The 143,797-nt window shown below is 41.7% G+C and overlaps 7 protein-coding genes across 9 annotated transcripts in view; 3 read left to right on the plus strand and 4 right to left on the minus strand.

Annotated features, from left to right (window-relative positions):
- Positions 1 to 3,579, minus strand: part of vps13d (vacuolar protein sorting 13 homolog D) — a 73,605-nt gene extending 70,026 nt beyond the window's left edge. For both annotated transcript variants that reach the window (XM_047359247.1, XM_047359182.1), the window contains exon 1: positions 3,089 to 3,579. The gene's annotated coding sequence lies outside the window, so the exon portion shown is untranslated. The remainder of the gene's footprint in view (positions 1 to 3,088) is intronic.
- Positions 3,580 to 8,413: 4,834 nt separating this feature from the next.
- LOC124876437 (ephrin type-B receptor 2-like) lies at positions 8,414 to 61,349 on the minus strand. The gene is made up of 16 exons (XM_047379200.1): positions 61,171 to 61,349; positions 43,900 to 43,964; positions 41,530 to 42,214; positions 30,566 to 30,721; positions 29,028 to 29,363; positions 28,022 to 28,146; positions 27,745 to 27,907; positions 21,188 to 21,296; positions 18,955 to 19,019; positions 18,676 to 18,798; positions 17,108 to 17,355; positions 15,678 to 15,893; positions 15,355 to 15,504; positions 13,894 to 14,087; positions 13,649 to 13,804; positions 8,414 to 12,547 (listed from the first exon to the last, which is right to left on the minus strand). The coding sequence occupies exons 1-16, from the start codon at positions 61,331 to 61,333 to the stop codon at positions 12,439 to 12,441; spliced, it is 3,063 nt and encodes a 1,020-aa protein (XP_047235156.1). The 5' UTR covers positions 61,334 to 61,349; the 3' UTR covers positions 8,414 to 12,438.
- Positions 61,350 to 70,904: 9,555 nt separating this feature from the next.
- On the plus strand, positions 70,905 to 74,663 carry LOC124870921 (troponin C, slow skeletal and cardiac muscles-like). The gene is made up of 6 exons (XM_047369787.1): positions 70,905 to 71,050; positions 71,658 to 71,688; positions 73,130 to 73,276; positions 73,405 to 73,519; positions 73,652 to 73,788; positions 74,462 to 74,663. Exons 1-6 carry the CDS (start codon positions 71,027 to 71,029, stop codon positions 74,491 to 74,493), a joined length of 486 nt encoding a protein of 161 aa, XP_047225743.1. The 5' UTR covers positions 70,905 to 71,026; the 3' UTR covers positions 74,494 to 74,663.
- A 4,848-nt stretch (positions 74,664 to 79,511) lies between these two features.
- dedd (death effector domain containing) lies at positions 79,512 to 92,246 on the plus strand. Of its 2 annotated transcripts, none has more exons than XM_047369765.1 (5): positions 79,512 to 79,836; positions 82,919 to 83,558; positions 89,263 to 89,367; positions 89,534 to 89,671; positions 90,985 to 92,246. In XM_047369765.1, the coding sequence occupies exons 2-5, from the start codon at positions 82,994 to 82,996 to the stop codon at positions 91,389 to 91,391; spliced, it is 1,215 nt and encodes a 404-aa protein (XP_047225721.1). In that variant the 5' UTR covers positions 79,512 to 79,836; positions 82,919 to 82,993; the 3' UTR covers positions 91,392 to 92,246. The 2 variants fall into 2 exon arrangements, with proteins under 2 accessions (XP_047225721.1, XP_047225730.1); XM_047369774.1 differs by lacking the exon at positions 79,512 to 79,836 and adding an exon at positions 80,814 to 80,935.
- A 19,527-nt stretch (positions 92,247 to 111,773) lies between these two features.
- On the minus strand, positions 111,774 to 114,828 carry LOC124877141 (galactose-specific lectin nattectin-like). The gene is made up of 7 exons (XM_047380168.1): positions 114,759 to 114,828; positions 114,431 to 114,481; positions 114,232 to 114,253; positions 113,510 to 113,604; positions 113,121 to 113,255; positions 112,464 to 112,575; positions 111,774 to 111,996 (listed from the first exon to the last, which is right to left on the minus strand). The coding sequence occupies exons 2-7, from the start codon at positions 114,479 to 114,481 to the stop codon at positions 111,929 to 111,931; spliced, it is 483 nt and encodes a 160-aa protein (XP_047236124.1). The 5' UTR covers positions 114,759 to 114,828; the 3' UTR covers positions 111,774 to 111,928.
- A 7,104-nt stretch (positions 114,829 to 121,932) lies between these two features.
- On the minus strand, positions 121,933 to 133,060 carry LOC124869101 (lymphocyte antigen 75-like). The gene is made up of 8 exons (XM_047366839.1): positions 132,988 to 133,060; positions 132,303 to 132,559; positions 127,939 to 128,019; positions 127,588 to 127,691; positions 124,073 to 124,254; positions 122,738 to 123,067; positions 122,508 to 122,608; positions 121,933 to 122,363 (listed from the first exon to the last, which is right to left on the minus strand). The coding sequence occupies exons 1-8, from the start codon at positions 133,058 to 133,060 to the stop codon at positions 122,253 to 122,255; spliced, it is 1,239 nt and encodes a 412-aa protein (XP_047222795.1). The 3' UTR covers positions 121,933 to 122,252.
- Positions 133,061 to 137,867: 4,807 nt separating this feature from the next.
- LOC124876442 (galactose-specific lectin nattectin-like) lies at positions 137,868 to 140,911 on the plus strand. The gene is made up of 7 exons (XM_047379618.1): positions 137,868 to 137,937; positions 138,215 to 138,265; positions 138,443 to 138,464; positions 139,092 to 139,186; positions 139,441 to 139,575; positions 140,121 to 140,232; positions 140,700 to 140,911. Exons 2-7 carry the CDS (start codon positions 138,215 to 138,217, stop codon positions 140,765 to 140,767), a joined length of 483 nt encoding a protein of 160 aa, XP_047235574.1. The 5' UTR covers positions 137,868 to 137,937; the 3' UTR covers positions 140,768 to 140,911.
- Positions 140,912 to 143,797: the final 2,886 nt, after the last annotated feature.

Genomic DNA, 143,797 nt, shown 5'->3' on the forward strand with positions numbered 1-143,797 from the left:
TTCTTTCTAGATGAAACGACTAAAGGAGCTACATCCATTAACATTTACTTTTCCTTCCCATAGAAAGTACTCCTGGATCAGTGCTTCTTTTGTTCTCTTCTGCTCTGTTCTCTCAAACCCCCAGTGGGTCGTGGCAGATGGCCGCTCACACTGAGCCTGGTTCTGGTTCTGCTGGAGGTTTCTTCCTGTTAAAAGGGAGTTTTTCCTCTCCACTGTCGCTACATGCATGCTCAGTATGAGGGATTGCTACAAAGTCAACACCAGTGACTGTCCACTGTCTCTACATGCTCATCCAGGAGGAGTGAATGCTGCGAGTCACTGACTGGATGCAATCTGCTGGGTTTCCTTAGATAGAAAAACGTTTTATCCAATTTGAATAAATAACTGAATCTGACTGAACTGTTCAATGGTTAGGATTAATTGGAATGTATGAACCTGACTGTTGTGAAGAACCTTGAGACAACATGTGTTGTGAATTGGCGCTATATAAATAAACTGATTTGAATTGAATTGAAAGGGATGATTTATTCAAACTGGTAAACATGGAATTGCAATAATTTAAACACGATGACACAAATGCATGGATAGTTTTTTTACAGTTCCGCTGAGGGACCATAATGTTGTAAAACAACATTAGTGAACACAGCAGATATGTGAGATAAAGATGTGGAGACGTTTAAAGCAGGGTTAGGTTTCTGAACCACCCCTAACCCTGAACACCTCACACAGCTTTGTTCAATCCATCATCAATAAATGGAAAGAGTATGAAACAACGGAAAACCCCCGCAGCATGGCGGGCCACCCAAACTGACAGGCCGGGTAAGGAGAGCATTAATCAGAGAAGCAGCCAATAGGTCCATGTTAACTCTGGAGGAGCTGCAGAGATCTCAGGTGAGAGTCTGTTGACGAGAAACTAAATAATCATGCACTAAACTAACTGGGCTTCATGACAGAGTGGATTAAAGAACGCTAAAGGAAATCAGTTTTGCAGCCACACTATCTGCAAGTCCACACAAGACTAACATGTACAACAGGTCCAATACCAATGAAGTTGGGACGTTGTGTAAAACGTAAATAAAAACAGAATACAATTATTTGCAAATCCTGTTAAACCTATATGCAAAAAAATCCACTACAAAGACAACATATTTAATGTTCAAACTGATACACCTTATTTTTAACCTTGGAAATATTCACTCATTTAGGATTTGATGCTTGCAACACGTTTTAAAAAAGCTGGGACAGGGCGACAAAAGACTGGGAAAGTTGAGGAATGCTGTTGGATCATTCCACAGGTGAACAGGTTAACTGGAAACAGGTGAGTGTCCTGATTGGTTATAAAAGAGTCCGTGAAAGGCTCAGCCGTTCACAAGCAATGTTGGGGCAAGGTTCACCACTTTGTAAACAACTGTGTGAGCAAATAGTGCAACAGTTTTAGAACAAGACTTCTCAATGTACAATTGAAAGAAATTTAGGGATTTTATCATCTACAGACCATAATATCATCAACAGATTCAGAGAATCTGGAGAAATCTCTGCAACAAGGCTGAAAACCAACAATGAATGTCCATGACCTTCAACCCCTGAGGAGAACCACATGGGCTCTGTGCCACATTTCAGAAAAACATTGTCAGTTAAAACAGCTTGTCGCTACAAGAACAAGTTAAAACTCTACCATGCAAAACCAAAGCTGCATATCAACAACACCCAGAACCGCCTCCAGCATCTCTGGGCCCAAGCTTATCTGAGATGGACTGAAGCAAAGTGGAAAACTGTGCTGTGGTGTGACGAGTCCACATTTCCGATTGTTTCTGGAGATCATGGACGTCGTGTCCTCCAGGCCAAAGAGGAAAAGGAGGATCTGGATTGTTGTCAGAGCAAAGTTCAAACACCAGCATCTTTAATGGTATGGAGGTGTGTTAGTGGCCATGGCATGGATAACTAGCAGATCTGTGAAGGCACAATTAATGCTGAAAGGTACATGCAGGTTCTGGAGCAACATCTGCTGCCATCCAAGCAACGTCTTCTTCAAGGTTGTCTAGACTGGCCTATTTGCCTGTAGCCCAGATCTGTCTCCCATTGAACATGATGGGCAAAATATCCTGGACTGCTGAGCAACTGAAGCTGTTCATGAAGCAAAAATGGAAAACAACTCCACCTACAAAGCTTCACCAATTAGTCCTCAGTTCCCAAACACTCACTGAGTGTTAAAAGGAAAGGTGATCAAACACAGAAGTGAACAGGACCCTGTCTCAGTTTTGTTGGAACATGTTGCAGAACATACCACCTTATGGTGACACACGGTGGAGGCATCATGCAGGGAACCTGGTCAGAATTGATGGGTCATGGCAGATTTGAAAAATTCAGCCAGAGCTACAATGGAATGACTTATATCAAAATATATGTATGTGTTAGAATGGCCCAGTCAAAGTCCAGACCTGAATTCAGACTGTAACTGTAACTATGGTTCTTTGAATTCCTGGGTGACTGCCAGTCACTCGGAAGTTCTCAGCGAGAAGATCCTAGGAGACCATAGGCTCCCAGGTGCTATTTATATAGACGCAGCAGCCAGGTAGGCTACACGTCACGTACGTGACTTTCTTTACGTAAAACCTCGACCTGCGCGAGGAGACATATCCATTTTGTTTACTGCCACCGGCAGTCAGAAAAATGAAAAAACTGATGTGAACAGGTGCTCTCCAGCCTGACTGAGCTTATTAGTCAAAGAGGAATGGGAAAACAAATCCACTCTACATGCAAACCTCAACAGACCTGCAGCAGTACATGCAGAAAAAAGGTGACTCTACAGAGCATCGGCGTGGGGATCTGAACAAAAGTCATTAAATGATTAAATGTGAGAAAGCTCAAGACGTGTGAAACTTTTCCAAGGAAATGGATGTCCAGTTTAACAGTAAAACATGTCAGCAAATTTTATCATCTGCGGCCAACATGGAAATAATTCCCTGAAGTAATGAAACAGATGAAAAAGCTCACAGCCTCTCATTCTCAACAGCGACACTTTCGATTGGAAAATTAGCGTCGCCACAACAACTACCTCCATGTGTTCTGCTTTAAAATGTGGACTTACCGCGAACGGCGACACTTGTCCTATCGAGCCACCTCCATAGAGTCCATGTTTGGGAGACACAACTAAGTTGTTTGTGAAGTCTTATCAGAAACCACTCAGGACGGGACTAACGACCAGGTTAGCGGTTATTTAGCTGCATATCGCCAACTTACATCAACAACACATCATATATTAGCGCTACAAGGACCACCAGGCTGTGACATCAGTTTAAATATTAAATAAAACAGCCAGAAAAAACTCAGCCAGTCTGTATTCCTGGAAAGGACAGAAGGTTGTGGATCCAGTTAGCTAGTGACTTGGCTAAAGTTAGCATCCATGTTGGCGTCTTTAAAGCAAAAACAGGCCGCCTTTAATGAGTCAAAGTCGGAGGAATGTGGGCAGCAAGGCTCCTTCTTAGATACTCAGAAAAAAACTACCGACAGCTCTGTTTAAAACTTCACCCAGCTCTGTCACACCGTCGAAAGTATCATTTCAGGACACCGTTCAACTAGCGACGCTTGCTTCCGGTCACGTGATGAAAACAACACGGTACACTTGTGCTGCTTTCAATGACATCGGGAAACAAGCACTAGATAAGTGGTTCTCAGACTTCTCGTAACAAGTAAACATATAAGACATTCAACCAAAAGTCCGGATAATAATAATAATTAACTTAAAGTAGTAACTAGTCCCTGATAGTATCATTTGAGGGGAGAATTACAATGTATCTTGCACACTGGTTTTCTGCAAGCTAATTGGCATAATTAGACATTTTAATATACTTGTCTAAGAAAGGCAAGAAACAAATTCGTTTATTTAAACATTTGTAGGCATGTGTTCATTTATTTTACCCCAAAATATAACAACAAACTTAACAACCTCCAAGACAGGCAATTGCATAATTTTGTTTTACCTGGGAATGTGATGTCTGGTCCTAAAGTTTTAATTTTTCTGTAAAAACTTGTGAAATTAAGTTTTCACTTGTGCTCTTACCTTATGAAATTATGTGTCTCCTAGAAGCTTAGCCTCAACAACATTATATTTGTATGCAACAATTTTGTCTTCTCTTTCCGTCAAGCTGCATAGTATTTTTTTTATTTTATTGAAAGTTATTTCTTTGGATCCATCTATTCTAAAACATGTTTAAAAGCATATTTTGTAGTATCACTTTATAAAACGTGACCCTTTTATCATCTCAGGGATCTTACCTTCTAAAGATTGCTTCCAGCAGAATAATGGTTCAAGTCACAAAGTTAAAATCTTCTCAAACTGGCTTCCAGAAGGTGACGATAAGTTCACTGAATTCAAAGGCCCTCCACAGACACCAGTTCTCCATCAAATGTGGGATGTGGTGGGAGTGGCGATTCACATAACAAGTATCTACACCACCTGCACGTTCAGTCAAAATGGAGAAAAATCTCAGAGGACAGGTTCTGACACCTTGTTGAATCAATACCACAAAGAATTAAGGCAGTTCTGAAGGTGAAAGGGGTCCAACCTTGAACAAACAAGGTGAACCTAAAAAGGCATATAAGTAGCATTTTGCCTTTTGGTTCATCAACCTTCTCCCCAGAACTGACTGGTACTGCATCAGCATCACATCCCAGTGACCCTGAAAGCTTTGCTGTTCTGTGCTCAGGTCTCTCATTTCTAGCTGTTTTTCTGTGAGAAGCTGAATTATATTTTGCTTTCACTGACAAGACCAAGAGGCTGAAACATGGACAAGAAGGACCAATGTTTTCTAATTTATTGCAAATTTCTTTCCCATTTTTGAAATGTGATTGCCTTTGTTATGAAGAGAAATATGGTACAACTTTGAATGTGTTTACCTTTTTTTATTTTGTCTTTTTTTTTTTTTTTTACAAAATAAAACCAGTATTACAAACACTTCAAATCAATTCCTCATTCACAGGAGTGCCATCAAATATACATTTATACAACATAAGAAAAAGATGAGGAAAGGTACAAGTGAGATCACAGTGATCGGATTGTCTGGCTTGTGGTGACACCATGTGGTCTATGTGTTTTGGACCAAAACGGTCGTGGAAAAAATATTATTCTGAAAAAAGTAAAACTATGTCGTAAAGGGAGCAGCTAAGGCCTTAAGCTTTAATATATTGTTTTTTTTTTATAATTATTTAACAAAGAAATAGAACAGAAATGTAAAACAGCTGCTCTATCGTATCTGGAATTGTAAAAGCCATCCAATTATTTCTGTTATAGCATTTTGTTAAAGTGGACAATAACTCAATGTTTACTTGAAATTGTGCCTCTTTTATATAAGTGGAGACGCTTCTTCAGAGAGTGAGACAAAGTTGGATATTTAAAAGAGCTGGAGCAACAAATAGCTACAATGCTGAGCACATGGGTGGCAATAAAAACCATTTTGTTCATTATTACACATACGCTTTACTATTTTTAACCCATTTCTGTCCCTGTAATCTGCAGAAGTGCAGACGTGTTTATCAAGCAGCTTCTTTAAAAAAATGTCCATTCCAATTTAAACAGTAATTTTCTTGGTATGTTGTTTTCCAACATCATTTCAAAAATACCAACAGATCAAATACCTGCAGTAGATGGTTAGGGTTGAGTAAATAGTCAGCTGATGTAAGAATTTCAGTACAAACATACAAAACTGCATCATTCATATTTATCTTCAAAATAGTTGTGTAAAGCATTTTTTTTCTACACATCATGGGTTCAGGGGTAGATTAGGTACTCCCCACTAATAAATACAATGCTGACAAATTTTTATATGTGAGAAATGAATGTCAGTTAGCATAAAGCTTTAGCATTGGGTTAGCCTAATTAATAACTAATTACTGCAGAAAATGAGAGCAAACTAACATTTTTGTTTTATTTTGTTTCACAAAGCTTCTCACTGAAAGTCAAAAGCAATCTAGAGGTCTGGTAATTTTGTCTTTTGAAAGTCCACCGGAAAACAGTCGCCGCCATGTTGGAGGACAAACAATTAATGGTGGGCACACACAGGAACACAGAAGAATAGTAGGATAAAAACAGGTCAATTTACAAACAAAGGTATACATTTACAGATGGGGTAGATCTGTACGAAAAGGAAAAAAGCTAATTAGTCCAAACTATGCTTACCAAACATTTTCCATTCTGTTCTGAAAAAACACTTCTGGTTGGGTTAGGGTTATAACAGTCGGCTGCCCAAACAGAAATATGTTATTACTAGCAGGGTAGGAATTTTATTCGATTTTATTTACTTGCTGATGGTTGTTAATTCCAGAAACTCACAATGAAATATATACAGCTTAACAGACTCCTGGCAGTTTTCCTCTGGTATTAAAAGCCTGAACAGGTTTATAGAATGTAATTTGTAATCTCTGTTTTTTGTGTCTTTTTGCTCTTTATATCCACTTGAATGTCTCAATGTCTCTGAAAAAGCACATAAATGGTAATAAAGAGATTATTACAATGATTGCAATATCTATTGTGTTTTTACAGTGCTATCACAAATATCTACTGAACATGTTGAGCTTGTTTACTGCAAATCTGAAATCAAACTGACAAAAATATCCACAGGAAGAACAAGCTTCTTTCTACTCTATGCAAGCAAGGACAAACATGGGACAGCAAACACACACACACACACACACACACACACACACACACACACACACACACACACAGAAGCCAAATTTAAGTGAGGTTGTTTCTGTTTTTGTGTCTGTGAAGGATCCAAGTATACAAAGATGTCTAGCTTAAAGCTAGAATAGCATTAGTTAAACAATAATTAAAAAAAATATATAAAAACAGATTAAATTAAATGCAAATATGAAATCAGACATATCAGTCTGTGTGTCCGATCCATCCAGGCTAATGATCATCTTTCTTCAACCAAACACCCATGTATTAAATTAAAGGAGCACAGTCTGCAACTAGCAGACAAACAAAAAGAGGAAAAAGATGAACCATACAGATTAAAACAACTAGATTTCACAGCTAAAACACAGCCTATTAAAACACATCGGTCTGTGTGATCAGGAGCATCCATTACACCAGGAATGTGTACAACAGAGTAAAAGTGTGTCCAGTACAGTACAGTGAGTTTGTGCGCATCTGTATAGCATACATACAGGATCTTTGTTACAATACTGACACACATAATGTTGCATGAGAAAATACATATTCAGAAAAAGTCTGCCCATTTTTAAAGTAAAACGAGATCTGGAAGAATCTTCCTGAAACAGTCTCAAAACGTTGCTCAGGTAAAACGAACACGCTGCGTCCTGTGTAGAACACATAGGTCCTAACATACAGATCATCTTCAAACAGACACATGCACCCAGAAGTTATTGTACAAGTCAAACTATTTGATTTAAAACCGACAGTTTTTTAGGTCAGACCTCAAAAGTTAGTTAAATTTCAAATCTACTGGGAAATAAGTTGATTGGGGTGTTCTAGGAGGCAATATCACACAACTCAGGACATTATACCACAAAAGAAATGATCACATTCTTATAATTTACAAAGGCATTTACAACAAGAACGTAGGTCACACACAACCTCATAAACGAGTAAATAAATGTGACTGTATGGAGGAATGTTTCAGTCAAAATACAAAACTTTACATTTATTAATCAAAGAGCATTTTGTCTTATTTTCACACTCAGGTGAGACAGGTTTGAGCTGCTCTGAGATTTAATGCCTCTCACTAAATTCCTGTCCAAGTTGTGTTCCTTGCAATCAGACTTTCTGTGTGTTTGAGCTGGAGGGATGTTGGTGCAGCTTTTCTCTGGCAAAAAAACCTCAGGTTTCCTGAGATTGTTTTTCTATGCTTACCCTACCGACATGTCAGCCAATATAACAAATGTAAGTAGCTGTAATTTCCCTGCCTTATACTGGAAAACTAGTTTTTCTTCAGTTGATAGATAGATAGATAGATAGATAGATAGATAGATAGATAGATAGATAGATAGATAGATAGATAGATAGATAGATAGATAGATAGATAGATAGATAGATAGATAGATAGATAGATAGATAGATAGATAGATAGATAGATAGATAGATAGATAGATAGATAGATAGATAGATAGATAGATAGATAGATAGATAGATAGATAGATAGATAGATAGATAGATAGATAGATAGATAGATAGATAGATAGATAGATAGATAGATAGATAGATAGATGAGCTTAGCTATACAAAGTGTTTTGGATATGAGAGACATTAAATCTGAGAGTGGAAATCCAAAGTGTCTTCGCAAGAAATCAGGATTTTTTGTTTTGAGCGACAGCAGTAAAGTTTCTGAATGTGAATAAGAGTTTCTGCTCTTAAACAGAAAATGCATTCGTTTGTTTTTTTGACAGGATAATTCTTTCATACATTTGTGCAAATTCATCAGAAGGAAGAGGTTTAGCATCCCAAATATCTGAGACCAAAAAAGATATTTGATGATAGAGGTTACAAGAACCAGGAAAATAGTTTCAGTCTGTGAGGTATAAATCTACAGCTCTGCCATTTGTAATGAAGGTTTGTTTGAAGCAGGATGGACAGATCATAGATGAAAGTCTGTTTGTGAGTCAAAGCTTATTACCACGTGTACGGTGGCAGACAGGTGCAAACATGCCGCAAACGGCTAAATGCGCCACAAACGGCGGAAACGCACATGAATGATGCAAACTCCAAAACACACAAACACATGAAATCAAAGCAACAGAAAAACGCCGCAAATACAAAAACAACAATAAGTTAAAAAAGCTGCAAGCTCGCTCCATTAAAGCGGCCGACCACTACGGGGAGTCGACCACCAAGTCACGTTGGACCAGAGCCTCAGTAAAGATATTAAGATATTAAAGGGATTGCGCTGAAGAACCTTGGACGGAAGAAAGAAAAGGTTTGCTTTCCTTCATGTAATTTTGAAACAAGTGGTCGTGATATTTTAAAATGTTATAGAACAGCAGCATATTTACATCGGTAATATTAGTGGTCGACTCCTCTCTAGTGGTCTGGTACACGTTGTTTTGTGGAGCTTTTTTAACTTGCTGTTGTTTTCATGTATGCAGCATTTTTTTTTTGCAGTTTTTTTCTGCTGAATTGTTTTTTTGTGTTTTGGAGTTTGCATCATTCATGTGTTGGCAGCACGTTTGCACCTTTCAGCCATCGTACTTACGCCGTTCTGCTGTTCTGGACTCAATACACTAGTCTGGAGCAACACCAACACTATTGCTTTGCATAACATTTCAGTGGTGAGTACTAATTATGAAATATGTCTACACAGATAGCTTGAAAGTTCACAATGTCAAATTTTACAACATAGGCTAGCGTCTACCAGCTAATTTAATTTCTCATCCATGTAGGCCGACTCCTACAGAACCACATTCTACATTCGCAGACTGCATTATGGCGTTAACTGGCAAGCACAAAAGGCCTGTTTTCCTTTTGCAACATGAGAAGCACGCAGAGGTCCTTTAGGGAGGTGGTCATAATGTGATCACAAGAGCAAGGTTCTCATTAACAAAAGTTTTTATAATTAACAGACATAAATCACACAAGAATATGGGAGAGGGCTGCATTGTATATCGTACATATGCAAATAAAACGTTTAGTGAACATTATTTGTAAAGTGGTAGGTTTTAAAGGAAGCTAAATGGCTCCTAATTTTTCCCACTAAATGTCTGTTATTGGAGCTGAATGACTTAGAAATGACATATTTAGTGAATGTTTTTCCCTGGACAGCATTACATTGGCTTCAGTATCAGACTGAACAGCCTTCACATTGTTTTTGACCAGGACATGTCCTTACCCCCTACATAAAAACAGATTTCCAGATTTTGTTCTTATTTACACAATTTCTTTCCAAATAACAAAAATCCAGTCGCAAAGTGATGCAGAAAAACGAGTCCATGCGTTTGACGAGAGGTAAACAGCAGATCGTATGTCTGCAATCTTACCTTTTCTTCACTGAATCAATGTTACATTTAGGATTCTTCCTCTTACACACAAAACCCTGAATGACCAAGCTCCATCTTCTATTTAAAATCGCTTATCTGCATGTTCAAGCAATAGGGAGTGGGTGCCCCCCATGTTGCATAGACACCTCTGATTGCTGCTGACTGATTTTTTTTCAACTAGCCTACAATTTAAGATTATATACCAAATTATTATTAGTCCTTAATCTTTTGAACATACCCAATGAGCATGACGAGAACAGTATAGGCTCAAACTATACCCATATATGGTGAAGCACAAATTAATCTGCCACCATCTTCACTGCTCTTTGCTGCAGAAAACATCCATTCATAGGGTTGTTTCTGTGTGAGTTTACAAAACTGGAAACTATCACAAGAAAGAGAACATGTAGCCACAACAGGCAAACATAGCAGGCCATAATACTTGTTACTACATGGAGCTAGTCAAAGTGAACTGCAAGTAAAGCACAACTCTTTGTCCAACTGTAAGGGAGGAGGGTAGAGTTTGAATCCGTGCAAGAACCGCCACTGAAGCACAAAGCTAAGCATAAATGCTCACAGTTAGGGCTGGTTCGGGCGATCCGTCCCTTTAGTCATTTTACCAAAGGCCAAAACTGCTGACAGATTGACAATTTTCTATGTATTCCCTTTTTTTTTCTCATGTTAATGTTCACCTTATGGTCACTAACTTTGTGTTAGTGATCTCTTGGGAGATACTCTAAGAGTATCCGTGTTTGTCTGTAACCCATTCCTGTCATCCATCCTCTCCTAGAGTCTGGTCTGTTGGAGTGCTCTTCCTCTCCACTGTTACCCTGTGCTTTTTCAGGATGAGGGATTGCACTGCAGCACAGAGATGATGCAATCAATGGTTTCCTTAGATCAGTGGTCAGCAACCATTTCAATTCAAAGACCCACTTTTGCTCCCGCTGCTACAAATTAAAATTTATCCAGAGCTGCAAAAAACATAGATTTTAAAAATATGTACTAAATGAAGTGTTTTATTTTAAAAGCCAAGGAAATGTAGCTAAATGTATTGTAAATTGCATAAAAAATGTGAAAAGAAACACACTCTTTCTTATTGCCCTAATAATTAAAAACATTACTTATTTGCTTTTATAAGAGCCACAGTGGTTCTGTAGCTGCAGGTTGCAGACCCCTGCCTTATAGAAACATTTGACTTATTAACCTAAATCTATTTGTTCGGAACACCATTTGAATGGGTACGGTTGTGAATATGACTGTTTTGACTCAAATTAATTAACCAAGTGTTCAGGGAAGCTGAATTTAACTGAAGTGCCCTTCCCTGTTGGGAGCTGCGTGTTGTTAAATAGCTGCCTGCTAAATAAAACCTTAAAACCACGCAGTTGTTGCAGTGTAATTGTCCATTGTTTTAAAAACTTGGTTTGATTCATGCTTAAACTTAGCGAGTATTGAATCAGAAAGCAATTTCCAAGGCTGGTTTGGGGAAGACAAAAAAAGAAATTATGTCTGAACTTGGTTTGCATAAGATCTACAAACTTCTATCTTCACTTTTGGTTTTGCTGTGGCTCATTTAGGCAGGTGTGTCTAAGAGTTAAGAATCGCATCAAAATTTAAGATATTTCTGTTCCTTCAGCATTTAAGCATCACGCATGAAATAAAAAAATGTTCATGTCCCAAAAACCTAAAACTGTACTCATTCACTATGCTAAACCAACAGTCAGGGACTTTGTCTCTGAACAATCAGACCCAATCAATTCAACAAGTTAAAAAGTCTGGAAAAAAGTAAAAAGAGGGCCCGGAGGAGCCAAGATATAAGCGTTTATCAATCCAGATGTTCCCTCCAGCTGATTGTCAGCATGGTGTTTAAGGCCTCTAAGTCTGTTTGCCATCAAAAGCACCGAATGTGAGGTCAGACGTGATTATTTCAGGGATTACACCCTTAAAAATGAGCCAACATTGACAACATCATTGTTGGACTGAGCTATCATGGAGGAGAAGGTCCCATGTGTCAATGAAGCTCAACTGAAAACAGTACTGCACACCAAGGAGCTTTGCTCTCATTCAGTCAAATTTAAATGTGCTGTATAGATTGCCGGATAAATTTAGACTGACTTTCTTCTTGGTCAGTAAATGAACCAGGTGGTGGAGGTAATGCCATGGTAAATAGAAACAGAGTGTATCATCTCACGGCGTCCTTTCAGTGGTTGCAGTCTCTAAGCCTCTGAATAAACTGTTACCTGAACATACAGCAGCTGCCCCAACAAATATCCAACGTTTCCGTGCTGCAGACTGATGGGCCCGTCTGGGTAGAGTCTGGAGGGAGGTACGGTGAGGTCACAGTTTGGATGAATGTTACCAGCTCTCCTCAGAAGTTCAGGAGGATACAGTGCTGGAGGCTGCTGGCCTTCTACAGTAAACAAAGCCCGTGTAGACGGGTCCATAAAATCACACCTCCACTGAGGTAATCTGGTTCATGTGTGCCCTCATGGACTGGATGCTATTCAGGATCTTCTTCTGGTGGCCAGCCAGCGTAACTCCTATCCTGACGATGTCTCTGAAGAAAAAAAGCATTGGTCAGTTCCTAATCTGCTTTTATACTCGACCAGACTGCAAAAATATTATGATACTTTGGTAAAAGCATCAATACATCAGAGACACTAACTATAGACCTTCACAATAAGAGCCTAAACATATTCCATCGGTTCGACACCTCAAATAAAACATTTTCCATCAAATTAAAGCAGCTAAAAGTCTCTCCTTCACTCGTAAAAAACAGCGAGGGCATGTGTGTGTGTTTGGGCTGTAGATTGTAATAAGTCTGTGACATCATTAAATTAATGTATATTTTTTAACAAATTTTAGGAAAACTTTAATAACACTGATAAACAGGACAAATTTGCACACAATAATCTTAATACAACCTTTTTCATACCAGTAGGTTCTAAACGTAAAAATAAATGATCGATAGCATTGTCACAGAAACAAACGATACTAAAATACCATCTAGTTTTACTTTTCAACTTCTATGCAACCCACACCTTTTTTAGTCTTAGCTATTAAAAATACTCAAAACTATGATAAAAACATAAAATGCAGCCATGTAACAATTTATAAGCCTCTGATATTTTTTATGCCATGTAAAAATGTAGCCATGACATGTTTTGAAGTGTAACGTTGCAGCTGAGTGACATACTATGTCACTTGTGTTACAGGAAAATATATGTTTTAGCCCTTAGCGTGTCTTCCCCCTTCTGTCTCATTGCTGCTCATTGCTGTAAAATAAATGCCAGTAGGGACACGAAATCTTCTTTTCCAAGAAATTTAGTTCTATTTATATATTATTACAATATCAGCTGCAGTTATTTCCTGCCCCACCTTGTCCATTTTAATGATCTTGACACTGGGATTAACCAGAACCCTCTTTTTTTTTACAATTACACCTGATTTAAAGTGTTGCAACTCCAAACGACCTATTTAATTCTGTATGAGATTTGTTTTTGTCTTGCTGTGTTGTTTTATTTGTCTTAATTTTCTTTTCAACCTAATGGTTTGAATTAATTTAACTTATTTTAGTTGTTAAGGTTCTTTTAAATTATCTAAATAAATGAATCTATCTGAAATGTGACAACGTAGATTTGAGAGGTAACCAGCGTACTCCATAGTCATTTGAGACACCACATCAAAGCTGTTGAAGCCTTCGTTGGCAAAGTTCTCCTTGTATTGACCCATCTTTATAGCCTCCAACCACTCATCCACTGTGCTGAAAGAGGTGAAGTCTGGGGTGCTACGGTCGAGCAGAGGTAAGTGAACACTGGTGGAAAGAAAAAAACACAAAAGAAGAGAAAAATCCTTAGAGACCGATTAGGGGTCAGTCGCTGTATGAAAGAAATGTCTGCCTACCATGATGACAGAGGTGTTGTGGTCTTGAGGCTGTTGGGGTTGCGAATCATCTTATCAAGGGTGCTGACAGTTTGACTGAATTTGGGCCGGTTGTTGCGGTCTTTCTGCCAGCAGTCTAGCATCAGCTGATGCAAAGCACTTGGACAATCCATTGGAGCTGGCAACCTGTAGTCCTGCTCTATGGCATTGATTACCTACAAAAATCCAAACATTGCTATAAATAACAATTCAATGCAGAACTACTCTTGTTAATTACAAACAGCATGAAAGCAACAGGTGAAATTAGACTAATGTTTCATTATTGATCTCTGACATAATACAGCTGATGTTAAAGGTCCAATAAACTTTTCAGGTTGTTTTTAATCGCCAGCGGTTTCTGTAGACTGCCATGAATAAGTCATGCAGATAAGATAATTGTGTTGCCAGCAGATTTCTTTAGAAACTTTTACCAATGGTATACTGGTTAGACAGTGCTGAGTTCCATCTTAAACCTGGATGACCAAGCACTTGATTACAACATACAAGAAGACGATAAGAAGAGCCTACAGGAACATCTTTGATCAGCATGAACTGGAAGTCCCACAGTCAAAGTAGGAAGCAGCACCAAAGGTGGTGAGAATGACCTGACTGTGACCCTTTAATACTTCCAGATGTAGACTAACAAAGCAGGCGATGGATAACCAACACATCATGGGATAGAAAATACAAGAAGGCAGAAATTGTAGGAGACATTGAGAAAGAAAGAATGAAGGACTTAACACTTTGGAAAACCAAGTACTCAAAGAAGAAATGGAGAAGTTGAGGAAGGTCAGTGCCACAGCAGTGTAACTGATCATGAAACCACTTGGAGTTGGAACCCCCAAACTAGGAGAATGGCTCAAGAAGATTCAATAACGTTTGAGATCTTTGCCACCAAATGGTTGCTACAAACCCTCAAGCATCTGGGCTTCTTAGAGCGAACCTGAGTTTTGATTTGGTTTGATGTCGATCAAAACAAAACAGAGCAAAAAATAAATAAAAAAATGCATATGAGGTTCCAGTAGATTTCAGTGAGTTACAACCACTTCATATACTTGGGAGGAAGTGACCACTTGGATCAGACGTGATGTTGGCTAAATGAAAGAAGATCCATCCTTTTAGCTTAAAGTCAATTCAGTCAATAAATGAATTAGAATTCCTCCAATACTGAACAGCCGATGTCATCTCTGTTCTTCATATTCATTACCCAAACACTCCAGTTATTGTGGCTCATATATTGCATAATATTTTGTTTAGAGATACCGTCGGCACTAAAAACGGCCCCAGGGGCCTGCACAGCATGTTGAAGGCTCATAAAACTGTTAGACAACTCTGGAGGCAACGTTTGATTAAACTGTAAAACAGAACAGCAGTAAATAATCAAACACTTCAAGTTTATTATCAGTTTATGAAAGTGCTGCATTGATCTTCAGCAGGGCTTACATCTTGATTGCTCATGTCCCAGTAGGGCCTTTCACCATATGACATCACTTCCCACATGACTATGCCATAGCTCCAGCAGTCACTGGCGGAGGTGAACTTCCTGTACTGAATGGCCTCAGGGGCAGTCCACCGAATGGGAATCTTTCCTCCCTAACAGGGAAGAAAAGATGTAGGGAAGGCCTTGAACGATTATTAACTCATTTTTTGTCTTGTTTTATTCTATTTAAAAAATAAAATGCCATTTATTACACAATTACAAAGCAATTTGCTCCAGATCGACATGTATTTACCATAGGTGCTCACATTGTTTACTGAGGACTCACCAGAGAGCTTGTGTAGGTTGGGTCAGACGTATCGTCCTCCAGGAAACGTGACAGGCCGAAGTCAGACACTTTACACACCAGGTTGCTGTTCACTAGGATGTTCCTAGCAGCCAGGTCTCGATGAACGTAGTTCATGTCACAAAGGTATTTCATTCCTGCTGCAATGCCACGCAGCAATCCCACCAGCTGGATCACAGTGAACTGCCCATCATTTTGCTTTTAAGAAGAAAAAAATCTAATTCATATACAGTTCATTTATTCTGTGTTTCAGTGCTATTGTCCAGTCAGATTGCTTTACGGGTTCCCAGCAGAACCCGTCATCGGCTGTTATACGCTGCATTTTAATTTCAATAGATGAAGATAACTTAAAGGTGCTTTCTAAAACGTTGAGAGTAATTTATTTGACCTCTTTAGGAAGTTTTATTTTCTTTTTGGATCTTACTTATAGGTCAGTCTGAAAATTATCATTAACTAAAGGAACGCCCATTCAGAAGACACTTTCAGGTCAGGACCTAGATGTTCTTCAGGCTTATGTGTTTTGTAAGGACTGATATGAAATATGGGGTGGATGAAGTTGACTCACCACTGATGGTGTCACAGAGTCTTAATGGTCATAATGCGAGAATGGAGCACAGGTTAACACTGCTGATTATAGGTATATCCAGGGGTGAAAGTGAGCTGGTACGGTCCGGTATTGCGTACCAGTAAAAGATTCTGCGCCAGAACGGCTGTCTGCTATGAAACCGTCATCTAGAATAGATACAGCTGCAAAAATTCACGAGCACACAAAGATCAGATCCGCTACCAATAGACAGTCTAAAAAAACGATTTACTCTGTTTATAAATATAGCTTTTTTCCCCTCATTCCAGATAGTTTCTGAACTGTTCTGCTATGCTGGAGCCTCAACGCTCTTGCTTTGCTTCTCTCCACTCGCAGATCGAGGTTTTTATGAACAGCCAGCGTTTAAAACGAGCACCGCTACGTTTAATGTCTGTCTACTCGCTGCTAAATAGCCCAGTTAAAAGCAAAGGGAGAGAAACTAGTTGTTTTTCATGTTATTTTGATGAATTACAACAATACAGTACAGCTCGAAAACTCCGCTTGAGAACAGAGATTTCACATACACTACAGGAGAGCGCATGCGCGCTTACCTCCAAAACAGAGCGGTTGCCAAGGAGATCGGTGCGTTCGATTTAATGGACTGGGAAATTTTACACAGGTGGTGCACAGACATAAAAAAACCGCCGCTTGCATTAGGACAGGACGAACAATAAATCACTTACCATCTACAGAAAACAACCGAACTGTCAAATTTTTAATTTAAAAGAAAAGACAGAAACTGAAGATGACGGCAAGAATTTAAAACTACTTTCACCCCTGGGTATATCTTTATTTCTACTTATTGCAGAAGGTGATGTGGTTGCATTACCCTCAGAAAGGAGTCAAGGGATCCATTCTCCATAAACTCTGTGATAATCATCACAGGACTGCTCTTGGTCACAACCCCCTCCAGATGGATGATGTTGGGATGGTCAAACTGGCCCATAATGGATGCCTCACTCAGGAAGTCCCGTCTCTGACGCTCAGTGTAGCCTGCCTTCAGTGTCTTAATGGCCACCAGCATCTCTCTCTTCCCAGGCTGCTGGAGGTTTCCACTGCATACCTCCCCAAACTCACCTACCAGAAATACAAATGGCAGTGGGGAAAAAAACATAATGACATTAAATTGTGCTGCAGTTAGAAATACAGCCTCTATATATCAATACTTTTAAACCAAACCTGACCTAATTGAGCCAAATCAAGATGAATTAGGTTAAGCTAAACTAAGCTAAGCCATCTTGGACATGGGACAGTGGAGCAGATCTTTACCCCGTAGAACTATGGAGGGGGTCATAGGAGATGTCCAGTCCATGTGTATTGCGTGGATCTGGGGAAGTCTTAGCTTGGAGAGGCAATATGTGAGGAGGGTGTAGCGGTACAGGGCGCCAGGGATGCTTTTAAGAGGTATTCAGTTTTTTATTAACCAATGGAAGAATTATGCCTATACAAGGTCAAACTGGTTCCTAGTGCAGGTTGAACTCTGCCAGGATCCTGTTGTTCTGTTGTTCATTGTCTCAAGTGGAGGAGTTTAAGTATCTAGATCTCTTGCTTTTGAGTGTTGGTAGAATGAAGCAGAAGATGGATATATGATTTTGGGCCTCATCTGCTATAATGGTGTCTGTCAATGAGGTCTTTGTTGTTGTGAAGAAAACGCTGAGCCAAAAAGCAAAGCTCCTAATTTACAGATTTCTGTCATCACTGAAAGAACAACAAGGAGCTCTCTCTCTCTCGAGTGTGGCCGGGGTAGGATGCTGGGGTGGTTTGGACATCTGATCAAAATGTCTCTGCTTCTCGAAGGTTTACCAGACACGTCCCACCAGGCAGAAGGCAATAAGCAAAACCAAGTGAAGGTAAGCTAAACTGAACTAAAAAAAAGTCAATCGAGCTAAGCTAGTCTACGACGGGCTAAAAGACCTTGTTGCACCAGATTCAGTAATCTTGAGGAACCGAGAAAGAAATATTTCCTTTGAACAGGAAGATCTTATTTACCAGTGCAGAACAGCAGGCTCCACACTGATTAACTGCATTATTGAGAGATAATGTAATAATTGTTATGTAATAATCAACCCAAAAAATGTAAGCATGAAATAATAAAAAAGAGTTTTTAACAATATACAAATTTAAGAATATATTTACTGAGGGATGCTAATTTTATTGTCCACTAACAGTACAAACTGTTACCAGCAGCAGCTAAAACTCATTTGCAGTTTACTAACAAATTAAAACAGGAAATCCTGGCGTTGCTGTTTGTGGTATGTATGATTAATGCTGTTATTGAACAGGTCTGTGGGTCTGATTAGCAGGACATAGAAATCCTACAGTATTTATAAAAGGTAAGCAGTTTCATCTAAATAAAAACCCCATTTACATTTTCTTTCTAATCTCCTGTTTCCTTACCTGCACCAATCACCTGCTCTATCTTGACACAGGAAATGTCAATCTCTTTGGCAAACTCTCTTACAGCTTCATTGGGATCTTCATATGTGAAGGGATCGATGTAGATTTTCACTCCTGGGGAAACTTCAACACAAAGAAACGGAACAGCAGCAGAGAAACATTCAAGAACTAGTAAGGCCCAACATAAACTAAAAAACTAAAACTCATCCCCATCTCACTGAAGATGAAGATTATTCTGTATAACTGACAGCAATACATAGGACTGGGAAAGTTACTTACTGTGGCCACTGGTGTAATGTTGGAGTTTGTCGGAATACTCAGATTCTGGTCGGTCTGAACTCCTCCTGATGGAGAAAGAGAGGTTTACATTTAAAAAGTCAGTCAGTCATTTTCCACCGCTTCTTCAATAGTGTGTCTCCAACAGCATTTAAAAAGTCTACAAGTATAAACAATATGTGAGTGTGTACTTTATATGTTATACAGCATGTCACAGAATAACTAAAAATAATCTAAATCGTTAGAATAATCAGCAAGTAATAGAAAATAATTACACATAAAATTATAATATAAAAAATTTTTCATTCCATCCATCCATCCATGCATCCATCCATCCATCCATCCATCCATCCATCCATCCATCCATCCATGCATCCATCCATCCATCCTTCCATCCATCCATCCATCCATCCATCCATCCATCCATCCATGCATCCATCCATGCATCCATCCATCCATCCTTCCATCCATCCATCCATCCATCCATCCATCCATCCATCCATCCATCCATGCATCCATCCATCCATCCATCCATGCATCCATCCATCCATGCATCCATCCATGCATCCATCCATGCATCCATCCATCCATGCATCCATCCATCCATCCATCCATCCATGCATCCATGCATCCATCCATCCATCCATGCATCCATCCATCCATCCATCCATGCATCCATCCATCCATCCATGCATCCATCCATCCATGCATCCATCCATGCATCCATCCATCCATCCTTCCATCCATGCATCCATCCATCCATGCATCCATCCATCCATGCATCCATCCATCAATCCATCCTTCCATCCATGCATCCATCCATCCATGCATCCATCCATCCATCCATCCATGCATCCATCCATCCATCCTTCCATCCATGCATCCATCCATCCATGCATCCATCCATCCATGCATCCATCCATCCATCCATCCATCCATGCATCCATCCATCCTTCCATCCATGCATCCATCCATCCATGCATCCATCCATCCATCCATCCATCCATCCATGCATCCATCCATCCATGCATCCATCCATGCATCCATCCATCCATCCATCCATCCATTCATCCATGCATCCATCCATCCATCCATCCTTCCATCCATGCATCCATCCATCCATGCATCCATCCATCCATGCATCCATCCATCCATCCATGCATCCATCCATCCTTCCATCCATGCATCCATCCATCCATGCATCCATCCATCCATCCATCCATCCATGCATCCATCCATCCATCCATCCATGCATCCATCCATCCATGCATCCATCCATCCATGCATCCATCCATCCATGCATCCATCCATCCATGCATCCATCCATCCATCCATCCATCCATCCATCCATGCATCCATCCATCCATCCATCCTTCCATCCATGCATCCATCCATCCATGCATCCATCCATCCATGCATCCATCCATCCATCCATCCATCCATCCCCTTTTAGACAGTGGCTCGGCTGGGGCTAGAGCCTATCCCCAGCAGTAAGGTCACCAGCCAATCACAGGCCAACACAAAGTTTATTCAGAGAGACTAGTTAACCTAACATGCATTTTTGGCTGTGGGAGGAAGCAAGAGTAACTGGAGATAACCTAAACATAGATGTGAATTTATTAGGCTAACTGATTGCTATAAAAGAGCAACACATGTGAATAAAATCATTATCCTTTTGTTTTAAAATGGTTTAAAAAAAAAACATGCAGCCATCACCACTTTACCTCAAAATGGCCTCATGTGCAGTAAAACAGCTGCTAATAATGTTGCAGCTAAAAGAACAGTTCATGATCACAGTCTAGATCATAGTAAGATGTTTGGTTGCAATTACAAAAAAGGTTCTGCATGTCCACAAACATCCAAAAAGTGATAGTAAAACCTCTTCCTGAGGAGTGGGCACTGGAACTGTTTGCTGAGCTTGCTTTACATTGGCAGGAATACATCGGTAGGTAGGAAGGAGTCTACTTGCACACAGTTTGGACAATAGCTTAACAACAAGTAGATCAGCAGAAAAATCTGTGTGTACAAACTCTCCAAAAGGAAATTGGATGCATTCCACGTCAATCCAGCGACAAGAACAAACATGTCTTAGTAAAACAATTAGAGATGCATAGGAGTTTACCTCATTAGTTCTACTTCTTACTCTATTAACTTATTATTGGCTGAATAAACCTTTTAACATCAACAGACTCTGCTGCCCTGATTTATTTACCTGTACCATGAATTAATGCCTCACCTGCGACAAACAATTATGACAACAGTCATGGCAATGATGAAGACGACTCCTGCTGCAGAAGACCCAATGATGAGTGGTAGCTTCTCCTGGATACTGGAATTATACTCTTCTAACAAACACAAAACACACAACAGATACACTATTTAAGCAACTTAAGCAACTTACTTAAATACAGGGTTTTACAACACGTTAATCAGCCAGCCTCCGACAGTCCCTACTCTCACTTTTCAGATGCAGCTTATCGAACCGGGTCACAAGGAAACTTTCCAACTCATTTTAAACCCCTCCTAACTATTTTTCAGTCACAATACTTTCCCAAAAGGAGCTTAGAAGTTTCTGACTTAGTAAATATCCTGTCTTTTGTTGTCTGCCTTGGTGGATTCAGGGATCAATTAGACTTTATGTCAAAACTTCTTTAAACAACTTAAACTGACTTTGGAACCACCTTCTACAATTTAAACCCCTCAGGGTGTTATGGTCTGATGTCTGGCTGTTCTCCACTCTGCTACGCCCACCTGCTGCAATCAGTGCAGGTTCACTCACCTGTGATCTGCTCTATTTAAGCGCTCTACAGTCTTTATGTCTCTGCCATATTATCAAAAGCTCCTGTCTGTAGATGTCCAGGGTTTTTTCCTTGCCGTCATTTCATCTAATCGTTACAACCACGTTTCTGTGCCCTGGATTCTCCTACCTTGCCTTTCCCTTGATTTCTGCCAAGTTTCTGATCTCTGAATGTCAAACTTGTTTCTGTGACTCAACCTCCGAGTTACAAGATTAATACTTGGATGAGTAATCTGATCTCTGCCTCTTGATGTATGACCCCTGCTTGTCTCCTGTCTTCACCTCTGGATTCTGGGTTCATTACTGACAGGTTTTCTGATTTCTGTGTATCGAATCAAGCCTGCCCAAGACTCCATTTCCACGTTACATATTGTGATGTTGGCACCCTCGCCTGCCGTTCCCTGGTTTCTCTCTGTAGAAGTGAGAGTAACTCCACAGCGTGCAGGCTGAAGAGGAACTATCTGGAGATGGTCACGTCCTTTTGGATTCCCAGAACAGACAGATTCCGTTCCGGACGAGCATCCTGTCTGGATTGAACCCCTGATATCCATCCTGAAAAGGTTTGTAGCTTTTGCTTTTCAGTCCTTTCAGATTCATTGACTCTTTAACAGCCAGTAACCTGTCCTCTCGCCTTACAGAGTTTCTGGTGTGCTCCTGCAGAAGATTCCTGACTCCCACCAGTTTCAGATTTAAAATTAATCTTGTAAACCGGACCAGAGTCTTTAAAAAAGAAACTGCTTAGTCAATCACTTAACCTGGATGGCATTAAATTGACCTCCGGAAGTAAAGTAAAAAACCTTGGCGTTATTTTTGACCAGAACATGTCATTTAAATCCCATATTAAACAGGTTTCTAGGATTTCCTTCTTTCACCTCCAGAACATTGCCAAGATTAGAAATATTCTGTCCAGGAGTGACACTGAAAAACTAGTCCATGCATTTGTTACTTCAAGGCTGGACTATTGTAATTCTTTACTATCAGGATGTCCACAAAATGCAGTTAAAAGCCTTCAGCTGATTCAAAATGCTGCAGCAAGAGTTCTGATGAAAATTAAAAAGAGAGATCATATTTCTCCTACTTTAGCTTCCCTTCATTGGCTCCCTGTTAAATCCAGAATAGAATTTAAAATTCTCCTCCTCACATATAAAGCCCTTAAGGATCTAGCTCCATCATACATCAGAGATCTGATTGGTCCATATGTTCCTAACAGAGCACTTCGTTCTCAGACTGCAGGTTTACTGGTGGTTCCTAGAGTCTCTAGAAGTAGAATGGGAGGCAGATCCTTTAGTTATCAGACTCCTCTCCTGTGGAACCAGCTCCCAGTTTTAGTCCGTGAGGCAGACACCCCGTCTACTTTTAAGACAAGGCTTAAAACTTTCCTTTTTGATAAAGCTTATAGTTCAAGTGGTTTAGTTTATCAGGGAGGGAGCCTGTATGATATAGAGGTAAATTTGTCTCAATATTATTCAATCAAACAAAAAACTAATCTCAATCAAAAAAATAAATTGTGGTCAAAGGTTTTGGAATATTCAATCAAAAAATATTAAGTTGTGATCAAAACTTTCAGAGTTGTAACATTTTATTTTGGGGAGAAAAAAAAATTGTTTGAAAAAACTTTTTTAGATTAAAATGACTCATTTTTTCTCACAAAGAGAAAAAAGTGATTTGCAAAACATAAACTTTTATTTGCGCATGTCAAAAATCTTTGGTTATGACTCTCGCTTCTGGTTTTGACGCTCTCTGTTTTTGGTTGAACTCAACGAATTTTGAGTTCTGGAAACATGAACATCCTGGGCGGGGCCTAAAGACGAAGGCTGTAAGACGATTCCCTATTGGTTAGCGCTGACTAAAGCAGCAGACTCTGATCCCCCGCATCTCTGAACTTCTGCTCGAACTGCAGGGCTTGCAGCGTCGCTTCAGTGAGGAGACATCAACACTACAGAAGAAAACTGTGGTCAAGTGAGCCGACAGTCAGAAATACGCGGTGACGTCAGCTGACACCAGCTCTCTCTTAAAGATTAGCGTCGCGCATACAAGATGCATTACGGTAGCAGAAAGGACCCGATCCTGGCAACGGTTGAGAGAATAAGAGGAAAACAGAAAACTAACCTACAGAACATTTATATTGATTCCATTTTTACAACTTTCACATTCATGTTTTATGTAAAATAATAAGTATTTAATATTTTACTGTACAGTTTTGAAGAAATACCTTGGCAAAGTACCTCAAAATGCTTAACCATTATATGCTTTTGTCCCACTTTCAGGAATTTATTTCTCCAAAACTATGAAAGGTGACAACACAATCTCTTCAGATTATATTAGAGGGTTATCTATATTATAACCAGAATTAATATTTCATAATTTTACTGTAAAGGTTTGGAGAAATACACAACTACCCCAAGTGTAGTATAAAACAGAGTCCATGTCGGGCAGATGGCATCCCATAATCCTGTGTGTTGTCCTCACAACCGTGATACTTCCTCTCTTGTGCAGTTCTCTCACCACACTGTCATGCTGAGACACACAGTGCTTTCCACCGTGGCCCTGTAGATATCTGTCAGCAGCTGAGGAGATGAAGAAGAGCTGTTGTTGTACCTTCTTCAACAGGCGAGGGGCGTTTCCAGTCCAGGATCAGAGGAGATCTGGGTGCTCTTGCACTTTAACTTGTCCAGACCACTTCCCACAAGACCTCATCGACCTCACCAAAAAGAAGCGTTTGTGGTACTTTGTTGGAGTAGTTGTGTATTTCTCCAGAAACCTACAGTGAAATTATGAAATACTAATTCTGGTTATAATATAGATGACCCTCTAATATAATCTGAAGAGATTGTGTTGTCACCTCTCATGGTTTTGGAGAAATAAATTCCTGAAAGTGGGACAAATGCATATAATGGTTTTGAGGTATTTTGACAAGGTATTTCTCCAAAACTACAGTAAAATATTAAATATTTATTATTTTACCTAAAACATAAATGTGAAAGTTGTAAAAATGTTATTAATATAAATGTTCTGTAGGTTCTTTTTCTGTTTTCCTATTTTTCTCAACCGTTGCCAGGATTCTTTGAGTTCAACCAAAAACAGAGAGCGTCAAAACCAAAAGAGCGAGTGTTGTAACCAAAGATTTTTGACATGCGCAAATAAAAGTTTATGTTTTGCAAATAACTTTTTTCTCTTCGTGAGAAAAAATGAGTCATTTTAAAAAGTTTTCAAACATTTTTTTTTCTCCTCAAAACAAAATATTCCATTAAAAAACCCCCCTTCTCTTTTCCAATGGTTATAATCAGTCTGACAGAGGGAGGTATCCCAATCCTTGTGGTTTTTAGTAGAACAATGACCATCAGAGGGACCCTTTGTGGGGTTCCTTGAGACGACATTGTTGTAAATAAGCGCCGTTTAACTAAATAATCTGAACTGAAACTATCTGTGTAGTTATGCTGCTATAGGCTTAGGCTGCTGGAGGACATAATGACCACTTTCACCCTCTTCGCTACATTCTCACACTACTCTCCAATTTTGCATTATTTGCTGTTATTTCAGCTTTTAACTTTGTTCTCTCTTTTCTCTTCCTAGAAGCTACACCTGGCCTGACTCTGTGTCTACCTGTGACACCTTTCTGGAGAGGGGAATCGTCCGAGCTTCTGCTGGTAACAACTTAATGCTCACCCTCTACCGATGATCCACATAGCCCTGTCTTTTAGTGTTTAACCCTTTCTCTCTCCTAGACATGGAAATTGACTGAGCTTCTACTGTGACTAACTCTATGTGCTCTCTTTCAGACTCTAACCTTGAAAACTGGCTCAGAGTTTATCTGTTCTTTCTTTCTAGGTGAGACGACTAAAGGAGCTACATCCATTAACATTTACTTTTCCTTCCCATAGAAAGTACTCCTGGATCAGTGCTTCTTTGTTCTTTTTGTGTCTCTGCTCTGTTCTCTCAAACCTCCAGTCGGTCGTGGCAGATGGCCGCTCACACTGAGCCTGGTTCTGGTTCTGCTGGAGGTTTCTTCCTGTTGAAAGGGAGTTTTTCCTCTCCACTGTCGCTACATGCATGCTCAGTATGAGGGATTGCTGCAAAGTCAACGCCAGTGACTGTCCACTGTCTCTACATGCTCATCCAGGAGGAGTGAATGCTGCAAGTCACTGACTGGATGCAATCTGCTGGGTTTCCTTAGATAGAAAAACTTTTTATCCAATTTGAATAAATAACTGAATCTGACTGCACTGTTCAATGGTTACGATTAATTGGAACGGATGGACCTGACTGTTGTGAAGTGCCTTGAGACAACATGTGTCGTGAATTGAATTGAATTGAATTAAACCGTGCTCTGCGTCTGGCTGAATTTTCTGGTCCATTACACATTTTACCATCCTTATACAGCTCTAAATGTTAAATATTTGCTGGGAGAACAGCAGTTTCTTAATGCACATCGTGTCATTTTAATTGTTTAGATGCAGCCTCTGCCCCAGGCAAGCCTTTTTCTTAGCCCAGAAATCAGAAATTCCTAATCTTCCTTCTGTCCCAGGACTCTACCAGAACATACAGGGGTTGGACAATGAAACTGAAACACCTGGTTTTAGACCACAATAATTTATTAGTATGGTGTAGGGCCTCCTTTTGCGGCCAATACAGCGTCAATTCGTCTTGGGAATGACATATACAAGTCCTGCACAGTGGTCAGACGGATTTTAAGCCATTCTTCTTGCAGGATAGTGGCCAGGTCACTACATGATACTGGTGGAGTAACTCGCTCCTCCAAAACACCCCAAAGTGGCTCAATAATATTTAGATCTGGTGACTGTGCAGGTCATGGGAGATGTTCAACTTCACTTTCATGTTCATCAAACCAATCTTTCACCAGTCTTGCTGTGTGTATTGGTGCATTGTCATCCTGATACACGGCACCGCCTTCAGGATACAATGTTTGGTTTGGTAGTCCTTGACAGTCCTTGACGCGCCCATCTAGCACAAGTATTGGGCCAAGAGAATGCCATGATATGGCAGCCCAAACCATCACTGATCCACCCCCATGCTTCACTCTGGGCATGCAACAGTCTGGGTGGTACGCTTCTTTGGGGCTTCTCCACACCGTAACTCTCCTGGATGTGGTGAAAACAGTAAAGGTGGACTCATCAGAGAACAATACATGTTTCACATTGTCCACAGCCCAAGATTTGCGCTCCTTGCACCATTGAAACTGACGTTTGGCATTGGCATGAGTGACCAAAAGTTTGTCTATAGCAGCCCGGCCGTGTATATTGACCCTGTGGAGCTCCCGACGGACAGTTCTGGTGGAAACAGGAGAGTTGAGGTGCACATTTAATTCTGCCGTGATTTGGGCAGCCGTGGTTTTATGTTTTTTTGGACACAATCCGGGTTAGCACCCAAACATCCCTTTCAGACAGCTTCCTCTTGCGTCCACAGTTAATCCTGTTGGATGTGGTTCGTCCTTCTTGGTGGTATGCTGACATTACCCTGGATACCGTGGCTCTTGATACATCACAAAGACTTGCTGTCTTGGTCACAGATGCGCCAGCAAGACGTGCACCAACAATTTGTCCTCTTTTGAACTCTGGTATGTCACCCATAATGTTGTGTGCATTTCAATATTTTGACCAAAACTGTGCTCTTACCCTGCTAATTGAACCTTCACACTCTGCTCTTACTGGTGCAATGTGCAATCAATGAAGACTGGTTACCAGGCTGGTCCAATTTAGCAATGAAACCTCCCACACTAAAATGACAGGTGTTTCAGTTTCATTGTCCAACCCCTGTAGGTTCAGTTTACAGTAACAACACCCTATCTTTATCAGCCTGAAGTCCATATGACTGTGATAATAATCTCTTATGTGGAGCTCAATGTTCCCATGCAGAATATAGAGAAATTTATAAAAGATTCAGCCTCACCAGTGGTCTATGCAACAACTACACACATGTATTGACTGGCTGAAATTTAAAGGTTATTTACATCCTAAAGAGGATTTAAGAAGTCTTACCAGTAGTAATAGTTTGGAAGTACATTTTGCCGCTGAAGCTTCCGAATCCGGCGACAGTCCGAGCTCGGACCTGAAAGACGTAGATAGTCCCAGGCTTTAAGCCTCGTATGTCTGCTGTGTTGGTTTGACTCCTTATTAGAGTGGAGTTCCACTCAGCCAAGTTCTGAAACACAGAAACCAGAAAACAATTCAGGTCTGGATGCTGCATGCAGACTGTTGTTCTCTGTTCAGGACCCAAAATCCCTTTACAAGTGTGACCCAATCAGCGCTGACATACCTTTTCATAATACTGCAGTTCATAGTCCAGGATAACACCATTAGGCTGATCAGGCTGAGACCAGGACAAAGTTATGCTGCTAGGAGTTCTGCTAACTTGGTGGATGATAGACACTGCTGATGGTGCTGAGAAGAAATCAAAAAGATGTCAAGTTAGGAAAGTAATGCCACAAAGACACATCACTGATGTGTTCGAGAATGAAGATTCTGAAACTTTAAGTTGATAATTTGGTCTTAAAAACATTTAAGGTGTTTTCTACCAAAGCCGTCATAGACCAACTTCTTTCTGTTTCAACCACTGAAGCCATCATTATGCCTCAATCACATTACTGTGTATCTGCCTTGTGCACAAAGCTGTATAAAGATATGCAGTTTTAGTCAAATAACACTTTAGTGTTGTCTTTCTATGCATATGATGGTGGATTATATGTCAGTGGTCCACAAACAGCAGGCTGTAGACCGGGACCAGTTTATGTGTCGTTTAGCACTGAGCTGCAGAGTAAAAAATAAATTAAAATATTTTGGAAGATTTGTGGTATTGACAGTAAGACTGACTGGATGACCATGTCATCATAGGCATCATGTTTTTCACTTATTTTAAACAACTAGCTACTTTTCTACATATATTTATACACTTCCATAATACAAACTGACACAGTTTTAAATATAATTCAGAAACATCAACTTCATGAATGAAGAACACATTGCCTTCATTCTTTTCGTTTTGCCCTGCAACTGGCAAAAATTAGTTAAAAGAGGGAGAACAGGGCTAACTGAACCAATTAATCAATGTTTGTGTTGACAAAATGTCTAAACTCATACCTCCCACTTACAGTCTCCAGATGCACCCCTCTGCCCCCAGCACCCACTTTTACGGCATACGCAATCCCCCCAATCTCAGCCCCTATTTGTGATTGAGGAACACTGAAGTTCCTGAATGGAAATTAGTTTTTTTTTGTCCTGTTGGGTCTTGATGGGTTAAATAGATCTGAAAGACGTTCACTAACCAGCCTGGTTAGTGGTGATGTTGGCAGACGTGTACTGTGGTGAATATGGACTCTGGTCAGACACTCCATTAACAACTTGAATTTCAAAGGTGTACTGGGTGTGAGCCAGCAGGTCACTGATGTGGACGCTGGTGTCCGTCAGCCCAAGCTGCCGAGGAACAAACTGGACGTTGTCTCCACAGCGGGTGCAGCTGCCCCGCCTGTTGTCACAGCTTTTACAGATGATGTTGTAGACAACATCTTCACGACCTCCACTCTCCACTGGTGGGCTCCACTCCAGCTTCACAGAAGTTTCATTCACCATTGAGATGACCCTTTGTGGTGCTGAAGGAACAGCTGGATGAGAGAGATGGAAGAAGCAATTTACCCAGGTATTGCGTATAAAGAACTGTAACTGTTAAATCAGATGAAAATTCCTACTTTATAAACAAAGTTTATAAGTTCTAAAGTTGCTATCGGTACTAGATAATTTTGTAAAGATGAGAGAAGAAGAAACTATGCAATCATTTATTTATAAAGAAACTATGTATAATTTCCTATTGTTAAACAGTAAAAATGACAATCATTCAGGTTAAACACTTAATCCCATGTTGGCAAAACAAGAACAAATCATAAGACCATCGTTGTGCTTGACAACTGGTATGAGGTGTTTGTACTAATATGCTGTTTGGCTCATGCAAACTGCTGTGGATTAGGTCCAAACATCCCTGCTGGGGTCTCACCTTCAACACAGAACATTGGTCCAGGAGTCTGGATGTTCATTCAGATGCAGTTCTGGAAATCTAACTCATGCTGTCATGTTCTTTTTAAAAGAAAGAAGAGGCTTTCTCCTTCAACAACTCCTGTCATGAACTTTAACATTTGACAAGTACTCCTAATTATACTATTCTATTTTGTAATTTTTTTACTTTAGTTGTAATACCTGAGTTTCAATGCCTGGATCAAGAAAGGAACATCTTATTTAATCTTATCTCCTCTGAGATGTCATTCCTCTGAGCATTCCTAAAATTGTGGTAAATTTGCTGGGATGTCCCAGATCATTTTCCGCTTCTGAATAATCTTTCTTTCTGCAGTCAACACAGCCATCTACCACGACATCTTCAGCACTTCATGCTTCCCCCTGCTGACAAGCTTCATGGAGATGCTGATTTCATTTTCCAGCAGGACTTGGTACCAGCCCACACTGCCAAAGGTACCAAAAGCTGGTCCAGTGACCATGGTGGTACTGTGCTGAGAATCTATGGAGTATTGTAAAGAGGAAGATGAGAGACACCAGAACCAACAATGCAAATGACCTGAACTCCACATATCTACCCTGGATACATAGATTTTTACTCAGGTCCATAATTAAATGTCATTATATTTATTTATGACGTGAGATTTGTAATATATTCAAAAGTCTATTTACACATCGTGAATAGTCACTGACCAAACAGTGTGATGCTTGTTTATTTTAAATGATTATCTTAAAACCTGCATCATTGTTGCAAAACTGGTACCTAGGAATGCGTTGCCATAGCAGTGGTGTGTTTACATACTGGTGCATGGCATCTGGGGAGGGTCCGAGTCAGCGCGGTAGTAGCCATTTCGACAGATGCAGGTAGTTGCTCCATCGCTGATGGTTCGGCTGTTTATGGGACACTGCAGGCATTTGTCATCTCCCTGTGCAGCTTTGAAGAAGCCTGACACACATGCTAGAGAAAAACAATTAAAACCAGAAATGAGAACTCCAAAGACAAAGGAGCAATTAACAAGTTGAAAATGGTCTCATGGCACCACAATACAGGATGCGCTTTGCATTATTTCTGCTTAGGTAGACACCACAACCACACACAACAGTGTCGGGCACAATCTGAAAATGATATTTCTGTGTTACTTTTCTCCGAAAAGCATATGGCATGCTCATGATTGCCTGAAAGTCTGGATCTCAGAAAGGTCAGCTCATTAAAATGACAGTTACAGAGACCCCGACAGATGCTGTCACTTTTCATATCCACGTGTTGGAACGAGATGCACACAACAAGGCAAAAGGAACAAACAAAACCAAGCACACAGTAGCACCTTAATACCTCTTAAAATTATAATCAAATTTAAAATGTGGTTACCTGCTGGGACCCCTGAAAACAAGGATAAGCCTTAAAATAAATTCAGAATTTATTGCAGAAGTCTAATTCAAATGTAACCTTTGTGTCACGTTCTGTCACGTTTACTTGGAACTGGACCCCACATTGCAGATGAGCAGGCAGCGTTATGGTAAGTGAAAAAGATTTAATAACGAAAACTCACTCACTACCAAAAACAGAGTTCAGGAGGTCGCCCGCCTGAGTCCTGACATGGGCTGCTCTGTAGCAGCTACCTGGAGTCCTGACATGGGCTGCTCTGTAGCAGCTACCTGGAGACTTGACGTGGGCTGCTCTGTAGCAGCTACCTGGAGACTTGACGTGGGCTGCTCTGTAGCAGCTAACTGGAGTCTTGACGTGGGCTGCTCTGTAGCAGCTACCTGGAGTCCTGACGTGGGCTGCTCTGTAGCAGCTCCCAGGAGTCCTGACGTGGGCTGCTCTGCAGCAGCTACCTGGAGTCCTGACGTGGGCTGCTCTGTAGCAGCTACCTGGAGTCCTGACGTGGGCTGCTCTGTAGCAGCTACCTGGAGTCCTGACGTGGGCTGCTCTGTAGCAGCTACCTGGAGTCCTGACATGGGCTGCTCTGTAGCAGCTACCTGGAGACTTGACATGGGCTGCTCTGTAGCAGCTACCTGGAGTCCTGACATGGGCTGCTCTGTAGCAGCTACCTGGAGACTTGACATGGGCTGCTCTGTAGCAGCTACCTGGAGTCCTGACGTGGGCTGCTCTGTAGCAGCTACCTGGAGTCCTGACGTGGGCTGCTCTGTAGCAGCTACCTGGAGTCCTGACATGGGCTGCTCTGTAGCAGCTACCTGGAGTCTTGACGTGGGCTGCTCTGTAGCAGCTACCTGGAGTCTTGACGTGGGCTGCTCTGTAGCAGCTACCTGGAGTCCTGACGTGGGCTGCTCTGTAGCAGCTACCTGGAGTCTTGACGTGGGCTGCTCTGTAGCAGCTACCTGGAGACTTGACGTGGGCTGCTCTGTAGCAGCTACCTGGAGTCCTGACATGGGCTGCTCTGTAGCAGCTACCTGGAGACTTGACGTGGGCTGCTCTGTAGCAGCTTCCTGGAGTCTTGACATGGGCTGCTCTGTAGCAGCTACCTGGAGTCCTGACATGGGCTGCTCTGTAGCAGCTACCTGGAGTCCTGACGTGGGCTGCTCTGTAGCAGCTACCTGGAGACTTGACGTGGGCTGCTCTGTAGCAGCTACCTGGAGTCTTGACATGGGCTGCTCTGTAGCAGCTACCTGGAGACTTGACGTGGGCTGCTCTGTAGCAGCTACCTGGAGTCCTGACGTGGGCTGCTCTGTAGCAGCTACCTGGAGTCTTGACATGGGCTGCTCTGTAGCAGCTACCTGGAGTCCTGACATGGGCTGCTCTGTAGCAGCTACCTGGAGTCTTGACGTGGGCTGCTCTATAGCAGCTACCTGGAGTCCTGACATGGGCTGCTCTGTAGCAGCTACCTGGAGTCCTGACATGGGCTGCTCTGTAGCAGCTACCTGGAGTCCTGACATGGGCTGCTCTGTAGCAGCTACCTGGAGTCCTGACATGGGCTGCTCTGTAGCAGCTACCTGGAGACTTGACGTGGGCTGCTCTATAGCAGCTACCTGGAGTCCTGACGTGGGCTGCTCTGTAGCAGCTACCTGGAGTCTTGACGTGGGCTGCTCTATAGCAGCTACCTGGAGTCCTGACATGGGCTGCTCTGTAGCAGCTACCTGGAGTCTTGACGTGGGCTGCTCTGTAGCAGCTACCTGGAGTCTTGACGTGGGCTGCTCTATAGCAGCTACCTGGAGTCCTGACATGGGCTGCTCTGTAGCAGCTACCTGGAGTCCTGACATGGGCTGCTCTGTAGCAGCTACCTGGAGTCCTGACATGGGCTGCTCTGTAGCAGCTACCTGGAGTCCTGACATGGGCTGCTCTGTAGCAGCTACCTGGAGACTTGACGTGGGCTGCTCTATAGCAGCTACCTGGAGTCCTGACGTGGGCTGCTCTGTAGCAGCTACCTGGAGTCCTGACATGGGCTGCTCTGTAGCAGCTACCTGGAGACTTGACGTGGGCTGCTCTGTAGCAGCTACCTGGAGTCTTGACGTGGGCTGCTCTATAGCAGCTACCTGGAGTCTTGACGTGGGCTGCTCTGTAGCAGCTACCTGGAGTCTTGACGTGGGCTGCTCTATAGCAGCTACCTGGAGTCCTGACATGGGCTGCTCTGTAGCAGCTACCTGGAGTCTTGACGTGGGCTGCTCTATAGCAGCTACCTGGAGACTTGACGTGGGCTGCTCTGCAGCAGCTACCTGGAGACTTGACGTGGGCTGCTCTGTAGCAGCTACCTGGAGTCCTGACATGGGCTGCTCTGTAGCAGCTACCTGGAGTCTTGACGTGGGCTGCTCTATAGCAGCTACCTGGAGTCCTGACGTGGGCTGCTCTGTAGCAGCTACCTGGAGTCTTGACGTGGGCTGCTCTGCAGCAGCTCCCTGGAGTCTTGACGTGGGCTGCTCTGTAGCAGCTCCCTGGAGTCCTGACGTGGGCTGCTCTGTAGCAGCTCCCAGGAGTCCTGACGTGGGCTGCTCTATAGCAGCTCCCTGGAGTCCTGACGTGGGCTGCTCTGTAGCAGCTACCTGGAGTCTTGACGTGGGCTGCTCTGTAGCAGCTACCTGGAGACTTGACGTGGGCTGCTATGTAGCAGCTACCTGGAGTCTTGACGTGGGCTGCTATGTAGCAGCTACCTGGAGTCTTGACGTGGGCTGCTATGTAGCAGCTACCTGGAGTCTTGACGTGGGCTGCTCTGCAGCAGCTACCTGGAGTCTTGACGTGGGCTGCTCTGCAGCAGCTCCCTGGAGTCTTGACGTGGGCTGCTCTGGAGCAGCTCCCTGGAGTCCTGACGTGGGCTGCTCTGTAGCAGCTCCCAGGAGTCCTGACGTGGGCTGCTCTATAGCAGCTCCCTGGAGTCCTGACGTGGGCTGCTCTGTAGCAGCTACCTGGAGACTTGACGTGGGCTGCTCTGTAGCAGCTCCCTGGAGTCCTGACGTGGGCTGCTCTGTAGCAGCTACCTGGAGTCCTGACGTGGGCTGCTCTGTAGCAGCTACCTGGAGTCCTGACGTGGGCTGCTCTGTAGCAGCTCCCTGGAGTCCTGACGTGGGCTGCTCTGTAGCAGCTCCCTGGAGTCCTGACGTGGGCTGCTCTGTAGCAGCTCCCTGGAGTCTTGACGTGGGCTGCTCTGTAGCAGCTTCCTGGAGTCTTGACGTGGGCTGCTCTGTAGCAGCTACCTGGAGTCTTGACGTGGGCTGTTCTGTAGCAGCTCCCTGGAGTCTTGACGTGGGCTGCTCTGTAGCAGCTTCCTGGAGTCTTGACGTGGGCTGCTCTGTAGCAGCTACCTGGATTCTTGACGTGGGCTGCTCTGTAGCAGCTCCCTGGAGTCTTGACGTGGGCTGCTCTGTAGCAGCTTCCTGGAGTCTTGACGTGGGCTGCTCTGTAGCAGCTACCTGGAGTCTTGACGTGGGCTGCTCTGTAGCAGCTTCCTGGAGTCTTGACGTGGGCTGCTCTGTAGCAGCTCCCTGGAGTCTTGACGTGGGCTGCTCTGTAGCAGCTTCCTGGAGACTTGACGTGGGCTGCTCTGTAGCAGCTACCTGGAGTCCTGACATGGGCTGCTCTGTAGCAGCTACCTGGAGTCCTGACATGGGCTGCTCTGTAGCAGCTACCTGGAGTCCTGACATGGGCTGCTCTGTAACAGCTACCTGGAGACTTGACGTGGGCTGCTCTATAGCAGCTACCTGGAGACTTGACGTGGGCTGCTCTATAGCAGCTACCTGGAGTCCTGACGTGGGCTGCTCTGTAGCAGCTACCTGGAGTCCTGACATGGGCTGCTCTGTAGCAGCTACCTGGAGACTTGACGTGGGCTGCTCTGTAGCAGCTACCTGGAGACTTGACGTGGGCTGCTCTGTAGCAGCTACCTGGAGACTTGACGTGGGCTGCTCTGTAGCAGCTACCTGGAGTCCTGACATGGGCTGCTCTGTAGCAGCTACCTGGAGTCTTGACGTGGGCTGCTCTATAGCAGCTACCTGGAGTCCTGACATGGGCTGCTCTGTAGCAGCTACCTGGAGTCTTGACGTGGGCTGCTCTATAGCAGCTACCTGGAGTCTTGACGTGGGCTGCTCTGTAGCAGCTACCTGGAGTCTTGACGTGGGCTGCTCTATAGCAGCTACCTGGAGTCCTGACATGGGCTGCTCTGTAGCAGCTACCTGGAGTCTTGACGTGGGCTGCTCTATAGCAGCTACCTGGAGACTTGACGTGGGCTGCTCTGCAGCAGCTACCTGGAGACTTGACGTGGGCTGCTCTGTAGCAGCTACCTGGAGTCCTGACATGGGCTGCTCTGTAGCAGCTACCTGGAGTCTTGACGTGGGCTGCTCTATAGCAGCTACCTGGAGTCCTGACGTGGGCTGCTCTGTAGCAGCTACCTGGAGTCTTGACGTGGGCTGCTCTGCAGCAGCTCCCTGGAGTCTTGACGTGGGCTGCTCTGTAGCAGCTCCCTGGAGTCCTGACGTGGGCTGCTCTGTAGCAGCTCCCAGGAGTCCTGACGTGGGCTGCTCTATAGCAGCTCCCTGGAGTCCTGACGTGGGCTGCTCTGTAGCAGCTACCTGGAGTCTTGACGTGGGCTGCTCTGTAGCAGCTACCTGGAGACTTGACGTGGGCTGCTATGTAGCAGCTACCTGGAGTCTTGACGTGGGCTGCTCTGCAGCAGCTACCTGGAGTCTTGACGTGGGCTGCTCTGCAGCAGCTCCCTGGAGTCTTGACGTGGGCTGCTCTGGAGCAGCTCCCTGGAGTCCTGACGTGGGCTGCTCTGTAGCAGCTCCCAGGAGTCCTGACGTGGGCTGCTCTATAGCAGCTCCCTGGAGTCCTGACGTGGGCTGCTCTGTAGCAGCTACCTGGAGACTTGACGTGGGCTGCTCTGTAGCAGCTCCCTGGAGTCCTGACGTGGGCTGCTCTGTAGCAGCTACCTGGAGTCCTGACGTGGGCTGCTCTGTAGCAGCTACCTGGAGTCCTGACGTGGGCTGCTCTGTAGCAGCTCCCTGGAGTCCTGACGTGGGCTGCTCTGTAGCAGCTCCCTGGAGTCCTGACGTGGGCTGCTCTGTAGCAGCTACCTGGAGTCTTGACGTGGGCTGCTCTGTAGCAGCTCCCTGGAGTCTTGACGTGGGCTGCTCTGTAGCAGCTTCCTGGAGTCTTGACGTGGGCTGCTCTGTAGCAGCTACCTGGAGTCTTGACGTGGGCTGTTCTGTAGCAGCTCCCTGGAGTCTTGACGTGGGCTGCTCTGTAGCAGCTTCCTGGAGTCTTGACGTGGGCTGCTCTGTAGCAGCTACCTGGATTCTTGACGTGGGCTGCTCTGTAGCAGCTCCCTGGAGTCTTGACGTGGGCTGCTCTGTAGCAGCTTCCTGGAGTCTTGACGTGGGCTGCTCTGTAGCAGCTACCTGGAGTCTTGACGTGGGCTGCTCTGTAGCAGCTTCCTGGAGTCTTGACGTGGGCTGCTCTGTAGCAGCTCCCTGGAGTCTTGACGTGGGCTGCTCTGTAGCAGCTTCCTGGAGACTTGACGTGGGCTGCTCTGTAGCAGCTTCCTGGAGTCTTGACGTGGGCTGCTCTGTAGCAGCTCCCTGGAGTCTTGACGTGGGCTGCTCTGTAGCAGCTACCTGGAGTCCTGACATGGGCTGCTCTGTAGCAGCTTCCTGGAGTCTTGACGTGGGCTGCTCTGTAGCAGCTTCCTGGAGTCTTGACGTGGGCTGCTCTGTAGCAGCTCCCTGGAGTCTTGACGTGGGCTGCTCTGTAGCAGCTACCTGGAGACTTGACGTGGGCTGCTCTGTAGCAGCTACCTGGAGTCCTGACGTGGGCTGCTCTGTAGCAGCTACCTGGAGACTTGACGTGGGCTGCTCTGTAGCAGCTACCTGGAGTCCTGACGTGGGCTGCTCTGTAGCAGCTCCCTGGAGTCCTGACGTGGGCTGCTCTGTAGCAGCTCCCTGGAGTCCTGACGTGGGCTGCTCTGTAGCAGCTCCCAGGAGTCCTGACGTGGGCTGCTCTGTAGCAGCTCCCTGGAGTCCTGACGTGGGCTGCTCTGTAGCAGCTCCCTGGAGTCCTGACGTGGGCTGCTCTGTAGCAGCTCCCTGGAGTCCTGACGTGGGCTGCTCTGTAGCAGCTCCCTGGAGTCCTGACGTGGGCTGCTCTGTAGCAGCTACCTGGAGTCCTGACGTGGGCTGCTCTGTAGCAGCTCCCTGGAGTCTTGACGTGGGCTGCTCTGTAGCAGCTACCTGGAGACTTGACGTGGGCTGCTCTGTAGCAGCTCCCTGGAGTCCTGACGTGGGCAGCTCTGTAGCAGCTCCCTGGAGTCTTGACGTGGGCTGCTCTGTAGCAGCTACCTGGAGTCTTGACGTGGGCTGCTCTGTAGCAGCTTCCTGGAGTCTTGACGTGGGCTGCTCTGTAGCAGCTCCCTGGAGTCTTGACGTGGGCTGCTCTGTAGCAGCTCCCTGGAGTCTTGACGTGGGCTGCTCTGTAGCAGCTACCTGGAGACTTGACATGGGCTGCTCTGTAGCAGCTACCTGGAGACTTGACGTGGGCTGCTCTGTAGCAGCTACCTGGAGACTTGACGTGGGCTGCTCTGCAGCAGTAGCAGCTCCCTGGAGTCCTGATGTGGGCTGCTCTGTAGCAGCTCCCTGGAGTCCTGATGTGGGCTGCTCTGTAGCAGCTACCTGGAGTCTTGACGTGGGCTGCTCTGTAGCAGCTACCTGGAGTCTTGACGTGGGCTGCTCTGTAGCAGCTACCTGGAGTCTTGACATGGGCTGCTCTGTAGCAGCTACCTGGAGTCTTGACGTGGGCTGCTCTGTAGCAGCTACCTGGAGTCTTGACGTGGGCTGCTCTGCAGCAGCTCCCTGGAGACTTGACATGGGCTGCTCTGCAGCAGTAGCAGCTCCCTGGAGTCTTGATGTGGGCTGCTCTGTAGCAGCTCCCTGAAGGTTTGACTTGGGCGATGGAGGATGGCAGTAAAACAGCCTTACTGCCGCTTCATACTCCATCTCGATCTGCCTTATCCTCTCCATCAGCTCAGGAGAGGAACACAGGAGACCAGTCGTCTTGAGGATCTTTATTTGGCTTGCAGTGAACCTCAAGCGCTGCTCCAGCTCGGCAGGTGTTGCCCCAGAACACCGGGCTGGAGCGAGCGCAGACGGCATGGGCGGAGGTGCAGCTAGCCTGGGAGACAGTGCTGTGACAGACGAAGATGCGGGCTTACTTGCTGTAGCCCTCACGTCAGCTGGCTGGGAAACCACCTCCTCGCCAGCCGACCGGCTAGGAACCCCTGCACGTCGGCGTTTCTTGCGATGGGAGGAGTGCACAACCAGGGGAGCAGGCGGAGAACGGCGACGAAGGGGACCTGTCCCCGGAACTGGAATCGCCAACCTGGTTCTATCATAAGCGGCACTGACAGCCCCGCAGAACGGCGCAACAACTTCTCCGCCTCCCGAGACAGGAAAGTAAGGAGGTCAATGGAGCTAGCCTGATGCTCCTCCGCGAGGTCCATGTTTGGCGGAAACATACTGTCACGGTTCTGTGACGTTTACTTGGAATTGGACCCCACAATGCAGACGAGCAGGCAGCGTGATGGTTAGTGAAAAAGATTTAATAACGAAAACTCACTCACTACAGGAGGCAGGAACAAAACAAACGGGCAGGCAAGACAGGCATGGCATGATCAAAAAATAAGACTTGAGCATGAGAGTGAAAGATGTTTCCGCGAAGACTAACAGAACAGGTGTGAATATATGGCGTGAAAACCAGGTGGAGTAAGGAGACAGATTAACTTGAACAGGTGAGCCGAATAAACTTAAATTAACAGAACAAAACGTGACTGGAGCAAAACAGAGACTCTTGAACACAAACTAGAAAAACATGAAGCAAAAGCATAACCAGGAAAATAAACAGAAACATGATTCAAAACGTGAACAGTGAAAAACATAAGGAAAAAACCCCGAAACCAAAAACCAAACAACCCTACATCATGACACTTTGAGTACATTTATTTAGTGGGGGAAAAATTCCCTGTTTACACATAAAAAGTTTCTAACAAAATGCCTGCTTTCACATTTGCTGACATTATAAACAGTTTCTAAAAATTATAAAGGAAGCATTTTTTAAATGTAGATTCTTAACTTGATCAGACGGTAGAGAAAGTTCAAACTTCAAAGAGAAACAATAACTACTTGTTTCTTTTGGGTATTAAAATGACGTTACCGAAAGGCCAATTTCTCCACACTTAATGAGAAAGACAAGAGAACATGCCAATTAAGTAAGGCAGATGGGTGTGAATCTTTCTAAGTCAGAAAATGACCTAAACATGTCCAAACCTACAGCCAGAGCAAAAAATGTAACCACTGGAAATGGGACGAACAAGGCTCTATGAAGACCTCGGTTTGGCCTTCACCACAGACAGAGAGCAGGATGTTAGAGGACATGAAGAAATCTCCAAACCTCACTGTTTAAGAAATGCAGCAGAGGTTGACATGCTTTGCAGTAGGAGGACCCTCTCAGTGTTTTGGACCCCGCAGTGGGAATGCACTCAACTGACAATGTAATATAAAAGTTTCTGGGGAATGAAATTGCTGGGAAAAAACTTTCCAGGTCACGTTGTCAAAATGTGCCTTAAGAGAAAAAAGACATTTGAAACATAGAAAAAAACGATTACCGTAGATAACATCTTCTCGACCTCCACTATCCAGTGGTGGGCTCCACTCCAGCTTCACAGAAGTTTCATTCACCATTAAGATGACCCTTTGTGGTGCTTAGAATAAATCTACCGTGGCTCTAAAAAGTGCACACAACCCCTGTCAAATGACCAGTTTATGTTGCATTATAAAACTATAAGGGGGTCGTGGGGGCAGCAGACTCAGCAGAGATGCCCAGATGTCCCTCTCCCCAGACACCTCCTCCAGCTCCTCCAGGGAGGAGCCCAAGGCGTTCCCAAGCCAGCCGAGAGACATAGTCCCTCCAGCGTGTCCTGGGCCGTCCCCTGGGTCTCCTCCCGGTGGGACGTGCCTGGAACACCTCCCGAGGAAGGCGTCCAGGAGGCACCCGGTATAGACCTCAACTGGCTCCTCTCGATGTGGAGGAGCAGCGGCTCTACTCTGAGCTCCTCCCGGATGAAGCCTTAAACTGAAACTTTGTTAAAAAATCCTTTGTTTTAGTTTCAGCATTTAGTCTTCTTGGGTTTACACTTGTCACAAATTAAAGTGAATCTAAATATCTTGAAATAAAATTCAGCTGTCTTGGTATTGTTTTAATATTTCATCATTTGCATTTCTTAGTTGAAGCCATAGTTTCCAGAGAGGTGACAAATGATGAAGGTAATCTCATTGTTCAAAGGCATCAATCAGGAGAAGAATACAAAACAAAAAAGCCTCATAGCATTCCATACTGTATATACCATGACTAAATCAAGACAGTCATCATCAGTTGGACAAATCAGGGGACGATAGCGAGGTTCCAAAAACTGGGAATTTCTCCAGAACTGACTAAATGTGAGAGGCGACCAAGGGACTTCTAATGGAAACATCCAAGGCTGGCTAAAATCTCCTGAATATTCATGAAAAAACATGTAATGTTCTGATACAAAAGTAACACTGAAAGTCATCGAAAGAACAGTGTTTTCGGTGAAACACGGAGGTGGTAGCATCATGCTGTGGGTTAACTTTTCTTCAGATGCAACTAAGGTTTTTATCAATGTGAAAGAAGTTATGAACAGGACCTAATTGCAGTCAGCTTTGACCCACATCTTCGTGCGGCTGCTGGAAGATGAAAAGATTTTCTTAATTTTCAGCGTCACAGTGAGCCCATGCAAACATTAAAATCAATAAAACACTGACTTCATCAGAGGAAAATTAAAGTTTCGGAATGGCATAGCCTGGGTCTGGAACATACAGACTCCAATCAAAGCAGACTTAGCAAAAGGTTTTCACTTAATGAGTATGCACACTAATGAAACCAGATTATTGTAGCTTTATAATTTTTTACATTATTATAAACATTTTTCATTGATAGTGGAACCAAGTTTTGAATTGATCTGTCATAATCTCTTTACTTTGTTAAGTTAAGGTCCTTCAGCCTGCACCATCTGGCAGGAGACAAACAATGGAAATCTCCCTTCAGTGAAATTGGTTGCTTTTATTTTTGTGTTGTTCAAAATGTTCATTAATGCACAGCAAATAAAATAAGTGAAATCAAATGAAAGTCACAAAAGCCTGACATTTTAGCCAAATGTCTTTACTACATTTTTTAGCTTATGGCATAAACTTCAGAAAATTCTCACATCGGTGTCACACAGTGGCGGCCGGCCACAGAAGAAGTAATGGTGCCCTTACCTTGGCATACTGTCCCATTCTCCAGCGCCTCGTACCCGGCCTTACACATGCAGCGCCCAATGGGAACCATCCACTCTCCATCTCCGTTACAGTACAGCTTGATGGGCACGTCCACCTCCTCCCCATTGGGAACACAAACTCCTCTGGCTGCCACAAGAGAGGTGCTCTCTGCTCCTGACAAAGTCTCATGAAACACAGCCCCATTCTGGATTACTCGAGGACATTTCCTGTAGAAGACCTTGACAGCAATAACAGACATGCAGGCTCCGTAATCCTGGAAAGCCAAGTAGAATCCTTTGCGTGAAACAGGTCCAAAACTTCGAACTTCACTGTTGATCTTCATTTTGCGTCCACCAAGTTCAACCTGAGAGAAGCTTTCGTCCGCAGCTATTGTGTCCACTTTCACCCAGGGGTTCTCCATCCAGGGAGGGAAAACTTTAGTGGCCACATCAGAGTCAGACTCAAAGTAATAAAGGTTGAAGGTCTCTTTGCAGGAACCGGGAACGTTGGGTATAGAACTGCAGTCTCGCACTGAAAACTTCATCTGGACATGGATGCGCTGAGCACCTCGGCGGTGGATGTACCTTGTGCGTATCCAGTTGTTCTGGCTGTTGTCAAAAACATTGCATACCTGGTATGTCCGGATGGTATTCACATGTTCGTCATAACCACTCACTTCTTCCCACTGAAACATATGCAAAAACAGAACATCTATTACAAACATATAAAATAAATTTCAAGCTCTACAACTCAGCACCAGCCGTTTTAAATCATCAAGGTGTTATTATTATGGCTTTAAAAAGAAACGGCACTAAAAGACACTAAAATTATCATTTTAATATTTTAAAACCCTTCTACTTAGACGTCTCTGAGGTATAGGTCTGTCACGATGACAAATTTTGCTGGACGATGAATTGTCCCAGAATTTATTGTGATAAACGATAATATTGTTGTAGACCACTGACGAATATAACGATAATGGCATAATAATGCAAGTAGCTGCACCCTCGTTGTTTTTCCAAATCTCATCTAGTGTTTGTTTGGCTCCATAACGGCTCCATACGCCTGGAAAGTACCTGACGCAAGACTTGACTCCTGCCTACGCTAAGGTAACGAGAAGGGAGGGGTGAGTCGCGACCGATGCACTGGAGTGAACATTTTGTCATCCAGTCTCTTTGGTAGAAACAGAGGGAGACATATGGAAAACAAATAACCATGCAAACAGAAATTATCAAACTCATTTTAATTTATCATCCGATTAATTGATTTATTGCTTATTGTGACAAGCCAACTGAGTTACTGGAGTTTTCTCTGAGTGCATGTAGTACATTAGTGATCCCCCGTCCCACACCTGTTGCTGTGTGCTGCACAAGAGGCGGGAGGTTGTGAATACTTGTAGTGAGGTGCGAATACATATTTAGAGGCCATAAAACAGCAGCCCGCTCTTTTGTGCGAAACAGTACTCTGACAAAGACTGATTCTATGGTCCCCACCAAGGCCGTGGGCTGTGAGAGCTCAGCAGCTCTTCTGATAACACACGTTAGCCTCTTTTGTCTCACACACACACACACACACACACACACACACACACACACACACACACACACATACATACTAGTGTCATGTGCACCAAGATCATAATTAAAACGTTATCATGTAGATGTGTTAATAAAAACAGAAAAACAACTCCATTTTTAATGGATCGTTTTGTGCACAGGGTCTAAATTTACAGACAAAATATTTCCTTTTGGAACAGCCATCACAAAGCCCCTATCTCTATCCTAAAGAAAACCTGAGGGCAGAGAAGCTTGTGGAAGGACTACCAGAATGATTGACCCAAGTCAGACAGGTTTACAAGCAATTCTAACTTCTGAATCAAAAGATAGAAACGGATTATGGCTTTACTTTCCCTTTGTCTCTCTGTTACAGAAAACCAAGCTACCTCAGATAAGTGATCACTCCTAAAAACAGATCACGATCAAGGCAGTTGTTCGATTAGCAGATCAGCAGACTGGCTTACAAAGATTATGATATGAAAAGCTGCAGGAGGTCGTGATGAAGGAGCCCAAATGCAAAAGCTTTTCCATTCTGGGTTTGTTTCAGGCTAATAAATAACGGCAGCATGCAATCTGTTGCACGTTTCTGTACACCTGAGGTTAGGCTTCAATAACTGTAAAACCTAGTAAAGCCTTGATGATTTGCATTATGTCCAGATACATAAAACAATAGAAATGAAACAGGATATAGTCTCTTCTTTTAATGTAAATATCAAATATCTTTATTTTCAATGTAAGTATGTAAACATCACAGTCATGTTATCTAACCACAGAGGCCATCAAGTTTCTACGTGTTTCCGTTTGTTGCCCTCACCCCTTGCGATGGGTAAATGGTCCACCCAAGTTCTGCTGTTGCGGTTGTTGAATCCATCAGAACCTCTGCAGAAAAGGGAGAAAGGAGAAAACATTGTCAAAGAAATCAACCTCCGAACACGTCTTTATGAAGTTTCAATTGTGTTACTCTGCAGAAAAGGAAAAATAAAGATATGAATTATGACTCTGCATTATTTGATTGTGTGATCAAGTAATATCTATAAAAGAGCCTTTTCCTATATCAGTTATGTATTAATATAATGTATTTCTTTCAAGCAGCAATTAAAGATGTTATAATAACTTCATGTGAAAGTTGCATACAGTCATGTGATAAAAATTAGGACACTATGAACGTCTGTGTTTTTTTTATAGATTTGGACACATATTTAATCTTAATTTTAACAATAATAAAAATGTAAAGTAATAAAAGCAAACAATTAAAACTGAAGAAAATATTTTTTAAAGGTTTTTGTACATTCTGATTAAAAATAGAATTACATTAGGAAACCTCCACATTCATTCCCACTTAAAATGGCTAAAATTACAACAGGTGTCTCATGGTCTGATGGTCCCTGGACAGGTGAGCCTAAAGTTGAATTATGTGGACACCATAAAAGAGGATATGATTGGCAAAGAACAAATACAGGATTCCAAGAAAATAAAACTCCTAACAACTGTAGAGCATCGAGGTGGAAGTGTCATGGTTTGGGGATGCTTTGCTACAGCAGAACCTGACCCACTTTCCATTACAGAATCCACCATCAATCCTATCAGAGAGCGGAATGGGGAAAATGGAAGACCATCTGTAAAATAATTAAAGCTGAAGCAGAACTGGACCCTGCATTATGACAATGACCCAAAACCAAAACAGGTCTGTTTGTCCCAGGATGGGCGAGAAGGCCCAACGGAACAGACGAAAACGATGAGGGAACGGTTGCCTGCCGTGGAGTGGAGTGACACCGTCAGGCTTACAGCTTGATTTTACTGCGTAGGCAACTCTGTCTTCACCTTAATACCTTTTGTTTAATGAGTAAATCAGGGTTAATTTTTGTTACGTGTAATTCAATCACTTTCTTTTCGAAAGGTAAATATACACTGCTCAAAAAAATAAAGGGAACACTCAAATAACACATCCTATATCTGAATAAATGAAATATTCTCATTGAATACAAGGGTGGCTTGTCCTCTTCAGGTTGGAGGGGAGTTCCTGCCTCAAGTAGAGTAGTTTAAGTATCTCGGGGTCTTGTTCATGAGTGAGGGAAGAATGGAGCAGGAGATCGACAGACGGATCGGTGCGGCTGCCACAGTAATGGGGGCACTGTGCCGGTCCGTTGTGGTGAAGAGAGAGCTGAGCCAAAAAGCAAAGATCTCAATTTACCGGTCAGTCTACGTTCCTACCCTCACCTATGGCTATGAACTTTGGGTCATGACCGAAAGAACGAGATCCCGGATACAAGCGGCTGAAATGAGTTTCCTCCGTAGGGTGGCCGGGCACTCCCTTAGAGATAGGGTGAGGAGCTCGGTCATCCGGGAGGGGCTCGGAGTAGAGCCGCTGCTCCTCCACATCGAGAGGAGCCAGTTGAGGGCATCTATACCGGATGCCTCCTGGACACCTTCCTCTGGAGGTGTTCCAGGCACGTCCCACCGGGAGGAGGCCAAGGGGACGGCCCAGGACACGCTGGAGGGACTATGTCTCTCGGCTGGCCTGGGAACGCCTTGGGCTCCCCCCGGAGGAACTGGAGGAGGTGTCTGGAGAGAGGGAATTCTGGGCGTCTCTGCTGAGTCTGCTGCCCCTGCGACCCGGTCCCGGATAAAGCGGAAGACGACGAGTACGAGTACGAGTACTTTGTTCTGTACAAAGTTGAATGTGCTGACAACAAAATCACACAAAAATCATCAATGGAAATAAAATTTATTAACCAATGAAGGCCTGGATTTGGAGTCACACATGAAATTAAAGTGGAAAAACACACTACAGGCTGATCCAACTTTGATGTAATGTCCTTAAAACAAGTCAAAATGAGGCTCAGTATTGTGTGTGACCTCCACGTGTCTGTATGACCTCCCTACAACGCCTGGACATGCTCCTGATGAGACGGCAGATGGTCTCCTGAGGGATCTCCTCCCAGACCTGGACTAAAGCATCCACCAAACCCTGGACAGTCTGTGGTGCAACGTGACGTTGGTGGATGGAGCGAGACATGATGTTCCAGATGTGCTCAATCGGATTCAGGTCTGGGGAACGGACGGGCCAGTCCATAGCTTCAATGTCTTCATCTTGCAGGAAACTGCTGACACACTCCAGCCACATGAGGTCTAGTATTGTTCTGCATTAGGAGGAACACAGGGCCAACCGCACCAGCTTATGGTCTCACAAGGGGTCTGAGGATCTCATCTTGGTACCTAATGGCAGTCAGGCTACCTCTGGCGAGCACATGGAGGGCCATGCGGCCCTCCAAAGAAATGCCACCCCACACCATTACTGACCCACTGCCAAACCGGTCATGCTGAAGGATGTTGCAGGCAGCAGATCTCTCTCCACGGTGTCTCCAGACTCTGTCACGTCTGTCACATCTGCTCACTGTGAACCTGCTTTCATCTGTGAAGACCACAGGGCGCCAGTGGTGAATTTGCCAATCCTGGTGTTCTCTGGCAAATGCCAAGCGTCCTGCACGGTGTTGGGCTGTGAGCCCAACCCCCATTTGTGGACGTCGGGCCCTCATACCATCCTCATGGAGTTGGTGTCTAACCGTTTGTGCAGACACATGCACATTTGTGGTCTGCTGGAGGTCATTTTGCAGGGCTCTGGCAGTGCTCCTCCTGTTCCTCCTTGCACAAAGGTGGAGGTAGCGGTTCTGCTGCTGGGTTGTTGCCCTCCTACGGCCTCCTCCACGTCTCCTGGTGTACTGGTCTGTCTCCTGGTAGCGCCTCCAGGTTCTGGACACTACGCTGACAGACACAGCAAACCTTCTTGTCACAGCTCGCATTGATGTGCCATCCTGGATGAGCTGCACTACCTGAGCCACTTGTGTGGGTTGTAGAGTCCGTCTCATGCTACCACGAGTGTGAAAGCACCACCAACATTCAAAAGTGACCAAAACATCAGCCAGAAAGCATCGGTACTGAGAAGTGGTCTGTGGTCCCCACCTGCAGAACCACTCCTTTATTGAGTGTCTTGCTAATCACCAAAGATTTCCTCCTGTTGTCTTTTCCATTTGAACAACATGATGTAAAATTGATTGTCAATCAGTGTTGCTTCCTAAGTGGACAGTTTGATTTCACATAAGTTTGATTTACTGGGAGTTATATTGAGTTGTTTAAGTCTTCCCTTTATTTTTTAAAGCAGTGTATATCTAACAGTATTCCATGGTGGTCTTAATTTTTACAAGCTTTATCACAGCCACAGATGTATGAAAGCACATGGGCATGTAGATTATTTCTCAAAACTGCTTTAAAATCACAGGTTGCTCTCAAGAGCTCTGGGAACTCAAGCTTCGTACTTTAATAGGATATCATGTGTGAAATAATTGTATTTCCAGAAAACATTTCCAGTTCTTCTACGTGTTTATCATAAATAAGTAGAAACTATGAGAAACAACAAAAACTCAGCCATGGAGTCATGGAGTGGCAGGCCACAGAAAAAAGCCCTTTTTTGTTAAGCTCCATCAACCACTGAACACCACAGGCTGTTTATGAATACTGTCTTCAGGGAGATCTTTTAAAATGGATATTTTATTTAAATGAATAATTTTTTTTGTTTCCATAGTGGCCTACCTCTAAAAATTTTATTTTAAAAAGCTTAGCAAACTGAAACAATCTGAGATTAAAATAATTAGTTAGGAATTTAGAAAATGAATGTCAGGGTTCAGCTGAGTGATACTAAAATGTGAGCGCCACTGTTGCAACCAAGTGGCCCGTTTTTCTGGGTGATCGCTTCCTGTTAGTGTCAGCAGCAATTAATGAGGAGTTAGGAGCGAGCAGCAGGCCAGGTGTTAGAGCCACAGTTAGGCAGGAACAAAGAGGTCACTAGCACTGACCCGCAACAGATTTTAAATGGATCTATTCACGCTTACAGTTCAAAATTTTAAAAAAAAGGGAAATTCAAATTCCCATAGATTAGCTCATGTTCTTAATAAAGGTTGTTTAATGTTAGCTGCCTCTTGTTTGAGCATATTGTATTTTAATTTGACCCAAACCCATACCTTGTTTCTTCGGATTTATTGTCACCTAGGACCAAATTCCAAATAATTTTGCTCTCATTAAAATATTGTCTATTTTCGAAAAAAACCAAAACTATAATTAAACAGAAGTTTTAAAGCCACGCTTTAAACTTTTAACTATGGCATTATGGATTTAGTGTTCTGCTCCAGTATGATCTGTTTATACTTCTGTTTATGAAGAATAAAGTGAAAGTTGAAGTTCAGATTTACACTAGATTAAGATACACAGATTTCTCCTTCTTGCCCTGCGATGGACTGGCGACCTGTTCAGGGTGTACCCCGCCTTCCGCCCATAGATTGCTGGAGATAGACACCAAGTCCTCCGCAACACACTATGGAAGAAGCGATAAACAATGACTGACTGATTTCTCCTGCTCCTCCGCTGTGCCAGCAGTAAAAATGTTTGGATGCTTTCTGTGTCTGGAGTGAACTACTGTTGGCTGGATGCACAGCCTGGCGTACAGAAGAAACTCATTACATGCTTTTATGCCTTCATTTTTCTAAAGAGGGTTCTGTCTCCCAGGAATCTGCACAGGAATTGAGCAGGTTATGAACAGACAGATTGGTATCAGAAGAAGCCCAAGAGCTTCTTCTAGAGGTGCAGTACAACCAGCCAATAAAAATCAAAAATGCCATTTTGAGCTTTTTCTTCTTTCATAATCCCAGCCATGGTGCATAAGGGTAGGAACTAAAATACAATAACCAGCACATTGAGAAATAGCCCAGCTTTAAAAAAGACTAAAAGATAAAAGGAAAAGTGTCAGTTTGTCCATACCAGAGGATGTAGAGACTGCCAAAACTGCCTCATAGCTTCGGCTACATGACTCAATAGATGCACTAGATCAGGGTTTTTAACCCTGGGCTTCAGGGCCTACTGTCTCTGCTCCAACACACCTGAAATGACTGCATTACCTCCTCAGCATCCCATCAAATGGTACAGAAGCCTGTTAATCACCCATGCAGTTAAATCAGGAGTGTGAAAGCAGGAAACGTTCTAAAACATGCAGGACAATGGGCTCTGAGAACCAGGATTGGGAAACCTTACACTAGTGAATTTGAAGGAAGGGTACTAGATAGCAAATGCATTTAAAGTGTAATCTCTTTGGCAGGGTGATAAGATGAGAGTGGAAGCTTCCAAAGCAGAGAATTAACTCTACTGGAGAAGCATGTGGGAGTTAGAGGTATCACATACTGGCAATGCTTCATGGCTGGACGATCTGAGAGGTGACTACAAATTCTCCAACAGGTACTAGCATATATAACAGTGACATGCTGTGCATATGCAATACAATACAGTCTTTAGTTTAAAGCATTAGACTGCACTGTTAGGGGTTCATCGTACGTCCTGACATGACTTACGATGAACCCCTAACAGCACAGGTTAACCAGCTAATCAAAGTATTTAATAACATGTAATATAATTTACAGCAGTGAAAACAAGCATAGAGCATGGGCAGAATGACAGGCATGGAGCAAACAGCAGGATCCAGTGCCGAACAATGAAAACCATAGAGTTTAAATACAGAGGCACGGTGGAGAAATGACCAATGAACAAGAAGAGCTAACCAAATGAAATGGAAAGCAGCTGGTGGCAGGGAGAATGCAGAGGAACTGAAGGAGAAACAGAAACATGGAAGGAAGAGGAGGAACATAGGAACAGAACTCTAAATGTACAGGAATACTGGAAATAAGTAAACAATGGGATAAACTAAAAATAACAGCAACTAAAGACCATAAAGAGGGAAGTGCAGGGAAACAGACTAGAAGGAAACTCAACACCTAACAGGTGAATCATGACAATAAGATAGAAACGAATGTCAGCCAATATAGTGAGTAAGAACATAATTTGGCCCAGAAGGGTATTGGCAATAGGAGCCAAGCATAAACTACTGGTTGATGGGGAAGATCACAAAAGATTACCAGAACACACATGCAAACCTATACAACACCTAAATAACTACAACTCCAAATCATCTATTAGTTGTATTCATTAAGGTGTACTCAATCACACAGTCTCATGCAAACCCTGAATCTGACCCTAACTCCATTAAGTGCTGGTAATGCATCAACAAGGCATCATCTCTGTCTGGGTACCGTCCCTCATTGCTCTGACAGACTGTTGGACAATTCAGCAACTGCCTACATCACATCAATGTTACCTTTTATGCACAGCACCAAAGTTAGAGAAAACATCAGTACATCTTACCAAAGCGACACCTCATACTGACTGTCAGGCCTTCTGTGGGAGGGCCGATGGTTTCAGTTTGTACTGTAGCCAGAGGCACCTTGCAGTTATCAGTCGACCATGAACTTCTCGATATACTACAATATTCCAGAGTCAAATATGAAGCCATCTATCTGACAGCTGAATCTCAGCCCAGTCTTGCTCATTAACAGGACAGTAATCTCAAACACAGCAGCAGATCTGTGACAGAATGGCTCATAAAGAAAAGAATCAAGGTGTTGCAATGGCTCAGTCAAAGCCCAGACCTCAACCTTACCATAATGCTGTGGTGGGACAAGGCAAGGACCATTTTCCGGTCCGGTTGTTCCGTTCCTATGGTTTAAAGTCCTTTTAATGTAATCTTCTCTTTTTCTTAATATCTATACTGAAAACATATTTTTAACATAGTGCCTTCCGACACTTCAACCATGTTCTTATGTCTGTTTATCACAATCAAAGTAACAATAACAACATTATTATTATAAACACAACAATCAAAGTACTTTTGCATTTACCAGAATTATAATACCTACTTATATATTATTTTAAATAAAAGCAGTTAGATCATTAGACACATTTTCAGTATGTTCTGAAATCTAAAACTACAGAACTCATACATCTGGTACCTATGCAAATAAAATCGATCCTGTCTCATAAACTAGTACAAAATAAATAAATCTAAAAGCAGCTGACTCTACACTAATTTACATGAAATGGGATAAGTTGTACTCCTTATGAAAAATGTATAAACACCCGGGATCTAAATCTTTTGAGAAATGTAGTCACAGAAATACACTAGTGAATGCGTGTTAATAATGAAAGGCGCCAGTTCCACATTTAAAATGTATGCTGGCTCGGCACGGCTGGGGTGCATTAGTATCTGATGTCCTCCTTTCGTGACTACACACTTATTATAGCTTTTGTTCATTCAAGCAGCATATTCTGGATCATGCAGGATTTACCGTTGAAAATCACCTGAAAAAACTACCAGATTTCTTTGCTATATTCAGTATTATTGTAAATATTTGGTTGTGAGAACTTGGTTTATGTAAACTTGACAATTGATTGTCTGTTCAAACTGATGCTTTGTAAAATATTATTCTTATGTAAATATAAACAATAGAAATGCATGCATGTCATATTCGTTTTCTGTAGCATTAACTGTCATTCATCCTACTGGCTCCATCTGTCCCTGCAGTTCTGCTGCATGGATACAGGGAGAGCTCTTCTGCTTCCAGCCCTGTGCATGATTCAGTAAAAGTAGGCCAAAGAGGAGGAGAGCGTGGGCCAACTAAGCCCAGCACACATAATCCTACTAGGCTGAATCACATAATATATGTCATGATAGATCAAACCAATAGAGACGCATCACCAAAATTTACTTTGTTTCACGTCACAGAGATGGTTGTCAACAGGCGTCCAGCTCATGCTTCTATACTCCAGCACAGTCATATGGTTCATGATGGTTAGTTTTAAAAAAAAGTATGTCATGATGGAGGGTTATTTATTGGGGTGCTTAGGACAGACATGCGAAAGAGTTTACTTTTATCTTCTCAGCGATCTATTTCAATATTGATTACTATACCTCTAAATGGCCTAGATAGGGAGCCATGAATTAAATCCAGAAGTGATCATGCACATGTTTTTATTGCATTGAGGAATTACCCACAATAGTAAAAAGCAATGACATGGTCAGTGTCAACAAGCGACCTCCGTCCTTCACAGTAACCAACAGGATTCTCGGCCATTATTTGGAACTTTTAGAAGAATATTTTGGGTCATTATCCTGTTGGAGGACCCATGACCTGAACTCAGGCTGAGCTTTCTGACACTGGGCCATTGTTTTCTTTTTATTGAATGCCTTGAAAGTCCTGAAACTTCAATGTATCCTGTCCAGATTTAAGGTTCCTCACGACACATGCAGTAGAGGAACCACAAAGCAAAACTGACTGTCTGTACTATACATCTGATCACCCTGGGATTGCACTTACTCCTGAATCCATGTCCTGGGGGTTGTCCACAGTTCCTTGAACCTTACAGTATTTAATTATAGTGGCCACTGTGGTCAGGAGATGATAATGAGTGTCAGGGATCTGGGTGGTGTTGTGTTTGTGTGGTGTTTCTTAAGAGGACCTGGCTGCCAGTCATTTGATGCCTGAGTGTCAACCTATGTGGTGAGCTCCAACGTTCTCCCCTGGATCAGCTCCTCAGTGAAGCTTCCTGGATTTGCTGCTTAAACCTCCTCGAGCCATAACCTCACGGACATGGTTTTTCCACAAAAACAGGAAACATGGAGCATTGCATGGACATTCTGTAAAGGTGCCAATAAAGGTGCTCGTATTTGTAGATGAAGAAACTAAATAATGATCAAAATGAAGTCTTTTTAGTTTTAACAGTATAGGTGGGTGCATTTTTAATTCAAACAGCAGTCTATCATTGCAATGATACCAACAAATAGATGCTCTCAGATCAAACATCATGTGCAGAATTTGAAAAACGTCCTCCATGGAGAAACAAGGCAGATGGAAACATCCTGTGTCTCCAAGCATCTCTATGCACCATTATAAGACCCTGTTTCTCAGACATGCAGCCTAGTTATCATCGATATCAGACAGGTTGCAATTTCACACTTCATCATAGAAGACGAGCAATAACTCTGCTGTGATTCACTCCTACTCTAAAGTTTATTGAGACTGAGAGGAACATATCCAGAGGATGATGACAACAAAGATTTTAGGCTGTGAAACATAAACTGGCATGACCAGAATGACCAAACGGCTTTGAGGTTGTTAGATGTTAGACATAAAAAAGACCACAGTGTCATCATGGAGTCAGATCTGAATTTTAATATTCGCATAAAGTCTATTAGTAAATGACAATTACAATTACTTCTTATCATCTTAAAAACATAACCAGAATAAAGAGTTTCTTATAAAATCAGGACACAGAAAAACTGGTGCATGTTTTAGTTTCAGGAGCTTAGATCACTGTAACGGTGTCCATCTAAAATGCTGCTGCCAGAGTCCTGACCACCACCAGGAGAATGGATGATATTATATCAGTCCTTAAAGTGCTGTACTGCTTCACTGTTTGTAAAATGAATCTAAAATGTTGCTGATGGTCTCTATGGCACTAAATGGTGTAGGACCTATTTAAGAGTTGCTGGTCACCTGTGAACCATGTAGAAGAATCTGGTAATCTGGGACCTTCTAACTCAGTGTTCCCAGAACCAGAAGTAAACAGGGAACCAGCATTTAGCTTTAATGCTGCTCGTCTCTGGAACCGAACTGCCTGAAGCCTCAAGATTTGTAGAAACTGTTGGTCCTCAAATCAGGACCTTTGAACATTGAACATTGCTGTTTTCAGCAGCTTTCCCATAAAGGTTAAAGATGTTTAACCAGCAAATTTCTGTCATTTCGTAGCTTTTTATTAGTATTTAATTTGGACGTCTTGGATGTTTTTTATGTAGCGCTCAAATTTTCATTATTGTTCTTTTGATGTACAGTACAAACCAAATGTTTTGTTAAATCCTTTAGCTGTGTCAGACTGGTGACCTGTCCAGCACGTAGCAAGCCTCATTTCCATTACCTGCTCGAGAGTAGGGAAGGGCATTTATCGCTACATTTATCATTATTGTGAAAACTTTGTTGTCATGGTAAGTATTCAATTTAACAATGATAAATCCTATAAATGATGGATGAAAACCCAAAAACTGAATATTTTGTTGTAATTTGTATTTTTACCATTTCTCCGCTGTTTATTCCATTTGGTCTTCAACAAATATCGATCAAATTCAAATATATTGTTAAATGAAGGTAATATGTGCACTTTAGTGAATCACTTTTTATGTCAGTGGTGTCCTACAGAAGTCTGTTTACAAATAGGTAGTATTAGAGCAGTATTAGTTTGTGTGGGTTTTGACAGCAGTGACGTGCAGTCATAGCTACCCAGTTATCTAAAAAAGACTGAAAAGCATTTGTAAATAGTTGTTTTATCATCAGTTTTATTGTTATCACAAAATGTAATGATACCATTTTATTTTATATCACCCACCTCTACTGGAGATAGGCACCTGCCTCCCCCCAGAGCTCTAAGCAGGACGGTGTAAAAAATAAATGGATGGAAGAAAGGATGGAACTCCTTCAGTTTTATAATGCAACATATTTATGGTATTAAAATTAAAACTTGGGTACAGGGATGTGAAAAAATAAGGACATCCCATAAAATATTCTGTTCTTTTAAAAGAAATGCTCACATATCAATGTCTATTGTTTTTTTGTATCTTTGGAAAGTTTCGTGATTTAAATACAGGTAAACAGCAAAATTTTCACCCATTAAACAAAACATCAACAAAACTGTGGATTCGAACTTAGGAAAAGGTTAGGACTGTCGTGAAGCGACATCTTTGGTTTTGTTGTGGTCTTGTGTTTCTATTAGTTTGGAATTTGTCTAAGTTCTTTTAGTAGTTTATTATCTATTATTTGTTATGGTTTTCTTATGACTATTAGTATATTTGTTGTATTCTAGTTTAGTTTCCCTTTTAGTATATTTATGTTTATTTATGTTTTGGTATTTGTTCACCTGCGCTCTTTGTTTACTAGTTTATTTTCTCTGTTCTTCCTCGTCCTGGTTCCCTTTCTGTGGTTTAAATTTTGTTTATTTTCGGTCAGAGTTTCTTTAAGGGTTCTTTGTTAATTATTAGGTTTTGATGTTTCTTCTATTCCCTCTAGTTTCTCTGTTTACTTTAGTTAATGATTATTCTAGGTTCTTATGTTTCTTTTGGTTTATTATCTTTGTCCATAGTTTTGCTTAGTTCGGTTTCCCTAAGTTTTGTTGTTTGTAGTTTTGTTTTTGTAGTCAGGTTCCTTTGGTTACGTTATTGCCTAACTTCCCTCATGTTCCCTTTTGTTTTATAGCCTGGTCCTCTTAGCTACCATTGATATTCCCTCAGTTCTCTACTACCTGGTCCACACCTGTTTTCCATTCTCCTCTGATTACCTGCCTCTGTTTCTCATTGGTTCATACCTCACTCCCCTCTGTTTATAAGCTCTCTGGTTTTGATTGTTCTTTGCTGGTTCCTTCCGTTACTACCCCGTTCATATCTCTGTTCACCTACCTTCGTCTATGTACTTTTCCTACTATGTTCCTGCAGTATCAACATCGTACGTTTTTGGATTTCTTGTATCTGCAGTGATTTTGCTACGTTCTTGCTAAATTGGAAAACCTTTGGATTATTCTTTAAATAAAGTAAGAAGACTCCTTTAAACATGCTGCTGCCGAGCTCTTGTCTGTGCTTTGGTCACTCTAAACCACAGAACGCAACAAGGACACCCTATCCACTAAGAGCTAACGTAACCCCCCTTTGGCTGAACTACCTTCAGTGAGATCTGTCTTGTGGCCATCCGTCATCTCTGACATCTGTCTAAGGAAAGTTTGCCCCAGACCTCACTTTCAGCTGTGAAATGTTTGAGGGGTTCCTTGCATGTACAGACCATATCAGACTCAGCCCAGAACTTTTTATCTTTTAATTTTCAGTCTTTGGTGGATTTACTGGTATGCTTTGAGCCATTTTCATGTTGCAGGGTCCATTGTAAGGGTTTCAGAGATCTAGTCTGTTGCAGTCTACATGCGGGTGTTTTTGCTTGGAATCCCTTTCCAGAATCTTAAGAAGCTACAAAAGTCTATCTGAAAGCCTCTTAACAGCTCTTTTGATCTCACCATGGTGTTCACCCTCACTTCACCAGTCAGAAATGCACTTGTTGAGGCGGGACAAGCTTTCTTCAAAATGTTGCGTAAAAGTGTTCTTCTCATCTGATCCTGATCTGATATGCTTGTGTGTCATTTTATCTATTTTAATTGTGTCAGGATCTGATATGCTTGTGTGTCATTTTATCTATTTTAATTGTGTCAGGATCTGAACTGCTGATCATGCCAGTAACCAGTTTCCTCACTAGGTGTCGCAGGAGTCCGGAAATCTGGAGGCTGACAGGTGCAGCCTATCTGGTCATCAGCCACGGCGCAATAAAAGGGAGGACTGCTAGAATATCAGCGGCTGACTGTTTTGCCCCAGTGGTATTAGAACTCTCCTCGAATCTCACGTTTTAAAATGTTCTTGTCAAGCCAAGTTCTCAGTAACCTTTGCCTCTCTTATGCAGGTATTGCTCTATGCTTTGCTACTTTGGTTTAGAAGAATCTCTGGAATTTCCACGGACCGTGAACTTCACCGGACATCTTACCTGGCTGGCAGTCCGAACGGATCAGTGTACCGCTCCAGCCGGCAATCCTGTCCACCCCTCCTCAAAGGATTATTTCCCTGGCTCCTGCCGACATCGTTCTCTGGATCAGCTCTCAGTCCTGACACGTCCTCTCCCTGGCGGATACCGGCGCCCCATCAGTAAGCATTACCTGCACCTAGCCTATTCGTTGCAAGTTACTATTACTTACCTCCGTTCCTCCCCATCACAGCCCAGCCTGGCCTTCATGGTTGCCAGATCCTCGTTCCTTTCTTTAAATAAAATAATTAAAACGTTCTTTGTTCCTGAGTGTTCTCTGCATGTGGGTCAAGTCGGCAATCAAAATTATGACAAATTGGGAATTAATTTGTGCGAGTCCTAATTATTTCTCACCAGGAACTGCATTTTTTGATTACATATGACAGAAACACATTTTGGTAGAATTAAAAACCACTTTTAAACCAAATCCGCAAGGGGTATGAATGATTGTTGTCTTTATTTTATAGATTCATATGTCACTGAGGCTGGTTTAGAGCCCCTTTCAGTCCCTAAAGTCCAGCCCAGGAAACATGTAAGTCCATGTTTCCATAAAGAGGGTTTAGTCTAACATAGGTTGTATTTGTAAATACAAAAGCTTAGCCCCATCACTAATCACTGTGTCTTATGAACAAGTAAAAAAGGGCAAACAAACGGCAGTCCTACCCAGTCATAGTTAACACTCTGGAAGATTAAATATTCTAAGCTCATATTGTCTCAATTACTAACCTTCTAGATAGTTTACAGTCTGGAAAACCTCTACATGAAGTCTGGAGCACATCCTGCAGACATTTGCATTCCACGCACCTGAACATTTCAGGACCTCCAAGGCAAGTGTAAAAATTGTTTTATACTTTATGCATGTGTTTCTTGTTGTGGGACTGGATGTGGGTATGTGTTAGTCAGTTAAAGATTGAGTAGGCAGAAATAACATGGTCTAAAGCTACTGATCCCCTTGGGGAAGAAAATATGCTTCAGTGAGTATATGCTACAGTAAAACTTATGCATCAGTGGACAATGAGACTCAATGTCTTGTTGCCTGAAACTATGTTTGAGGTTTGAGGTAGCTTCTACCAGGATATCAGCTATGTTAATTTAAAACCAAAACATTGGCAGAATATTTTATCATATTGTGCTTCACCTCGTTTGTTCACCACATGGATTATTTATCAGCACACACAGAAATAACACAACCTCCAGAGTAGGGATTCTCTGGTTCTCTGTGATTCTGCACATTTGAACTCAGAGAGTACTGTCACCAGAAGTACATTATGTTGATTACACAGACTTCCTATGACACACAATCAACCAAAATGTAAAAATACACCTCATTAATCAGGAGCACAAGAACAAGCATATCGCACAACAGCAATAATAAGCGTCCTCCAAACCAGACAGGAGACAAGTTGCAGGACATACATGGATGCACATGAAACAGTCCAGGACACAAGAGCATGGTGTAAGGTACTGGCAGGCAGAACATTCATGAATAACCAGTAACTGAAATATAACGGAACGCCAGTGCTGAGCATAGGATTAAAGTCCCACAGTCAAAGCAGGAGATATCATCAACTGTGGTGAAGAAGATCACCGAAGGATTCAGAGTGACAGGTGATGACCAAACCAAAAAGACATTCTGGTAGGCATCAAACTGCAGAAGAACTCAGAAATGATTGATACTGTGATCTCAAGCAGCAACCGCCTCAAGAGGAACAAACAATACAAGCTCAAGAAATACCAAGAAAGCCAACAACAAAATAAAGATGCTGTGGAAAGGCCTTAGTGGTGGTAGTGGTCACTGGAGCACCATGGTCTGTGAGTAGCTTTGTAGAGGCATCATAATTAGTGTCAGGGTCTGGAGTTGTTACCTGCCTGCTGCTAACTTTTCTCCACCACTAGGTGCCGCTGGCCGGAGGAGGTCGAGGGAGGACAGGTGTAGCTCATCAGCTGATCGGCTAGGAGGTTTAAAAGGGACGGATTGCCAGCACTTCATTGCCTGAGTGTCTTTCCCTCGCGGTGCAGCCGCTGAGACCGGACTTGGACCTATCTGAACCTCTGAAATTCTGTGCGGAGCCACCCTCCCGAACCTGGATCACTTCAGCTGGTGATCTGCAAACTCTCCTGTGAGCTTCCCCAGCGTGAGAGAACCCTGTCTACCTCCAGAGCCCGCCGACCCAGCCTCCAGCCTCGGTACCTACGAACAGCTGGCAGACCGCACCTTCACGTCCCTGGCTCCGAGCCTCTCCCTGGCAGATCTCCCAGCAGCCCACTAGTAAGCCCTTGAACCTTCAGGTAAAATTCTGGGGTCCAGTTACTTACCTGTCCTTTCTCTGCAGTGTGCCAGTTCCTGTTCCTGTTCTTCTGGGCCAGTCCTTCTGAGCTTGAAGCTAAGATAAATAAACAATCTAAACTTCTAGTTGACTCTGAGTGTCTCTGCATGTGGGTCAAGTCGGCCATCAGAGCTGTGACAATTAGATGCTCAAAACATCAGCTGACTTCTTCTGATGCAAAGGCGGAACGGCTCTACTCTTTGTTCCTCCTGGAAAGGCTTCCTCTTAAGTCTATCTCTAATGCTACCTCCTACTACTCAACAGAGAAAACCTTTTTCAGCTGATTTTATCTGGGATCTCAATCAATCACCTAATAAAGACCATCCTATTAAGCACCATGAGAATGGAGCAGCACTTTCACAACTGAAGAAAATATGATTTGTCTGTCCATTTATCTCTCCTTCCAAGCATCACTTGTAAGCAAAACATGAAAATACCAAAACCCCTCTGCTTGAACATAAACGTTTTGGTCAAGATCAATGACCTCATCCTGGCCATTCAGTTGTTCATTTGAATTGAGGTTCACAACTTGAAAATGCCAAGAAAACATCATCTGCGCAAAGCAAAGCTACAACCCCAAGGTTCCAGAACCCCACACATCCACTTCATTACTATGCCTCAAGATCCTGTCAGCGTAAACAACAAATAGAATTGAGATGAAGCATCCATGGAAGCGTGCAGCCTTCACTGGAAATGAGTTTGACTATTTGCTGAAGACACAACTCTTGTTTCGCTTCTACAGGGGCTGGATGGCCAGTAAGAGTGACTCTAGTACCACATACTCCCAATGAATCCTGACACATATGTAAGACTTTTGCCTATTTACAAATTGGATTTGGAGTAGACTACCTTGACACCCTTAGCAACTTTGCAAGAGTAGATCTGAGCAGTCTGGAACCAGCACTGTCTGGTACTCAATGTGGTATTTAAGAAGGGTTTCCTGTTGAAATCTTTTAAACTACGATGGCATCATCTGCAAAGGTAATGAACATATTCCTCCCTGAACCTTCAGAGCTACATATAATCAGTTATGTCCTCCATTTCTCTTTTCAGACTTGTTTCTAACATCCATCCTGGGTAATCTGATGGACATGGAAACCACAAAATATGGGTGTGAAAGCTTTCACAATGGACTGTGAAGAATGTGGTCAAAGATACTTTTATTAATGTTCTGGGCTATACAGTGGCACAGCTGTTAGCACTGTTGCCTTGCTGCAAGAAGGTCCTAGTTATGAACCCCAACCTGGGGTCTTCTGCATGGAGTTTACATGTTCTCCCTGGGCTTACATGGGTTCTCTCTATCCAGCTTCTTCCTGCAGTCCAAAAACATTCATGTTCGGTTAACTGGTTACTGCGAATCGCCCTTGTGTGCATGGTTGTTTGTCCTGTGTTACTCTGTGTTGTCCTATGATCACCTTTTGCCAAATGCAAGCTGGAGATAGGCACCAGCCCAGACAAAAGCAGTTCTTAAGGAAAATGGTGTAAACTCTCCCTAAAGACCAATTTGTCTTGGGGAATCCTAGCAGAAGATGGTGTCCTCAACAATTCTCCGTCACATTACGGATGACTATTCCAAAGGAGGGACTGCACATTAACATTATATAAATAAAAAAATAACCACTGCTTTCAAGTTTTATTTGAAACGTGTTTGGACAAGGTTTACTGCTAACCATTAATTTCTAAAGACCTGCCCGCAGAATATCACAAGGATTAAATTGTGTTTAATTCTTCACAGATAATTAATTTTAGCAAAGCAAAAAAAAATAAAAAGTAAAACATGTATGGTACAGAAAATCCTTAGAAGTTTCTTTCTTACCTATAGGCAGTCCTGGATGCAATGAATAACCTCCACATTTGTTTCCTTGGTCTCTGTTCTCATTAGGGCCAAATTCTTGGATGCTAAACAGTTACTTTACATGCTGGGTCCTCATTTAGCAAGCTGACATGGCTACTCCATTTAAGCCCTAAATCTCTAGAAATCTTTAAAATGAGGCTCATATGGTCACATGTTGAAGTAACAGAAACTGCTGCAAAATAATAATGATGAAGATGAAGAAGAAACCATAATAAATGCACTGAATGTTTCCAGCTTGAATGTTTTTCACATGCAGGCTTCTTCCTGATAAAACACGGAGCGCTTTTAATGCAACCATAGATCTATATGTATCTATGTGTCGCTTCCACTCTGCGCTTCTCTCCGCACATCCGAGCAGCCAGACTCCGGCTTACCTTCTACAGCCCATACCGACGGCAGCATCCATAGAAAACATACGATGTCCATAATGAGAGTCATCCCGTGCATTTGAGTGTAAAATTTAAAAAAAAGAAGTAAAGGAAGGAAGGAAGAAAGCGACGCATCCGTCCAGCAGCGGAACACTGGCTGTAAATTCATTCAGGAACATGGAGCATTATCCTCGTCATTATCAGCGACAGAAGGGATCATGGCTGGGATCCTGCTGCCGTTCACGGCATTTGGGAGCAACCAAATGAATGGGAGGGGGGTCACTGGAACTTTTAAAATAAATAACTTTATTTTCTTCACAGGTTTAACTTCATATTTCACAATGATGGTTTTATGTAGCTATACACTGCTTTAAACACAGCTGTTTACTCGATGTGCAGAACTTAAGATGTACTCTATGTCCAGCATATATAACTGCATTCTTCCAGATAAAATATAATAAATTATAAATATAAATAAACTAAACTGAAAGTAGACATTAATAAGTATATAAGTATATACAACTGTATAAGTATATATAGTTTTTATATATAGTTTATAGTATAAATTAAACAAAGTACATAAATAGAAATACATGCCATATGCACCATGAAGCTGTGAATCAGAGTAGGCTGTTGCTATATGGTTTGTGGTTCACAATAAAAACTATATGTACACACATATACAGACATATTTAGTCATATCCAATAAATTAAAATATGTGTGCCGACGAAGTTCATTTTTCAGTTTAATGAAATCAATATATCATCTGGAAAACCTATAAATCTATATATATATATCTTTAGCCTTAATTTTAAACTAAAAGGCCCATAACAAGAGCCTAACCTGATTCTCAGCTTCATGGTGGCCAAATAAGCAGAGACTCTCCAGCTGATCAACATGAGCCGTTTCGTAACTGAAAACTGGAATGAACTGAAGACCATGAGTCAGAAGAAAGACTCAGAAGTAATGCTGACATTAGAGTGGGAGAAGGAAAGGAAGAGACAGAAAGGAAGGGAGGGAGAGCTCTGGTGAGGAAATAGAGCAGAAGAATATGAGCTTGACAAAAAGGAATCCAGCCTGCCTCCAGATGAGCGAGGGCTGCAAAACAAGAGATTAAAGGAGCCCAGGGCTTGTTCCCATGGAAACCTTTGCCCATGGAGATGGCAAAAAGAATGAAGCAAATTGTAGGTCAGACGCGCCATCAGCGGTCCAATCAGATGAAAATCTGTCTTGACTTAAGGGTCATAGAATCAGAGCAAAGCTGGTCGCTGTCAGCTTCTGCTGTCACAGTTGGGGTTCTACTTCCAGGTTAAAAAAAAGAGCACAGAGCTTCTGGAACCACTGTTGGACTGCCCAGTTTGACAAAGAATATGATAATATATAAAATTACAAATTAAAAATGAATGTAAGATCTTGATTTTTTTCTCAGAGTCCTCCAAATAACTACATAATTAGAGCAAAGAACATATAATAATTTTAATATTATGATTTTCAAATCTCTTCAGCTTAACTTTCTGAAAACCATAGCATTAGATCACATTTTGGGTTGGACAATGAAACTGAAACACCTGTCATTTTAGTGTGGGAAGTTTCATGGCTAAATTGGACCAGCCTGGTAACCAGTCTTCATTGATTGCACATTGCACCAGTAAGAGCAGAGTGTGAAGGTTCAATTAGCAGGGTAAGAGCACAGTTTTGGTCAAAATATTGAAATGCACACAACATTATGGGTGACATACCAGAGTTCAAAAGAGGACAAATTGTTGGTGCACATCTTGCTGGCGCATCTGTGACCAAGACAGCAAGTCTTTGTGATGTATCAAGAGCCACGGTATCCAGGGTAATGTCAGCATACCACCAAGAAGGACGAACCACATCCAACAGAATTAACTGTGGACGCAAGAGGAAGCTGTCTGAAAGGGATGTTCGGGTGCTAACCCGGATTGTATCCAAAAAACATAAAACCACGGCTGCCCAAATCACGGCAGAATTAAATGTGCACCTCAACTCTCCTGTTTCCACCAGAACTGTCCGTCAGGAGCTCCACAGGGTCAATATACACGGCCGGGCTGCTATAGCCAAACCTTTGGTCACTCATGCCAATGCCAAACGTTGGTTTCAATGGTGCAAGGAGCGCAAATCTTGGGCTGTGGACAATGTGAAACATGTATTGTTCTCTGATGAGTTCACCTTTACTGTTTTCCCCACATCCAGGAGAGTTACGGTGTGGAGAAGCCCCAAAGAAGCGTACCACCCAGACTGTTGCATGCCCAGAGTGAAGCATGGGGGTGGATCAGTGATGGTTTGGGCTGCCATATCATGGCATTCCCTTGGCCCAATACTTGTGCTAGATGGGCGCGTCACTGCCAAGGACTACCGAACCATTCTTGAGGACCATGTGCATCCAATGGTTCAAACATTGTATCCTGAAGGCGGTGCCGTGTATCAGGATGACAATGCACCAATACACACAGCAAGACTGGTGAAAGATTGGTTTGATGAACATGAAAGTGAAGTTGAACATCTCCCATGGCCTGCACAGTCACCAGATCTAAATATTATTGAGTCACTTTGGGGTGTTTTGGAGGAGCGAGTCAGGAAACGTTTTCCTCCACCAGTATCAGGTAGTGACCTGGCCACTATCCTGCAAGAAGAATGGCTTAAAATCCCTCTGACCACTGTGCAGAACTTGTATATGTCATTCCCAAGACGAATTGATGCTGTATTGGCCGCAAAAGGAGGCCCTACACCATACTAATAAATTATTGTGGTCTAAAACCAGGTGTTTTAGTTTCATTGTCCAAACCCTGTAAATAACATATCCAGAACCTGTGTGTGTATGGAGGCGTTCATGTGTCCTGTATAAATGTGGTATAAGCCTGTCAACGCCAGAACACCTGCTGACAAATTAGTCTTATATCTAATCATTTTATGACAGCACTATGCAAAGAAACCTATAATGAAAACAATAATAAAAACTTATGAATGAGCTTTTTGAATCAAAAACATGGTTTGTATTAAGTGTTAAGAAGTTCCTGAAAAGCTTAGATCTAGAGTTGTTCCATTCATTTGCTTTAATTGTTTTCCACTGCCACCAGTTAAAGAAACCCTGCACCATTACACACAGGGGCTGCTGAAAGGAAACATCCACATTCACAGCTCCATGGATTTAATTTAGCACATCTACAACAGTTAATGACCGCTTGGTGGCAGCACGGACTTTCAAATTACTAAATGAAACGGGTCAATCCGGTTTCAATGGGCGTAACATTTGGTCCTAGAGATAACAGAGGGCAGTAACACTGTTTCCGTTCAATGCAGGAGAAAGAGGTGTGGAAAGAATGGGTTTCCAGAGGATATACAGGTCCTTCTCAAAAAATTAGCATATTGTGATAAAGTTCATTATTTTCTATAATGTAATGATGAAAATTTAATATTAATATATTTTAGATTCATTGCACACTAACTGAAATATTTCAGGTCTTTTATTGTCTTAATACGGATGATGTTGGCATACAGCTCATGAAAACCCAAAATTACTATCTCACAAAATTAGCATATTTCATCCGACCAATAAAAGAAAAGTGTTTTTAATACAAAAAACGTCAACCTTCAAATAATCATGTACAGTTATGCACTCAATACTTGGTCGGGAATCCTTTGGCAGAAATGACTGCTTCAATGCGGCGTGGCATGGAGGCAATCAGCCTGTGGCACTGCTGAGGTCTTATGGAGGCCCAGGATGCTTCGATAGCGGCCTTTAGCTCATCCAGAGTGTTGGGTCTTGAGTCTCTCAACGTTCTCTTCACAATATCCCACAGATTCTCTATGGGGTTCAGGTCAGGAGAGTTGGCAGGCCAATTGAGCACAGTGATACCATGGTCAGTAAACCATTTACCAGTGGTTTTGGCACTGTGAGCAGGTGCCAGGTCGTGCTGAAAAATGAAATCTTCATCTCCATAAAGCTTTTCAGCAGATGGAAGCATGAAGTGCTCCAAAATCTCCTGATAGCTAGCTGCATTGACCCTGCCCTTGATAAAACACAGTGGACCAACACCAGCAGCTGACACGGCACCCCAGACCATTACTGACTGTGGGTACTTGACACTGGACTTCTGGCATTTTGGCATTTCCTTCTCCCCAGTCTTCCTCCAGACTCTGGCACCTTGATTTCCGAATGACATGCAGAATTTGCTTTCATCCGAAAAAAGTACTTTGGACCACTGAGCAACAGTCCAGTGCTGCTTCTCTGTAGCCCAGGTCTGGGGAATGTGGCACCTGTAGCCCATTTCCTGCACACACCTGTGCACGGTGGCTCTGGATGTTTCTACTCCAGACTCAGTCCACTGCTTCCGCAGGTCCCCCAAGGTCTGGAATCGGCCCTTCTCCACAATCCTCCTCAGGGTCCGGTCACCTCTTCTCGTTGTGCAGCGTTTTCTGCCACACTTTTTCCTTCCCACAGACTTCCCACTGAGGTGCCTTGATACAGCACTCTGGGAACAGCCTATTCGTTCAGAAATGTCTTTCTGTGTCTTACCCTCTTGCTTGAGGGTGTCAATAGTGGCCTTCTGGACAGCAGTCAGGTCGGCAGTCTTACCCATGATTGGGGTTTTGAGTGATGAACCAGGCTGGGAGTTTTAAAGGCCTCAGGAATCTTTTGCAGGTGTTTAGAGTTAACTCGTTGATTCAGATGATTAGGTTCATAGCTCGTTTAGAGACCCTTTTAATGATATGCTAATTTTGTGAGATAGGAATTTTGGGTTTTCATGAGCTGTATGCCAAAATCATCCGTATTAAGACAATAAAAGACCTGAAATATTTCAGTTAGTGTGCAATGAATCTAAAATATATGAATGTTAAATTTTCATCATTACATTATGGAAAATAATGAACTTTATCACAATATGCTAATATTTTGAGAAGGACCTGTATATACACTCACCGGCCACTTTATTAGGTTCACCTGTCCAACTACTCATTAACGCAAATTTCTAATCAGCCAATCACATGGCAGCAACTCAATGCATTTAGGCATGTAGACATGGTCAAGACGATCTGCTGCAGTTCAAACCGAGCATCAGAATGGGGAAAAAAGGTGATTTAAGTGACTTTGAACGTGGCATGGTTGTTGGTGCCAGACGGGCAGGTCTGACTATTTCAGAAACTGCTGATCTACTGGGATTTTAACGCACTACCATCTCTAGGGTTTACAGAGAATGGTCTGAAAAAGAGAAAATATCCAGTGAGCGGCAGTTCTGTGGTCGCAAATGCCTTGTTGATGCCAGAGGTCAGAGGATAATGGCCAGACTGGTTCGAGCTGATAGAAGGGTAACAGTAACTCAAATAACCACTCATTACAACCAAGGCATGCAGAAGAGCATCTCTGAATGCACAACACGTCGAACCGTAAGGCGGATGGGCTACAGCAGCAGAAGACCATACAGGGTGCCACTACTGTCAGCTAAGAACAGGAAACTGAGGCTACAATTCACACAGACTCACCAAAATTGGACAATAGAAGATTGAAAAAACGTTGCCTGGTCTGATGAGTCCCAATTTCTGCTGCAACATTCTGATGGTAGGGTCAGAATTTGGCGTCAACAACATGAAAGCATGGATTCATCCTGCCTTGTATCAATGGTTTAGGGTGGTGGTGGTGGTGTAATGGTGTGGGGGATATTTTCTTGGCACACTTTGGGCCCCTTAGTACCAAATGACCATCGTGTCAACGCCACAGCCTACCTGAGTATTGTTGCTAACCATGTCCATCCCTTTATGATCACAGTGGACCCATCTTCTGATGGTTACTTCCAGCAGGATAACGTGCCATGTCATAAAGCACGAATCATCTCAGACTGGTTTCTTGAACATGACAATGAGTTCACTGGACTCAAATGGTCTCCAAAGTTACCAGATCTCAATCCAATAGAGCACCTTTGGGATGTGGTGGAACGGGAGATTTGTATCATGGATGTACAGCTGACAAATCTGCAGCATCTGTGTGATGCTATCATGTCAATATGGACCAAACTCTCTGAGGAATGTTTCCAGTACCTTGTTGAATCTATGCCAGAAAGGATTAAAGCAGTTCTGAAGGCAAAAGGGGGTCCAACCCGGTACTAGCAAGGTGTAACTAATAAAGTGGTTGGTGAGTGTATTAATATTTTGTGAAAGGCTAACACAAAGTAACATAAAGCTATAAAAATGAAGGAAAATGAACGATTTTCAATATTTTTACACCTACAAATCTAAAAAGTATGCCATATATTTGCATCCAGCCCCCTTTACTCTGATGCCCCTAAATAAAGTCCAGTGCAACCAACTGCCCTCAGAAGATGCCTAATTATTAACCAGAGCCAACTTATGTGTAATTTAATCTCTTAATAAACCTCACTGTGCTGTTTCTGGCCTGGTTGGAGAACATTACTGAACAAACAGCATCATGAAGACCCAGGAACACAGCAAGGTCAGGGAGGTACCTCTAGAGGAGCTGGCCAAATGTATAGCTCAGGCAGGAGAATCTGTGGACAGGACAACTATTAGTACTCCACAAATATGGCCTTTATGAAAAGTGACAAGAAGAAACACAATGATTAAAGAATGCCATAGAAAGTCTCCAAGCCATGTAGGGGACACATTTATGATGAGCAATAAAGTGATCTGGTCAGATGAAACCAAAATGTTATTTGCTGGCTTAAATATAAAACACATCACAATGAAGATACTGCATCATCCCAACTGTGATACATAGTGTTGGTACCATCATGCAGTGGGAGATGCTTTTCTTCAGCAGCAACAGTGAAGTTTTTCAGAGTTGATGTGAAGATGGGTGGAGCTAAATAGAGAACAATTCTAGAAGAAAACCAGTTGTAACCTGCAAAAGCCTTGAGACCCTGCAGGAGGTTCACTGTTCAACAGGGCAATGACCGTAAACATACAGCCAGAGCTACAGTGGAATGGTTTAGAGTAAAGCAGATTCATGTGCCAGAATGGCCCAGTCAAAGTCCACACCAAAATCCTACTGAGAATCTGTTGAAAGATTTGACAATTGATGTTCACAGATACTGTCCAACCAATCTGACCAGGCTTGAGCTGTTTCGGACCAAAACTTCAACCTCTACATGTGCAAAGCTGGTGGACACATACTCCAAAAGACTTTTTTTCTTCAAAATATTAACTCAGGGTGGCTGAATAGAAATCCATGCCACAACATTCAGATTTGTTTGTGAAAAAAAAGAAAACCTTGTATGATTTTTATTATGTACTTTCTTTTGTCGGTCAGAAGTGTGTTCTGGTATGTTTTACAAACTCAGTAGCACCAAAGTTACTGACACAAACAACACTAAAATCAATACCGGTGAGCATTTTTCATGTTCATTTTATTTTTCAGATCGGAATATCTGGGAAGTTTTAGTTAGTGTTGTAAGACACAACTGACTGAATGTTCTAACATTATTAAATGCTACAGGAGAAGACTGTACTATTGGTAAAAAGAGGGTTGTTCAATGAATTAACAGCAGGGGAGCCTAAAAGTGTGATGCTTGTGGTTTTAAATTGTTTTTTTTCTTGATGTGGTTTTTCTCTGCTGTATAAATCTTCTCAAATTAAAAGGTGGATTTTTTAAATTGTTCAGCTGGAGATTTTGCTACATCAATAAAATATTATTTCTAAGTTTTTTTTACACATTTTTACCGGGTTTGCCAATAAGTTTGCCAGGTCCTGTGTGAAAGAAGTCAGGTTAAAACCTTTCATATAAGAAGATGTTAAAAGTGGAGAAATATGATTTCTTTCAATGATTACCATCAGAACTCTTGACTATGGCATTTTAGATTAGCTGGAAGCTTTGCAAAAAGCCACTTGGATATCCTGATAATAAATTAGTCTGGCCTGGAAGTAACACATGCATAATGAATGCGATTAGCTTTAATTATTTGGAATACTTTAAGTAGTAAAAAGCAGTTCTTCATGCACACATAGCCACCCCTCTAGAGCTTAGAGGGTCTGTAAGCTGTCCAGCTGCTGCTCTTTGCCATCTGAGTTGCATAGTGCAAGTCTCAGAGATTTATTGCAATAAACCCTATGTCACCCTCCCCATTTCAAAAGGACAACTATTTTTTGTCAAGGACACACGCTGAAAATAGCTCCATCTGTGTAACTATTGTCAGTTCTAAATTTGAAATACTCATAGGCCCAGATCAAAAAATATTCAGCCGTGAAGAGGGTATTTTTTATTTAAGAATAAGTCAGATTTCCATTTCCAATTACAGTGAACTTGGCAGTGCCAATTTTTGCTGTACTACATCAATCTATCTATCTATCTATCTATCTATCTATCTATTGGTATATCATTTAGAGAAATTCTGAAAATGGGAAAAAACATGATTTTATGGGCTCACGTTTTTGACAGAGCTTTAGCGCTAAGTCTTTTTTTGCTCTGGGTGTCTATGATGAGGTGACCATTTAACTGAGAATGAGGGAGTAACAGCCAATAAGGCTGTAGACTTGATAGATGATTCTTTGTAAAGCATGTTAATGCAGCCAGTGCAGCCCCTCAGACTGCATGTTGTTTTGATGGTCACAGTGCAGAAAGCCACCTGCAGCTTTCCCATCAAGTTGTTCCTCTTGAGCATTCTGTGGACGTTCAGGTGAAGATATGCTCTCTTGGCCTTTTCTGTTGTCAGGACAGATCCTCAGGCATATAACCACCAATGAATTTTAAAGGAATAATGCCTTTTTCTTTTTCTGACAATATTCAAATTGAGAATTTTTCCTGCGCACCATTTTGGCCTGTTATTGTGCCTAAAAGTATCCTCCATTGATATGTTTCACTAGAGTTATGACGCCATGTAACCAGAAAGTTCCTATCCTACTGTACATTTCTGAAACTTACTGTATAATTATGAAAATCCGTTTTATTTCAGAGATCTGATTGGTCCATATGTTCCTAACAGAGCACTTCGTTTTCAGACTGCAGGTTTACTGGTGGTTCCTAGAGTATCTAGAAGTAGAATGGAAGGCAGATCCTTTAGTTATCAGGCTCCTCTCCTGTGGAACCAGCTCCCAGTTTTAGTCCGTGAGGCAGACACCCTGTCTACTTTTAAGGCTAGGCTTAAAACTTTCCTTTTTGATAAAGCTTATTGTTAAACTGGCAACTCCTGGTTCAGTGCTTCTGTGTTTTCGGTGTGTCTGCTCTGTCTTCTCAAACACAGCAGATGGCTTCTCCCATGGTTCTGGTAGAGGTTTCTGCTGCAAACTCATTGACTTCATGCAATCAGCTGGACTTCTTTAGATAGATAACTTTTTACCAGTAGATATAAACTGGATTTTACAGTACAACATGGGTTACCATTGTGACTTTGGATGTATTCTGGTGGTAGGATGCATCCCACAAATAAGTCAAACTGATTTCCTAAGCAGGTCTTCCTGCTGTTTCCAGGTCATGAGATCTGACAGGTGCTTTTCCTGTCAAAGTGCTGATTGATCTCTAACATCTGGGGGGAGAAACAGTTTCATTGACCACTCAGACAAAATATACACTTTCATTTAATCATTTATCTTTGCTGTAAAATTCCCAATTTAATATTTAGGAATGAACCCCCCTAATGTAATACCAAACCTGAAGGCTACACACAGTGTTTTGCTATTTTTAGGTTTCTTCTGCTACCTTCCATTTATAGATGGCCTCTCTTTTTCATTGTCACTGCTCCCTCCCTCCAACATTATAGGATAATGAAAGTTGGGCCAGAACATTTTTTTTGTGCCACATGAGCCAACATAACAGACTGAGGAACATATTCCTGACAGAGCTTGTCCTGGTTCTGAAGGTAGCCGTGTGACCGAGTCCAGAACGGACCAGCAGTCATGGATGACGTATATAAAGCAGCGGTAAGTGCTGATAATTTATGTTATGATCAGCTGATTTACTCTCCTTTATGGTGGGAAGTTCAGCTTCAGATAATGGCTTTGATTTAGAGGCTATTCCAGTTAATGGTTCCATTCAAAGGTAAAAAGAGGGTGATATTCACTGGATATTTGTAGAGAAATTACTTGCAAACAGTTATAAATTAAATCTTGTTGCAATCACCTACACTAAGGTCAAACATCTCAAAAAAGAAAATAGAAAAAAGAAAATCCTTTAATTTTTACTCTTACTGCATCAACCATTTTGTAACAGTACAAAATCAAACTTTTGGTGAGAATACAATTATAAAATCTATTTAAAAAGAGCAGATAGAGCAGAGAGAGTCTGCTGTGATGAGGTCAGGTTTCTGTGACTGACATCAGAACAATGAACAGCTGGTGAGGAACAGCTCACCACTTAAGCTCTGCAAACCTCACAAGAATAGCAGCAAGTGAAGAAACTAGTGTCACATTACTGTGCAGCTAAACTAAGAATATTATCACCAGGAGAACTGATGTTCTACTTCACCACAGGGGTATTAAGAGGTGGATAAACAGTAGAACAGAGAGAATAACTGTTTTTCCTCTACAGGTAGAGAACTTGACAGAGGAGCAGAAAAATGGTGAGGAAACTGACCTAAAACACTGATGACATTTATTATGTTGTTTGTCTGCATGAACTGTTTAATACTAATAATATCTCTAATCTACAAAAATTACTAAAGAGCGATAAAGAAAAAGGATTACTTGTTTCATTGATTGAGTCTTCTAACAGTTGTCTGGAAGCGTAAGGAGTCAGATCTAATTTCTTTCCATGTTTGATGTAAGGATGATCCTCAGCTCCTCTAGACGTCATCATTGACCCAACATTATGGGCCTACTCACTGAGGACAGGACACCTGTGTTTTAATTCAGGACTTCCGTCTATGTCTTTAAACAGACTCAGCAGAAGAAGCTTCACACTGAAAACTTTCTCTTGTTACTAGACTTGGCAGTGCTGTGGGACTCCTAACATCAGTAACACCCCTGTAATAAAGGTGGCACACTACAGTAGATCAATAGCACCCCCTACAGCATTCCAGGTGTTTTTGCTCCCTGCTTTCACTGGGACTTAGGTAGTTTTGTACACATCTTACTTTTTAGGGTCTATGGAAATAAAACCATCTTAGTCCAATAGTCCAAACACGTACAGAAGGCCAGCCATACCTACCAGGTTCAGTTTTAGAGAAAAGGTGTGGAGTTTTGGTTCTGGAGTGTGAAGCAGAGCTAGAGCTGGTTCTTGAAAAGTCTGTAGAGTTGTTTTTTGTATCTGACCTGGATGCCTCCTGGTCAACTCTTTTTGAGGTTTTTCCCGGTAAGTCCTACTAATGAGAGACCCCATGGCATACCCAGGACTCTCTATAAGGACTACGTATACATCCCTTTTCATCCAGGAACACCATGGGAGGAGTTAGACAGTACCTCTAGAAAAGGGTTTATTAGGGTTTTCTCCTAAACTTATTGCCTCCCTGACCTAGTCTTGGATAGGTACAAGTCAATAGGAGGATAGATGGGTATTTGGAGGCAAGGTTTTCCAGTTGCTATTCTTGAATGATAAATGTTTCACATATCTAATCTTTGCTCAATTTTTGCGCTAGTTTTTCCTTTGTAAAACCATTCAAAAAGTCACTCCTCGGATCCCCACAAAAATTTGTCCAGTCGCAACGGGGTTTGCTAAGCTTACTTGTAGGCCGTACACATGTCACAGTGACCCATCATTGTAACGATGCTTACATGAAATGCCATTCAATACCATGTTGTGAAGAAGCAGCTCCACATTAGAAGTGACTGCACTATGCAGTCACCTGGTCTCACAGATACCAGAAAGGGCCCAGAAGCTCTAGAAATACCTGGTTAGAAGATATTAACTTTTGGTCATATACATTTAATTTTTTTAATTTTCATAGTCATCATATCCTCACCTGTCAATGTATTTTCACCCTGATCTACATGTCTTGTTCTATTAGACCCACGTCTCACCAGAATATCCGGGTCCTCAAACATGTGATGCTGTATTTCTTTTAGAATTCAAGGCGGCCTTTGACATCTTCATTCAGGATGCTGAAGATGGCTGCATCAGCACAAAGGAGTTGGGGAAGGTGATGAGAATGCTCGGACAAAATCCAACTCCTGAGGAGTTACAGGAGATGATCGATGAAGTGGATGAGGATGGTATGTCATATGGTCTCGTTTGAACTTTATGGACCTTTTTTGTTTTATTGCATCATTTAAAGGTAGAACTGCTAAGTTATACTACCCAGATACAAGTAGTTCTAGAATACCATGCTTTATGCTCACAGGCAGTGGCACGGTAGATTTTGATGAATTCTTGGTTATGATGGTCCGATGCATGAAGGAAGAAAGCAAAGGGAAATCAGAAGAGGAGCTGGCTGAGCTTTTCCGCATGTTTGACAAGTAGGTTTGGCTTGAATTTTCATTCTCTCCAAGAGGTAGAAGAAATGCAAAGAAACGCTGACTTAGTCATATAGATTAGAAGAATGACTGAACCTTAAACAACTTTAAAGCAGTGATATACATTTTGTTAAGGAATGGAGATGGTTACATTGACTTAGAAGAACTGAAGAGCATGCTAGAATCCACTGGAGAACCCATCACTGAAGATGACATTGAGGAGCTGATGAAAGATGGAGACAAAAACAATGATGGAAAGATTGATTATGATGGTATGTAACAAACCAAATGTCTCACAACTCTAAATAATGATGCAAAACACAATTATTGGTGACTCATAGTGTAATTAATTTTACATACTTAGTCCAGGATGGCTGAGTTTGGGCTGCAGAGTAGTGATCTTCCAGTCAAGAGCCTGGAAATTTGACTACCAGTCTGCCACCATGTGGAAGTTAAGCATGTTTGGCTAAAAACCCATATTTGCCAGTGATAACCTCATCAGTGTACGACTGAGAACAAAATATAGAATGTTTTAGCAGTATGAGGTCAAACAAAAGCCCTCAGATTTATAACCCAATATGGAGTCTTACATATCATTGGCGGTATTTCCTATACTACACCCCCCCACCATCACCATCACCATCTTCCTGCAAAAGATGGGGGTGCAATGACTAAGGCCTCTGTTTTATTGAATTGATTTGGTATAATCTGTGACACTGGAAGCAATAGTTTGTGCTGGGATTAAAGACCATTTCTGATGGATCAGCATGGCATTTCTAGAGTCCTGGTTTGGGTTAGAGCTAAAGTTCAATCAAAGTTAGGGATTAGCTTGGAACAGGAAGTCACTAAAGTATAGCGAAGTGAAGTAAGAGCTGTACAAACTGAACTGCTCATGTCTTTCTAAAATTTGGTTTAACAGATTCTGTTTTTTTTTGTCTCTGACAGAGTTCCTGGAGTTCATGAAAGGTGTTGAATAAAGAAGAGCTCTGGAGTGACCTTCCTTCATTTTGCAATGTCACCAAAGTTCATTCCTGAAGACATGTTCCCACCATTTCTTTACAAACATGTTGATTTCTGATAGCAGTATTAAATCAAAGTGCCATTTGAAAAGACTGTTTTGAATAAAGTTATTTCTATGATCGTTTAATTTATCTGTCATATTAATATAGTGTTGAACAATAATACATTACTAGTTTCTTTATGCTTGGCACAATGAAGATAATAACCTTAATCCCAAAGTTTTTGAAGAGTCTTCCAAAACGTTTCTTTAGATACTGGCTATGGACCTGTGCTTCTAATGTCCCATTCGTTTTAATCAGGTGTAAAAAACATTGAAATATCTAAAAAAAACAAGGCAGTGAAAAAAGTTTCATGACATCCAAAAGAGTCCAGCAAGCTCTGGACAGTCCTCTTGAGTTGATGACTTTCAGGACCCAAGCCCTATATCAAGAAGGGCAGCAAAGAAGCGACTGTTGTCCAGGAAAAACATCAAGGGCAGACATAGAATCTGCAGGAAGTGCAGAGATGAACAGAACAGAAGGTGCTCTGTTTAGCCATCACACTGTGATAAATCCCAAAGATGTACCATGATTTCAATCACTTTTACAGCGTCATCCGCTGTTATTGGCATCCCTGGTAAAGATATATAATGAAAAATGTTATCTCCACACACCATTATTGACACCCCTGTTGCTAATACTTTGTAGAACCCCCTTTAGTCTCCTCCTACAACATTTCATTAGGTTGGAGAATACAGAGTGAGGATTTCCTGACCAAGCCTCTTCGCATATTCGCTCTCGATGGTCATAGATCCTCTCTAATGCTCTCCTTTTCTCAACTCTGCCCACAGGTTTTCTACAGGATTTGGGAATGGGGACTGTGAAGGTCTTGGAAGAAGGTTGATTTTGTGCCTGGTGAAATATTTGTGTTAATTTAACCTTATTTTGAAAATCCATTTTCTTACAGAGTCCATAAGATAAATGTCCTGGTATTTAAAGGCGTTCATGCTGACATGCACTCTGACAAATGAATCAGGGCCCTTGGAAAAGAAATGAGCCCAGAGCATCACAGATCATTCACCATACTTTACAATGGACATGTGGTATTTCAGTTTCTGCCTACAGTGCTGTGAAAAGGTTTTGCCCCCTTAGATGTTTCTTTTATGTTTCTGTACCTGTAAAACTTAAATGTTTCAAATCATTAATTAGAATTAAGTGGTACGTAAAAATATAGTTTTCAAATATTTCATTTATTAAGTGCAAAAGCTACCCAAACCAACAAGCCCCTATGTGAAAAAGTATTTGCTCCTTAAATCTAATAACTGATGTTACAACATCTAAAATCTCAATAACAGGCGATGAGTCCTTTACATCACTGTGGAGGAATTTGATTTCTTTAAATTCTTTTTATTTAACCATTCAGAAGTGGACTATCTGGTGTTCTTTGATTCATTGTCCTACTGTCAGTGGGCTTGAGCTTAAGGTCCCAAATGGATGGTTCGGGCTTTCTTCTTTGGGATTTTCTGCTAGACAGCTAAATTAAGGTTTCCACTAATTACAACACTTTGCCAATGTCCTGAAGAAGTAAAACAGCTCCAGACCATCACATTACCACCACCATGTTTGATGACTGGTATGATCTTTGTTTGAAATGCTGTTAGCTTTGCACCAAATATAATGGGATGCACACTGTCCAGAAAGCTCCACGTTTGTTATATTTGTCCAGAGAATATTTTCCTAAAAGTCGTGGAAATCATTAAGATGTTTTTTTGACAAATGTGAGACAGACCTTTGTGAAAAAAACAAAAACAAGAGCTCTGTACGGGGGCAAATACTTTTTACAGCCCTGTATAATTTTATACTCGTACTCGTACACGTCGTCTTCCGCTTATCTGGGACCGGGTCGCGGGGGCAGCAGACTCAGCAGAGACGCCCAGACTTCCCTCTCCCCAGACACAGACACCTCCCCTCCAGCTCCTCTAGGGGGAGCCCAAGGCTTTCCCAGGCCAGCCGAGAGACATAGTCCCTCCAGCGTGTCCTGGGCCGTCCCCTGGGCCTCCTCCCGGTGGGACGTGTCTGGAACATCTCCCGAAGGAGGCGTCCAGGAGGCATCCGGTATAGATGCCCGAGCCACCTCAACTGGCTCCTCTCGATGTGGAGGAGCAGCAGCTCTACTCCGAGCTCCTCACCCTATCTCTAAGGGAGTGCCCGGCCACCCTACAGAGGAAGCTCATTTCAGCCGCTTGTATCTGGGATCTCGTTCTTTCGGTCATGACCCAAAGTTCATGGCCATAGGTGAGGGTAGGAACGTAGACCGACCGGTAAATTGAGAGCTTTGCTTTTCGGCTCAGCTCTCTCTTCACCACAACGGACCGGCCCAGCGCCCCCATTACTGCGGCAACCGCACCGATCCGTCTGTCGATCTCCCGCTCCATTTTTCCCCCACTCGTGAACAAGACCCCGAGATACTTAAACTCCTCCACTTGAGGCAGGAACTCCCCTCCAACCTGTAGAGGACAAGCCACCCTTTTCCGGTCGAGTACCATGGCGAGTACCTTGGAGGAGCTGATCTTCATCCCAGCCGCTTCAGACTTGGCTGCGAACCGCCACAGCGCCTGCTGTAGGTCTTAGCTAGAGGGGGCCAGCAGGACCACGTCATCTGCAAAAAGAAGAGACAAAATCCACTGGTCCCCAAACCAGACCCCCTCCGGCCCTTGGCTGTGTCTAGAAATCCTGTCCATAAAAGTTATGAACAGGACCGATGACAAAGGGCAGCCCTGCCGGAGTCCAACATGCACCAGGAACAGGTCCGACTCAGTGCCGGCAATGCGGACTAAACTCCTGCTCCGCTCGTACAGGGACCGGATGGCCCCTAATAAACGGCCACCGATTCCATACTCCTGGAGCAGCCCCCACAGGGCATCACGAGGGACACAGTCGAATGCCTTCTCCAGGCCCACAAAACACATGTGAACCGGTTGGGCAAACTCCCATGAACCCTCGAGCACCCTGTAGAGGGTATAGAGCTGGTCCAGTGTTCCACGGCCGGGACGAAAACCACACTGCTTCTCCTGAAGCCGAGGTTTGACTATCGGCCCGACTCTCCTCTCCAATACCCTGGCATAGGCCTTACCTGGGAGACTGAGGAGTGTGATCCCCCTGTAGTTGGAACTAGAGTTTCCAACCGTCCCTTGAAAAACGGAATCGTCCCGTATTTAGAATAAAAAGTACACGTCCCGTTTTGAGCTGAAACCCGTATTATTAGGTGGATCAAACATCTTCATTAAAATGTCAATAGAATCAATAAATGATGGGGTGCTTTATATTTAACATTACGGTAAATTCATTACCAGCCATATCCTGCTCTGTGACCAATGAGCTGACAGAATATTTCGGCTCATCTCATTGGCCAGCAGGTACCGTTGCTAAGGGTAGATACAGGTGTTACGTCGATTCGCGTTTTCCCATCAGATACGGTTTCCCCAGCGTCTCCTCGCCGCTTACGCGACAAAAAAGGCCCGTGTTTGTACAGCGCGCCGTGCTTCTGTCGCAGGAGATCTACGGACACCGTGAAAGCTGAAACAACGTGGATAGATAGATAGATAGATAGATAGATAGATAGATAGATAGATAGATAGATAGATAGATAGATAGATAGATAGATAGATAGATAGATAGATAGATAGATAGATAGATAGATAGATAGATAGATAGATAGATAGATAGATAGATAGATAGATAGATAGATAGATAGATAGATAGATAGATAGATAGATAGATAGATAGATAGATAGATAGATAGATAGATAGACAGACAGATAGACAGATAGATAGATAGACAGATAGACAGATAGAGAGGTGGATGCAAGTTTTTCAGCAGCTGACATCCCCAACATCCAGGCTATTGTACCCTTTGTTCTCAGCATCCCTTCTTCTAGTGGGTTTGTGTAAAATATTTTCTCCATCATGAAAAATAAGTGGACTGATGTGAGGAACAAATGTTGTACAGAATTAATGAGAAGTGAGCTAATTGTCAGCTAGTTCAATATTTTTTTCACTACACCTGTACAGTCATGGCCTTTAAGGCACAAGTGTTTATGTTTACAACTTTTCTACAGACTTTTTGTTTGCACTAAATGCACTATTATGAAAATGTTTTGCATTATACTGTTATGCTTTTTATATTGTTTTAAGCTAAGCAGGACGGAGGTCTTTTCAATGGTGGTTTATTTATTTTAGAAGGATATTTGTTTTTGTCTAGTAATTTTATTTAGCAAAAAGAATAAATTATTTTATAAATTGCTGAATAATTATTTTTCCATGGATATTTGTATCAGTCAAAAACATGCATCGAATTAAACTTGGGTTCGAGTCCAATGTTTCCAAAGTCATTTCACACAAAAAGGGTGAAAAACATCACCAGGCCGCTAGAGGTGCAGACAGTGAAGTTGGATGGCACTACCAGGAGGTGTCCCTTGTTTATTTATCAAGGAGTTGGCAACCCTAGTTGGAACACACCCTCCGGAACCCCCAGTCTGCCAGTCCAGAAGCACTGTCCCCGTCCGCCACGCAATGTTGAAGAGGCGTGTCAACCATGACAGCCCAACAACATCCAGAGACTTGAGGTACTCAGGGTGGATCTCATCCAACCCTGAAGCCTTGCCACCATGGAGCTTTTTAACCACCTCGGTGACTTCAGCCCGGGTGATGAAAGAGTCTAACCCCGAGTCCCCAGCCTCTGTTTCCACCAGGGAATGCGTGATGGCAGGATTGAGGAGATCCTCGAAGTACTCCTTCCACCGCACGATATTGTCCTCAGTTGAGGTCTAATTTTATATATAATGAATAAAACTACGGTTTCTGTAGGAAATATTGAACTTTATTAAATACATTTATTTATATTTCCCATTTTTTTCCGTCGTGTCAAATTTGACAAAAATGTAATGTTTTTATTCTCCAACAAAGTGAAAAAATAGCCTGAACCTGAAACCCGGAAGTGAACTTCAAAACGAACTGGAAGTTCTTTCATTTTACCTCAACGCCGAAAATTATTGGCTTAATTTTGCTGTGATATCGATAGATGGACCAAAACATCTACTTTACCTTGTTGTCCTGCTCCGTAGGATGCTGTTCGCCCGACAGGCAGCTGTAAAGCTATGGTTCGGTTCTAGTGAACTGGAGCGCAGCCGTTAAACGGAGCTCAGTGTTTTTATGCGAGAAGAAGCTAAGCTGCTAACAGCTCTGGAGCAGCTAGCTTCATGTTGTTTATCCACCGGACTCCTGCTGTCTGACGCCCATCTGGATCATCCGTAAACACTGAAGGTACAATAAAACTGACATCTGCGTGGAGGTTTGCGTTAGACAATATGTTTTACTGTCTGAAGTTAGTTTATATGATGCTGTCAGCTAACAGAAAGGAAATGTTAGCAGCCACAACAAACAGCCACATCCCTAGCACATGTGTTTAGCTCAGAGCCTCATCAGAGCTAAATACCTTATTTGCCTGATCTCTACTGTTGGATAACTGTTTTGTACACTGATATATGTTATCACCCAGATCTATTTTGCCTGAAGGAACACGTTGGATTTGCTAGTTTTAGCTTCTTGTCACAATAATTTCAACAGTTTTCCCCTGGCATTGAAATTGTCTGGTACATACAGTCGCTCTCAAAAGTGTGTAATAAAAATATGACAAAAATAAATGGTATCAAGATTTTTTCATTTTTTCCTGTGATATTTATTCTGTAGATTAACTGAATAAAATAAATGTGTTTAAGGGGGAATCAATGTGCAATAACCTGGTCACATAAGGCCTCCTCCTGTAAACTAGCACTTTGCTTAAATTTCCTTTCGATTTAATTTCAGCATTAGGTTTTCAATTAACATCCCAGATTCAGACCTTATCGTCTCTCTCTGCCTTGCAAAAGTTCTGCTTAGATTGCGACATCCCTTGAAGGCTTCGGGTAAAACGTAACCGGTATTTGGATGTATTTATAACATCACCCATCTTAATGAGACCCAAGTTCCATCTGAAGAAAAGTAACCTCAGATCATGAGGTTCCACCAACATGTTGTTCTGTAGGCATAGTGTTTCTATGGTGATGCTCATTTCGGGAATTTGTCTTCGGTTTGAAGCGCTCACAGCATACAGACATTAAATATAAATATATTAACTATAGATGAAATAACAAAGGAAAAAAGGAACATTATGTGTGTGAATGTACAGACCTTTTTCATATAAAAAGAAGAAAAAAGGCAAGTTATAATAGTGCAAATTTGCTTATTTTGTTTCACGGCAGAGCAGCTGACTTCTCAGCCTGTAAGGTGATCATTGTGTTCATCAGAGAGACAGCCTTGAGAAAGAAACTCTCTCTGTGACGGCTGGCATTTGCCAACAACGCTCTGTAGCGCTGATGTGAAGGTAAAAGTCTTAACAATTTGTGTCCAGAATCTGTGGGGTCTGCAGAGATGCTAGCTGCCCTTTTCCTTACCCTGGACCTGTTCTGTTTTGTGGATGAGCCAATCCACTCAGTGATGGATGTGCACAGGACAGACTGAATAATGACAGTGTAGAAGATGTGCAGCAGCTCCTGTGGAAGGTTGTACATCTTGAGTTTCTGCAGGGGGAGCAGTTTCTGCTGGGCCTCCTTCCGAGCATTGTCTATGTGTGAGGACCAGCTCAGGTCCTGAGAAAGGGTGGTTCTTAGGAACTGGAAGTGGTCCACAGTTGATACAGTGTTGTTGAGGATGGTGAGGGGAGGTGAATGTGGGGGTGTCCCCCAGAAGTCCAACGCCATCTCCACTGTCTTGAGCAGCTCCAGGTGGTTCTGACCGCCCAAGTGGAACAGCCGATCTACTTCTTGTCTGTATGCAGACTCATCACTGTCCTGGATCAGACCAATGACAGTGGTGTCATCAGCTTCACCGGCCTGTCAGCAGAGGTGGAGTCATGGGGTGTACAGAGAAAAGAGGAGTGGGGAGAAAACACACCTCTGGGGGGCGCCGGTGCTGATGGTACTTGTTCAGGAGAAAATGCTCCCCAGCCACACCTGCTGCCACCGGTCCTTCAGGAAGCTGGTGATCCATTGACAGGTGGAGGGCGGCACTGTGGGTTTCTGGTGAAGGATGTCTGGGTTGACGGTGTCGAACGTGGAGCTCAAGTCCACATACAGGATCCTGGCGTACATCCCTGGGTGGTTGAGGTGATGCAGGATGAAATGTAGTACCAAGGTGACTGCATCATCTGCTGATCTGTTTGCCTGATAAGCAAACTGGAGCTGGTCCAGCAGGGAGTCTGTGATGTCCTTCAGATGCTTCAGAACCAGTTGCTCAAAGAATTTCATGACCACATATGTCAGGGATACAGGTCTGTGGTCATTTAACCCCATGAAGGTGCGTTTCTTGGGGACCTGGATGATGGTGGACCGTTAAAGCAGTAGGGATGATCATTAATGTCTTGCAGCCTGCTTCTTAGCCTACACATATGGTCAATGCAGAAAATTGCTAAAACATCAGAATGCAAACCGTCCTTGTTGCAGTGTCCTGCAGATCCTTTGTTACTAGATTAGGCGTCTTGGTAGTCCTCTGACCAGTTTCTATCTGGTCTTTTAACTGGTCTTTAAACTGACAATTTTTGCCATGTTTCTATTTTTCCATAGTGTCTTCAGTTACTAGAACTGTGTTTACTGTGACATGATTTATAAATAATGCTATGGATCTTTTGGTACAATGAGATCCTAGTGATCCTCTGTAACTGTTGAAGAAATGCAAAGTTATTAGTTGCATGATATAAAAACATCTTGGGGTGGCAATGATGATGATATATACCTAATTTCTTCTTTCGTCTCCGTCTCATCTGTGCTTCCATCACTCTTAGCAGTTGGAGAATGTCATTAGTGTCGTTGAGATCATCTGCTGCCGTGAGATTCTGTCCAACTGGCTAAATATTGCATTGCTACATTATATAAGTTAATCACGCTTAGAATATATTAGCCAACGATTATTACTCTCCAAACAGTCCTTTGCGCCATAAATATGAGACGCACTGATATTGCGATGTTAAGAGATTTGCAATATATTGTGCAGCCTTAAAGTTAGCATTACTTTTTTAAGTGCAGTTCATTACACACTTGTCAAAGCTTGAAGAAGGGTTGGTGGTGCAGCATCTTCATCTGTGCAATGCTAAAAGCTTCCAGAGAACAGACTAAGAACTTGTTTTGTAACTCCTGGTTCTTTTTCTCCTCATTCTGATGGTATAGGATGTTGGCCTCCGTCTGTGGGCTCCATACTGATCTTGTCACTGTTGCAGCGCCACAACACTTTGATCATATCTGTACTTACGAGCTGCTAAACCTGATGAAAAGTGATTACTTTTTCTGTATTATCCTTCACTCTCTAAACGTAGCTAATCTGTCGAAGCAGAGGAAGACAGTGGAAGTTGGTGGGATCCTAACAACCTTTGTCTCTATCAACCTTGGAGATGATGTCACAACAACCACCAATCCCAAATGCCGGTATTCCTGCTCATCTTGCTCCGAACTCCTCTGCTCAGCAGGCTCAGTCCCAACTACAGCCTAACCGGGTGGACTCCAGTCAGAGCCGGGCAAACGTCGGGCCTCTGGAACACAGAGCTTTGATAAACAGACGGGGCTGCCGCAGTTTGGCTGCTACCAGCGGGGACACAACTAACAGAAACATTTCTACTCGCTCCACAAACTCAAGCTCTTCCAGAGAAGACTGGGGCTTTGAGCCTTGGCCTGAGGAAGTGATAGACAACTCCCATGGTCTGTACTCCCTTCATCGCATGTTTGACATAGTCGGAGCCCAGCTAACGCACAGGGATGTCAGGGTGCTGTCGTTCCTGTTTGTTGACGTGATTGACGAGTATGAGCGTGGTGGTATCAGGAGTGGAAGAGATTTCCTGCTCGCATTGGAACGCCAGGGCCGATGTGATGAGACGAACTTCCGACATGTTCTTCAGCTTCTAAGGATTATCACCCGCCACGACCTCCTGCCTTACGTCACCCTCAGGAAACGGCAGACTGGTGAGTCAAGGATTTTATGCAACATTTACAGTTAATCTGTAATTGTATAGTGTTTGCAAACATTTAAATAAAGTCAATTTTACTCAATTTATTGATCGATCAAACAAGCTGTAAAACAGAGGAATAAAAGTGTGTTTTCCGTCCGTAAACATAAATGTTAATGCCTACAAACTGAAAGAAAATAAACAGTTCAATCAGGATTAGAAAAAGATCTGTTCAGATTCACCCAGATTCCTGTGCATTGGAGGGGTCCATTCAACCTATCTAGTACCAAACTGGTGCTAGAGCTCAGCTCCAGGTCCTTCTGATTTCACCACCAGAAGTACGGACCCTAGCACCAGAGGAAAGGACCTCTCTGGTCCTCGAGGCGAGTTCACAGAATCCAATAGCCACTGAAAAGGTTGTCAGCTCCATGTTTGAAATTATTTCACTAGTCTGCCAAATTAAAAACAATAAAGACGCCGAGCTTTCATACTAAATTAAACGTTAGCTCCAGAAAAACATGGTTTTTGTTTTATTGTTGCCTGTCTTAAAGTTAATGTGGGTCAATGTGCTGCCCTCACACTATCGGGTCTTTAAACATAACCAGCTGGGGTTAATAAGCGCCACATGTGAAGGTCTGCCAGTCCGGTGGGCAGATATTAATCTGAGATCATAAATAGCTTTCCCAAACACAGACTGTTGCTCAATTCAAAACAAACTCAAAAATACTTTATTCATCCCAAAGGGAAATGAAGTGTTTTGTAGTTCATATTCTGCAGGTTTCTTCAAAGAGTCATTGTCGATGCTGATGGCTGTGGGCAGGAAGGATCTCCTGCAGTGGTCCATCTTACAGCAGATCTGAAGAAGCCTCTGACTGAAGACTCTGTTGTTGTACGGCAGTCTGATGAAGAGGATGCTCCACAACCTTTAAGACATCTGTTTGCTGGGGTCATCAGATATATCCACGTAGATAAACTGTCTTCCTGCATTGTGGCCCTCTTTAGAAACCCAGAACACAATAGAGCGAGGGTCAAACATTTAGACACCCAAAGGCCTCTCCTTACCTCCGTAGGGGGAGCTGCTTGGACCTCACGGATAAACCAGAAGTAATATGTTCCTAATATGTTGTATCCTCGTTGTCCCTGGGAGAAATATGATCCAAACTGGGAAAATGGCAGCGCTGTCCTCATCATCGTTTTTTTTCTTCTGCTCCTGATCTGATCCATCTGTGTGTCTGGTGCCACCCTTTGACTGAGCATATTATTGTCCCCGTCAGGTTGGACAGTCAGCTTGGTGGGTAGGTACTGGTGATTTTCGGTTTAGTGTGAACTGTGGAGCAGACTGGGAGGTATAAATTAGGCCTTAGGTGATGTGATGATTTGGCTCTGAACTGGCTCTGTGGATCTGGAAAATACAGACTAGTTGTTTGTTCTTATGGTACCATTGATCTCTAGGGTTGCTCCAAGTTTAGCAAAGGAACTTCTTAGGTTGAAAAAAACCCTTCCTGACCTCTCTGGCATTGGGTTAGGGCTCTAACTGTACACTTATTTGTACTGAATGTATCCGGTACAGCCCTGTCCGTTCAGTACACGAGTGTACAGAATCAACACCGTGTTGTTTTCTACCTGAACACATGCAGAATGTTTATGTGAGGAACTAAGAGCTCAACGCAACGTTCTGTAGGGGAACGTTAAAAGGTGACACCAGAACCAACCAGCGAGGACTCCCAGCTATCACTGAACTCTGGGTTTCTCATGCAGCTACAGTGGAGAAAGAAAGGGGAACCGAACCAGAACTTTATGTCGGCGTTTACAGCAGCGATAAGGTACAGTAGCTGCTCTGCACTGAGCAGCATTACTCTCCTGGAACATCAAGCTGAACAGAAACATACCTGCTACTGGAGATCAATCAGCTACCTGGAGCATCCAAAAAGTCATATTTTTATTTATTTTTCTTGTTTGAATTGTACTTAAAACGTAGCTGCACCTTTAAAAGCTGAAATACATAAATACATACCAAACTGGGATTTTTTTCTCCCAGTAAAGCAGTTGTGAGGTTTATGAATTTGATTCCAGCTTTGGATAACCACATGTTGAAGTGTTAGTAAGACACTGAAACGTACATTGCCTCATGAAGTTCTTTACGTCTCTATAAATATAATTTCATTGATATGCTGATGTTATTTAGCTGTTTTTATGCAGAATAAATCTATTTAATTAAATAGATGACAAGCTTGTTATAAACACAGAAAAGCTTGAGTGAATTTACTGTTTGGCGTCTAAGTTGAGACAAGGCACAAGTTGGTCTTCTTGGCCTAGAGTACCATAGGAACAAACTGTGGAGCCAATAATTTACCCTCAGCGGCATCTCTGTTGCCTCCAGTACTACTGTGTGGAATCTTGGAGTTATTTTTACCCAGGATGTGACTTTTAGCGTGCACATTAGGTACGTCTGTGGGGCCTCATTGCTTTGCTTGCTCATCAATGCTAGAATTGCCTGTGAATTTGAGTGGTGTCTTCACTACTGAAATGTCTTACCGGGCCAGCAGATCTAAAATGTTGCAGGAAGGGTTCTGATGGTATCATTTTTTATTCAGTTTTTTCCAAACACTCTCCCTGTAAAATTCAACATACTTTCATCTTGTTCCACTTTAACATCTCAACTTGTCCAAACAGAAAACATTTTCAGACCGCAGCTCCCTTACCATGGAGACAATTAACCTGACAGTCATGTTTTCAGACTGGGGGAAGAACCTGGAGCACCGGGATAGAACCAAGTCATGCTGGGGAAGAGCAGTCCTGCACCCAGGCTAAGTCTTTAGAAACTAGTCCACCTAGAGGGTGCTAGCCACTTCTTCCTCAACAATAACTTAGGCTGCATCATTTCAGGAAAGCATGTCATTTTGAGAGCATGGCTGGAAGCATCAGTTAGTGTCAGTTCAATTGATTACAACTAAACCACATTTTCCATAATCTCTTCACCATCATCAGTGTCCACACCCTGAGCTTTAGCTTCTCAGCTACCAGAAATATACATCAGGTCCGAATCTCAAGGGCAGTTGGAGTCCATCCATCTGGGCCAGTATGTTAGCATGTGGAGCATGAATGATTGGCACGTGAATAATAATATGCAGCATTATCTTTAACTGCATTCAATCTGACAATCTTTATTGAATTATACTAAATTTGAATTTATTTGGATTTAAATCTGATCTGACAATAACAGTTTAGTTTGGATTAAATTGGATTCCAGTGTTTTCTCTAGGAGTTTGGTCTTTTTGTCACCATCACATCTTTGATCTGTTTCTGTCCCTTTCATATATATATATATATATATATATATATATATATATATATATATATATATATATATACACACACAGGTCCTTCTCAAAATATTAGCATATTGTGATAAAGTTCATTATTTTCCATAATGTCATGATGAAAATTTAACATTCATATATTTTAGATTCATTGCACACTAACTGAAATATTTCAGGTCTTTTATTGTCTTAATACGGATGATTTTGGCATACAGCTCATGAAAACCCAAAATTCCTATCTCACAAAATTAGCATATTTCATCCGACCAATAAAAGAAAAGTGTTTTTAATACAAAAAACGTCAACCTTCAAATAATCATGTACAGTTATGCACTCAATACTTGGTCGGGAATCCTTTGGCAGAAATGACTGCTTCAATGCGGCGTGGCATGGAGGCAATCAGCCTGTGGCACTGCTGAGGTCTTATGGAGGCCCAGGATGCTTCGATAGCGGCCTTTAGCTCATCCAGAGTGTTGGGTCTTGAGTCTCTCAACGTTCTCTTCACAATATCCCACAGATTCTCTATGGGGTTCAGGTCAGGAGAGTTGGCAGGCCAATTGAGCACAGTGATACCATGGTCAGTAAACCATTTACCAGTGGTTTTGGCACTGTGAGCAGGTGCCAGGTCGTGCTGAAAAATGAAATCTTCATCTCCATAAAGCTTTTCAGCAGATGGAAGCATGAAGTGCTCCAAAATCTCCTGATAGCTAGCTGCATTGACCCTGCCCTTGATAAAACACAGTGGACCAACACCAGCAGCTGACACGGCACCCCAGACCATCACTGACTGTGGGTACTTGACACTGGACTTCTGGCATTTTGGCATTTCCTTCTCCCCAGTCTTCCTCCAGACTCTGGCACCTTGATTTCCGAATGACATGCAGAATTTGCTTTCATCCGAAAAAAGTACTTTGGACCACTGAGCAACAGTCCAGTGCTGCTTCTCTGTAGCCCAGGTCAGGCGCTTCTGCCGCTGTTTCTGGTTCAAAAGTGGCTTGACCTGGGGAATTCGGCACCTGTAGCCCATTTCCTGCACACGCCTGTGCACGGTGGCTCTGGATGTTTCTACTCCAGACTCAGTCCACTGCTTCCGCAGGTCCCCCAAGGTCTGGAATCGGCCCTTCTCCACAATCTTCCTCAGGGTCCGGTCACCTCTTCTCGTTGTGCAGCGTTTTCTGCCACACTTTTTCCTTCCCACAGACTTCCCACTGAGGTGCCTTGATACAGCACTCTGGGAACAGCCTATTCGTTCAGAAATGTCTTTCTGTGTCTTACCCTCTTGCTTGAGGGTGTCAATAGTGGCCTTCTGGACAGCAGTCAGGTCGGCAGTCTTACCCATGATTGGGGTTTTGAGTGATGAACCAGGCTGGGAGTTTTAAAGGCCTCAGGAATCTTTTGCAGGTGTTTAGAGTTAACTCGTTGATTCAGATGATTAGGTTCATAGCTCGTTTAGAGACCCTTTTAATGATATGCTAATTTTGTGAGATAGGAATTTTGGGTTTTCATGAGCTGTATGCCAAAATCATCCATATTAAGACAATAAAAGACTTGAAATATTTCAGTTAGTGTGCAATGAATCTAAAATATATGAATGTTAAATTTTCATCATGACATTATGGAAAATAATGAACCTTATATATATATATATATATATATATTAGTCAAATAGAACCAGGAGGATTATTTCATATATATATATATATATATATATATATATATATATATATATATATATATATATTAGTCAAATAGAACCAGGAGGATTATTTCACTGGACTTTAGCTGTGTGTCAGGGGCATGAAACACTCGGGTTATTTTGTGTACTTGTACCTTCGCCATATATGCCAGGACTAGAGAGTTAGCCCTGCCGCTCACGGATATCCTTGCCTGCTTTCCAGGTTTTAGCAGCATGTTTATCTGTGCCCTCTCTGTCTGCTGTCGGGCGCGTGTGTTCAGGTACATGCGAGTGCACGCAACCCAGCGTGCCAGCGTCGGTGACACAGTATCAGGAGTGTGTTTTCATCCAGCTTTTGTCAAGTTTGACCGTAGAAAGTAGAGTAGCGACGACGCAGGGACAGAAATCCTTCACAGCGTGATCTATTAAAACGAATGACGTTAACTGTGAAAACACACTATTACTACATGCCGTGATCCTCTTGGGGGGGCGGTCTGGTTGGGGGGCGTGGCGCCCCCCTTGGATATTGGTAGGAGAAACTCTGTATTCAGATCTAAGGTGTTTGTGGTTTTTGTATCTATGACGACATTTTTTGGCGAACTGAACTCAAACTTGTTTGTAAAAACTGATGTTCCATGATGGTTCGTGCATTTGGGTCTTGCACTCTGCTAGTTTGAAGGCTGGTATTACCGTCAGAAATCAGCTGCTAACTAAGATGTTTCCAGTGTGCCCAGATCCTGTCGACAAGTACCTGGAGGAAACATCTGTGCGATACATTTCACCAAGAGGAACAGAGCTGTGTAAGGAAGCTGTAGCTCACAGAAGAACAGGTGGGTCTGTGAATATGTAGGAAAGGTGCCACTCATAACAGTCCATAAGAACAGTCCATTTTCATTTCTTAATTTAATGCCATCAGATGTCAATATTTGTTTTTCCAAAGACTATTTCCTAACAATGTCAAATAAAATCTAACTTCAAACCTGATTTCACTCTTAGGTCCACACCCATTCCTGTGTTGCTCCTCTTCAGGACCACATGTTGGCTCTCCCCGAACTAAGCCGAGCCCCCCTGCCCCGCACCGCAAACGAAAGAGAAGTAATTCATCCGCTGACTGCAAAGAAAAGCAAACTTGTGGTAAGAATTAAACGGTTAATGGTGGCTGTTTGTTTTCCCAGTAGACTGCGCTCTTCAGCATCATGTTAGAATCGTTATGTTGGTGAGTAGGAAAGGGTTTTAGCAGAACCAGAATCATAGCCCATTTTATAATTGTTTTTTGCCATAAAGGACGTAAACATTTAAGCAAGAGGAAGACAGAGATGCAGATATCAGTGTTTCACCAACATAACACAGCAGATGTTAGAACAAGTGACAGAAAATAAAGGGAAGATTTTTACATCTATCCTGATACATGGAATACACCATAGAATAAATAATTACAGCTAGTTTTAATGTTGTGCTCATTTAAGTGGAGAAACGCACGGTAGAGAAGGAGAGAACACAGCAGGCAGTGAAAAATAAAATGCATCAGTTGGTTTCCAGTGCCAAAATCCAAACTCCGCTCCAGTTCTAGACTTTTACGTCTCATCTCATAGAAACATTTATTTGATCTTTACCAGGTTTTAAAATGATTTAAACCTACCATCAAGTGGACAAAAACAAACAGATTTCTCACTATTTAGTTATTGATGAGAAAATGAAAAGTCCTGGTGTGGAGGATAAGTCCCTGATACTTGTTGCTTCTGTGGGATTTAGGAGGGAAAATAGCAACAAGGTGCTGTTAGTCAAACACTGGATGAACTGATCATCGGTGTTAGCAGCCCAGTAAGAGCAGGAGTTTTATTAGCTTGTTGCTTTGAAACATACAGTGCCAAGTTGGAAAGACATCAGCAATGAACTTCGAGGAACAACTGTTGCTGCTGATTTTTCTGGAGAGGGTTAGAAGACCATTTCCAAACTGCTGAACTCCATCATTCTACAAAATGAAAGATTAAGTGAAAGTTTGACCAACATGCAACGCTGTTGGTTGTTTGTCACCATAAACATGTCATCTGTCAAGCACGGTGGAGTAGGGCTTGTGATCTGAGCTTGTTTTGCAGCCAGAGGACGTGGGCACCTTGCAGTCACTGAGCCGACCATGAACTCCTCTGTTTTTAACTGGCCATTTCATTTTATTTTGGCTACATGTTTACCAGACACTAACAGTGTGGATTCTGTTGATGTTCAACACTCGAGATTAGATATATTTTTATCATATCCTGACATAAATCCTAGAATTGAAAGTGTCCAAACTTTCTTTGAGTTCTGTCACCTTGTCCTGGCTTCAGCAAGCGGCCTTTGGTTGTTCTTGATTTCTGCTGGAAAAGAGAAGCTGCTGCAACAACAACGTTGGTGCAAAGAAGGGATCATTTTATTTAGGATTGTGTTTACTATAACGGTTCCTTTTTCAGATATCCGTCTTCGAGTTCGTGCAGAATATTGCCAGCACGAGTCTGCCCTTCAAGGAAACATCTTCTCCAACAAGCAGGAGGCGGTGGAGCGACAGTTTGAGCGCTTCAACCAGGCCAACACTATCCTCAAATCCAGAGACTTGGGTTCCATCATCTGTGACATCAAGTTCTCAGAGCTCACCTATTTGGACGCCTTCTGGAGGGACTACATCAACGGGTCGTTGCTGGAGGCTCTTAAAGGGGTCTTCATCACGGACTCCCTTAAACAAGCTGTGGGCCACGAGGCTATAAAACTTCTAGTCAATGTTGACGAGGAGGACTACCTGGCCGGTCGATGCAAACTGCTCCGGAATCTGGTTGCAAGTGGGGGAAGTCTACGCGTAGGGAACCGGGACGCCGTGTCCTAGATGGGCGCCACGAACAGTAGCGTATTGGAGTAGTACTGTTGTTCTTCCTGCTTAAAGAATAGCGTGAGATGTGGTTGTATTCTTCGATGTGTGAGCTTGAAAGGAACTTGAGAACCTCAAGCCCATTTATTCCTAAAGAGTTAATGTTGTTGGACATCTACTCGGCACCCCTAAGCATAGCATGCGAGGACATCTGGAACAGAACTGTCCAGGTGTTGCACACAGGCATTAGTCTGGATGTAGATTATTTCAGTTCAAGTATGGAAAGGGAATAATGTGTGCATTAAACTTATGTCCTCATTGTTGTACGTTTGACCTTTCAACCTGTTTTCTTAACGTTGTTGATGACGGGCCCCCACCCAGCCCCCCAACTCAAAGTGAAGTTCTTCACAACAAGTTACTCATTATTAACCAGTTTCCCTCATTAGAAGTTGGATTTTAACTGGGTTTCCACATCATGGATTATTTTACCCACTTATTGCAGGCACAGCCCAGCTGGCTCACGGCGTCTCAGTCAACCTTTGCTGCTTGAATACAGATTGAATTTGAAACTGTACTTGTCCAAACACTACCCATATTTAGACCCGTTATTCTGCGGGTCTGATGTAAATGACTGATCACATTGGTGCATTTTCAACCACTGTGTCTTTGATTGAAACAATAGGAATTAACTCCTCATCCTGGTGTAGCAAGTCTGTCACTGATATTCTTTTATTTTTTTTAATTATAAAATGTTGGACATTTTTAGCCTGTACTTCATCCCTCGTTCTGCCGTTCATGTTACACAGATTTGTTTTTTTTTTTAAATTGAAACTACACTTAAAAAATAAATGAAGGCAAAATTTCTGTCTCACATTCCTGTTATCATCTTTCTGGTTTACGCTTAGTGCCAGAAATCTGGGACCCTTTTCTACAGATGCCACCATGTCTATTGGTACCCATGTTGAAGATGTGTAAAAAGGCATTAAAGGGGTAAATCTTTTACTGCACTAACAACAAAAGATACAGGATTAAGCCTTTTAAGACATTTTACTTTCAATGTGTGTACATTAAAAAAATCCCAGATGTTGGCAACCAACAGTGGATAAAAGGATGAACATGTGCCCACTTTTAAGTATGGTGGAGGATCTATGATGCTGTGGGCCTGTTTCTCTACCAAAGTGTCTGTGAACTTTCTTAGATGCATGTTGATCTTCATAAATCAGGAAATGGAAACCAGAAATTAGCTGCTGGCCAAAATTTGACCAACTTAGAGTCAGAGCAAACTAGCTGGAACTGTGACAAACGAGGCTGCAGGGAAACCAGAGTTTGTGTTTCTACCAAACGGTCAGGAGGATCTCCAAAGTTCACAGTTAAAGAACAGCAGCAGCGAGTGACATCTTGGGGGGCATCAAGTTTAACTAACTGTGTTTTCTTCAGATTGTACCACTGTATGGTGGTAAAGCATACACACAAACCCAGATATTAACCAAACACGACAAATAAAGCACCATTTGGCGACTGTGGCTCGTTAGGAAGAGTAGTCGTCTTGCAATCGGAAGGTTGTGGGTTCGATTCCAGCTTCCTCCAGCCATATGTCGATATGCCCCTGGGCAAGCCACTTAACCTCAAGTTGCCTACCGATCTACGTAATCGGTGTATGAATGTGTGAGCGTTAGTGAGTGATATTGGGTGAATGTGGCTCTAGTGTAAAGTGCTTTGAGCGGTCTGTAAGACTGGAAAGGCGCTATATAAGTTCTGTCCATTTACCATTAACCTAAAACATCCAGCAGACATCAAACAAATTGAATTGTCCTAAAAAGCAACAAACATGAACAACCATATAAGTGGCGGTAACCTTTCAAAGGGAAAATCAGTCCACAAATGAAATGTTCGCAGGCCAGTAGTTATAATTTATTATATTGACCATTCAACTCGACTTCTCTGGTTTACACACACACACAGTCCTTTCTTGTCCAAAAGGCAAAATTAATCCCTCCAAAAAACGCTGAAAACATAAGGCGAGTTAATGTTTCCTTTCAAAAACAAAGGAACAAATTCACCCAGCGTTTCTTCCCGCTGGCGTCCTCCTGTCCCGATCAGGCATTCCTTCTGCAGCGGACCCGTCTGCAGGCTTGACTGGTATGGAGAGCCAACAGTGCCACAAAACACCACTTTTACCACACGTCTGGTTAAAAGGTCACGAAAAAAACGCTGTTCTATAAGTCAGAGCGATATAAAATATACCGTTTTTACGCCGCTTTTCTTTTCTTCTAAAAAAAATGAATTTTTCTTCATATTGTTTTCTAAAATGGTGTTTTGTCAAACCTGCAAGGCCCTGCCCATACTTTTCTCATCCAATTAATTTAAAGTCCAGTCACCCAATCATCATCAACTTTATTAATAGAGCGCTTTAACAGCAACCACAGTGGAAACAAAGTGCTGAACATCGGGGATAAATAAGATAAACAAATATCAAATATAATAAAACTAAATACACAACAATGTAAATAACTTAAAAACACAATACGAACATACAGGGGTTGGACAATGAAACTGAAACACCTGGTTTTAGACCACAATAATTTATTAGTATGATGTAGGGCCTCCTTTTGCGGCCAATACAGCATCAATTCATCTTGGGAATGACATATACAAGTCCTGCACAGTGGTCAGAGGGATTTTAAGCCATTCTTCTTGCAGGATAGTGTCCAGGTCACTACATGATACTGGTGGAGGAAAACGTTTCCTGACTCGCTCCTCCAAAACACCCCAAAGTGGCTCAATAATATTTAGATCTGGTGACTGTGCAGGCCATGGGAGATGTTCAACTTCATTTTCATATTCATCAAACCAATCTTTCACCAGTCTTGCGGTGTGTATTGGTGCATTGTCATCCTGCAAAATATGTTTCTCCTTGCACCATTGAAACCGACGTTTGGCATTGGCATAAGTGACCAAAAGTTTGTCTATAGCAGCCCAGCCGTGTATATTGACCCTGTGGAGCTCCCGACGGACAGTTCTGGTGGAAACAGGAGAGTTGAGGTGCACATTTAATTCTGCCGTGATTTGGGCAGCCGTGGTTTGATGTTTTTTGGACACAATCCGGGTTAGCACCCAAACATCCCTTTCAGACAGCTTCCTCTTGCGTCCACAGTTAATCCTGTTGGATGTGGTTCGTCCTTCTTGATGGTATGCTGACATTACCCTGGATACCGTGGCTCTTGATACATCACAAAGACTTGCTGTCTTGGTCACAGATGCGCCAGCAAGACGTGCACCAACAATTTGTCCTCTTTTGAACTCTGGTATGTCACCCATAATGTTGTGTGCATTTCAATATTTTGAGCAAAACTGTGCTCTTACCCTGCTAATTGAACCTTCACACTCTGCTCTTACTGGTGCAATGTGCAATCAATGAAGACTGGCTACCAGGCTGGTCCAATTTAGCCATGAAACCTCCCACACTAAAATGACAGGTGTTTCTGTTTCATTGTCCAACCTCTGTATTTTTGGCAGACTTCATATATTCTGCAGCACTCAGTGTCAGTCTTTGCTTCTGTACTCATCTCATTATTCATTCTGATGTCTTTAAAATCCAAAAAGCAAACAAAACCCTTAATACTTTTGTCTGAAACAAGGGAAAACTGACATTTTTGAAATCCGAGTTTTGTCTGTCCCCACCACTAGATGGCACTCACACGGGAGCCATTTTATTCTACAGAAAATTATCCCCAATTAATTCTAATTTAACTTTCTATTATTTCTATTTGGTGCTTTTAATCTGCTTAAATTAAGCAAATGAAATTAAATATGCTGGGATCTTCTGTTGTTTTTTTCTAAAAATGACAAATTCATTTTCACTTTCACCGCCTGCTTTTCTTCCTTTTTCTTCATAGTAAGAGATAGAGGGACTGCGGTGGACCTAGTTTACCCACTTGACTTTTTTGTCCCATAACTCTCATAATCCAGATTTATCTGCAAATTTTCACTTTTTAGGGCTGATAGTCTTAAACATTCGATCATCGGATCATCAGCCTCTTTGAGTTTGAATGTAGTTTTGAAAAAAATGCCAGCTCTTTTTGTCTCTTCCTGCTGTTTCTTCTATTTGCGTTTTGAAGATTCTACATCCAGCTCTACATCCAGCCCAATGTCCCTACTTTAATTTCTTCACTGGTCTTAAGATTTGTATCAGGAGTGGATAATCTGCAAAAATAATGGCTCCTTTTCAGTTCAAAAAGATGGAGATATAATGCAATCTAATTTTTGGTTCTCATTGAGCTTAGTCCAAATCTGCAGTCATCTGCAAACAGTACCAACGCTAATACATTTTCCTTTTAGATAAAATAAATTACAGTTAGATTAAAAAAACTATGAAAACAGATAAAAACATTGAAATTAAAATGTAATTAAAAGATGGTAGAGAGAAGAGGAATGCCCTGCTAGAGAAGTTAAACTGAAACCATAATAAGATTTTAGAGGATTTTAACTGCAATCAAGTAAAAGAGGCTCAAATAAAGTTGAATGATAATGATATAATGAAATCTACACTTTAAACTATGTTAAATGTGCCTAGAGTGAACTCAGAATTTATCAAACAGATTTTTCTTCATCTTGTTTCTCTAAGCCTTAGAATATCTTCAACCTTCAGACAGCCTCTTGCTTCATATTTGAAGTCAAGTCAAGTTTATTTATATAGTGCTTTTCAGCAACAAGGCACTCAAAGTGCTGTACATGAGGAAAAACATTACAATGATACAGAAAATCAAACAGAAAAACAAATCAAGTGACATTAATAATCCTTGGGAGTTTTCTGGTAAGAGCTGGTTCTAATCCAATCTTTTTAATAGAGGTAATTAGCTCATTAAGTCCTCTGTGGTAAGGAATTCATCCGGTACTAGAAGAAAGATGATAATATTAATCCTGCTGCTGCTGGAGGACATAATGACCACTTTCACCCTCTTCGCTACATTCTCATACTACTCTCCAATTTTGCATTATTGAAGGGGTCATACAGGTAGCAGAAATGGAGGGTGTGTTTGCACCTCAACCATAACTGAGCAGGTTTAGGTTAAACCTGACTCCCCCTTACTCCATCCAACAGGGACTTGAGGAAGGCTACCTCCCTGATAAACTAAGCCACTCTAACTATAAGTTTTATCAAAAAGGAAAGTTTTAAGCCTAGCCTTAAAAGTAGACAGGGTGTCTGCCTCACGGACTAAAACTGGGAGCTGGTTCCACAGGAGAGGAGCCTGAGAACTAAAGGATCTGCCTCCTATTCTACTTCTAGAGACTCTAGGAACCACCAGTAAACCTGCAGTCTGAGAACGAAGTGCTCTGTTAGGAACATATGGACCAATCAGATCTCTGATGTATGATGGAGCTAGATCATTAAGGGCTTTATATGTGAGGAGGAGAATTTTAAATTCTATTCTGGATTTAACAGGGAGCCAATGAAGGGAAGCTAAAATAGGAGAAATATGATCTCTCTTTTTAATTTTCATCAGAACTCTTGCTGCAGCATTTTGAATCAGCTGATGGCTTTTAACTGCATTTTGTGGACATCCTGATAGTAAAGAATTACAATAGTCCAGCCTTGAAGTAACAAATGCATGGACTAGTTTTTCAGCGTCACTCCTGGACAGGATATTTCTAATTCTGGAAATGTTCTGGAGATGAAAGAAGGAAATCCTAGAAACCTGTTTAATATACAGGTCCTTCTCAAAATATTAGCATATTGTGATAAAGTTCATTATTTTCCATAATGTCATGATGAAAATTTTACATTCCTATATTTTAGATTCATTGCACACTAACTGAAATATTTCAGGTCTTTTATTGTCTTAATACGGATGATTTTGACATACAGCTCATGAAAACCCAAAATTCCTATCTCACAAAATTAGCATATTTCATCCGACCAATAAAAGAAAAGTGTTTTTAATACAAAAAACGTCAACCTTCAAATAATCATGTACAGTTATGCACTCAATACTTGGTCGGGAATCCTTTTGCAGAAATGACTGCTTCAATGCGGCGTGGCATGGAGGCAATCAGCCTGTGGCACTGCTGAGGTCTTATGGAGGCCCAGGATGCTTTGATAGCGGCCTTTAGCTCATCCAGAGTGTTGGGTCTTGAGTCTCTCAACGTTCTCTTCACAATATCCCACAGATTCTCTATGGGGTTCAGGTCAGGAGAGTTGGCAGGCCAATTGAGCACAGTGATACCATGGTCAGTAAACCATTTACCAGTGGTTTTGGCACTGTGAGCAGGTGCCAGGTTGTGCTGAAAAATGAAATCTTCATCTCCATAAAGCTTTTCAGCAGATGGAAACATGAAGTGCTCCAAAATCTCCTGATAGCTAGCTGCATTGACCCTGCCCTTGATAAAACACAGTGGACCAACACCAGCAGCTGACACGGCACCCCAGACCATCACTGACTGTGGGTACTTGACACTGGACTTCTGGCATTTTGGCATTTCCTTCTCCCCAGTCTTCCTCCAGACTCTGGCACCTTGATTTCCGAATGACATGCAGAATTTGCTTTCATCCGAAAAAAGTACTTTGGACCACTGAGCAACAGTCCAGTGCTGCTTCTCTGTAGCCCAGGTCTGGGGAATTCGGCACCTGTAGCCCATTTCCTGCACACGCCTGTGCACGGTGGCTCTGGATGTTTCTACTCCAGACTCAGTCCACTGCTTCCACAGGTCCCCCAAGGTCTGGAATCGGCCCTTCTCCACAATCTTCCTCAGGATCCGGTCACCTCTTCTCGTTGTGCGGCGTTTTCTGCCACACTTTTTCCTTCCCACAGACCTCCCACTGAGGTGCCTTGATACAGCACTCTGGGAACAGCCTATTCGTTCAGAAATTTCTTTCTGTGTCTTACCCTCTTGCTTGAGGGTGTCAATAGTGGCCTTCTGGACAGCAGTCAGGTCGGCAGTCTTACCCATGATTGGGGTTTTGAGTGATGAACCAGGCTGGGAGTTTGAAAGGCCTCAGGAATCTTTTGCAGGTGTTTAGAGTTAACTCGTTGATTCAGATGATTAGGTTCATAGCTCGTTTAGAGACCCTTTTAATGATATGCTAATTTTGTGAGATATGAAGTTTGGGTTTTCATGAGCTGTATGCCAAAATCATCCGTATTAAGACAATAAAAGACCTGAAATATTTCAGTTAGTGTGCAATGAATCTAAAATATATGAATGTTAAATTTTCATCATTACATTATGGAAAATAATGAACTTTATCACAATATGCTAATATTTTGAGAAGGACCTGTAGGATTTAAATGACATGTCCTGGTCAAAAATAACACCAAGGTTTTTTACTTTATTACCGGAGGTCAATTTAATGCCATCCAGGTTAAGTGATTGACTAAGCAGTTTCTTTTTTAAAGACTCCGGTCCAAAGACGACAACTTCTTTCTTGTCTGAATTTAGAAGCAAAAAATTTTAAGTCATCCAAGTTTTTATATCTTCAAGACATGCTTGTAGTCTATCTAACTGGTTGGGTTCATCAGGATTTATGGATAAGTAAAGCTGAGTATCATCAGCATAACAGCGAAAATTTATCCCATGCTGCCTTATAATTTGACCTATTGGAAGCATATATATAGTAAAGAGAATTGGACCAAGTACTGAACCCTGTGGTACTCCACAATTAACCCTGGAGTTTGAAGATGATTTATCATTTACATGAACAAACTGGAATCTGTCAGACAGATAAGATTTAAACCAGCCTAGCGCTGTTCCCATGATCCCTACAGCATATTCCAGCCTTTTTAAGAGAATATTATGATCGACTGGATCAAATGCAGCACTGAGATCTAACAGAACCAGAACAGACACAAGTCCATTATCTGAAGCCATAAGAATATCATTAGTGACTTTCAGCAGAGCTGTTTCAGTGCTATGATGAGCTCTGAAACCTGACTGAAACTCTTCAAACAGGTCATTGCTGTGTAAATGTTCACACATTTGATTAGCAACTATTTTCTCAAGAATTTTAGATAAGAATGGAAGATTCTGTAATTTTTAAAGTCATCTCGATCAAGTGAAGGTTTCTTAAGTAAAGGTTTAATTACATCTAACTTAAAAGCCTGTGGTACATATCCATTTACAAAAGATAGATTAATCATATCTAAAATGGGGCTGGTAATCAGAGGGAACACTTCCTTAAATAATTTGGTTGGGATTGGGTCTAACATACAAGTTGAAGGTTTAGATGAAGCTAATATTTCTGATAACTCAGGAAACTTCACAGGATCAGAACAGTCCAAACACAGATCAGGTTCTACAGTTATTTCCAATGTTGTTTCACTTGCTGAGGATGAAGTAATCATCTTCAGGAGTATGTCAAAGATTTTATTTTTTATAGAATCAATTTTATTTAAGAAGAATCCCATAAAGTCATGGCTGCTAAGAGCTAAGGGAATGGATGACTCAACAGAGCTATGACTCTGTGTAAGTTTAGCAACTGTACTAAAGAGAAACCTAGGATTATTCTTGTTCTCTTCTATTAATGATGAGAAATAAGCTGTTCTAGCTTGGCGAAGTGTCTTTTATACAACAGTAGGCTATTTTTTCAGATTAAATAGGAATCCTCTAGGTGTGTCGAGCGCCATTTTCTCTCCAATTTTATAACATTGTGCTTTAAAGTACGCAGCTCTGAATTAAACCAAGGAGCTAGACTCCTATTAATAATTACCTTCTTTTTCAAGGGGGCTGCATTGTCTAATGCATCACGCAATGATGAAGAAACACTATGAACAAAATAATCAATTTGTGAAGGGGCAGAAACAGAATTATTGCCCTCCATTGTGCTTTTCAGTGATAATGAGGAAATCAAAAGTGGAACAGATTCTTTAAAGGTTGTTACAGCATCGCCTGATAATGATCTACTATAATGAAATTTTCTTTCAAGTGTGGAGTACTTGGTTAAATTAAACTCAAAGGTTACTAAGAAATGGTCAGACAGGACAGGGTTATGAGAAAATATTATGTCTTTACACTCAATGCCATATGTCAGCACAAGGTCCAGAGAATGAAGACAAAGGTGGGTAGGTTTGTTAATGTTTTGAGCAAAGCCAATTGAGTCTAAGATAGCATTGAATGCTATATTTAGGCTATCACTTTCAGCGTCTACATGAATGTTAAAATCCCCCAGTATAATAACTTTACCTGTATTTAACACTAAATCAGATAAAAGGTCTGAAAACTGATCTAAAAATTGAAGGTACAAAACAACAAACAGAAGAGGTTTTAGTGCTTTGCAATTTGGATGAGGAAAACTAAGGATTAAATATTCAAAAGAGTTGTAGCTATTGATTGGTCTGGGACTAATCAATAAATCCGACTGAAAGATGTCTTCAACACATTAACAAATCTAGAACTGTAAAGCTTTTGTTGCTTTGTATAGCTCCCATTCCAATTCAAAACCTTTAAAACATATTCTGAACAAACCAAGCCATGAAAGGTTTCAGGTTTGTTTTGTCCTGTTCTTCCTGAAAACATGTCTGAAGGTTTTCACCAGTCTGAGTTCATAGTCAGATGATGCATTTTTCAAAGTCCCCACACATTCTCTGCTCAGCACAGATTGGTAGATAGTCCAGCACCTGTACACAGAATTTAAGTGACAACACCCTAATTTATCCAAACAATGGCTGATTAAATGAAAACAGTGATTTTCTTCCTCAATAAGAACCAGAACAATCTGTAATATTCAGTGAAATGGGAGTAAATTCAGCTGTGGCATAAAATGCTTGCAGTGACTGCACTACTCAAACAATAAGCTAACTGGGTTCTGTTCAGTACCTCTGCTTCAGTCCATGTCCTGGACTGGTAGTAGAAAATGAAGCAGCGAGAGCCAGACTGTGTCCAACCAGAAGGAAAAATAGCAGGACAGATGAGCTGCAACAAAACCCAGGTGTTAAAAGAAAGGAAAACAATCAGGTAAACAGAAATCAGTTGATAGCATACTGCAATCAGCAGTTAACACAGTGTTTATAGTTTTATCACCCATAACAGAGACATGACGAAATGTTTTTCTATGTCCACAGAGCTAAAACGTTTGAGTTAATCTTAACTGAGCATTATTTCTTAGAAAGGGTCATTCAGATCTTGTTTAAGCTTCTGGTCATCATTCTGATAAAATCCAGCTTTCATTACAAACTTCTTTGATATTTTCCACCAATGTCTCTTCTAGTCCACCAATGACTCTGGTCTGATGTAGATTGGTAAAAACTAAATGTATCTTAAATAAGTTGAAAGAAAACTTAACATGAGGCTGCAACAGGGGACGGCATGGACAAAGGCTTTGGCGTGGCAACAATAGAGGACATGGTCAGGCTTGGCTTGAACAGCAGATTAGGCATTAACAGCAGAGCAAAATAAACTGGCAAAGAACAAACAAAACTGAAACAGTGAGACTGATTACATGGTGCAGGTGGACTGAATGAAGCTGATTACTGGCTGACTGTGGCAGGGAGTGAAAACAAAACATGGCTGGGACTAAACAGAAATAGAAGGACACAATCAAACCCAAGGAACATCTTATAGATGTAACAGCTCATAACTTAAATGCCCTATGAAAAGAATCACAAGAAACTAAACCTAAAGAAATACAGTAACTAAAGCACCACCTGGAAAACAATCACCAGAAGCAAGATCCAAAACTCAACTTGGAGAACATAATCATAATCAGCGAACCCAAAATAAAACTCAAACATCATGACAGTAGTTGCATCTGGTTTGTCTGACAGAACTTTTAAGCGATAAAAAGACACCATTTTTTGTATAACAAATGTTATAATGTGATGTAGAGCTAATAAAGAGCAAGAATATCAACAAGAAAGACAGGATACTTAAAGAAACCCCCAACAGTTATAAGCTTTAGGTATTTTCAGAGAAACAGAGAGAAAAAGTGACTTTACATTTGTTGTTTTTTTCAGATCGACCATTTTGTTCAGGGTGGTCATGACATCTGTGTTGTTCACGGTGACCAGGTCTGTGTAGTGATCTCTGCAGTAACTCTGAGCTTCGGTCCAGTTTTTTGGGTCATAAATGAAATGGTACTGACGTACAGTGAGTGAGGAGACGGCGCACAGAGCTGCAGGGATAGACATGGTAATATCACGTTAACTGTTTTAAATGAGAGAAATAAAACTGTTATATTTGTGAAATAGTAGCTCAGCTTGTCAAGCAGATGTTTACATTTCCATTTGAAAGATTTATTAGATATAATAAAAAACCAGAAGATTAAAAACTGATGCACTTGCCTGATGCAGCAGTGATGTACCAAAGGACGTTCTTCATTTCTACTTATTCGCCGGTCCCCAGTCTGTGACTGCAGAAATCCAGCTTCTTACTTTTAACCTGAAAATGCAAAATCTTGAACTATTTGCATTTTAGACGACAGGTGTTTGTAACAATGCCTCCACTGATATCTAGCCAGCTCAAACACATTTTAAGGAGTGGTGGCCTAGTGGTTAGAACAGTAGGTTTGTGTTCCAGAGGGGCCAGGTTTGTATCCCACAGATAACCACTCTGGGACTCTGAGCAAGACCCTTAGCCCCAGAATGCTCCCTGGGTGCCACACAATGGCAGCAGCCCACTGCTCCCTATAAGGGATGGGTTAAATGCAGAGGACAAATTTTGTTGTAATATACATGTGCAATGACCAATAAAGATGATTATTATTATTATTAAATGACTTATTTGACTCCTGAGGATTCATCAACTGGCACCCTCTTTAGGGTGCAGCATCTTTACCTATGACTGAAAATATAGTTTTTTAGAATTATTCAGAAATTCAGGTAAATATCTGATCAGTTATCAAATGTTACAGGTAATCAAACAAACATTTCTGTTCTAGGATAAATTATTTTCATGGTTCCTGAAACCGAAAAAATGCGGATCAAACATACTGTGTGAACAAAGCTTCCCCCTGGTGGTCGCATGATGTTTTTACTGTCTTTCAATGGTGTAGTTACTGTTTAAAGTCAACTAAAGTCTGCATCAAACACAAGCAGACTACTTGTACAAGTCAGTTAGAAACAGAATAGAGTTGCGAGGATTTAAAGAGTTCTGAGATTAAAGTCGTACATATAGGGATTATAATAAATGTCAGGGTCTGGGTTGTGTTTAACCCATTTAGAGTTAATCAGTTTATTTATCTTATTTTAACCATAACTGGTGCAATGAGTTGCTTCTCATTTCTTAAACAATCATGTTGAAAGACACATCCTGAGGTTGTGGAAAAGATGTCAGTCTGTTTCAGAAGTCAAATCATTGACATGCATCAAGCAGAGAAAACATCTAAGGAGATTGCAGAAACTACCAAATTGGGTTAAGAAGTGTCCAACGTATTATTAAAAGCTGGAAGGATAGCGGGGACCCATCGTCTTCAAGGAAGAAATGTGGCTGGAAAAAAATCCTGAATGATCGTGATGGACGATCACTTAAACGTTTGGTGAAATCAAATCAAAGAAAAACAACAGTAGAACTCCAGGCTATTTAATAGTGAAGGTAAGAGCATTTCCACACACACAATGCAAAGGAACTCAAGGGATTGGGACTGAACAGCTGTGTAGCCTTAAGAAAACCACTAATCAGTGAGGCTAACCATAAAAAATGCCTCAATTTGCTTGGGAGCATAAAGATTGTACTCTGGAGCAATGAAAGAAGGTCATATGGTCTGATGAGTTCAGATTGACCTTGTTCCAGAGTGATGGGCACATCAGGGTGCGAAGAGAGGCAGGTGAAGTGATGCACCCATCATGCCTAGTGCCTACTGTACCAGCCTGTGGGGGCAGTGCTATGATCTGGGGTTGCTGCAGGTGGTCAGGTCAGGGTTCAGCAACAGTATGTGTTCAAAGAATGAGGTCAGCTGACTACTTGAATATACTGAATGACCAGGTTATTCCATCAATGGAGTTTTTCTTCCCTGATGACACGGGCATATTCCAAGATAACAATGCCAGGAGTCATCGGGCTACAATTGTGAAAGAGTGGTTCAGGGAGCATGAGACATCATTCTCACACATGGATTGGCCACCACAGAGTCCAGACCTTAACCCCATTGAGAATCTTTGGGATGTGCTGGAGAAGGCTTTGTGCAGCGGTCAGACTCTATCATAAATACAAGATCTTGGTGAAAAATGAATGCAACACTGGGTGGAAATAAATTCAATTCAATTCAGTTTTATTTACTGGTCCTTCTCAAAATATTAGCATATTGTGATAAAGTTCATTATTTTCCATAATGTCATGATGAAAATTTAACATTCATATATTTTAGATTCATTGCACACTAACTGAAATATTTCAGGTCTTTTATTGTCTTAATACGGATGATTTCGGCATACAGCTCATGAAAACCCAAAATTCCTATCTCACAAAATTAGCATATCATTAAAAGGGTCTCTAAACGAGCTATGAACCTAATCATCTGAATCAACGAGTTAACTCTAAACACCTGCAAAAGATTCCTGAGGCCTTTAAAACTCCCAGCCTGGTTCATCACTCAAAACCCCAATCATGGGTAAGACTGCCGACCTGACTGCTGTCCAGAAGGCCACTATTGACACCCTCAAGCAAGAGGGTAAGACACAGAAAGAAATTTCTGAATGAATAGGCTGTTCCCAGAGTGCTGTATCAAGGCACCTCAGTGGGAAGTCTGTGGGAAGGAAAAAGTGTGGCAGAAAACGCTGCACAACGAGAAGAAGTGACCGGACCCTGAGGAAGATTGTGGAGAAGGGCCGATTCCAGACCTTGGGGGGCCTGTGGAAGCAGTGGACTGAGTCTGGAGTAGAAACATCCAGAACCACCGTGCACAGGCGTGTGCAGGAAATGGGCTACAGGTGCCGCATTCCCCAGGTCAAGCCACTTTTGAACCAGAAACAGCGGCAGAAGCGCCTGACCTGGACTACAGAGAAACAGCACTGGACTGTTGCTCAGTCGTCCAAAGTACTTTTTTCGGATGAAAGCAAATTCTGCATGTCATTCAGAAATCAAGGTGCCAGAGTCTGGAGGAAGACTGGGGAGAAGGAAATGCCAAAATGCCAGAAGTCCAGTGTCAAGAACCCACATTCAGTGATGGTCTGGGGTGCCGTGTCAGCTGCTGGTGTTGGTCCACTGTGTTTTATCAAGGGCAGGGTCAATGCAGCTAGCTATCAGGAGATTTTGGAGCACTTCATGCTTCCATCTGCTGAAAAGCTTTATGGAGATGAAGATTTCATTTTTCAGCACGACCTGGCACCTGCTCACAGTGCCAAAACCACTGGTAAATGGTTTACTGACCATGGTATCACTGTGCTCAATTGGCCTGCCAACTCTCCTGACCTGAACCCCATAGAGAATCTGTGGGATATTGTGAAGAGAACGTTGAGAGACTCAAGACCCAACACTCTGGATGAGCTAAAGGCCGCTATCGAAGCATCCTGGGCCTCCATAAGACCTCAGCAGTGCCACAGGCTGATTGCCTCCATGCCACGCCGCATTGAAGCAGTCATTTCTGCCAAAGGATTCCTGACCAAGTATTGAGTGCATAACTGTACATGATTATTTGAAGGTTGACGTTTTTTGTATTAAAAACACTTTTCTTTTATTGGTCGGATGAAATATGCTAATTGTGTGAGATAGTAATTTTGGGTTTTCATGAGCTGTATGCCAAAATCATCCGTATTAAGACAATAAAAGACCTGAAATATTTCAGTTAGTGTGCAATTAATCTAAAATATAGGAATGTAAAATTTTCATCATTACATTATGGAAAATAATGAACTTTATCACAATATGCTAATATTTTGAGAAGGACCTGTATATAGCGCCAATTCACAACTCATGTCGTCTCAAGGCGCTTTACAACAGTCAGGTACATACATTCCAATTGATCCTAACAATTGAACAGTGCAGTCGAAGTTAGCTTTTTATTCAAATTGGATAAAAAGTTTTTCTATCTAAGGAAACCCAGCAGATTGCATCCAGTCAGTGACTTGCAGCATTCACTCCTCCTGGATGAGCATGTAGAGACAGTGGATAGTCACTGGCGTTGACTTTGCAGCAATCCCTCATACTGAGCATGCATGTAGCGACAGTGGAGAGGAAAAACTCCCTTTTAACAGGAAGAAACCTCCAGCAGAACCAGAACCATTTTCAGTGTGAGAACAGATAAACTCTGAGCCAATTTTCAAGGTTAGAGTCTGAAAGAGAGCACATATAATTAGTTACAGTAAAAGCTCAGTCAATCTTGTGACATTGCAGAAGCTTATCGAAACAATGCCACAGCGAATGCCTGCCGTAATCAAAGCTAAAGGAAGTCCAACCAAATATTAGATTGTGACCTTTTTTTTTGGCCAGGCAGTGTATGTGCAAACAGTTCCACTGCTATCTGATTAAAGCTCCTATTACCAAGACGCAGAGAAACAAAATCTTTTGAGGCTATCAACAAGCTTCCAAAAAGACTTTGTGTCTTTTTGTCCTTCTGTACAAGATTCCATTTTTTATTTCCAACTTTGTCCATTCATACAGTAGTCTTTTTGTCTGTTTTGTCATGTTCCTTTTATCTCTGTCATTCGGGGTCCAGTTTCTCATTTGTAATGAAACCACTTCCTTTATCACCGTATCCTCTTGTGCTGTTTGTATGTCTGCTGGCAACCATTTAAACCAGTGGTTGCAACGGTCAAGTCCTTGTGTTGTGCATGATTGGCATGAGTGAGTTCCCACCCAAGAACTTAGTTTCAGAGAGTACTGACCGGCAGACCTATGAGTGGTTGTACTGTATTCACTGAAATAGTCTCTGTAGATTCTGGAACTTTTGTGGCTGGTGTGAAAGCCTTTTCTAGAGTCTTTGTCAATGCAGACACATGGGCTGTCAGTTCATGTATGGCTGCACACTGTGCTTGGACTTCAGCTTGGGTCTGGAGAACAGTGGCTTGGACTTCGGCTGCGGGCTGGGGTAATTGTTCTCTTTCCCTTGGTGCATGGCATTAACCGTCACTACTCTGGATTTATGTGACGTCTGACCTATTTGTGTCCGTCTCTCCACTTCTTCCTGAACTGACTTGGTGATAGCTTCTAGAATCTGATTATCTGTCACTGCGCTTTCATTCATGAGCATTTTTAAGTCTCTTCCTACATATACAGTATATATGTTGGAAAAATGTATATAAGTTATCATTGTTTAGTTTAAATCATGTTTATGTCTGAAGTTCTTCTATAGCTAAGATGATTTCTATGATTGCTTTATTAGTGTGAACAAGGATTTGTGGAAGGTTAAGGAATGTGGTCTGGAGTGGATCACTCTCTGGACATGACAAGCTTATACCATATATGGGAATGACTACACTTTTAGGTTGAAATCTCTGTAAGAATTGGCTGATCCAATTCCTGCTTTTTGCTTGTAGGAATGTGAGTTGTAAATATAAGGCTGGTGCAAGGATTCTGCCTTTGTGAGAAGGAAGTCGTTGTTCTGGCAGAGGACTGTCTCACCCTTGCAAGTCAAACTTACTTGGTTCACCTTGTGTCTTATTTTACACTTGTCTGTGTTTATCAGCTTTCTAACTCTAACAATATATTTCTCACTTATGCCCTGGTACAGGGAGTGAAGAAAGACACGTTCACACGTTCCGGCAGAAACGGTTGATTAAACAGTGACATCTCTGGTAATAGTTATCAATTATTACTGAGTATTTAATGGTTGTAATTATCAAAGGCGATGAGCCACAATTACAACACCAGAAGACATCTCTGGTCTCAATTCATAAATGAGGATTTTTGGTTAAGAAAATGATTTTCTCAAATTATGATTTTTAATTATAATTCTGGATAAATATTAATTAATCAATAATGATAATCCTATCACCTCCTTGCCGGCTGAGAAACAGGAAGCCGCTCCACGGCAGCGCTTCTTACGCCAGGAGGAACACGTCGGTTTTGCTGCTGGACAGAGGAAAGGAGAAGAGGAACGACGACTAAGGGGACCTTTCCTCGGGAACGGAATCCCCAGACTGGAACCGATGTAAGCTGACTGTGGCATAAGCAGGCCCGCAGGACAGTGCAGCGTTTTCTCCGACAGATAAGAGAAGAGGTCCAGGGAATTTGCCTGCTGTTCATCCGCAAGGAAACATTACACTCATGTGCTCATCTGTTGTCACACCGAAGCTGTCCAAGGCTATCTGCCAGCCTGTTCATGTGTAATCTAAATTGTAGGCTTTGCTTTGAGTTCTTTTATTAAATTACTTTCTACTCACCACACCACGCTGCTTCCTGTCCATCTGCATTCTGAGGTCCACTCCAATCAGGTATCCTGACACACCCAGTCTTTCAGTTGTGATAATCTTCAAACTATCCACCATTCTCACACACCTTTCAATGGTTTTTAAGCATTTTCTTCAAAACTTCACCACACAGTTAGTTAATTTGATCCTATTTTAACACAATGGTAACCAGGTTTTAGGACCTAGCTCCTTACAAGATTCATTCAGTCTACTTGTGCTATGTTAACCAGTCTCCTGCTGGGACCCAGGTCATGAAGTGAAAAATGGATGAACATGGTCTCTGAACTATACATAATCGAAGGCCTGTATGAACTTTTCTACACCTTTCAGTGTCACTCTAACCAGGAAGAGGAGGAGTCATAGCTGACTCCCCGTGACATCACTGTTTGAACAAAAATACCGTGTTCCAACATGGTGGCCTCTACCACACGGTTCTTAAGGAAACCAGACAGAGGGACATAATGTGCGCATGTCTCCGTGCCGGTGAGCCAACATAACTCTTCAACCTGGATCCAAACGTTTATTAATGGTTTTGCTGTTCAAGTACCTGTCATTCCTTCATAAAAAGGGTGTAATAAGACAAGACTTGACTTTTCTTCTGAGGCCTCCAGAAGCAGCCCTAATTGAAGCAGATTTTCCCCCACGGCCTGGAGAAGAAGGCATCGGCGCACCTCAGCCAGGGTAGCTCGGGTAGCTCGTGCCTTTGTCGTACAGTTCAGCCAGGCTAACCGGCCGACACCACACCCCTCTGTGAGATCTTAAAGAGTGAGAAGATGCCTGAGGAATAGAGAAGAAGTGTGCTGGTACCAATTTTCAAGAACAAGGGGGATATGCAGAGTTTTGCAACTACAGAGGAACTAAAGTTGATGAGTCATGCAATGAGATTTTGGGAAAGAATAGTCAAAGCTATACTGAGGTAAGAAGTGAGCGTCTTTAGGAGTAAGGTTTCATGTCAAGAAAAAGTTCTACAGATGCAATATTTGCTTTGAGGATGTTGATAGAAGTAGAAATAGAGATAGAAGTACAGAAAAGGTCAGAGACTGCATCATGTTTCCGTAGATCTGGAGAAAGCAGGGTGCTGAGAGAGGTGGTCTAATCAGTCTTATCTAGATCTAAGTGGGATCTGTGAATTATTAATGGTAAAAATTTTTTTTCATCTATCAGCCATCTCTGGGGAAAACTCTCTCTCAGTTTGCCCTGTATTCATCTGTCCAAATTGACGCTGGACGCTGGACTTTTGTCTCTTTATCTGCTTTCTTACACAGGATATTTTATAGGTTGATAACCTTAAAGCAGAATCATAAAAGCACAGCAAAATCTGTCAGGTTAATGTCATTATTAAATATTGATTTTTAATTTAAGATGAAACCTATGCAAACTTTACCAGTCAGAGGGCAGATCACCTGGAAGGAGGTGATAACAAGAAGACGTGGGAGGAGTTTTACTCCTAAACTGAGAACGAAGTGTTGGCTAAGGTTTGAGGTCAGAGACGACCTATCAGAAGGACCACTAACTGCTTAAAACATGGATGTGTAAATAATAACATATAATGTACCACGGATCGCATAAACTGAGTGAATTTAATCTTCTTCTAATGATTTAACATCATCAGATGCTGAAGACCAACTGCAGTCTTCACTGTAAATAAAAATACTTGTAAATAAAAGTGAGTTAGGCAGATACAATGTTCACATCTTTCAATTTGCTGTAATATACAATAAATTAAAATATTAGTGAAAATTACATTTATTTCAGTAACCTAGTTCACTTGGTGAAACATTTTATAGATTATTTCCACATAGACTGTTTTCAAGACTTTATTTCTGTTATTTTGATCATTTTCTGTTTGCAGCATATTATAGTAACATGTAAGATTAGAATATTGTATCAGATCAATAAATAAACATTTTTTAATACAGAAATGTGGGCTAAGTATGTTGAATACTGGCTTAAAGGTTATTATATTTGAAAGGTTCTTCTAATCTGACAAACGAGTCTCATCAGAACTTTTTTTTCTTATTTATTGAATATGACTGTAGAAAGATGCTGTATCTCACTGTGGTTCTGGTCACTTAAATCCTGGAAAAGATAAATAAACACCTGTTTGAAGGCAGGTCATCTTACCACCAGCTGAAGACCATATATGGATGAATCGTTTTAATTTAGGTACTTCTGGCTTTCTTCTCTCCAGATATTGGATGTGTATCTAAATGTTTAAAAGTTTAGAGCAGTACATTTATTCTTTACATTTAGCATTTTCATATAAAATTTTAAATTTGCATTTTTTTACTTTTAGGTTTAACATTTAAAGGGGATCTATTAAACTTCCTTTTAAATATTTGGGACAGGTCCGTGGCCTATACAAAACATGTTAATTACATTTTTCACACAAAATCATTTTCAGATGAGATTTCATGTACTCAATTACCCCTTTTTGAGCTCCTTTCAGAATGAGCTGTTTTAGGGCTCTGTCACCTTTATGCAAATTAGCTGTATCTGGAATTAGTTCTGCTTCCCCGTCCGATGACGACATGTCAGAAAGTGTGGGCAATGTAGGAATTTTGCAAATCGTGACGTGTACTGATGTGAGTTCTGAGTGATTCCCGCAAACTAGTACTGTCTTTGGCAATGTGACTGGAACATTGCCCTCCAAAATAAAACAAAGCTATGAATCTCTGTTATCTGACAGCGGGAGAACATGCATGGACACATGGGTCCTTGCAGCCAACAACAGAACATCTGCCTTTGAGGGCAGCCATTGTAAAGAACATGTGAGGTAAAACCAACCAGCGAGACGCGATCCTCTCCTGAAAATCAAGTGGGTGGAGCTCCGCTTCAGCTGCTAGCCAGGGGCGGGACTCAGGTAACGATGCTAGGTGCCAGTGTAATTATGACATCAAATAAAAATGTGATTTAAACTATTTTGAATATGTGTTGATATGCAGGTAAAATAAGTATGCCATGTGCTTTGTGCATCTAATAATTTATTGGTTTGCCTTTTCTTGCTGGAAACTGAAGGAAAATGTTCAATCTCCTGTAAGTTTAATAGACAGTAAAGTATGTAAAATATATAAAAAGGAGTTTAGACAGATGTGAATATATTTTTTTTTATTCAAATTACATTATATTTGTCTCAATATCTCCCAGAAGTGATGTCATCGAGACTTTACTTTGTGATGCAAATCAAGTTCTGTCCAACCAGGAGAATTGTTACGGGTCCAACCAGGAGAACCGCTACGGGTCCAACCAGGAGAACCGCTACGGGTCCAACCAGGAGAACCGCTACGGGTCTTTGGCACAGACAAAAGACTTTTTGATGTCACATCTGGCATCGTTGATATTATCTCTACCTGTTCAAAACAGATTTAAACTGAGGTCATTTAACACGTTCAATCATTTTTCCTGTCAGACATCAATGAAAAATGGCAAAACAACTAAACACAAACAGTCTTCAGGTCTAAACCCAAATACCTTCATGAAGAGACCAAACATCTCATCTTAGATAAAATAAAGTTAAGCTCATTCAGGAAATCACTGCTGCAAGGAAAAAACCTGGAATCTCAATTTTTATCTCCATTTTTGTTCTTTTAGTGAAAATCAACAGAAATGACTTCCCTTCACATCTTTGGTTTTATTAATAAATATCTATTAAAAGGTATAATATTGGTCATATGTATTTAACTAAAAAGTTTGCATTTCAAACACCTTTTTCATTTCCTGAACAGTTCTGCTTGAAATACAAGGTTTCTGTCTGATAGTGATGATTTGCAACATAACACATTTAAACAGCTAAATATTAAGCATTCATCCTTTTTACCACGCAAATTGATTGCCATGCAGTTCTCTTTCCCTCCTTTGTTGTTTGGCTCCCCTTTGCCCCAGGCACTGAAGGTGAACTTTGACCCATCGCTCCACATCCATACACCTTCCTGAAAATGTATGATTTTAAAAGTTAGTTTCCTTTCTTTAGATCCAGATGCTGCAGACCCAGTTCTGCTAAGACCTCTTTCCAAGTAGAACAACTTAGCAACATCATTCAATTCACATTCTTTGAAGAACCTGGGCTGCTACATTTGGAAATAAGAGTTTGTTTTGACTAAAGCTGTGGTTCTACAAGAACATTTTGAAAAGACCTGCAGAAACAAACTCTTTGTGTGGAGCATTTCCCTTGAACCTCATAATATCTGCCTGAGCTCTGTTCCATGACCCTCCTTCTTGATGTTCAAATATGTTTGCTGCTTCCAGAACGATCTGGAGTAAATTCTGCTGAACAGCACATGTCTCGGCTTAGAGCAGAGAATCCTCAATATGTCATACTGGCCTTTTAACAGCATGGCCTCGTCAGGTCTGTGACTACCTCCAGAGGTGGATCAGAGTTCAAATTTGCCCTCCCCATACTGGGTGTTCTCTTTCAGCTGATCACCAAGGCGAGCTGAAGATGTGCAGATTAATGATTGTTTAGCTAAGTCCTCACCTTTACTGCATCGTTGGCTCCTACCCAGGTTGATTTGTGTGATCCTGCCTCTCTGAAGATCAGATCTCTGATGAAGTTAAACTCATCTTGTCTTTGGATGGAGACCAAATTTCCATTGAAATTATTGCAGGCCCTCTGCAATGAATGTAATAACAAGTACTATAATCATCATCCTCAAAGGCAAATATTGATTATCAAAGGTTATCAAAGATTATCCAGGCTGGTGTCCAGCCCGTAGACTAAATGACAGGAGCCACATTTCAGTACAAGAACAAAGATATTAAATGTGTTTGAAATATTCTGGGAGCGCAGCTAATTTAATTTCAATTGTCAGAAAGCTGTCACTTGTTAAACTGATGGATTTCTGTGACAATCAGCTGTTTTCATACCTCAGCGTCAGCCCAGTCCACTTTTTGCTTCCCAAAGAAGTAACAGCGGCCCCCAAACCAAGTGAACCCAGGAAGACAGCTGGCACAGAAATCAGCTGCATAAAAAGGGAAACTTCACAGGCTTTGAATCAAGACAGCCGTATCATTATCAGTCTGTAAACAGTCTAAAAATGAAGACCTGAGGTAACAAAATTATGCAATTAGGGTTGCACCATATCAGGAAATCATGACACTGCGATATTATTGCTGAATATTGTGATGATGATATCACTCAGTCATTTTTTATACTGCTTCTTCCATGGTGGGTCGTGGGGGAGCTGGTGCCTATCTCCAGCAGTCTAGGGGCGGGAGGCAGGGTTCACCCTGGACAGGTCTTCAATCTATTGCAGATATCTACAACACTTTTTTAAAATTTAATATGACCAGGTGTTTCTCTTGTAGTCTTTTCCACCACACGAGGCACTGAGGCTATGAACTGAAAATAATATACTGTATTTTTGGTGAAGGAAGAAAGTCAAACATCTGGATCCAGGGAACCACCTCCTATGTTGTAAATGCAAAAATTCCTGTTTGATAGTTTAACAAATAGCTTAAAGAATGATGCACACATTCAACATCAGCTAGCATCCCCATGTAGAGCTAGATTGTCAAGAGGTTCTTCATCCTAAAACCTGCAACACTACAATATAAGCACCCAACCACAAAAACAGTAAAGCACCAACCTGGATCTGAAGAACATCTTGCCTGTGGATCCAAAAAAACAGAGTCATGAAAAAAATGTATTTATATTGAAAAGAAATGAACCAACTGGTGATTGTTTCCCTTATGATAGCATCTTTGAGCTGTAAGCATGAAATTAGAACCTGGATTAAAAATCATTTTGAGAGGAAACTATTATTGTTGGACTTTACTCACACTTACTTCAAGCCCAAATCCACAAAGGAGCAAAGTGAAAAGAAGGACTGATTTCATCTGTGTGAAGATGGAAAACATTAATTTACTGTTTTCTCCAAATACTCTGAGATGGAACCCAAAAATTCTAGGAGACGATTTTCTGAGATGTTTTTTAAAAGCTGCTGAACCAAACGCACATTTTTCCCATCAATATGAACACAATTGAATCAGCTTTTGCATGTTTAGACTTCTCCAAAAATCAGAACTAGAAGTTTAAATCTTATTATACAAGAATATATGACATGAATACAATTATTAGTGGACATTTCTATGGTTTTATTAAGTCAAACCTTACCTTGTTGCTATGATTAATTAATGCAGCAGCAGCAGGATTCACTGGGAGCAGTGTTCCTTCAACAAGGGAATGGAGGGTTTATATACGTTTACTTTTAGGTGAGCCTGACATTCACAGATGATCTGTCAGAGAAAGACTTTATGTTATGCGACCACCCCTGCAACATTTTAACCTGTTGAGGTTGTCTGACCAGAAGCCAGGGTTAGGGTGCAGTTGGGCTGTGTGAGGAGTAATGGTCACACCTGAAGCCATTTCTTCTCATTCCTGTTGAGAAATCACGTATCATCTCTTTATACCCCCGGCCCAGCAAGCAGGTAGCTTCAGGCTGAAATTGTTGGGATGGAAAAGCCGTTTGGGCTTCAGACACTGGATGAAATAGCCAGGTGTTATTTTCTGTGAAAGGTTTTGTTATGAAAAGTTTTGTTTGACAAAGAGTTCTTGGCCTTGATGTGGACCGTGATTCTGGCAGCCACCCCCAGCCGCAGTCAGCTTATATGCAGGAATCATGAACCATTCATGTCTTTATGTCTCTATGAATTCCCAACAAGTTTATTATGGGATGGGTTTAATTTTTACACCTTTATTTTTTTGAATTTGCGTCATATTCTGTACTGTGGAAAAGGGTTTGAGTCTCTAAAGATTTTTTCCTGGATTTGCTCTTTCTCACTTTTTGTCAAATAATCACACAAACATCAGTCCAGAGAATCACAGTGAGATCCATCTTCCACAAAATCAGGAAACAAGGAACAGTGGTGAATCAGTTGATCAACCAACTTTTGCCAAACGCACAATGAAGACTCATCACCAGGAGGTCCAAGAACAACCTAGAAGAAAGTCTAAGTGCTGCAGGGTTAACCACGTTAGTTAGAGTCATAGTTCATGATTCAACTATAAGAAAGAGAGACTGGACGATAATTGCCTCTGTGTAAGAGTTCCAAGGACAGAACCAGGACAGAACCACTGCTGACCCAAAAGAATAAAATTGCCCAACTCACATTTACCAAAATCATCTTTATGATTCTCAAGACTTCTTGGAAAATATTCTGTGGACTGATGAGAAAAAAATGAAACTTCTAGGAAGGCGTGAGTCTTGTTACATCTGATGTAAAACTAAGATAGCATTTCAGAAAAAGAACATCATACCTCTATTCATGCATGGTGGTGGCGTGAAGGTCAGGGTCTGCTTTGCTGTCTCAGGACCCGGGTGACGTGTCCTACTTGGAAAAACGGGCATTGTTGTTTTGCAAGTTTTTTTTTTTTCAATTTAATGAAAAGAAATCATCTAAAAACTACTGTAAGTTCTCTACTTGTATGTAAACCTTAAAATTGACACTTTGTGTATTTTCCACTGCTTTTGATTAGTTTATTACAAACGTTCAGTAATTTGTTATGAAAATGACCTGTTTCTCTCTTTGTTTGAATTAAACAGGACAAAAGCATAGTCCATCAATTCCTGTACCTGCTTCCTCCTTGCAGGGTTGTGAGGGAGTTGGAGTCTTTCTGGAGGTGTCGTTGGATGTAGACCTGGGTACACCTTAAAAAGGTTGCTCGTCTTTTACAGCAGTGGGCTGCGGTGGGCCAAAACCCACCAAACAAATTCTTGAAGGGTATTTTAGAGTTGATATGCATGTTTTCTGCCGGTATGAAAAAGCTGCAGTTCTCTGTGAAACCTTGGAATGGACCGGGAAGAGATGCAGACTGACATTCAGCTAACATCCCAGCTGGGATCAAAACCCAGACCCCTTTATTTAACTCGGCTCAATGCTCAAGGCCTGTGGTTTAGAATATATATATTTGTAGATATATTTACAACTACAGGTAGACCAGAAGCAAAGCGTTCATTAATCCTAATAGCTTTCATACAACATTGAAAATACACACAAAAAATAAAAAGACAAAAGCCTGGATCAATCAGTCGACCTTTACCTCTTGATGATCAATAAAAGCTGCAGGACTCACTAGAAGATGCATTCCGCCATCAAAAGAATGCTGGGACTTTATACCCAGTGGGCCTCTCATTCATAACAGCTCATCAGTTAAAGATAAACATCAAACATTTTAGCTACAGGTGCAGAACAACCCCCCAACCACAAACTACCTTTGTCTTTGTTTGTAACCTTTTCAGTAATGGAAGGGGTTGGGGTCAAGTCACAACTGTAGCCATTTCTTCTCAATCTGCTAACATCTCCTTGTATATCTGCCTTTCTGTCTGTCTCCCCCCTAGGAGGCAGGTTGCATGAGGCAATACAATTGTGAAGTGGAAAGAATATGAAAAATTATGCATGATTTCTTTTTTGTTTTTACAAATAAAAAACTGAAAATGGCATTGTGCATAAGTATTGAGCCCACCTGAGTCAAGACTTTGTGGAACCACCTTTTGCTGCAATTACAGCTGCAAGTCTTTTAGGGTATGTCTCTACCAGCCTTCACGTCTAGTGATTGAACATTTTTGCCCATTCCTCTTTGCAAAACAGCTCAAGCTTAGTCAGATTAGATGGAGAGTGTTTGTAAACAGCAGTTTTCAGATCTTATCACAGATTCTCAAATGGGTTTAGGTCTGGACTTTGACTGGGCCATTCTAACACAGGCACATGAATATGTTTTGTTTTAAACCATTCCACTGTAGGCCTGGCTTTATGTTTAGGGTCATCGTCCTGCTGGAAGGTGAACCTCCGCCCTAGTCTCAAGTCTTTTGCAGACTCCAACAGGTTTTATTCCAAGATTGCCTTGTATTTGGCTCCATCCATCCTCCCATCAACTCTGACCACCTTACCTGTCCCTGCTGAAGAGAAGCACCCCCCGAGCATGATGCTGCCATCACCATATTTTACAGTGGGGATGGTGTGTTCAGAGTTGTGTGCAGTGTTAGTTATCCGCAACACATAGTGTTTTGCATTTGGGCCAAAAAGTTCAATTTTGGTCTCTTCTGACCAAAGGACTTTCTTCCACATGTTTGCTGTGTCTCCAACATGGCTTCTGGCAAACTGCAAATGGGACTTCTTATGGTTTTCTTTTAACAAAGGCTTTCTTCTTGCCACTCTCCCATAAAGACAACATCTGTGCAGTGAACGACTAATAGTTGTCCTGTGGACACACTCTCCGATCTGTGGCTGCATGTCTTGGACACTCAGGTGAAGAGGGGAGCGGAGCTTTCCACTGACCACTACCTGGTGGTGAGCTGTTTCCGATGATGGGGGAGGATGCCGGTCAGACCTGGCAGACCTAAATGAATCTTGAGGGTCTGCTGGCAACGCCTGGCGGAGTCTCCCGTGAGGTGGAGCTTCAACTCCCACCTCCAGGAGAGCTTCAAACACATTCCAGGAGAGGTTGGGAACATTGACTCTGAGTGGGCCATTTTCCACACCTCCACTACCGAGGCAGCTGTGGTCCCAAGTTTGTTGGTGCCTGTTGCGGCAGCAATCCTTGAACCTGCTGGTGGACACTGGCGGTGAGGGATGCTGTCAGGCTGAAGAAGGAGTCCTATTGGGTCTTTTTGGCCTGTAGGACTCCGAAAGCAGCTGATGGGTACCGGCAGTCCAATTGGCATGCAGCTTGGGTGGTTGCTGAGGAAAAAATCTGGGCGTGGGAGGAGTTCAGAGAGGCCATGGAAAACGACATCTGTATGGCTTCGAGGCGATTCTGGTCCACCATCCAGCGTCTTGGGGGGTGGGGAAGTACACCATCAACACTGTTTACAGTGGGGAGGGTGTGCTGTTGGCCCCAACTCGGGACGTTGTGGGTCGGTGGGAAGAGTACTTCGAAGACCTCCTCAATCCCACCAGCACATCTTCCACTGAGGAAGCGGAGCCTGGGGACCTTGGGGCGGGCTCTCCAATCTCTGGTGCTGAGGTCACAGAGAAGATTAAAAAGCTCCTTGGTAGTAAGGCCCCGGGGGTGGATGACATTTGCCCGGAATTCCTTAAGGCTCTGGATGTTGTAGGGTTGTGTAGGTTAACGTGACTCTGCAGCTCGCGTGGACATTGGGGGCAGTTCCACTGGATTGGCAGACCGGGGTGGTGGTCCCCCTATTAAAAAAGGGGGATTGTAGAGTGTGTTCCAACTAAAGGGGAGTCACACTCTTAAGCCTCCCTGGTAAGGTCTATTCGGAGGTTCTGGAGAGGAGGGTCTGTCGGAAAGTCGAACCTCTGATTCAGGAAGAGCTGTGTGGTTTTCGTCCTGGCCGTGAAACATTGAACCAGTTCTACACCCTCAGCAGGGTCCAAGAGGGTGCATGGGAGTTCGTCCAACCAGTCTACATGTGCTTCGTGGACTTGGAGAAGGCGTTCGACCCTCGGGGAATCCTGTGGAGGGTTCTGCCTCAAGTGGAGGAGTTCAAGTATCTTGGGGTCTTGTTCACGAATCAGGGAAAAATGGAACGGGAGATCGAAAGACGGATTGGTGATGTGTCAGCAGTTATGCGGGCGCTGTACCGGTCTGTCATGGTGAAGAGAGAGCCAAGTCAGAAAGCGAAGCTCTCGATTTACCGGTCGATCTACAGGTCCTTCTCAAAAAATTAGCATATTGTGATAAAGTTCATTATTTTCCATAATGTCATGATGAAAATTTAACATTCATATATTTTAGATTCATTGCACACTAACTGAAATATTTCAGGTCTTTTATTGTCTTAATGCAGATGATTTTGGCATACAGCTCATGAAAACCCAAAATTCCTATCTCACAAAATTAGCATATTATTAAAAGTGTCTCTAAACGAGCTATGAACCTAATCATCTGAATCAACGAGTTAACTCTAAACACCTGCAAAAGATTCCTGAGGCCTTTAAAACTCCCAGCCTGGTTCATCACTCAAAACCCCAATCATGGGTAAGACTGCCGACCTGACTGCTGTCCAGAAGGCCACTATTGACACCCTCAAGCAAGAGGGTAAGACACAGAAATAAATTTCTGAACGAATAGGCTGTTCCCAGAGTGCTGTATCAAGGTACCTCAGTGGGAAGTCTGTGGGAAGGAAAAAGTGTGGCAGAAAATGCTGCACAACGAGTGGAGGTGACCGGACCCTGAGGAATATTGTGGAGAAGGGCCGATTCCATACCTTGGGGGACCTGCAGAAACAGTGGACTGAGTCTGGAGTAGAAACATCCAGAGCCACCGTGCACAGGCGTGTGCAGGAAATGGGCTACAGGTGCCGCATTCCCCAGACCTGGGCTACAGAGAAGCAGCACTGGACTGTTGCTCAGTGGTCCAAAGTACTTTTTTCGGATGAAAGCAAATTCTGCATGTCATTCGGAAATCAAGGTGCCAGAGTCTGGAGGAAGACTGGGGAGAAGGAAATGCCAAAATGCCAGAAGTCCAGTGTCAAGTACCCACAGTCAGTGATGGTCTGGGGTGCCGTGTCAGCTGCTGGTGTTGGTCCACTGTGTTTTATCAAGGGCAGGGTCAATGCAGCTAGCTATCAGGAGATTTTGGAGCACTTTATGCTTCCATCTGCTGAAAAGCTTTATGGAGATGAAGATTTCATTTTTCAGCACAACCTGGCACCTGCTCACAGTGCCAAAACCACTGGTAAATGGTTTACTGACCATGGTATCACTGTGCTCAATTGGCCTCCCAACTCTCCTGACCTGAACCCCATAGAGAATCTGTGGGATATTGTGAAGAGAACGTTGAGAGACTCAAGACCCAACACTCTGGATGAGCTAAAGGCCGCTATCGAAGCATCCTGGGCCTCCATAAGACCTCAGCAGTGCCACAGGCTGATTGCCTCCATGCCACGCCGCATTGAAGCAGTCATTTCTGCAAAAGGATTCCCAACCAAGTATTGAGTGCATAACTGTACATGATTATTTGAAGGTTGACGTTTTTTGTATTAAAAACCCTTTTCTTTTATTGGTCGGATGAAATATGCTAATTTTGTGAGATAGGAATTTTGGGTTTTCATGAGCTGTATGCCACAATCATCCGTATTAAGACAATAAAAGACCTGAAATATTTCAGTTAGTGTGCAATGAATCTAAAATATATGAATGTTAAATTTTCATCATTACATTATAGAAAATAATGAACTTTATCACAATATGCTAATTTTTTGAGAAGGACCTGTATATTCCTACCGTCATCTATGGTCATGAATTTTGGGTCATGACCTAAAGAACGAGATCACGGATACAAGCGGCCGAAATGAGTTTCCTCCGCAGGGTGTCTGGGTTCTCCCTTAGAGATAGGGTGAGAAGCTCGGTCAGACTTAGAGTAGAGCTGCTGCTTCTCCACGTCGAGAGGAGACAGTTGAGGTTGCTCAGGCATCCGGTTAGAATGCCTCCTCGAAGCCTCCCTGATGTCATTTCCACCAAGATGTCAAGCTCGGTGACATCACCACTGGGAGATATACTGGGAGATATTTCACATCATTGAAGTCAAAGAAAAATAAAATCAGCATTTCACAGAAACCTGATTTGTTTCTATCAAGTAATTTTATTCTTTAATAAAGTGAATCAAATTTAATCTCAGCTGAAACTTTGAATAGAAACCTGTGATGAAGTGAGGTCTAAATACCATCATTTTCCAAGAAATGTTGATTTTGTACAGTAAACACAGACATGTTTTAAATCATACAAACTATATTTTAGAATAAAAACTAACATGTAACTAACATAATGTACACTCTATCTAAAATCTAGTCTTATTGTATTGTTAAAGAAGAAAAAAAAATGATCCAAATATAAAATCAGTTTTAGTATTTTTATACAATTCATCTCTAGATCTCCCATCATTTGTTAATTCCTTTTTTTTTCAGCAGAAGCAAATTAATATTAGTGGACATTCATTGCAAACTAACAGATGTCAGTAATAAAACATCATAAATCTATAATAAAACAACATGAATCCACTAACTGTGTATAATCCCTCCTACAGGCTGTAGGAAAAACAATCGGATCATTAGTCAAATAAAATCTGGAATCACTGAAAAGTCACCCAAGAACAACTCATGTTTAACAACCATTCAGGACAGAATTCAGGAACTATGACCTCTATGCCAGGTCTTCAGATGTTCTGGTGAACATATTAATGTAAATGCTTTCCTGAACTTCAATTAGAGTCAAAGACCAACCAGAGGAGCAAACCAAGACAAAACAGAATAGAATAAAATAAAATAAAACCTGAAGGTATCAGTTGGTAGATCTCAGAAGTCAGAGATTCATCATGTTCCTAACATCTGTTGGTGGAGCATTACTTCTACCACAGAGGATCTATGTCGGTTTAAACAAAGGAAAATGCATCAAAGTAGCTACTGTTCTAAACACCTCCTTTAAAGTTTGTTTTGTCCTCTTAGCTGTGAAGAAAAGCTGCTTTTGATAAATGTCTGTTGTGGTTCATTAATTGAATCCGATTGTTCTGGTAAAACAAATTCCCTTTAACTTCTGCTGCTGCTTCAGTTCTACTCACACATTAATTTCAGTAAATATATAACAGATATTATAATTAGTATAAGAATTGGTATGAAACAGACTATTTCTGATCTCGAGAAACATTGGGTTAATTTTGGTCCTTCTGCTTCTCCTTGCAGAAAGTCTTTCCATTGGGACATTTCTTCCAGCTCAGTTTGATGTCTGCTCTCACTCCCTGGTCCTCCACCTTCTGTTTGAGCTGAAACACACGAATCAGTTCATATCCTGAAGATAACTGGCACAGAAACATCTGAAACCGGTTTGAAGCTCTGTGTTTGAGGCTGTCAGAAAGGAGATTTTATTCATCTGTAGGAACATTTTGGTGTAGTTGAGTACTATTCACCTCCTCCAGCAGCTTCTCCAGGACATCAGGGTCATTCAGATCTAGAGCAGAGTTTCCCACCAGCTGCAGCTTCACTGCTTGCTTCGTGAAAGGCACAGCATCTTTAAAATAAAACCAAGAAACATTTCATCACATGCATGATCATTTCTGGTGGACGTTGATGACACCAGCTGAAGTTTGTTGCCCTTATTTAGTTCTTCAGTCCAATCAGAGCACTGATCATATCTCACCAAGGTAGCAGATAAATGCCTTCTTCAAAGAACACGACCAGTCGTTCCACCGGCCAGAGAGGCTGAAGTCTGCAGAGGTACATTTCTCCGTCTCACCATTAGGTTGTCCCGATGCCCAGTAGTAAAATAAGTACAGATTTCCATTTGACCACTTCCAGGTGTCTCTATAAAGACCGATCCAGGCAATCACACCAGGCTTCATCGTCCTAATCTGCTCATTCTCCTGCAGGTTTCGGACACTGGCCAGGTCTGTGTAGTGTTGTCTGCAGTACCTCTGAGCATTAGTCCAGTTCATTATTGTGTTGATAAAGACAAATTTCACAGTCTGTCCTAAAAACCAGAACCACGCAATCATTCACTGAGACTACATGTACAGGGTTTTCAAGTTATATTTCAAAATGAAACGTCAAACCTCAAAACTGAGATTTTTTAACGTTTGAGTTTTAAATATCTAAAACTGCAATCAAATTGCAAACACAGACATTGTCTTCATTTATTGTTCAGCATTACCAGGGCCTCCATTCATCTGCAGGTTAGGCTTGCTATATGTAGTGACGCCCCTCCATGCCATCAGAGAGGCTGAATTTGAAATTATTTGCTGACAGCAAAAAGTTGATCAGATTTCTGTTTTAACATTTAGATTCTGATCCATTCAAAAAAACAAACATCACAGAATATATCACTGACATAATATGTGGTACTTTAATTAGCTAATATTTATTGCAGTCACAGCTGTTCTTCGTGATGCTGATATTGTAATAGCGATAAATGTGCAATAAATTGTGCAGCCCTAGGCGTGCTCGTCTTCTGAAAATATAATTATTTCATAATTAATTTACCAAATTTTGGTTGATCAAAGTGTCAAAGTGACACAGATGCCAATTCCTGTTAGCCATTCTTCAAAATACCAAAAAACATGCCATGTAGGTGTGGCAGATGTATTGATATACAGAAGTCAGAAATGGCTACAAAAAATACCTCTTGGTCTAAACTCGTAACAACTGTCAAAAATAAACTGTTTAAACCTGCTGGAACGGTGATAAAAAAAACTGGATTAGATCCAGTTCATCTTTCCACCAAGAACAGCGAGAAGAATGATCAGGGAGAAAAACATTCTCTGATGCTCAGTTTTAGAGAGCTGCAGCACAGAGTGAGCCCTTGTGTTGTTTTACACACCCGGTCCTGAGTAGCTGCGACATGCCTGGCAGCTGTCCAGAGAAGATGTTCCCTAAAAACTCCAGAAAAAAAGTACATCTGAATTTTCCCCCCAAAAAGGGTTCAAATTTTAATTCAAACCTTTCTGTTATGAAGTCTGGAATTATTAGTAATCCTTACCACTGATGTTGGCACAGATAAATCCATAATGCCAGTCACACGGAGCATCGTTCCAGAGTCCATTGTCATACATATGAACACATTCTGCAGTGAACCAGGGGCTGGTTGGCTCTGCATATGCCCAGTTTCTGATGTTTTGATCATTTGAGTAGAAATCTTCATCTGGCAGTGACCACTTCCAGCTGATCACATCAAAGTACAAACCAATCCAGGCCTGTTGAACAGAAGAACTTAAAGTCACATCTAACCCTGTGGTGCCTGATCTTCAAGTTTTTAAACATCTTTATCTGTCAGTTCGCACTGTCTGGTGCCACCTATACCTGCTTGCCGTGGTAACAGCGACATGCTGTCCCACCATTAAATCCTGGTTGAATCCCGTCTGTCTGCATAAATTCTGCCTGCATCTGTCCCTATGAAATCATTATGTGCAGTCAGGCCTAACAGGGATCTCTAATCTTGAATTTCCTTTTTTACTGGGATCTTGGTTGAAAACCTTTTAACCAATTTGAATAATAAACTGAATATGACTGCATTGTTTTATAACTAGGATCAACCTCCACGCACAACGTGGGTTCTCTCCGGGTACTATGTGGAGGGACTATGGAGGGACTCTCTGCTGGCCTGGGAACGCCTTGGGCTCCCCCCGGAGGAGCTGGAGGAGGTGTCTGGGGAGAGGGATGTCTGGGTGTCTCTGCTGAGTCTGCTGCCCCCGCGACCCGGTCCCGGATAAGCAGAAGACGACGAGTACAAGATATTTTTAAAGAGTTTATTGAAATTAAGAAATTCACTCCAGATTCATAAATAAGCTATATGTAAAAGTGAATAACATGGGAAATACAAATGAAAAAAGTCAAGAAAATCTGCATTTCTTATTAGCAAGGCATCACACAAGGAGCATCTCAAGGTGTCTTAAAGCAATACGCCCCACAAGACCTTCGTAACCTTATTATTGCAATTCATACTGATGACATTAGTTTCAGGTGTATTTCTAAACTTCAGTATGTTGGGGTGCAAAGACCATAACTTCATTACAAATCAGCAGGTGTTCCTCACAAGATGACAGAAGAGTCTAAATAATAATCCAAAGAGCAAAGAACCGCTCAGAAAGACCTGGAATGAAAACTGTGAGTAATGCATTCAAACACCATGGACTCCATGCACTGTCACCGCAGAAGAAAAGGAATGTTGAAGCTTATTTAAGGTTTGCTGCAGAACATTTGGACAAACCAATGAAATACTGGCAGAATATTTTTTGATCAATTGAGACCAAAGTTATTCTATTTGGATGTCATTCCACACAGCATGTTTGGAGGAGGAATTCCAGTGAACATCACCCCAAAAACACCATCGTGTCCAGAACTGAAACCATCATAGAGTGGAGGTGTTCTTTTAGCCTACATTGCTAGCAGACTTCATCTTCTTAAAAGAAGGATGAATGGAGAAATATGCTGAGAGATTCTTGGTAGGAATCTAAAGGTAAAACGTGTGAAAAAGGTGAGAATTTCAGTCAGTCAGTCATTTTGTACCGCTTATTCCATAGTGGGTCGTGGGGAAGCTGGTGCCTATCTCCAGCAGTCTATGGGCGAGAGGCGGGGTCCACCCTGGAAAGGTCGCCAGTCCATCGCAGGGCAACACAAAGACATACAGGACAAACAACCATGCACACTCATTCATACACCTAAGGAGAATTTCCTTTGAAATTAATTTAGTGAGAAAACCTGTTGACAGGTTAATTACTTATTTTCCCAGCTGTGATAAAAAGGGCCTGTAATGCCTCCAAACCAGTCTACAGATTTTCACAGAGAAGATTAATGCAGTTAGGCCCACTGGAATGAAAAATAGACCTGATTTAAAGTCTGATTTTATTTTTTATTCTATGTTACTTTAACTAAATTCTTTAAGTCAGATCAGGTCCAAATTTATGGTAAACTGGAGTCATTTTAGTTTAAATTCTGCATACACATGAAATCACTAATAGATTAGAACCATGTGGGCTCCTGGGCCTCCCTTTAACTTCTTAACCAGAAAATCTCTGACTAATAACCCCGAAATTCCTGAAAATGATCAAACAGTTGACAGCTCCCAACATTTCTGAAACTGATTCGGGTGAGATGGGATATGAGCTGAAGGCTGCAGCACTGTAATATCTGGAAGGAGATTTTACTCAAGACACCAGAGTCATCTATAGAAAACAGATCCAAACTCTACTTTAGAATGAGACACCAAACTTCATCTTAATTACTTCAAAAAATCTCTAATGTAAACTGATTAAACGATTTTGCTGTCTAGCCTATTTTTGTAAAGCTCAAAATATGTTTATGTAGGAAACTGAATGAAATTATTTTGTTCACGTAAAATAAAACCTTTTTATTTCATCGTCTCATCAAACACTGTGAAACTCATTGTCCTTGATTTATTCTACATACATTCAAGCAGAAATGTCACACAGAAATAATTTAGGCAAATTTTATTCAACAAACAGTTTGAAACTACATGACAGTGAATTCAACATGATTCATTTCTAACATTTTAACCCAAACTGTGTCTGCTAAATAAGGTAACTGTCATGTTTGGCTTTCAGTTGGACCCAAATGTACACAGAACCAGAGGCAGAAAGGTGAAGTTAATAGCTTTTTTATAATAATAATAATAATAATAATAAAATCTGAGACTTACAATGATGACACAAAGGGAACAAGACAAGGAACCAGCAGAAGCCTAGCAGAAGAATCCAGCAGTGAACAAACAAAGGAGCTTAACTACTGAGGCAGGGGTGAAAAATGACACAGAAACCAGGTGAGCTAATCAGAGGAGATGTGGAACAGCTGTGGCAGAATGAAATCAGCGAAGCTGAGGGAGGGAGACCAATTAACACAGAGATCTGCAAACCAAAAGGGAAAAACTTAAATCTAACATAGGAGAATAAACCAAAATGCACAGAGGAAAGAATGCAAAAAATAAGTACAACAAAACACAAAGGAATGAATTAGTTGGCAAAACCCTAATGATAATAATAAACAACTGGATACGGCAAGTCCTAAATGACAATAAGAAACCCAGAAGCGATGAGAAAGGAAATACAAACACCTGTGGATCAAGACAGCGATGCTGGAGTGTTGTTTGCTTTGTCATTGTGTCTTTCTACGTTACTGAAACAGAGGGCAGATATGAATACATTTTATAGGGTTACAGAAATTTAACAAAAAAAATGAAGCAAACAAACTGTAAACTCAGCTACACACTAATTGAAACACAATGGATGAAGTTTGAATAATATTCCAACTGCTGCTTCCAAGGATTTTAACCTGATGCTTGACCACCAAAGAAACGTTTGACATCAATCTTTTGGTCCACAATGTGTTGAAGCAACTTAAAGTCCTTCAGTGTTACTAAAGCTGCGATAAAACTATTGTTGTGGTCTACACCAACACAGGGTAAGAATACGTTTAGCATGTGTTTAATTTTAGAAAATTTAATAATAACCAAGCCTTCTCAGCAGGATGTCTTCTTGTCACTTTTGGTCCTTCTTCTCCTTGTAGAAGATCTTTCCATCCAGTTGTTTCTTCCAGCTCAGTTTGATTTCTGCAGCAACACCCTGCTCCTTCACCTTCTCTTTGAGCTGAAACACAAAACAAGCTGATGCTGGGTTTGGTGCATATTACTGGACTGGTTTAAGCTGGATGTGGGAAAAGGTCAATTTGAAGATTCCACTGAGCTACTTCTAAATTTACCCAGTTTTAAAAAGACACTTGAGTTAAATGCTAAAGGTTTAAAATATAAAATGAGGATTATTATCTGATCTACAAAGTCTCAACCTTCTGGGTACATTTAAATAAATCAGTAGGATATTTCCTGGTGTAATTTACCTCAGCCTGTAGGTTTCCCAGGACAGCAGGGTCATTCAGATCCAGAGCAGAGTTTCCCACTAACTTCACTTTCACCACTTGCTTTGTGAAAGGCACAGAGTCTTTAAAACAAACATTCATAACATTTTATTAGTTACCAGATTCCCGTATGGATGTCAGTGTCACCTCCTGGAACTTAACCTTCTGACCATGCCTGGACAAAATCAGGAAAACATTTAACTAAGTTATTATTGCTGAATATTGTAGGACGCCATCATGATCCTCCATGGCCCTTCCAGCACCTCCATATGCCACCACCACCAAAATGAACCACACCAACCTCAATAGGGAAGTTTTATGCACAATCAAACCAGTAGGAGACCTCACACGCTGTATCACGTAATGGTGAGCCCACAATGCCTAGGAAGACCACCTATCCAAGACTCTGCAGAGACCTTCCACATTCTGACTGAGTTTTTTTGGTTATAGCATAGTTTTTATTGTGTGAAGAGCACACAGACAAAGCAGTCTTCACCTGTTTATGATTCAACATTTGTGTACAAACAAAATGTTTAAACATTTATCAAAATCATACTTTTGCTGAAGGTTGCGATGCAATATTGATTTTGATTAAGTCTCTTTTTCCAGGCTCTTTTACTTCTTTGCCCCATCAGCATGTCCCCTTTATTTTTTGAGCTTTAGTGTCACAATCACTAAAATATAGTTCAGGTGTGGACAACGACTGCAGTGAAAGCCCATCCAATAGGCCTCACATTATTGCATCCAGAATTTGCATTTATTGCACTGTAAGTATAATATCCTACCAAATATTGCATCCAAGCAGTCCTTCGAGATTGCAGCTCTACTTCTGACTGACACAAGGAAATTTTTTTCTCATCACCACTGCAGAAGCAATACACACCTGGGCAGATTTTTGGAGCAAAACCTTTAATTTAATAAGCTCATACACACGTTTTATTTTTACTTTAACAGAGTAAACCCCTCACATACTCTTTAAGAAGTGAGAACAAATTTCTCGCTTCTTGAGGAGTATGTCTGCAAATACGCAGGTATTCTGGCCCACTCCTCATGAGCAAACTGCTCCAGTTGTCTCAGGTTTGAAGGGAGCCTTTTCCAGGCGGCATGTTTCAGCTCCTTCCAAAGATGCTCAATATTTAGGATTTAGGTCAGGGCTCATAGAAGGCCACTTCAGAATAGTCCAATGTTTACCCTCTTAGCCATTCTTGGGTGTTTCTAGCTGTGTGTTTTGGGTCATTATCCTGTTGCAAGACTTGTGACTGAGACCAAGCTTTCTGACACTGGGCAGCACATTTCTCTCTAGAATCCCTTGATAGTCTTGAGATTTTATTATACCATGGACAGATTCAAGACACCCTGAGCCAGATGCAGCAAAGCAGCCCCAGAACATAACAGAGCCTCCGCCATGTTTCACAGTAGGGACAGTGTTGTTTTCTTCATATGCTTCATTTTTCCGTCTGCGAACATAGAGCTGATGTGCCTTGCCAAAAGGTTTAATTTTTGGCTCATCGGTCCATAGGACATTCTCCCAGAAGCTTTGTGGCTTGTCAACATGTAGTTGGGCAAATTCCAGTCTGGCTTTTTATGATTTGTTTTCAACAATGGTGTTCTATGTTGGTCGTCTCCCATTAAGTCCACTTTGCCTCAAACAACGTCGGATGGTGCGATCTGACACTGATGTTCCTTGAGCTTGAAGTTCACCTTTAATCTCTTTAGAAGTTTTTCTGGGCTCTTTTGTTACCGTTCGTTTTATCCGTCTCTTTGTTTTGTCATCAATTTTCCTCCTGCGGCCACGTCCAGGGAGGTTGGCTACAAAGCCATGGAGATCTTAGATTTCTGAATAATATGTGCAACTGCAGTCACAGGAACATGAAGGTGCTTGGAGATGGTCTTATAACCTTTACCTTTAACATGCTTGTCTATAATGTTCTTTTTAATCTCCTGAGACAACTCTTTCCTTCGCTTCCTCTAGTCCATGTTGAGTGTGGTACCATGTTACCAAACAGCACAGTGACTACCTGTAGCCCTATATATAGGCCCACTGACTGATTACAAGAATGTAGACACTTGTGATGCTAATTAATGGACACACCTTAATTTAACACATTGGTCACATTATTTTCAGGGGTACCATCATTTTTGTCCAGGCCTGTTTCATGAGTTTACTTTTTAAAATAATTCTGTTGAAGCATGTTTGAAAAGCAATGTCTGGCTTTCATTTGTTCATTTTCATAGAGTTTTTATTCATTATTACCTTTGTCAGATTCAAGGTATTTCTGTGACCATTGTGGGTTTTTCTTTCATTAACTGAGGGGTACCAACAATTTTGTCGACGTGTGTAGCGCCTCTCCAGTCATACTGACCACTCAAAGCACTTTTACACTAGAGCCACATTCACCCAGACCCACTCACTAACACATTCATTCACCAATATGTAGGGAATTTGAGGTTAAGTGCCTTGGCCAGGGTCACATCTACATGTGGCTGGAATCAAACCCACAACCCTTGGATTGCAAGACAACCACTCTTCTCACTGAGCCACAGTTCTCTACTTTTAGCTTCATCTGATCTAATGGACAGATTAATTGATTATCAAAATCAATCAATCTTCAAGAATAACAAAAAAGTGTAAAAGAAATAGAAAAATCTCTATTAGCATTACAGCAATCAAACCTCTTGTTTCCACTGCTATTTGGATGGTTTATCTGATGACATCCATGTTTTTAAGGTAGGAAGGTCTTCTTTCCATCACCCTAAGCTTCCTCTATAGATTATTTTATTCGATTCAAATCGGGACTCTGTCAGGGCCACTCCAATACAATAATGAATTAAAGAGGAAATATTCCTACGGCGAAGGCCCTAGACGTTCTTCTGTAACATAGCAGACACGTTGCCATGTTCAATGTTTTTTTTTATAAGGAAACTGCTAAACAAGAAGTGACAAGAAATCTGATGGTCATAGCTTTCGCATGATGACACAGTAGCCAAAGTGGCCAGTCCTGCTCTAAATTCTCTGACCACAAGTCATACTGGTGCACAGAGGTGCCACCATGCTTCTCCAGGCTCATTCCAGCACCCCAAAATGCTGCCACCACAACAATTAATCACTGCAACATTAGTAAGGAGGTGTTAATGCACAGTTGGGAACCTGAATCGCAGACTGGATGTGATCCTTACACAGGTTATGTAAACATGACGCTCTGCTCTCTCTGCCTTCTCCCTTCCCTAAGGACATCTGTGGACCTGCTCAGAGCTGTGTGACCGGTTGATGAACCTTTCATCGTACCATCAAGGACAATGGCCTCTGTGACAGTACTTCATGGACTTACTTTGCACACACTCACATGCACACACACACATGCTCAAGATAAACATATGCACCCCCTCACACCGCCTTCACCGGATCCCCTGCATAATGTTGCTTCGTATATATGTTGCTTCTTTATGCTGAGGTTTTTTTTGCGATCTCAAACTGTATCCTGCTAAAGATAAAGTGTGAAATATGATTTTTTTCCCCCCTCTTCTTATCTAATGTGGTCCCTTTTCTCATCTACCTAAATGTATGATTTCATTACTTTTCATAGATTGTCAGATTTCTCAGAAGGATTACCAGCGAAAACCAAATATTATTAGTTTTTGAAAATTTGGAGTAAAACTGTTTTATACCACTGACCAGAGAATTTTAGATTTCTTAGAAGTATTTTATTACAACAATTTCTTACCAGTGACAGCCAAACATTATTAGTATTTACTAAAACTGTTTTATACCAGTGATCCAGCTTATTTGAATGATGGGACCACAACTGCCTCATACCAGAGACCTCAAGGATTAATATTATCATTTTTCTTCTAGCACCGGATGAATTCCTTACCACAAAGGACTTAATGAGCTAATTACCTCTATTAGAAAGATTGGATTAGAACCAGCTCTTATCAGTAAATTTCCAAAGATTATTAGTGTCATTTGATTTGTTTTTCTCTATCATTGTAATGTTTTTCCTTATGTACAGTGCTTTGAGTGCCTTGTTGCTGAAAAGCGCTATATAAATAAACTTGACTTGACTTGATTTAACTGCTCTGCCACATAATGACGAGCCACAGTGGCTCGGAAGACCACCTATCCAAGACTCTGCAGAGACCTTCCACATTCTGACTGATTTTTTATGGTCTAGGATAGTTTTAGTTGTTTTTTGTTTGTTGTGATTTAACATTTGTCTGCCAATAAACAAATCTTTAAATATGCATCAAAATCAGACAAAATAATAACTCACCATAATGGCAGATGAATGGTTGCCTTGTATAACATGGCCAGGCCCCCCAGTAACCAGAGTAACCAAACATTGCACCTGCGCATTTTTCTCCCCGCCAGTAGGGTGGCCTGATGTCCAGCGATTAAACACATACAAAGATCCATCCGACCACTTCCAGGTATCTTTGTGCAGGCCGATCCAGCTGTACACACCTCCAGGTATTACTGCTCTTATCTTCTCATTCTCTGACAGGTTTCTGGGAATGGCCAGGTCTGTAAGGTGTTCTCTGCAGTACCTCTGAGCCTCCATCCAGCTCATTGGAGTGTTGATGAAGACAAATGCAACGTTATGTCCTGAAAACAATAAAAGATAGACTGGTCTTACCATTGTAGACAGTATTTTTGCCTTATTCAGAGATTATATCATTTTTTGTGTTTGCTGATACTTGCTTATGGAGCCCATAAAGTGATTATTTTTTCAAAATTAGGTCTTTGTTAGACTTTTGCCAGATTGGCTGAAGTTGACTGGTTTCATCTGGTTTTGAATCATTCATTAATACCCAAATCATGATATCGTGATTTATTGGTTGAATTTTACCAAAGCTTTACAAAACTGGATGCCTGGCTCTCATTTTACAGAATGATTGAACTACTGTCCTAGCAAAACACTGTTGAGATATACTCTTCAACATTTAATGGGACAAAATAGAAAAAAAGATAGTTATAAAAATAGCTAATCTCTAAATAAGAAGCAGAAATACAGAATTAAACCAAAATCTTACCTGTCACATTGGAGCAGACCGGTTTATAGAGTCCATCACAGTACATATCAACCCACTGTCCAGTACTGTACATCGCTCCACAACTTGGTCTGTACCACAGGGTGTTTGGCTCTCCAGACATCCAGTTTGAGAAGTTCAGATTATCATTTTGGTAAAAATCTTTATCTGCCAACATCCACTTCCAGCTGACCACGTCGAAGTACAAACCAATCCAGGCCTGTTGTAAATGGGACTAGTTCAATCATATTCAACGACATGCTTTAAATGGTCACTGGCTCTCAGTGTGTGTAGTTTTGAGCAGTTTGCACCTTTATTTTGGGTAGAAAATTGATATTTTTGCCACCAAACTTGACAGAATCTCCTATGGGCATTTCAATGGGAATTTGTACATAGTGTGCCCCCTTTTTCAAAGTACTGTGCTAATTTTGCAGGATTTTTTATAGATTTGAGTTTTGAGCAGATACAGTTAAGTGTCTACATGAATAGATGTTTGGCTGACTTGTTATACTTAAAATGTTCCCTTGTTTAGACAGAAACTTTACCAAAATCATGTTAAACAAACTGATCAAAGCCAGTTTTAATCTTTTCAGAGACAAAAGCCCTATTCCATTGCTTGTAGAGAGCCCCAGGCGCATTTCGAAACAGATTTACTCAGGTAATTTCACTTTGCTGGGGGTTCATTTTTATGGGTTTTAGGTCTTAGTCTAAGGTAGAACTTTTCAGTTTTGCTAAAGGGATGGCACTGTGTGTAGCAAGGAATTGCACCACCAGCTACAGTAACGGCGGAGTTAAGGGTACAAGTTTATTATTTTTATACCATTAATTTATCACAAAAAGTAGTTTTAAGATGTTTTTAAGCTAGAAAGTACATCTTAAAACTTCCTCTGTGCAGTTGGTTCATAAGCCTTCTTTATATAGTGCTTTGTGAGTTTTTGGAGCAGCAAAGCTCTGCTTACAGAGGGTCTGGGTGCTAAACTAAGATAAGCTAAACGGGCAGTTGGACTGGGACTAACTGCTGCCTGATCTTAGCCAGGCACTCTGGGACTTCCAGCTACCTGCTATCAGTTTGTGGTGACCGAAAGTGAATATAAAGCATTTATTAAGCATGTAGTCAATAACTCCAAGTACCGGAATATAAAATGTAATATTCTTTGCCAGGCCTTTACTCTTAATATTTAGATCAGTTCTCAGATTTCTTATCTGATTTAGTTTCGAAATACTGATTTGATGTTTATTATCTCTGTTCTATCATTCATCACATTTACAAGTTTTGTTACTTCTGGTAGATCAGAATACGGCAGCAGCCTGGGCGCGACAGCCGAGTACTTGTAGTCTAGAGCCATACGCATGCATTTTAAATAGTACGGCCATGAAGTCTTTGGCCACGGGGTGGTGCTGGAGGGAGTCACAAGTGAAGATCGGCCAGATTGAGTCTCCAGACGAACACAGCCTGAGAATTATTTTCAGGCTATTTGTTGTGACTATTTGTCAAAGGAAACAAATCAACCAAACTAAGGACTTAACTCAAATAATCACTGATGAGCACCATGGGTTTGTGGTTTAGGCAGTAGCCTATTATTCAAAAGAGTCCAATATAGAAACAAGAGTATATATTTTCAAAAGGTTATTTCAAGGGAAACAAGGAAAAAAACAATGATAAATGTGGGTTCCACTCGTCCACCCAGTAGTTAAACCCAGCGGTAGGTTCAAAGCAATGAGCCAGAAATCAAGCGCCTTCTCTGGAAGAGGGAGGGAACACTGCTCGGTTGGGTTACAGCTGCCGAAGCGAGCTGGCGCAGAGAAACGGCGAACCTCGTACTCGTACTCCTCGTCTTCCGCTTTATCCGGAACCGGGTCGCGGGGGCAGCAGACTCAGCAGAGACACCCACACATCCTTCTTCCATACTCCTGGAGCACCACCCACAGGGCATCACGAGAGACACATTTGAATGCTTTCTCCAGGTCCACAAAACACATGTGAACCGGTTGGGAAAACTCCCATGAACCCTTGAGTACCCTGTAGAGGGTATAGAGCCGGTCCAGTGTTCCACGGCCGGGACAAAAACCACACTGCTCCTCCTGAAGCCGAGGTTCGGCTATCGGTCGGACTCTCCTCTCCAATACCCTGGCGTAGGCCTTACCAGGGAGGCTGAGGAGTGTGATCCCCCTGTAGTTGGAACACACCCTCCCACCACCCCAGTCTGCCAGTCCAGAGGCACTGTCCCCGACCGCCACGCAATGTTGAAGAGACGTGTCAACCATGACAGCCCTACAACATCCAGAGACTTGAGGTACTCAGGGCGGATCTCATCCACCCCCGAAGCCTTGCCACCGCGGAGCTTTTTAACCACCTCGGTGACTTCAGCCTGGGTGATGAAAGAGTCCGACCCCGAGTCCCCAGCCTCTCTTTCCACCACGGAATGCGTGATGGCAGGATTGAGGAGATCCTCGAAGTACTCCAGGATTGAGGAGATCCTCGAAGTACTCCTCCTTGAACCACCACCTTAACGTGGTGGAGGGGTTTGAGTGCTCAAATGATCCTAGAAGCTATGTTGTCTGGGGCCTAAATGCCCCTGGTAGGGTCTCCTATGGCAAACAGGCTCTAGGTGACTTATGCACAATGCCATTTTCAGTTTTTTATTTGTAAAAACAAAAAAGAAATCATGCATAATTTTTCATATTCTTTCCACTTCACAATTGTATTGCCTCATGCAACCTGCCTCCTAGGGGGGAGACAGACAGAAAGGCAGATATACAAGGAGATGTTAGCAGATTGAGAAGAAATGGCTACAGTTGTGACTTGACCCCAACCCCTTCCATTACTGAAAAGGTTACAAACAAAGACAAAGGTAGTTTGTGGTTGGGGGGTTGTTCTGCACCTGTAGCTAAAATGTTTGATGTTTATCTTTAACTGATGAGCTGTTATGAATGAGAGGCCCACTGGGTATAAAGTCCCAGCATTCTTTTGATGGCGGAATGCATCTTCTAGTGAGTCCTGCAGCTTTTATTGATCATCAAGAGGTAAAGGTCGACTGATTGATCCAGGCTTTTGTCTTTTTGTTTTTTGTGTGTATTTTCAATGTTGTATGAAAGCTATTAGGATTAATGAACGCTTTGCTTCTGGTCTACCTGTAGTTGTAAATATATCTACAAATATATATATTCTAAACCACAGGCCTTGAGCATTGAGCCGAGTTAAATAAAGGGGTCTGGGTTTTGATCCCAGCTGGGATGTTAGCTGAATGTCAGTCTGCATCTCTTCCCGGTCCATTCCAAGGTTTCACAGAGAACTGCAGCTTTTTCATACCGGCAGAAAACATGCATATCAACTCTAAAATACCCTTCAAGAATTTGTTTGGTGGGTTTTGGCCCACCGCAGCCCACTGCTGTAAAAGACGAGCAACCTTTTTAAGGTGTACCCAGGTCTACATCCAACGACACCTCCAGAAAGACTCCAACTCCCTCACAACCCTGCAAGGAGGAAGCAGGTACAGGAATTGATGGACTATGCTTTTGTCCTGTTTAATTCAAACAAAGAGAGAAACAGGTCATTTTCATAACAAATTACTGAACGTTTGTAATAAACTAATCAAAAGCAGTGGAAAATACACAAAGTGTCAATTTTAAGGTTTACATACAAGTAGAGAACTTACAGTAGTTTTTAGATGATGATTTCTTTTCATTAAATTGAAAAAAAAAAAACTTGCAAAACAACAATGCCCGTTTTTCCAAGTAGGACACGTCACCCGGGTCCTGAGACAGCAAAGCAGACCCTGACCTTCACGCCACCACCATGCATGAATAGAGGTATGATGTTCTTTTTCTGAAATGCTATCTTAGTTTTACATCAGATGTAACAAGACTCACGCCTTCCTAGAAGTTTCATTTTTTTCTCATCAGTCCACAGAATATTTTCCAAGAAGTCTTGAGAATCATAAAGATGATTTTGGTAAATGTGAGTTGGGCAATTTTATTCTTTTGGGTCAGCAGTGGTTCTGTCCTGGTTCTGTCCTTGGAACTCTAACACAGAGGCAATTATCGTCCAGTCTCTCTTTCTTATAGTTGAATCATGAACTATGACTCTAACTAACGTGGTTAACCCTGCAGCACTTAGACTTTCTTCTAGGTTGTTCTTGGACCTCCTGGTGATGAGTCTTCATTGTGCGTTTGGCAAAAGTTGGTTGATCAACTGATTCACCACTGTTCCTTGTTTCCTGATTTTGTGGAAGATGGATCTCACTGTGATTCTCTGGACTGATGTTTGTGTGATTATTTGACAAAAAGTGAGAAAGAGCAAATCCAGGAAAAAATCTTTAGAGACTCAAACCCTTTTCCACAGTACAGAATATGACGCAAATTCAAAAAAATAAAGGTGTACAAATTAAACCCATCCCATAATAAACTTGTTGGGAATTCATAGAGACATAAAGACATGAATGGTTCATGATTCCTGCATATAAGCTGACTGCGGCTGGGGGTGGCTGCCAGAATCACGGTCCACATCAAGGCCAAGAACTCTTTGTCAAACAAAACTTTTCATAACAAAACCTTTCACAGAAAATAACACCTGGCTATTTCATCCAGTGTCTGAAGCCCAAACGGCTTTTCCATCCCAACAATTTCAGCCTGAAGCTACCTGCTTGCTGGGCCGGGGGTATAAAGAGATGATACGTGATTTCTCAACAGGAATGAGAAGAAATGGCTTCAGGTGTGACCATTACTCCTCACACAGCCCAACTGCACCCTAACCCTGGCTTCTGGTCAGACAACCTCAACAGGTTAAAATGTTGCAGGGGTGGTCGCATAACATAAAGTCTTTCTCTGACAGATCATCTGTGAATGTCAGGCTCACCTAAAAGTAAACGTATATAAACCCTCCATTCCCTTGTTGAAGGAACACTGCTCCCAGTGAATCCTGCTGCTGCTGCATTAATTAATCATAGCAACAAGGTAAGGTTTGACTTAATAAAACCATAGAAATGTCCACTAATAATTGTATTCATGTCATATATTCTTGTATAATAAGATTTAAACTTCTAGTTCTGATTTTTGGAGAAGTCTAAACATGCAAAAGCTGATTCAATTGTGTTCATATTGATGGGAAAAATGTGCGTTTGGTTCAGCAGCTTTTAAAAAACATCTCAGAAAATCGTCTCCTAGAATTTTTGGGTTCCATCTCAGAGTATTTGGAGAAAACAGTAAATTAATGTTTTCCATCTTCACACAGATGAAATCAGTCCTTCTTTTCACTTTGCTCCTTTGTGGATTTGGGCTTGAAGTAAGTGTGAGTAAAGTCCAACAATAATAGTTTCCTCTCAAAATGATTTTTAATCCAGGTTCTAATTTCATGCTTACAGCTCAAAGATGCTATCATAAGGGAAACAATCACCAGTTGGTTCATTTCTTTTCAATATAAATACATTTTTTTCATGACTCTGTTTTTTTGGATCCACAGGCAAGATGTTCTTCAGATCCAGGTTGGTGCTTTACTGTTTTTGTGGTTGGGTGCTTATATTGTAGTGTTGCAGGTTTTAGGATGAAGAACCTCTTGACAATCTAGCTCTACATGGGGATGCTAGCTGATGTTGAATGTGTGCATCATTCTTTAAGCTATTTGTTAAACTATCAAACAGGAATTTTTGCATTTACAACATAGGAGGTGGTTCCCTGGATCCAGATGTTTGACTTTCTTCCTTCACCAAAAATACAGTATATTATTTTCAGTTCATAGCCTCAGTGCCTCGTGTGGTGGAAAAGACTACAAGAGAAACACCTGGTCATATTAAATTTTAAAAAAGTGTTGTAGATATCTGCAATAGATTGAAGACCTGTCCAGGGTGAACCCTGCCTCCCGCCCCTAGACTGCTGGAGATAGGCACCAGCTCCCCCACGACCCACCATGGAAGAAGCAGTATAAAAAATGACTGAGTGATATCATCATCACAATATTCAGCAATAATATCGCAGTGTCATGATTTCCTGATATGGTGCAACCCTAATTGCATAATTTTGTTACCTCAGGTCTTCATTTTTAGACTGTTTACAGACTGATAATGATACGGCTGTCTTGATTCAAAGCCTGTGAAGTTTCCCTTTTTATGCAGCTGATTTCTGTGCCAGCTGTCTTCCTGGGTTCACTTGGTTTGGGGGCCGCTGTTACTTCTTTGGGAAGCAAAAAGTGGACTGGGCTGACGCTGAGGTATGAAAACAGCTGATTGTCACAGAAATCCATCAGTTTAACAAGTGACAGCTTTCTGACAATTGAAATTAAATTAGCTGCGCTCCCAGAATATTTCAAACACATTTAATATCTTTGTTCTTGTACTGAAATGTGGCTCCTGTCATTTAGTCTACGGGCTGGACACCAGCCTGGATAATCTTTGATAACCTTTGATAATCAATATTTGCCTTTGAGGATGATGATTATAGTACTTGTTATTACATTCATTGCAGAGGGCCTGCAATAATTTCAATGGAAATTTGGTCTCCATCCAAAGACAAGATGAGTTTAACTTCATCAGAGATCTGATCTTCAGAGAGGCAGGATCACACAAATCAACCTGGGTAGGAGCCAACGATGCAGTAAAGGTGAGGACTTAGCTAAACAATCATTAATCTGCACATCTTCAGCTCGCCTTGGTGATCAGCTGAAAGAGAACACCCAGTATGGGGAGGGCAAATTTGAACTCTGATCCACCTCTGGAGGTAGTCACAGACCTGACGAGGCCATGCTGTTAAAAGGCCAGTATGACATATTGAGGATTCTCTGCTCTAAGCCGAGACATGTGCTGTTCAGCAGAATTTACTCCAGATCGTTCTGGAAGCAGCAAACATATTTGAACATCAAGAAGGAGGGTCATGGAACAGATCTCAGGCAGATATTATGAGGTTCAAGGGAAATGCTCCACACAAAGAGTTTGTTTCTGCAGGTCTTTTCAAAATGTTCTTGTAGAACCACAGCTTTAGTCAAAACAAACTCTTATTTCCAAATGTAGCAGCCCAGGTTCTTCAAAGAATGTGAATTGAATGATGTTGCTAAGTTGTTCTACTTGGAAAGAGGTCTTAGCAGAACTGGGTCTGCAGCATCTGGATCTAAAGAAAGGAAACTAACTTTTAAAATCATACATTTTCAGGAAGGTGTATGGATGTGGAGCGATGGGTCAAAGTTCACCTTCAGTGCCTGGGGCAAAGGGGAGCCAAACAACAAAGGAGGGAAAGAGAACTGCATGGCAATCAATTTGCGTGGTAAAAAGGATGAATGCTTAATATTTAGCTGTTTAAATGTGTTATGTTGCAAATCATCACTATCAGACAGAAACCTTGTATTTCAAGCAGAACTGTTCAGGAAATGAAAAAGGTGTTTGAAATGCAAACTTTTTAGTTAAATACATATGACCAATATTATACCTTTTAATAGATATTTATTAATAAAACCAAAGATGTGAAGGGAAGTCATTTCTGTTGATTTTCACTAAAAGAACAAAAATGGAGATAAAAATTGAGATTCCAGGTTTTTTCCTTGCAGCAGTGATTTCCTGAATGAGCTTAACTTTATTTTATCTAAGATGAGATGTTTGGTCTCTTCATGAAGGTATTTGGGTTTAGACCTGAAGACTGTTTGTGTTTAGTTGTTTTGCCATTTTTCATTGATGTCTGACAGGAAAAATGATTGAACGTGTTAAATGACCTCAGTTTAAATCTGTTTTGAACAGGTAGAGATAATATCAACGATGCCAGATGTGACATCAAAAAGTCTTTTGTCTGTGCCAAAGACCCGTAGCGGTTCTCCTGGTTGGACCCGTAGCGGTTCTCCTGGTTGGACCCGTAGCGGTTCTCCTGGTTGGACCCGTAACAATTCTCCTGGTTGGACAGAACTTGATTTGCATCACAAAGTAAAGTCTCGATGACATCACTTCTGGGAGATATTGAGACAAATATAATGTAATTTGAATTAAAAAAAATATATTCACATCTGTCTAAACTCCTTTTTATATATTTTACATACTTTACTGTCTATTAAACTTACAGGAGATTGAACATTTTCCTTCAGTTTCCAGCAAGAAAAGGCAAACCAATAAATTATTAGATGCACAAAGCACATGGCATACTTATTTTACCTGCATATCAACACATATTCAAAATAGTTTAAATCACATTTTTATTTGATGTCATAATTACACTGGCACCTAGCATCGTTACCTGAGTCCCGCCCCTGGCTAGCAGCTGAAGTGGAGCTCCACCCACTTGATTTTCAGGAGAGGATCGCGTCTCGCTGGTTGGTTTTACCTCACATGTTCTTTACAATGGCTGCCCTCAAAGGCAGATGTTCTGTTGTTGGCTGCAAGGACCCATGTGTCCATGCATGTTCTCCCGCTGTCAGATAACAGAGATTCATAGCTTTGTTTTATTTTGGAGGGCAATGTTCCAGTCACATTGCCAAAGACAGTACTAGTTTGCGGGAATCACTCAGAACTCACATCAGTACACGTCACGATTTGCAAAATTCCTACATTGCCCACACTTTCTGACATGTCGTCATCGGACGGGGAAGCAGAACTAATTCCAGATACAGCTAATGTGCATAAAGGTGACAGAGCCCTAAAACAGCTCATTCTGAAAGGAGCTCAAAAAGGGGTAATTGAGTACATGAAATCTCATCTGAAAATGATTTTGTGTGAAAAATGTAATTAACATGTTTTGTATAGGCCACGGACCTGTCCCAAATATTTAAAAGGAAGTTTAATAGATCCCCTTTAAATGTTAAACCTAAAAGTAAAAAAATGCAAATTTAAAATTTTATATGAAAATGCTAAATGTAAAGAATAAATGTACTGCTCTAAACTTTTAAACATTTAGATACACATCCAATATCTGGAGAGAAGAAAGCCAGAAGTACCAAAATTAAAACGATTCATCCATATATGGTCTTCAGCTGGTGGTAAGATGACCTGCCTTCAAACAGGTGTTTATTTATCTTTTCCAGGATTTAAGTGACCAGAACCACAGTGAGATACAGCATCTTTCTACAGTCATATTCAATAAATAAGAAAAAAAAGTTCTGATGAGACTCGTTTGTTAGATTAGAAGAACCTTTCAAATATAATAACCTTTAAGCCAGTATTCAACATACTTAGCCCACATTTCTGTATTAAAAATTTTTTATTTATTGATCTGATACAATATTCTAATCTTACATGTTACTATAATATGCTGCAAACAGAAAATGATCAAAATAACAGAAATAAAGTCTTGAAAACAGTCTATGTGGAAATAGTCTATAAAATGTTTCACCAAGTGAACTAGGTTACTGAAATAAATGTAATTTTCACTAATATTTTAATTTATTGTATATTACAGCAAATTGAAAGATGTGAACATTGTATCTGCCTAACTCACTTTTATTTACAAGTCTTTTTATTTACAGTGAAGACTGCGGTTGGTCTTCAGCATCTGATGATGTTAAATCATTAGAAGAAGATTAAATTCACTCAGTTTATGCGATCCGTGGTACATTATATGTTATTATTTACACATCCATGTTTTAAGCAGTTAGTGGTCCTTCTGATAGGTCGTCTCTGACCTCAAACCTTAGCCAACACTTCGTTCTCAGTTTAGGAGTAAAACTCCTCCCACGTCTTCTTGTTATCACCTCCTTCCAGGTGATCTGCCCTCTGACTGGTAAAGTTTGCATAGGTTTCATCTTAAATTAAAAATCAATATTTAATAATGACATTAACCTGACAGATTTTGCTGTGCTTTTATGATTCTGCTTTAAGGTTATCAACCTATAAAATATCCTGTGTAAGAAAGCAGATAAAGAGACAAAAGTCCAGCGTCCAGCGTCAATTTGGACAGATGAATACAGAGCAAACTGAGAGAGAGTTTTCCCCAGAGATGGCTGATAGATGAAAAAATTTTTTTACCATTAATAATTCACAGATCCCACTTAGATCTAGATAAGACTGATTAGACCACCTCTCTCAGCACCCTGCTTTCTCCAGATCTACGGAAACATGATGCAGTTCCCTCTGACCTTTTCTGTACTTCTATCTCTATTTCTACTTCTATCAACATCCTCAAAGCAAATATTGCATCTGTAGAACTTTTTCTTGACATGAAACCTTACTCCTAAAGACGCTCACTTCTTACCTCAGTATAGCTTTGACTATTCTTTCCCAAAATCTCATTGCATGACTCATCAACTTTAGTTCCTCTGTAGTTGCAAAACTCTGCATATCTCCCTTGTTCTTGAAAATTGGTACCAGCACACTTCTTCTCTATTCCTCAGGCATCTTCTCACTCTTTAAGATCTCACAGAGGGGTGTGGTGTCGGCCGGTTAGCCTGGCTGAACTGTACGACAAAGGCACGAGCTACCCGAGCTACCCTGGCTGAGGTGCGCCGATGCCTTCTTCTCCAGGCCGTGGGGGAAAATCTGCTTCAATTAGGGCTGCTTCTGGAGGCCTCAGAAGAAAAGTCAAGTCTTGTCTTATTACACCCTTTTTATGAAGGAATGACAGGTACTTGAACAGCAAAACCATTAATAAACGTTTGGATCCAGGTTGAAGAGTTATGTTGGCTCACCGGCACGGAGACATGCGCACATTATGTCCCTCTGTCTGGTTTCCTTAAGAACCGTGTGGTAGAGGCCACCATGTTGGAACACGGTATTTTTGTTCAAACAGTGATGTCACGGGGAGTCAGCTATGACTCCTCCTCTTCCTGGTTAGAGTGACACTGAAAGGTGTAGAAAAGTTCATACAGGCCTTCGATTATGTATAGTTCAGAGACCATGTTCATCCATTTTTCACT

The sequence above is a fragment of the Girardinichthys multiradiatus genome, chromosome 1, assembly GCF_021462225.1.
Source record: "Girardinichthys multiradiatus isolate DD_20200921_A chromosome 1, DD_fGirMul_XY1, whole genome shotgun sequence".
In the NCBI taxonomy this organism is placed as follows: Eukaryota; Metazoa; Chordata; class Actinopteri; order Cyprinodontiformes; family Goodeidae; genus Girardinichthys; species Girardinichthys multiradiatus.

What these genes read in the sequence shown, in the direction of transcription:
- LOC124870921 (XM_047369787.1), top strand. Translation starts at nt 71,027, where the DNA reads ATGGATGACGTATATAAAGCAGCG. An exon ending in ATGACGTATATAAAGCAGCG is followed by an intron (nt 71,051 to 71,657) that starts GTAAGTGCTGAT and finishes TTTCCTCTACAG; the next exon opens with GTAGAGAACTTGACAGAGGA. An exon ending in CGATGAAGTGGATGAGGATG is followed by an intron (nt 73,277 to 73,404) that starts GTATGTCATATG and finishes TTATGCTCACAG; the next exon opens with GCAGTGGCACGGTAGATTTT.
- LOC124869101 (XM_047366839.1), bottom strand. Translation starts at nt 133,060, where the DNA reads ATGTACAGTACTGGACAGTGGGTTGATATGTACTGTGATGGACTCTAT. An exon ending in GGTCTGCTCCAATGTGACAG is followed by an intron (nt 132,560 to 132,987) that starts GTAAGATTTTGG and finishes TATTGTTTTCAG; the next exon opens with GACATAACGTTGCATTTGTC. An exon ending in GCGGGGAGAAAAATGCGCAG is followed by an intron (nt 128,020 to 132,302) that starts GTGCAATGTTTG and finishes CCTTTCACAAAG; the next exon opens with CAAGTGGTGAAAGTGAAGTT.
- LOC124876437 (XM_047379200.1), bottom strand. Translation starts at nt 61,333, where the DNA reads ATGAATTTACAGCCAGTGTTCCGCTGCTGGACGGATGCGTCGCTTTCT. An exon ending in CTTCCAAACTATTACTACTG is followed by an intron (nt 21,297 to 27,744) that starts GTAAGACTTCTT and finishes TGTGTTTGTTAG; the next exon opens with AAGAGTATAATTCCAGTATC. An exon ending in GGGACATGAGCAATCAAGAT is followed by an intron (nt 14,088 to 15,354) that starts GTAAGCCCTGCT and finishes GGATTTTTGTAG; the next exon opens with GTAATCAATGCCATAGAGCA.
- LOC124877141 (XM_047380168.1), bottom strand. Translation starts at nt 114,481, where the DNA reads ATGAAATCAGTCCTTCTTTTCACTTTGCTCCTTTGTGGATTTGGGCTT. An exon ending in TTTGTGGATTTGGGCTTGAA is followed by an intron (nt 114,254 to 114,430) that starts GTAAGTGTGAGT and finishes TTGGATCCACAG; the next exon opens with GCAAGATGTTCTTCAGATCC. An exon ending in AAGATGTTCTTCAGATCCAG is followed by an intron (nt 113,605 to 114,231) that starts GTTGGTGCTTTA and finishes CTTTTTATGCAG; the next exon opens with CTGATTTCTGTGCCAGCTGT.
- dedd (XM_047369765.1), top strand. Translation starts at nt 82,994, where the DNA reads ATGATGTCACAACAACCACCAATCCCAAATGCCGGTATTCCTGCTCAT. An exon ending in TGTAGCTCACAGAAGAACAG is followed by an intron (nt 89,368 to 89,533) that starts GTGGGTCTGTGA and finishes TTTCACTCTTAG; the next exon opens with GTCCACACCCATTCCTGTGT. An exon ending in CAAAGAAAAGCAAACTTGTG is followed by an intron (nt 89,672 to 90,984) that starts GTAAGAATTAAA and finishes TTCCTTTTTCAG; the next exon opens with ATATCCGTCTTCGAGTTCGT.
- LOC124876442 (XM_047379618.1), top strand. Translation starts at nt 138,215, where the DNA reads ATGAAATCAGTCCTTCTTTTCACTTTGCTCCTTTGTGGATTTGGGCTT. An exon ending in TGGACTGGGCTGACGCTGAG is followed by an intron (nt 139,187 to 139,440) that starts GTATGAAAACAG and finishes CATTCATTGCAG; the next exon opens with AGGGCCTGCAATAATTTCAA. An exon ending in GAGCCAACGATGCAGTAAAG is followed by an intron (nt 139,576 to 140,120) that starts GTGAGGACTTAG and finishes ATACATTTTCAG; the next exon opens with GAAGGTGTATGGATGTGGAG.